This window comes from Pelophylax lessonae (assembly GCF_965119305.1).
Source record: "Pelophylax lessonae genome assembly, chromosome: 4".
NCBI classification, from domain to species: domain Eukaryota; kingdom Metazoa; phylum Chordata; class Amphibia; order Anura; family Ranidae; genus Pelophylax; species Pelophylax lessonae.
This window is the reverse complement of record NC_138771.1, coordinates 602014479-602135142: the sequence shown is the minus strand read 5'-3', so window position 1 is coordinate 602135142 and position 120664 is coordinate 602014479. Positions and strand designations below refer to the sequence as shown.

The following is a 120664-nucleotide window of genomic DNA, read 5'->3' as shown; positions in this document are numbered from 1 at the left end:
TTTAGCTTTGTTATATAATACTGTTGCATTTTATAAGTTTTCAAGTAAAGTTAACCACTTAAGCCCCGGAAGATTTTACCCCCTTCCTGACCAGGGGGTATTTTGCGATTCGGCACTGCGTGACTTTAACGGACAATTGCGCGGTCGTGCGACGCTGTACCTAAACGAATTTGGCGTCCTTTTTTTCCCACAAACAGAGCTTTCTTTTGGCGGTATTTGATCACCTGTGCGATTTTTTGATCACGCGCTATAAACAAAAAAAGAGCGTAAATTTTGCAAAAATAGCAATATTTTTCCCTTTTTTTTATATGAAATTCCCCCAAAAATAAATGTAAAAATCAAAATTTTTTAATATTTTCGGCCAATTTGTTTTATGCTACCTATGTTTGGTAAAAAAAAATCGCAAAAAGCGTATTTTGATTGGTTTGCGCAAAAGTTATTGCGTTTACTAACAAAGGGAAAGATTTTTGTCATTTTTGTTGTTTTTTTTTTTAACGCGTAATGGCGGCGATCTGCGATTTTTTTTGCGGTACTGCGACAATGCGGCGGACAGATCGGACCCTTGACTGACATTTTTGACACTTTTGGGGTTACCAGTGACATTTCTACAGTAATCAGTGCTATATATATGCACTGTTACTGTAAAAATACACTGGTAGTGAAGGGGTTAACTTTATTTGAGAGGGAGGGGCTGTGTGTGTCCCTAGGGGCGTGCTTCTAACTGTGATTGGCTGGGGCTTCAACTGTATGCAGAGTGATCAATGGATCTACATAGTAGATCCATGTGATCATCTCTCATACAGAGAGGAGAATGACAGGCAGCTTGTTTACACAAGCTGCCTGACTTTCTCCCTCTCCCCCGCCGATCGCAGAGTGGCCGGCGGCGATCGGGTCCGCCGGTCACACGCGCGGGGGGGGTCCGTGACCACGCGGGAGCGGGAGCGCGCCTCCGGCGGCGCGCGCTCGCTCCCTAAACCCTCACAGGCGAGCGACGTAGACCTACGTCACTTTGCCTGTGAGGGGCTGACCGCCCACGTAGATAGTCGTGCGGCGGTCGGCAAGTGGTTAATATGTGTTTTATTTTCTTGTACATGTGTTTTCTTCTTCCATTGGCCATCCGTTATTTAACTACACCCACATGCTATGTGTACACTAAAGCCCCGTACACACGCGTCGATAATTGGCCGTGAATTTTCGGCCAACGTCCGATCGGCCGATTTTCGGCTTGTTAGTATGATGCTTCCGACAACCGACTCCGACTTTTCGGCCGAAAAAAATCTGGTGTGCAGGCTATAAAAGTTTTGTTGGCCGTCAACAGAACGGCCAATTTTCCGTCAGTCAGTACAGATTTAGACGGGGAAAAATCTGATGAGCAAGACTGGGCATGCTCAGAGAAGAAAAAACACACGGAAAGTAAACCAGCACATGACATCACTTCTGAAGTAGATTTTTGTTGGCCGAGAAAATGTGTGTGCAGTCTAGGCACATTCCAACCAACAAAACACAACTTGGACAAAAGTCGGACGATCGGTCGGCCGATAATCGTTGCGTGTGTACGAGGCATAAGACTGCATTCACACAGCAACAGAAAGCTGTCACAGCGATTCCCTGCTTTGACAGCCCTCCGTTGTTGGCTACAGTAGGGGGCAGTATGATGTGCGATTCAGGGCCTCACATGGCTCATTTTTTTTTTTTGTGTGTTTTGTACTAACTTTATTTGAAGTGTTCAAAATGTACACCTACTTCACAGCAATGTACAGTAGTGTGGTGCGCTGTGTTGCTGTACATTGCCATGCGAATCAACATGGTGCGCTGCAATACAATGCAGTATATCTGCATTATATCGCAGCATGCTGCAATTCTTTCATGTGTGTCCCTGCGGTGATAAAGGTTTTACCATGTGGTAAAATGTCTGTCACTGCATACCATGTGAATTCACCCTAAATGTTGTTGACTTTCTCTTGCTACCACTGAGTGCACCTTGGTGTGTTGGGGGCACAGCACCCACCCTGCCCATCCTAACTCTACGGCTTCACAAAATTCCTGTTTTACACCAAACGCACAGCTTTAATCTACAGCAGATGAATAAAAAATGGTTACTTAACCACTTGCCGACCAGCCAACGTACTTATACTGCGGCAGGTCTGCTCTATCCCGCGAAACAACGTACTTGTACATCATTTCACGGGACAGCTAGTAGGGGCGCGCGCGCCGTTTGGCCACCGGGGGAGCCAATCAGCGGGACTGGGGGACGCAATGTCTGCCGGGCATCCGCGATCACTCCTCATGGAGACAAAATGGCCGTCTGCCGATATAAACACGGCAGACCACTGTTCTGTCAGTGATGAACACAGGGATCCTGTGTTCCTTCTATTTAGGAACACAGGTCTCTGTGTTCATCCAGAAAGTCCATGCCCCCCACAGTTAGAAAGCACCCTCTAGGGACACATTTAACCCTTTGGTCGCCCCCTGGTGTTAAACCCTTCTTTGCCAGAGTCATAGTACAATAACTGCATATTTTTAGCACTGATTACTATAGTAATATCACTGGTCCCCCCAAAAGTGTCAAAAATGTCAGTTAGGTATCTGAACTGTCTGCCACAATGTCGCAGTCCTGCTAAAAATCACTGATCGCTGCCATTCCTAGTAAATAATATAAATAAATAAAAAACCTATAAATCTTTCCCCTAGTTTGTAGACACGATAACGTTTGTGCAAACCAATCAATATACACTTATTGGGATTTTTTCTTACCAAAAATATGTACCAGAATACGTATTGGCCTAAAATGATGAAAAATTTTGATTTTTAAATGTTTTTTTATTGGAAATGTTTTATAGCAGAAAGTAAAAAATATTGTTTTTTTTTTTTTTCAGAATTGTCGCTCTTTTTTTGTTTATAGAGCAAAAAATAAAAATCGCACAGGTGATCAAATACCACCAAAAGAAAGCTCTATTTGTAAGAAAAAAAATTTATTTTGGGACAGCGTTTCACGACTGCGCAATTGTCAGTTAAAGTAACGCAGTGCCCTATCGCAAAAAAAGGCCTGGTCATTAAAGGGTAAAACCTTCTGGTCCAGAAGTGGTTAAGCTGGCTATACATTATATATTATTCATTTTTCTTAAACCTTTACAAGTACTTTAAAGTGAAATAAACCCTTCTATCCTTTTCAGCCATGAAAACTGCCATCTTAACCTCCTTTGACCTGTAACTGCCATGGTTCTGCACATGTGATCAATTATGACTCCAGCCATTTGATGGTTTGACAGTTGACTGAGAGCACCAGCAAATGTAACAGTTAGCAATCCCAGCATGCTAAGAATGTAACTGTGTTTTGAAACCAATAAATTGATGAGTTTAGTTCTGCTTTAACCACCAGCCTATAGTCAAATGGCGGCCAGGCGGGTGCTTTCCCATCCAGATTAGACATCATATGACGTTCTGTCAGGAAGCGCAGAGCGAGCGGCCACAGGGCCATGCAGCGGCGCAACCTTTCACCGGCTGTGCCCGCGGGACACAGCCGATCACTGATCAGAGAACCGTCTAACTGCCAGTACCATGTGACCGCAGTGACGAATCACAGCATAGCAGTTGTACACAATGGATGGCTTCCTTTTTCATTTTGGTCTGATCTATATTGTTGTATATAAAATGCACTTTTTATCTTTCAAAATGTGTTTCCTAGTTCTGAGCCTTTCATCCACTTTATAAATTACTGCATTTGTAAATTTTAAGAGACAGTAAAAGGAACAGTAGTGGTAAAAAAAAAAGCACTTGTGGGTTTAACTAATCATATTTATTTGTATAATTCTCCTTTAACAGCGTGCCGACTGCCTAACGACGATTTACGTCGGCAGTCAGCCCCTCACAGGCAAAGCGACGTAGTTCTACGTCGCTAGCCTGTGAGGGTCTAGGGAGCGAGCGCGCGCAGATGGAGGCGCGCTCCCGCTCTCGCTCGCTCACAGACCCCCCCCCCCCCCGCGCGAGTGACCGGCGGACCCGATGTCCGCCGGTCACTCGCGATCGTCAGTTACAGAGGGAGAAAGGCAGGCGGCTAATGTAAACAAAGCCGCCTGTCATTCTCCCTTGTGTAACAGCACAGATCATACGGTTCTGCTATGTAGGACCGTTGATCTGTGCTGTTACACACACAGCCACAGCCAATCACAGTAAGAAACACGCCCCTAGGGACACACATAACCCCTCCCACTCAAATAAAGTTAACCCCCTCACTGCCAGTGTCATTTTACAGTAACAGTGCATATGTATAGCACTGATTGCTGTAGTAATGTCACTGGTACCCCCAAAAGTGTCAAAAATGTCAGTCAAGGGTCCAATCTGTCCGCCGCAATGTCGCAGTCCCGCAAAAAAAATCGCAGATCACCGCCATTACTCGTTAAAAAAAAAAAACAATAAAAATGACAAAAATCTTTCCCTTAGTTAGTAAACGCAACAACTTTTGCGCAAACCAATCAAAATACGCTTTTTGCGATTTTTTTTTTTACTAAACATATGAAGCAGAAAACAAATTGGCCTAAAATGTTAAAAAATTTTGATTTTTACATTTTTTGGGGGGAATTTCATATAAAAAAAAATGTGAAAAATATTGTTATTTTTGCAAAATTGTCGCTCTTTTTTTGTTTATAGCGCATGATCAAAAAATCGCACAGGTGATCGAATACCACCAAAAGAAAGCTCTGTTTGTGGGGAAAAAAAGAACGTCAATTTCATTTGGGTACAGCGTCGCACGACCGCGCAATTGTCCGTTAAAATCACACAGTGCCGAATTGCTTAATAGGCCCTGGTCAGGAAGGGGGTAAAATCTTCCGGGGCTTAAGTGGTTAAAGCGGGCGTGGCAGGAGGTGTGTCCTATGCTTACATACTTTTTCTAGTAGATGTCTCTCGTTCCAATCTCAAAATGTTGGGAGGCATGCATGCACGTTATTTATGCGTTTTTGATATGTTCCAGTGTGTTTTTGATGATTTTTGGTACATTTATCATGCAGTCCAGTGCATTTTTTCCCCCTCTTTTTTCTTAATCTTAAATAAGGAAATGTGCGTTCCAGTGTGTTTTTTGATGCATTTTACTGCATTCCAATACAGTCCAGTGCAGGAAAAATGCAGCATGTTCTACTTTTTTTTTTCTGGAACTGACCGCACTGGTGTAAACGATGCCATTAAAAACCATATAACTATCCCATAGTTGCCAACATTTTAAAAAAATTGCCAGGGACACTTTGCAGCACAGCTATCAATTACTTACTTGAAAGTGTACCACACCCACTTCCCTGAAGCTCCTCCCATTCCGCAAATTTAATCTCCGCCTACTTATCATGAGATTATAGGGTCTACTCAATATAGAGAGAATTACAGGAAATTGAAAAGGGAATTTCAAACTTAAGGCCAAAGTAGCAGAGTTGGAATAATTCTCCCATTCAGCTGCAATACTTCTGCCTAAAGTTTAAAATTCTCATCACAATTCCTTGCAATTCTCTCCTTGAGTAGGCCTTTATAATTAAATGATTCTCAGCACAGATGAATCTATTAGCTGCTGGATCACAGACACAGAAAGCTATTTTCTTATTATAGATGTGAATAAAAGCCCTTATGTTGACTAATTGCAGCATTAAATGTATGTTTAACCACTTAGGCCCCGGAGGATTTGGCTGCTCAAAGACCAGGGCCTATTTTGCGATTCGGCACTGCGTGACTTAAACGGACAATTGCGCGGTCGTGCGTCGCTGTACCTAAACGAAATTGACGTCCTTTTTTTCCCACAAACAGAGCTTTCTTTTGGTGGTATTTGATCACCTGTGTGATTTTTATTTTTTGCGCTATAAACAAAAAAATAGCGACAATTTTGAAAAAATAACAATATTTTTCACATTTTTTTATATGAAATTCTCAAAAAAAATAGGTAAAAATCTAAATTTTTTAACATTTTAGGCCAATTTCCTGCTACATATGTTTGGTAAAAAAAAATCGCAATAAGCGTATTTTGATTAGTTTGCACAAAAATGATTGCGTTTAATAACTACGGGAAAGATTTATGTCATTTTTATTGTTTTTTTTTTTAACGAGTAATGGCGGCGATCTGCGATTTTCTTTGCGGGACTGCGACATTGCGGCAGACAGATCGGACCCCTGACTGACATTTTTGACACTTTTGGGAGTACCAGTGACATTACTACAGTAATCAGTGCTATACATATGCACTGTTACTGTAAAAATGACACTGGCAGGGAAGGGGTTGACTTTATTGGTGATCAGTGGGTTAAATGTATCCCTAGGGGCGTGATTCTAACTGTGGGGGGGGTGTGGCTTGTGATGTAACCACAGAGGCATACGATCCTACATAGCAGGATCGTATGATCTCTGCCTTTACATCAGGGAGAATGACAGGCGGCTTTGTTTACATCAGCCGCCTGCCTTTCTCCCTCTCCAGCGGGAGATTGCGAGTGGCTGGCGGACATTGGAGCCGCCGGTCACTCACGCGGGGATGCCCGTGAACGAGCGGGAGCGCACCTCCGGTGACGCGCGCTCGCCCCCTACAGGCTCCTGGGCGAGCGACATTGTACTACATCACTTTGCCCAGGAGGGGCTGACCGCCGCAGTAAATGTACTTGCGGCGGTTGGCATGTGGTTAAAAGAAATCAGACAGTCAGTACCTTTCTCAACAGCAGCTGCTCCCAGACGGCAGGCGCCTGTGACAAGGCTGGGGAAAGGATTCGAGTGGGAGCTCATACAGACCTGCGCAGAGCCAGGTGACCCCCGAGCGATGACGTCACGCGACCCCGCAATTATGTGACACGGAACTGCTTCGGCAAAAAAGGGCATTTGCCGGGACAGTCCCGGCAGAGTAAATTACCCGGGACAGGCTCCTATTTGCCGGGACTGTTCCGGCAAAAACGGGACAGTTGGCAAGTATGCTATCCATACGTTTTTGATGCAGAAAAAACGCACTGGACTTCATGTGGTGTGATTTGATCCTCAAGACAATATTTGAAAACTGCGAGACAGAGCATGACCGCCTAGCCGACATCGTGTGACCTTCAATAGGTTTAGTGTGCTGCTCAGGCTCAATCAGTATGGGGAGTAAGGCGAGTAGCTGGGCATCCATTGGGGGACTGCAGGCGAGGGATGGAGCTCGTCCCAGCTCCTCTGATTACTGAGGGGAAAGGAGGAAGAAATCCCTAATGCCACACATCCACCGAGTCCTGTAGTGATGGTGGTAGGAGTGGCAACCTCAGCCTGGGCTCCTGCCAGGCAACGCCTCCAACGTGATTCGCTCCACCCCCGTAGATTAGTCATGGGGACTAAGCTCTGGGGGGGCAGAGCGAAACGCGTTGGTGACGTGGCCCAGCAGGAGCCCAGGCTGAGGTTGCCACCATCACTACAGGACTCTGTGTATGTGCGGCATTAGGGATTTCTTTCTCCTTTCCCCTCAGTAGCCGACAAAGCGGGCGCTGGAAGTAACCACAGCGCCCCGCACGGGACACACAATCCGACAAATGATAAATGTTGAATAGCAATGGCATCTATAGTTGTGCAAGAAACTGAGATCGGCCTCGTCATTATCCGCTGGGAAAGTAAATATCCAGAAAGCCGAATAACCCTTATATTGGAGAGGCGGGGTCGCTGTAAAAACAAGGTAGCAATTATGTAAATTCATGCAAATTAGTCATAGATTAATTATCAAGTTAACCAGTGCAAACTGATGCTGACATATTTTGTATGGCTTCTAAGAATTCTGCTCATAAAAAGTTTTCAGACAGCAGAAAAGTTCCCATTCCTTGTTGCCCTCCCCAATCCCCCTATGAGGACTCCAGTTGAGTGAGCCGCTATGACAACAGGCGCCACCAGGTGGCGCTCTCTTTACACATTCATTGCTTACAGGTGACATGTGTTTCCGGTGAGGAGCAAGATGGCAGCCGCGGCTTCAGAGATCCCTCACAAACCGAGCGTCAACGAGTGGAGTAAGATGTCTTCCTCCGCGAGAAGCACTGCGGAAGTCTCCCCCGGCGCATGCGCAGTGAAGAAGCCGGTGCAGCATGGCGGATAACAGAGTGACAGAATCGCTTCTGCAGAGGCTGCGGGATGGGGAAAGCGGAGGTCTTGACAGCCTGGAGCTGGCTCTGGCGTTGGGGGTGGATCACCAGCAGGTGGTGGGGGCTGTGAAGAGCCTGCAGTCCCTGGGAGAGGTAAGAGGACCTGTCTGTGAAGGATGATGTAATAGTGTCCTGGGGGGTCACGTGACTGCACAGCTGTCCTGGGGGCTGCAGAATACAGCATGGCCAGGTTACTTAGGGCCCATAGGAAGGGTGCTGGCCTTGTAGCACTGGGGTTTTGGGTGTAAGTCCCATATATCCGCACGCAAAACGCGGTTAGGATGGTTCTAGCGCAGTCTTTATTACAGGAAAATGAAACATTCCCAGTGGAGGGAAAAAAACTCCTCCTGGAGACTGAAAAGCAGACGTGCAGGAAGCAGTATTACCTCCTGAATGCGTGTAAATCTGCTTCCAGCTTTGCTCTGAAAGGTGATTTGTCACAGATCGCTTTTCAGAGGGAAGACCACCAGCTGTGTGAAAAGAGGCCTAATAACTCATTTTTTCTTGACTGAGCCGGTCCCAGGTTGGCTGAGCCATGTTACCTCTTCATCATAGGTGGCTCCGTTCCCTGGCAGGGTCTTATGGAGCCACCCCTTTGTGAATGTTGTTGGTATAAAGACTTCAAAACCTATGTTGGGGCATTGCCTGTGCTGACATGGCATGAGGAGGCAGAGGACTAGCAGGGGGTGAGCGGCGCGAGGAGGCGGAGGACTAGTAGGGGGTGTGCGGCGCGAGGAGGCGGAGGGCTAGTAGGGGGTGTGCGGCGCGAGGAGGCGGAGGGCTAGTAGGGGGTGTGCGGCGAGAGGAGGCGGAGGGCTAGTAGGGGGCTTGCGGCGAGAGGAGGCGGAGGGCTAGTAGGGGGCTTGCGGCGAGAGGAGGTGGAGGGCTAGTAGGGGGCTTGCGGCGAGAGGAGGCGGAGGGCTAGTAGGGGCTGTGCGGCGCGAGGAGGCGGAGGACTAGTAGGGGCTGTGCGGCGCGAGGAGGCGGAGGACTAGTAGGGGGTGTGCGGCGCGAGGAGGCGGAGGACTAGAAGGGGGTGTGCGGCGCGAGGAGGCGGAGGGCTAGTAGGGGGTGTGCGGCGCGAGGAGGCGGAGGGCTAGTAGGGGGTGTGCGGCGCGAGGAGGCGGAGGGCTAGTAGGGGGTGTGCTGCGTGAGGAGGCGGAGGGCTAGTAGGGGGGTGTGCTGCGCGAGGAGGCGGAGGGCTAGTAGGGGGGTGTGCTGCGCGAGGAGGCGGAGGGCTAGTAGGGGGGTGTGCTGCGCGAGGAGGCGGAGGGCTAGTAGGGGGGGGGGTGTGCTGCGCGAGGAGGCGGAGGGCTAGTAGGGGGGGGGTGTGCTGCGCGAGGAGGCGGAGGGCTAGTAGGGGGGGGGTGTGCTGCGCGAGGAGGCGGAGGGCTAGTAGGGGGGGTGTGCTGCGCGAGGAGGCGGAGGGCTAGTAGGGGGGGTGTGCTGCGCGAGGAGGCGGAGGGCTAGTAGGGGGGGTGTGCTGCGCGAGGAGGCGGAGGGCTAGTAGGGGGGGGGGGGGGTGTGCTGCGCGAGGAGGGCTAGTAGGGGGGGGTGTGCTGCGCGAGGAGGGCTAGTAGGGGGGGGGTGTGCTGCGCGAGGAGGGCTAGTAGGGGGGGGGTGTGCTGCGCGAGGAGGGCTAGTAGGGGGGGGGGGGTGTGCTGCGCGAGGAGGGCTAGTAGGGGGGGGGGGGGGGGTGTGTGCTGCGCGAGGAGGGCTAGTAGGGGGGGGGGGGGAGGGGGGGTGTGCTGCGCGAGGAGGGCTAGTAGGGGGGGGGGGGGGGTGTGTGCTGCGCGAGGAGGGCTAGTAGGGGGGGTGTGCTGCGCGAGGAGGGCTAGTAGGGGGGGTGTGCTGCGCGAGGAGGGCTAGTAGGGGGGGTGTGCTGCGCGAGGAGGGCTAGTAGGGGGGGTGTGCTGCGCGAGGAGGGCTAGTAGGGGGGGGTGTGCTGCGCGAGGAGGGCTAGTAGGGGGGGGGTGTGCTGCGCGAGGAGGGCTAGTAGGGGGGGGTGTGCTGCGCGAGGAGGGCTAGTAGGGGGGGGGGGGGGGGTGTGCTGCGCGAGGAGGGCTAGTAGGGGGGGGGGGGTGTGCTGCGCGAGGAGGGCTAGTAGGGGGGGGGGGGGAGGGGGGGGTGTGCTGCGCGAGGAGGGCTAGTAGGGGGGGGGGGTGTGTGCTGCGCGAGGAGGGCTAGTAGGGGGGGGGGGGGGGGGTGTGCTGCGCGAGGAGGGCTAGTAGGGGGGGGGGGGGGGTGTGCTGCGCGAGGAGGCGGAGGGCTATTAGAGGGTGGGCGTCGCGAGGAGTTGGAGGACTACTAACTACCTTGTAAAGGAAAGCTGTCAATAGTTACTATTCTACAGGCGCTTCGGTCACGTGATTTCCCCAGCGGCCAGCTTCAGTGAAAAGGAGAGATCGCCGACCATGGCTGTGGTGACAACACCCATAGGTTTACTGTGGGGCATCTTTTGTTGGCTGTTCCTCCTCCGCACTGATGTAGCGGCTGGGAGCCGATCATGTGACTGGACTGGAGCACCATCAGAATAGGTAAGTATAAACCTCTTTCCTCTACAACAGGGTAGCTTAGTATAGGGATTAAAAGGGGGGTGGGAGCAGGTTTACGCTTAGATCTAACTTTTGACTGGAGTTCCAATTTAATAAAAACAAACTTAACCTGAATCCTAAAAAAGAAAAAAAGAGCGCAATTAAACATTTTATCAAAACGGAACTAAACCCTCCTATCCTTTACAGCCAAGGAAGCTGCTATCTTGACCTCTGTGTGATCCACATGTTCCGTGTATCTACATGTGATCAGTTATAGTTATGATGGTGTGACATTTTGTTGGAGAGAACAAGCAACTGTGACAATTTTCAATAACTGCATGCCTGGAATGTAACTGTTTTGGGAAACAGTTAAATTGATGTTTAGTTCCGCTTTAAGTGACAGTTGTAAAACTCATTCTTACCTTTTCATGCAGGCTTACCTTATCTGGCAGTCCGGTTAACTTTCCCATCCCCCTCCGTACTGCCATGTTTGGTAGAGGAGTATTTTGATTAGGCCGTGTAAATCCTGCGCATTCGATCCAACATTCTAGCTGGGCATCATTTAGTTGAAATGTTGCCATATAGTATTGGCAATGTAAGTGCCACCAATCACATTCCATACTAATGGCAACTTGATTCCTCCATAGAGTTCTGGATTCACTGCCTATCCCGCGCATGCGCAGCTATCATTCTGGCAGGGCATCATTTTACTTCCACGTTGTCACTAAGAGGCTGCATTGTAAACAAACTGATTAGAGCACCGGGCTGCTATGTAGTTTCATTGTGTAATGCTTCTAATTCTGCTTCTTGTTTTTTATATATAGTTGAGGGGACATCTATTAACACTGATTTCAGAACTGACATTTAGTCTGATTATTTATACTTTTTTATTTGTTTCCTCAGATTATCGAGGCAGAGCAGCGATCCAGCAAGAAATGGGAACTGAGCTCAGAGGGGCAGGAGATTGCTCAGGAGGGCAGCCAGGAGGCCCGGGTGTACTACAGCATACCCAAAGAGGGCTTGGCCCAGAGCGATCTCATGGTGTGTACAGAGCGTGCAAGATAAGGAAAGACACTGAAATTATGTCTAAATTAAAAAAAAATTCAGATGTGTTGAAACCACTGTAAGGTGTTTTTTGCTGGCTGTGTTCGTGAAGTTTCTTTTATGGAACTGTTTCTAATCATTTTAATCTATGGCGCTGTAATGAGCAAGCGTGGGTAGGACAGTGAAAAATTGCAGCACTGTATATAAACAAACAGCAGATATGCAGTTATTTGATTAAAGCGGAGTTCCGGGCACAGAAAGCATTTTTCAATAAACATACCCCCGGGACAGTCAGGGCTAGTACATTCCACAATGGATAGCCTCTGATCTGTCCCGGGTCGCACTTACCTGCAAGAAGAAATACTTATAAAATTTCTTCCACAGCGTTTCCATCTCTTGTGGGCAGCTGAAGCCGGCGCGATCCTCTTTCGCGTCTTCTTCCACGTCCTCTTCTCCCAGAATGCGCCCCTCTCGTCCCTTCCGGCGCGTCGCCACATTCCTCCACAGCTTCTGGGCATGCCCAGAAGCTGTTTAGCAGGGAATGCGGCGTCGCCCCGGAAGTGACGAGCGGGGCCGGTGCCGTCGCATTGATTCCTGGGAGCGATGACGTTCAGCTCCCAGGAATCATCGCGAAGGAGGAAGTGACGGAGGAGCCGCGGCACAGAGGGAGGAAGTACATTGAGGTGAGTATTTTCGATCTTAAATTACAAGGTGAGTTTTTAAAAAAAAAAAAAAAACCTAACTATCCAATTCCTTTTCAGGTGAAGGTGAAGAAGCGGACGGGCATAAAAAAAATCGATTTTGTGCCCGGAACTCCGCTTTAAGGGAAGGTATGCATCTGTGGAGGGGGGGGGGGGGTGGGTAGGTCAGGAGATGGGGGGCAAATAGGACAAAATGAACTTGTTTTAAAGTGCTCTTATCCTTCAAAGTCAATCTCCAGAGACTATTTGTTTCAAATACTGTGTGTGTATTCAGGTTAGAACCTCTGCCGGGTATTGATGTCTGTGTCCCCTCTGATGTGATTTCACCTCACTTCCTGTCCTGAAAAAGGGGGTTCCTGATAAAATAAAGGGAAACTTCCCTGACAGGCTATAGATTGCAATTTAAATGAGGTTATAATACTGTCTTCCTCCATCTAGAAAGTAGTGCTTTTAATAGTAATTTACATTTTTTCTTTTTCTTCTTTCCTTTCCTACAAATTTTTAAAAATTCTATACATTCATAAGCCTTAACCACTTAAGGACTTAGGGGTACGTCAGACACGGGAGTGGTGCTGGGGGGGCGGCGCGCTCCCGCCCCCACTCGGCAGAGGGGATGCCGATGCACAGGGCTGGTGCCACAATTGCCACTGGGCACCCGCAATCGCTCCCTGCTGAGAGAGGACGGTCGGCTGTTGTAAACACAGCTGACCGTTCTTCTTTCTGAAATGATCACAGAGCACCTGTGATCCTTTTATATAGGCTCACAGGTCTCTGTGATCATTTCAAAAGCCACACACCCCAGTTAGTAAATACGCCCCTAGGCTCACACTTAACCCTTTGATCACCCACTGTGTTAACCCCTTCCCTGCCAGTGTTTATTACTGTAACAGTGCATATTTTTAGTACTGATTAGTAATGTCACTGGTCCCCCCAAAAGTGTCAAAAATGTCAGGGGTCCGATATGTCTGCCGCAATGTCGCAGTCCCGCTAAAAATTGCTGATCGCCACCATTACTAGTAAAACAAAAATGACAACTTCCCTAGTCACACAGGTGATCGAATACCAGCAAAAGAAAGCTCTATTTGTGAGGAAAAAAGGATATCAATTTTATTTCAGTACAGTGTCGTACAACTGCGCAATTGTCTATTAAAGTAACGCAGTGCCGATTCGCAAAAAATGGCCTGGTCATTAAGGGGGCAAAACCTTCTGGTCCAGAAGTGATTAACCACTTAAGCCCCGGAGGATTTGGCTGCTAAAGGACCAGGGGTTTTTTTGCGATTTTTTTTTTTTTTTTTTTTTTTTACTGCGTGACTTTAACGGACAAATGCGCGGTCGTGCGACGCTGTACCTAAACGAATTTGACGTCCTTTTTTTCCCACAAACAGAGCTTTCTTTTGGTGGTATTTGATCACCTGTGCGATTTTTTTGATCACGCGCTATAAACAAAAAAAGAGCGTAAATTTTGCAAAAATAACAATATTTTTCACATTTTTTTATATGAAATTCCCCAAAAAAAAAAGTAAAAATCAAAATTTTTTAACATTTTTCGGCCAATTTGTTTTATGCTACCTATGTTTGGTAAAAAAAATCGCAAAAAGCGTATTTTGATTGGTTTGCGCAAAAGTTATCGCGTTTACTAACAAAGGGAAAGATTTTTGTCATTTTTGGTGTTTTTTTTTTTAACGCGTAATGGCGGCGATCTGCGTTTTTTTTTTTTTTTTTCGGTACTGCGACATTGCGGCGGACAGATCGGACCCTTGACTGACATTTTTGACACTTTTGGGGTTACCAGTGACATTACTGCAGTAATCAGTGCTATACATATGCACTGTTACTGCAAAAATGACACTGGCAGGGAAGGGGTTAACTTTATTGGACAGGGAGGGGTTAAGTGTGTCCTAGGGGCGTGCTTCTAACTGTGTAGGGACATTCCTATTGGTGTAAAAGCAAAGATCCACCGTTCTACATAGTAGAACGGACAGATCTTCACTTTTACACAGGGAGAACTGACAGGCAGCTTGTTTACACAAGCTGCTCTGTCTTTCTCCCTTCACAGGAGCGATCGCAGTGTGACTGGCGGACATCGAGTCCGCCGGTCACACGCACTGACTTGCCTGTGAACGAGCCGCGGCGGGCGCGCGCCTCGGCGGGCGCGCGCCCGCCCGCGATAGGCTCGCAAGTCAGTGACAGGCGAGTGACGTACCGATACGTCACTCTGCCTGGCCGGGGCTGACCGCCGCAGTATATAGTCGTGCGGCGGTCGGCAACCGGTTAATATACAGTGAATCGAAACCAGAAATATATATATATTGCAGTCCAGGTACCAAAATAGTCTAATTACTAAATACAAGTCTAGTTACTAAATACAACATGCGTGTTGTATTCATGTACCTGGCACAGCTGTTCGGCTCATTGCCTTTAACCCTTTCGCTGCCATGTATGGGCCTAACAGCAGGGGGGCTTTATACACATTCTCAGTGGCTACAGCCACCAGGATTGTGTGTAAATCTGACAAGCAGACTCTCACCTGTCAGGGAATTGCAGCCACCCGATTGCCTCCACTATACACAATCGGTCAAAACTATTGGGTGAATGTAAAAATTTTGAACCACGAGGTAGTGAAATAAGACAGTGCCATAATTATATCTCCTGCCATATCAGTAAAGATGGTGTAAGCATGGATTGTATATTCTTTTATAGAGTTCCAAATATTTGAATCTCTAAATCCCTGCAATCAAAACTTACCTGCCTCTAAAATCTGTGGTCCGATAACCCTGATGGAAAGTCTGGGTTTCCTATTTCTGGCATGAGTAATAATGTTATGGGGCTTATCACCCTGGATTTTAATAAACAGGCAGCTTTATAAGGAGTGCCCAGGATAGGATATTAATAATTTACTTATCACTGCATATGTGTTGTTTTCTTTCAGAAACTGCCAATTGCAAAAATTGGTTTCAGCAAGGCAATGTCCAATCGCTGGATTCGATTGGACAAGTCAGCAGAGGGCGGTCCACGAGTCCACAGAGTGGTGAGTGAACTCTTCAGTCTGGTATTTGCATATTTTTATTGCGTTTTTTTTTTTTTTTTTTTTTTTTTTTTTCCATGTTATTTGCAAAGTTATTTTGTTTTTTCAAAACGGGGGAAAAAAATTTTGTCTGGAGTTCCCATTTCATACTGACATAAAATGAATGCAGCTGTGCTGACCTTAAAAGAAAAAAAACAAGTAATTAAAGCTTAGCTGTAGGCAAATTGTTCAGTACCCAGAAGAAATGCATAAAGTATATGGGAACTATTTTACCTGCCAAAGTATTTATATTTTTGTCCATCCAGGCCTGAGACTTACACTGCTGTGCCAAATGTCAAAACCCTGTTTGGCAGGGAAGGGAACCGGATTTTTCTCTCCTACAGTTAGTGTTACTAAACCCACAGCAGTAAAATCTCTGTATATGCAGTAAAGCACGCTTGTTATACTCACTGTGGGACCTAAGGGGTTAATCCTCTGCATTGTGTAAAAAAAAAAGCTGTTTGATCCTGTATGCACAGATCCTCCTCTCCTCCAAAACATGTCCAGATAAGAGAGAGCCTTTGGAGTCAGGTTGCACATGCGCAGTTTGGTGTGTATTGCTAGAGAGTTTTTTTCTTTTCTTGAGAGAGTGCATGTGATCAGCACAGGGCCAATCAGCACTGTCCAGACAGAGGGTCTGGAGACCTGCAGTGTCGTAGGACAGCTCAGTGCAGTATGACATTTTTCATTCGACAAGCTTCACCAGGAACAGAAGTCGCAAGACTTCTATATATACTGCTGGTGAGAAAAGGTATTTCACAGTTCATATTTACTATAAAATAAAAAAGTTTCTATGTACTGTGGGAGACCAGCTGTAGTGTAATACTCTAGCATGTTTTTATAACTTTCACTGTACTTTTACAGTTCATTCACATTAGCGCGACTTGTCAGCCTGACAAGTCGCGGTCCATTGATTAGCACAGGACCCGTTCTAATTGGAGCGACACAAGTTGCTCTGACTTAGAAAAAGGGTCCCGTACTACCAGACTTGTATAAAGTACTCGAAATTTCTACTTGAGTAAAAGTACAAGTGCTCGATCAAAAAATTACTTGAGTAGAAGTGGAAGTGCTCGCAGAAAAAGTTACTTAAGTAGAAGTACTAAAGTATTCAACATTTTTTTTACTTAAGTATTGCAAGTAGTTTTTTCAAAAAATTTGCTACTTAAGTACTAAAAGTAAAAAGTACCAGTAGTTTTGAAAAAAAAATTCTACTCAAGTACTGAAAGTAGAAGTACAAGTACTGTGTTATGTAGTTATTAAAGAAAGAAGTCAAAAGTTTGAACATCATATTGTTTTTTATTATTTCAAATGATTTATTCAAATGATAAACCTGTGTTTGTTAGTAGTTTCTTGATGCACTTTAAGCGCTGTAGCACCATTTATTTGTTTGTTTCATATTTTCTTTTTATTGGAAAGATTTGGTATAGCAGCTTTTATTATACACAGCATTTATTTTCGTATGCGCTGATTTACAAATGACATTATACACATTTTTTTGAGCTTTATGCAACCTGCCATCTACTGTTCTGGCAGTGGTAATTTTTTTAAAAGTAACGAGTAACTATGCAGCACAAAAAAAAATACTTGAGTAGAAGTATCGAAATCATCGAAAAAATGTAGTGAAGTAAAAGTAGAAGTAGGAGAAAAAAATTCTACTCTAGGAAAGTACAGATACCGCATTTCTGTACTTAAGTACAGTACTTAAGTAGTTCTACTTCGTTACTATACATCTCTGCGTACTACTTTGGGGCGACCTCGGAGCGACTTGCATAGACTTCCATTATGTGAAGTCTCTGCAAGTCGTGCCGAAATCGCGGTGCACGGGACTTCACAGGTCGCCCCCCAAAGTTGTGTCGTGCCAGTCTGAATGGGCTCTCAAAAGTATTTTAAGGTCTTTAAACACACTTTTAAATAGAAACACATTTAAACACATAAAATATACTGAGAGACAGAGCAAGAGCAATGGAAAACACAAAAATATTTAATTAACAAAATAATATGGGTCTTAAAGAAAAAAATGCAAAATACAGTGACCGCGAAAACTGAACCGCGATATAACGGGTGTTTACTGTATGCAGGCTGCTGGGTTTAGTAACACTTTACTTATCCTACAGACAGGAAGTGTTTCTGGCAGGATCAGCATTTATCATGGATAAAAAGCCTGAAAAAAGCTTGTGTAAAAATGCTGTTTCATCCTTCCTCGTCTGATTTTTTTTTTTTTTTTTCCCCTTCTTCCACAGTCCCCAATCTAACTTCTGATAGAACAGAGCCTTGGGGGCACTCTGCACATGCTCAGTTTGGTGTGTGTGTTTATTGTAGAGTTTTTTTTTTTTCTTAAGCGAGTGCGTATGATCAGAACAGGGCCATATTTGAACTGTCCAGACAGAGGGTCAGGGTTCTTGCAGCCTCAAAGGACAGTCCTAGGACCATGGAAACTCGTACAAGCTTTAACCAGATACTACTAGAAGTCACAAGACTGCTGCTGAGCAAAGGTATTTAGTAGTTTATATTTACTAAAATAATTGTATTTCCATGTTCTGTGTCATGTGGAAGAGCAGATATAGAGAATGCAGGCTCCTGGGTTTAGTAACACTTTAAGTTACACTTACAGGTTCTGTCCTAAAATAGATAAGACCTAAAAAAAGAAAAAAAAAAAAAAAAACTTCAAGAAAGTTTTTAGGATGCAAGATGTACGTCCAAGTCCTCTCCACCTGCTGCTATTACCAGCAATTACCGGCTGCCAAAATGATAGCTGGTAGTTGCTTTATATTAAACAGCAGAAGCCGCTGTCAAAGCACAGCTGCTCCTGTGTAAAATGACACTTGCATATAGTCTGCAAGTATCGAGGAGTAAATGCAATGCAACAATGGATTGTTTCCTTGTATGTATTTACTATCTTATTTTTATGTAGATGAATGGTGTGACCTTTGATCTGCCCATGACATCACTTAAATCATACAAGTTAAATAAAAAATATATATATTTAACCATTTTATTTGGTTTCCAGTGAATGGCTGAGCATTTTATTCGTGTTTTCCTGTCTTTCCTCCCGACCCCCCCCCCCCCCCCCCATTATTCATGTTTTCTTGCCTGTCCTCCCGAAACCCCCCACCACACTTTTTACCATGTCATCTTACATCCCACAATTCTTCCTCTACAGGTGGATTCAGTAGAAGACTCTGTTAAGGAGAAGCTACAGCTGATCGAGAAGGGAAAGGCGGACATTGTAAATGAGAAGGACAGGAGTGAGCTGAAGAAGAGGAAACTGCTCAATGAAGTGTAAGTGGGTGCAGGGTGGTGATTGGTTGTTACACAGGATCATATACAGAGCTCAGTAATAACATGTAACTACAAGAGCTGCTTTTCAACCACCCGAATCCTATCCTGTATATACCCTTTTTTTGCCAGCCCATTTTTCAGTTTTCTTTGATAGTTTGACAATTACTCGATCATGCAACATTGTACTCAGATTAATTTTATATCCTTTATTTAGGCAGATTGAGCTTTCTTAGACCCATACAACTTTTTTTTTTTTTTTTTTTGCAACCTGTAAGAGAAACGCATAATGAGCATCGCATACTAGCTCATTATGAAATACTTACCTTAGAAGGAGCCCCCGCCGTGCCGCCTGTTTACCTGTATGACGGGACGACATGTCCAGTCGCCCGTCTTCCGGGATCGCAGCATCCGGCCATCTGATATGCCGGAGCCGCAGTGATGTCACTCCCGTGTGCGGGAGCTGACAGTCACGGCACAGGGCTCTGAAGAAACGGCACCAGCGGCCGTTCCTTCAGAGCGCATGCGCCAGTGACATCACTGGCTGCATGTAAGGTGAATATCTCCTAAACGGTACATGTTAGGAGATATTTACAGTACCTATAGGTAAGCCTTATCATAGGCTTACCTATAGGTAAAAGTGTCAGAGGAGGGTTTACTTCCTCTTTAAGGTGCTACTTGATAAACACGGTTTTGTTTAAAAAAGGCAGGATAGCACAACCTGCAGTGTACCCTCATTTACTGTTTCCTATAGACTTTAGTTTTGTCCCGTGTTTTTGGAGCATTGTCTGAAAGCGCTCAAGAAGTCCTGCATGCTGCTTCATTAGTGCTCTTTCAGAAAATGCTGCACATAATAGAAGTGTATGGGAAATCGGCACGAAAACTACAGGTACACTTTGCTGCAGCCCAAATCTAGTGCAGCAGTGTGAAAGGGGCCTAAAGCTATACAATTTGCTTTAGATTTTTTCCTTTAAATTTACCAAAAACCATATAATATGAGGTCAGACCTAAACCCTTTCAATTTGTATGCAATCAGACAGGCCCGTGCATTACATAGTTGAAGGTAAATTTAAAGGAAATCGAACAGCAAAAGTTGTATAGTGTGTATCCATCCCAGATTTGTGGTTTAAATGTGATTTAGGAATTCAGGAATCAGAGTTTTTCTGTAAAATCATGTGGATGTCCTCTTCTACTGAACCTGTGAAGAGTTAGGTTGGCCATACATTATACAATCTTCTTGTCCAACTTTCCTTTAGATTGACCAAAACCGTATAATATGAGGTCAGACGTAAACCCTTTCAATGTGTGTGCAATCAGGCAGGCCCCTGCACTACATAGTTGAAGGAAAATCAAAAAAAATTTGAATCAGAAAATGATATAATGTATGGACAGCCTTACACAGACAATGGTGAGACTTTCAGACATTTCGGCATTTACTGGGTAATATTTGCTCCCTCAGTGCTTTTTACATGTTGCATTTTCAAATGCTAGGTCAGTGTTTCTCAAACTTTTTTTCAGTCGAGGCAACCTTTAAAATGATGGACAGTCTCGAGGCACCCCATTCTAAAATGTAAAAAGCTATTCTAATAGTTTTACATAATGCAGCAACATCCACTCATTGGACACCCAACATTGGAGGGGATTTTCTTCTTTTAAAGCAAATAAGCTTTTGCACACTGGTACTGACTACTATTCCAATGTTTCTCTTCTCCCTCAATTTCTCTCCATCAGTCAGCTAATGTCACCCAAGGGCTAAGGGAGAGGGGCACAGGAGGGTCAAACAAGGATGTTGTTAGGATGCCAGTTTCTAGAAAGTCGTAATGGTGCATAATGTAAACCCGTGGCTTTGTGTAACTAATAGGCAGGCTTGATCCACTTGCTGCTTGTATACAATTTTTTTTTTTTTTTAAAGATTTTGCCAAGGCACCCTGGTTGAAAAAAGGCTGTGCTAGAGGAACTTGTTTTTTCTTTAGGCTGAGAACGATCTGTACTGTACTCAGAAGTTTACTGTTGTCTGCAAAATTGGCTCCTGCAATCTCGGAGTTTGACACCAGGGGGCAGTGGACTGCTGCAATTGATGGGCACATTTTTTATTACACCCATCCTGCTGTTCTAAATAAAGACAACAGAGGAATGTCATCATTAAACAATGGAAAATATTAAGCCTAATGATATCCTATTCGCTTTATTAAGCTGGCCATACACTGCTTTCATTTCATCAAAATTTAAAGCAGAGTTCCACCCAAAAGTGGAACTTCCACTCTTTCGTTCCCCCCCCCCCCCCCCGCTTCCACTGTTTTCGACAGGTACCCTTCCCCACTTCTGAGATACAGCTCCGCAGCACCGTCCCACGGAAGTTCGGCCCCCTCCTCCACCGCCGAGCCAATAGGAATGGTCTTCGCGCATGCGCAGTAGGGACCTGCCCGTGAAGCCGCAAGGCAATGGTGGCGGCAGCACCCGACAGCCGATGGAAACATTGGCTGCAGTGCTGACATCGCTGGATTCCAGGACAGGTAAGTGTCCTAATAAAAGTCAGCAGCTGCAAGTAATTGCTAGCTAATATTAAAATCTGTTCTATAATGGCTTCCCTGTTCCCCAGGGCTCAGAACAAGATCAGGACTGTAACCTAGACATGGCTATTCCTGTGCACAGTGCTGTCTGTCTAACACTGGGAACCTTCCTAACAGGAGGATAGAGTCTTGTGAGCAGAGTAATCACATCTTCAGTGTGGTGACTCTTTATTATCCACTCATCAAGTGGGCTGTGGGCTGGTGACCAAGATGTAGAAAACAGGTTACCAACCTGGCAGCGCCCTCCTGTGTGTGTGTGTGTCCTGGATTTTAAAAACGGTTTAACCAAAAATGTTTTTCATTAAAGGATTATTTATACTGTTATCAATTTTGTATTTGTTTTCTGATGCCTAAAGCATATCTAAAGCCAAGAAGAGATATGTAATCTATTGCATTTTACCAGTCCTTGGATGTGGTGGCTGCATTTGTTTTTTCAGCTGATATATGGTTTAAACAGGCTTGCTTTACAGTAACTAACCTTGCTAGGTGAAGAGCATTTACTCCTGTAGGAAATGGCCCTGGGCATGTATGTGACTTATTTGGAGACATTCAGAAGTAATTCAGAAGTAATTTGATTTTCTTTCAAATATTTCAGGACGGTTAAAACCTACTGGGTGACGAAGGGAAGTGGGTTCAGCACCAGTATTACCAAACAGGAAACGGACCTTACTCCAGAAATGATTGCCAGGTAAGTAACGTGTTACTGTGGCTGCTTATGGACAGTGTTTTTAGTGCTCAATTCTTTGTGGTCTAATAATAAAACATTCTATGGACGAATGTTACAAGCATTCATCCAGACTCAACAACTTTTCCCTGTAATTTTTTCTAATACTAATATTTCCTATGATTGTCAGTTCCTTCTAGTGGCCCAAAATGTTGTATATTTTTTGATTTGAGGTATTTCAGAAAAAAAAAATACTAATATTTGGCTCTGTATTACAATTTTTCAATTTGGCAGTGCATCTGCCCCTTGTATGGTGCATTGCAGTGCCATTCAGTGATTCCTTAGACCAGGGATTCCCAAACTACAGCCCTCTAGCTGTTACGGAACTACACATCCCATGAGTCATTGTAAAACTCTGACATTTACATACATGGCTAGGCATGATGGGAATTGTAGTTCCTGAACAGCTGGAGGGGCCGTAGTTTGGGAATCCCTGCCTTAGATATTTCATTGTGAATGGTACCCCAACATGCTGCAGTACACTACAAGGCATATACCGTGCATAGGGGTGGGCTGCTTTGTTTGAAAAAAAAAAAAAGTTGTGCACTTTTTTTTTTCATCCATTGTGGTAATGAATGGGTTTCATTAACATAAGAAAGAAAGAACATAGAGAAATTAAAGCGGAGTTCCACCCAAAATCGTCCTGACCCCCTGACATGCCACATTTGGCATGTCATTTTTTTGGGGGGGGGAGCGGGTACCTAGTTTTGACAGGTACCCGCTCCCACTTCCGCTCGGAGCGCCGCGGCGCCCTGAACGGAAGTTCTCCTCTCCCCCTCCCTCCCTGCAATCTTCTGGGACACGTCAGAGGTCCCAGAAGATTGCCGGCCAATCAAGACGCGCAGTGAGTACCCGGCTGTGAAGCCGCAAACTGTCACAGCCGGGTGCCCACAGCAGTGATGCCGGCGCCGAGGATCGAGGCTTCGGGCGGCCGCATCACTGGACCGTTGGACAGGTGAGTGAATGGCTGGAACTCCGCTTTAAGGTTCCAATGAACATGACAGCCACCAGCACAAGGGACACTTTTCATTCATTTTAAATACAGTCCCTTGTGCTGATTTAAAAAAAAAATGTTTAACTAAAATTAAGCCCTCTTTAAGTCCCCATTCACACTAGCGCGACTTGTCAGGCGACCAAGTCGCCTGACAAGTCGCGGTGGGTCGCCTGCCATTGATTAGCACAGGACCCGTTCTAATAGGAGTGACACAAGTCGCTCCGACTTAGAAAAAGGGTCCTGTACTACTTTGGGGCGACCTGGAGGCGACTTGCATTGACTTCAATGATATGAAGTCTGTGCATGTCGCGCCGAGGTCGCGGTGCACGCTGTGCACCGCGACTTCACAGGTCGCCCCGGCAAGTCATGTCGCCCCTGTGTGAATGGGCTCTCAGGGACCTTTATCTGATTATATAAATAAAGATTATGGTGAAGGTCTTTTTTTTTTTTTTTTTTTTTTTTTTTTTTTCTGGACATAATTGTTTTATGTTGCATTGTTACTTCCCTTTTTTTGTTTATATCCTCTCACCATTTTCCCCCTCTTTTGCCCATCTGCTCATTCCCAGTGGCTCCTGGAAGGAGAAGAAATTCAAGGCATACAATTTTAATGCGTTGGGCGTGATGCCAGAATGTGGTCACTTGCACCCTCTATTGAAAGTCCGTACGCAATTCCGACAGATATTTCTAGAAATGGGGTGAGTATTTGATGACTGTGCCTCTTAGGTCTGGTTCACACCTGGTAGGTGTTTTTTTTTTTTTTTTGGTGCTTTTTGTCAAAACGAACTACAGTTCATGGTTTCTATGGGACACATTCACATCTATGCTTTAATTTTTACACATGATTGGAGCTCCTCTTTAACCACTTCCAGACCGCCCGCCACAAGTTTGCGTCCGTACTTTGATGTTAAATACAGGTGTTATGACAGCAGATAGCTTCCATAAACCCAGTATTTTCTTACAGGGTGGGCGCAGTGGGATCACTTTTATGGAGGAAGAGGTGCTTACTGCAGCCGTCTGCAGCGGGGAAAACGATCCAGTCCATCCAAGTGCCAGGCAGGAAGTCGAATGAGGGCAAGATGGCCCCCACTCGACTCTATGGCCATTGAAGACTGGAGTGACATCATACGTCGCTTTCTCCCAACGGCCTTAAAGGGCCCATTTTTTTTTCTTGCTAAAAAAATAAAAGGTAAAATATGAAAAAAAAAAATTTAAAACACACCCCGTCCCTCCGAGCTCACGCACAGAAGCGAACGCATACTCAAGTTGCACCCACCTATGTAAGCAGTGTTCAAACCACATATATGAGGTATCGCCATGATCGTTGGAGCCAGAGCAATAATTCTAGTCCTCCTAGATCCCCCTCGGTAACTCTAAGCTGATAACCTGTAGAAAATTTTAAAGCGTCGCCTATGGAGATTTTTAAGTATCAATGTTTGTCACCATTCCATTCCATGCTGGGTATCTATTTACTCGGCATAACATTATCTTTCCCATTATAGAAAATATTGGGCTAACCTTACTGCTTTCCTGTTTTTTTAACTCAAAAAAAGTGTATATTTTTTCTCTAAACAAAATTGCGTTTGTGAGACCACTGCGCAATTATGGTGTGACATAAAGTATTGCAATGATCTCCATATTTCCATTTTATTCTCTAGGTTCTTTGCTAAAAAAAAAAATGTGTGTATGTGTGTGTATATATCTATAGATATATAGATAGATCTATAGATATATATATATATGTGTATATATATATGTGTATATATATATATATATATATATATATATATATATATATAGTATGTGTGTGTGTGTGTGTGTGTATGTGTATATATATATATATATATATATATATATATATATATGTGTATGTGTGTATGTATATATATATATATATATATATATATATATATATATATATATATATATATATATATATATATATATATATATGTATGTATGTGTATGTATGTGTTTTGGAGGTTCTAAGTAATTTTCTAGCAAAAAATACTTATTTTAACCGGTGTCAGAAATAGGCCTGGTCCTTTAAGTGGTTAAAGAATGCTGAATTTGAATTATTTGCCAGGTGTAGAAGAGCATAGATGGATATATGAGGGGCTGAGGCCTTTTTTATTTTCTTTAATTTTTAAAGACTGTGTGTTTGTTTTTTATAATGTTATACTTACCTGCTCTATGCAGTTGGTTTTGCACAGAGCAGCCTGGATCCTCCTCTTCTCGGGTCCCTCTCCGCTGCTCCTGGCTCCTCCCTCCTGTTGAGTGCCCCCACAGCAAGCAGCCTGCTATGGGGGCACCCAAGTCGAGGCACAGCTCCCTGTGTCCATTCAGACATGGAGCCACGACCCAGCCCCATCCCCTCTCTCTCCTGATTGCCTGAATGATTTTGATTGACAGCAGCGGAAGCCAATCCCATGGGAGTCCCAAGCAGCTTAGACACTCCTGCAACATTTTGGGATAAAGATGGGCTCAGGCAAGTATTAAGGGGGCTGCTGCACACAGAAGGTGTTTTTTATCTTAATGCATTAAGATAAAAAAAACTTATGCCTTTACAATTCCTTTAATAATTACAGCTTTTTTTTTTTTTTTTTTTATCCAGTCCATGTTAGAAAAATTTGTCTATATTCTCATATAACGAATCATCATCTGTGATTGAATAAACGATACCAAAAATACAACATCCAAAAGCTGTCCCTTGTTCCTCCTCATCACTGTTAAGTTGAAGTAGTATATATTGCAGCCATACATTTAATTGTGCATCACACAGTGAGGAACATAGTAGAAAGTAAATGTTAATGGCCATTGGTGTTGAAAGTGATGATAGAATTATACCAGGTGTCCCATATTTTGCGAAATTTAAGGACAGCCTTTATTATCATATATAACCACCTTGTAGGGGATCATTTGGTTTACCGAGTTCAGACGCTAGGGTACACAAGGTGGGGAGGCCTGTAATCGCTTAAAGTGGTATTAACCCCAAAAGCAACCATTTATTTTATTGCCACTTGCCAATTATTGGATGTAATGGCTGCAAATTTTTATTTTTTTCTTAGGCTTTTTTCTATTTTCTTCTTGTGATCTGGCCAATGTGTGTGTGTGTGTGTGTGGGGGGGGGGGGGGGGGGTTCAAAGGAACAAGCTTTTTTTCAATGCAAATTTTTATTTATTTACAAGGATATTAAATGACTGTACATTGCAAGAAAAAGATATGCAGAGCAACTAACTGCACATGCACTATACATAAAGGTATATAGAAAAATAAAGGCAGTTACATTATATTTAGCTAATATAAAGATTTTCTTCTTTTTTTTTCTGATTCTGAAAAAAAAAAAGAAAATTCAAACAAAATCAACAGAGCTTGTTGGACATTTGCACAGAATGGAATACAGTATTTTTTTTTCTACTCTTCGATATAAATCAAAGAATTTCCCAAGCTCAGATCAAAACCATTAAGAACTCTTGGTGGGGGGGGGGGGGGGGGGGTCAAAGTTGCAACAGCCTATCCTACTGCATGGGGGAAGACTAGGGTTATGTAGCCAACTCTGCCAAATTAGATTGAACTTTTTTGACGCATTTTGATGGCAATAAACTAGCTGTTCTCTAAGAAAAAGGGAGTTAACGTAAGCAACCCACTACGTCTTGGTAGGTAGGCACTGTAGATGCCACCCAAAATCGGGCAATAAGCTTTCTAGCTAGGTACAACTAACTGGGTGCGAGGTATAGATGTTTGAGCTAGATCAGAAATAACCTGTGTAACCTACACCCGATATCGTGTAAGTTTCAGGCACCACCAGATCATGTGTATGAAGTCCATTGTACATTTTCGGACATAAAGGAGAGCCCCTCCAGCCCCAGTCAAATAATTTATCAGGCATACGATGAACAATAGTTGCACAAGTTTGTGAAGCTTATACAGATACAGCAGGAAGGGACTCCAGGGCCATATCCCATTGATCACCATCTATATCCCCAATGTCAGTAATCCAGTGGGCTCTACATTTAGGCAGGGCAGAGTACTGAACGGAAGATAACAATAAAGAGTAGACTCGTGATATCAGGCCCATGCTAGTGGTGGCTTGCAGAACCTCCTGCAGTAGCGAGGAGCTAGATGCAGTCAAGGGAACAAGCTTTCATGCAGATGTATACATTACAGGGATGAGACAAACCATTCAACACTAACTGGGGTGCTTGCAATCAATGTTCCCTCTAATTTTTTACTGGGCTGAGCAAATAAAAAAATTTCTGAGCGCAGTGCTCCCCAACCTTTTTATCGCCGCGGACCGGTCAACGTTTGATCATTTTTCTGTGGCCCCCAATCAATGCAGAGTGCCCACAGCATTGCCCCCAATCAATGCAGAGTGCCATAGCATTGCCCCCAATCAATGCAGAGTACTACAGCATTGCCCCCAATCAATGCAGAGTACTACAGCATTGCCCCCAATCAATGTAGAGATGCCAGCGTGCCCCTTTTCAATGTAGAGGTGCCAGTGTGCCCCCTTTCAATGTAGAGATGCCAGTGTGCCACCTTTCAATGTAGAGATGCCAGTGTGCCACCTTTCAATGTAGAGATGCCAGTGTGCCCCCTTTCAATGTAGAGATGCCAGTGTGCCCCCTTTCAATGTAGAGATGCCAGCGTGCCACCTTTCAATGTAGAGATGCCAGTGTGCCCCCTTTCAATGTAGAGATGCCAGCGTGCCACCTTTCAATGTAGAGATGCCAGCGTGCCCCCTTTCAATGTAGAGATGCCAGTGTGCCCCCTTTCAATGTAGAGATGCCAGTGTGCCCCCTTTCAATGTAGAGATGCCAGTGTGCCACCTTTCAATGTAGAGATGCCAGTGTGCCCCCTTTCAATGTAGAGATGCCAGTGTGCCCCCTTTCAATGTAGAGACTCTTCAGTCCCGAGTCTAGTAATGGTTCTGCCATTTTTTCAGTTTTTAATTAATGCAGAGTGCCCACAGCATTGTCCCCAAATCAATGTAGAGATGCCAGTGTTCCCCCCCCCCCCGTGCACTTACCTCATGGTCACGGGCGGCAGCTTCTCTTCAGTTCATTCCCCGGCTTCCTGCCTCTCCTCAGTCCTCCTGACTCCCCGAGTCCCGGCGCCTCTTCCTCGGCCAATGGCATGAAGTTGGCCTTTCGGCCAATCAGGAAGCGGGAGGACCCGCTCCCTGATTGGCCAGGAGGAGGATCCGTGTGACAATAGCGAATTTTCATTCGCTATTGTCACACAATGGGCGTGCTCTCGCGGCGCACGCTCTGCTACACGGCCGCCACGTCTGCGGCTGCGCGGTTTGAATAGGTGCTTGCGCGGGACCTTCATTCACACTGCGCGCCCGCGCATGCGCGCAGGCTAAAGGGAACACTGCTTGCAATGATCTGATTTAATTTATGTAAAACCTTCATCCCAAAAGGAGAAAAAAAAGTTTGCTGTGACTGCTTTTGAAGTGTTAAACTCCATCTATCTTCAGTTTGTTAGTGTATTTAAAGTGGTTCTAAAGGCAGAAGGTTTTTTTTTTTTTTTTTATCCTAATGGATTCTATGCATTATGATTAAAAACCTTCTGTGTGTAGCAGCCCCCCCCCCCCCCAACACTTACCTGAACCCGTATCTCTATTCGATGACGTGGAAGACTGCCTCAGCCGTTCCTCCTGATTGGACAGGACACAGCAGCGGTTCCAATTGGCTCCCACTGCTGTTGATCACCGTCGGGTAGCTAATCAGGAGGGCGGGGGCCGAACTGCGGCTCTGTGTCTGAATGGATTAATAGAGCCGTGGCTTGGCTCGGGTGCCCCCATAGGCTGCAGGCTATGGGGATTCAGGCTGCTCTGGGGAACTAGTGCACAGAGCAGGTAAGTATAACATTTGTTATTTTTAAAGGAAAAAAATAAATTTTACAATCCCTTTTAAATCTCCTAGTGCATCTAACACTCCCCTTCCCCCAGACAATGCTGCTGTCTAGAGGTGCCCCCTGTGCTCTTTTCAGACATACAGGAGGTGTGTTACTGGCCTTATCACAAGCTAAAACCAGAGGAGGGGGGGGGGGGGGGTAGGCCTAAAGAAAAAACAAAATAATGCAGCCAACACATCTAATGATTGGTAAGCTGGAATATATTACATTTTTGGGATGAATACCGCTTTTAAGTGCAATCCTCTTTCTACCTAAGAACAGTGTTCCTTTCAGAAGCATTCTAATATATCTGGGCCAAAGTTCTTTATCAATCGAACCCTGAAGACAAACATCTGGGGTACACAAGATAGGGGGTAGAGATCACATTAGAAAGCAGATCTCCTATTTGTTTCCAATGCCAGCATATAACAGGGCAGGTCCAAATGAAGTGTATAAATTCAGCTCTGGGTTGAGCACATCTAACACACTTTTATAGGTGAAAATACATTCTTTTCACAGCAAATAACTGTGTGCTAACAGTAAGGTAAGTCTGATGAAGAATGTAGAGTTGGATTATTTTAATTAACTTAATTTTAGGGCAGAAATTTCAGGAAAAAAGCTGAAATTTAAAATAAACAGCTTTGAACTCAGAACATTTTTTTAAAATTAAATGTAGTCTTACCAGTGCCCACGAATGCAGCCTCATCAGCGCAGTGTCCTTAAATGCAGCCTCGCCAGTGCCCATAATTGCAGCCTCGCCAGTGCCCATAATTGCAGCCTCGCCAGTGCCGATAATTGCAGCCTCGCCAGTGCCGATAATTGCAGCCTCGCCAGTGCCCATAATTGCAGCCTCGCCAGTGCCCATAATTGCAGCCTCGCCAGTGCCCATAATTGCAGCCTTGCCAGTGCCCATAATTGCAGCCTCGCCAGCGCCCATAATTGCAGCCTGCGCCAGCGCCCATGCATGCAGCCTGCGCCAGCGCCCATGCATGCAGCCTGCGCCAGCGCCCATGCATGCAGCCTGCGCCAGTGCCCATGCATGCAGCCAGTGCCCATGCATGCAGCCTGCGCCAGTGCCCATGCATGCAGCCTGCGCCAGTGCCCATGCATGCAGCCTGCGCCAGTGCCCATGCATGCAGCCTCGCCAGTGCCACTATACAAATCACTTGTCCAGAAGGCAGCGCCGAGAGGTAGAAGGGGGCGGGCGGCGCCGAGGAGAAGGAAGGACGCGCTGTCATCGGAAGTCCCAGCGCCTATGATTGATGTCGGCATAGGAGGCGGGACTTCCGATGACAGCGTGTCCTCCCTTCTCCTCAGCGCCGTCCGCCCCCTTCTACCTCTCGGCGCTGCTAGTGCTTTCTGGACTTTTTTTTTTTTTTCTTACATCGGCGTATAACACGCAGTGCTACTTTTTCCTTCATTTTTAGGAGGAAAAAGTGCGTGTTTAAAAGTGCGTGTTATAAGTCTATAAATACGGTATTTATTTTAAGAAAAATTAAGTTAAAAGGTTAGTTGACCTTTAGTGACGTTTTTGAAAAAGTTTCCTGTGCATTACAGCTTGTGCGCTCTAAAATGCGGTCCTCTAGTTTTAAAAAATACAAAAAAAACAAAATCCTTTTGCTTTTTAAGGTGCTTCCCTATCCATCCTGACAAGATGACAGGACGTCCATATGCTTAGCCTTGCTTGTCCATATAAACCGGGGGTAGGCAACCTTAAAGAGGTGGAGATCTACCTGAACAACATGGGAGAAGTCAAAGATCACCGGGCACAGCGTCACTTGCTTACACTTGATATAAAATTTTATTGCCGTACTACCGTGTTGTAACTGCATTCATTGCACGGCAAGCATGGGTTTAAATCTGGTGGTGAGGAGGCTACCTCACCACCTGTCAAACACACTCGCATCCCTTTTCTGAGGAGTAGCAGTACCCGCTGCATTTGTGAATTATGCCCTTGCATTCAGCAGCAGCCCCCCTAGGGCTCATTCACGCATAAAATTGGGTGGTACGGTTTAATCACAATTTTGCTGCCCCCAGTCCCTTCCCCCTTTAGCTGCTGAGGCAGCAGCCAAAGGTATACATATGCTGCAGAGGGAATTAAACCTGTTGCTTTTGGTGGTTGCTACCGCCTGCCAATTGTGACCCACTAAAGTAAATGGGGCCACTTTGCAAGCACCCCGCAACTGCGCGCTACTGTGGGATCAAAGGCGTTAAACTTTCACACTGATGTACTACAGTTTACCTGCAGTACAGGTGCAGCGCAGTGCATCTGCGACTTTCCGGTTTTGCCATAGACTTCTGTTATATCTTACAGGTGTGGTGCACTTTCTAAAAGCACACAAAAATTCCTGCATTCAGAAGAAGTCTATGGCTAAGCTCAGCAAAGCTGCAGGTGCACTGCACTTGCAGTGTAAGTAAACCACAGCGCATCAGTGTGACAGCAGCCCTATACTATAATACCCAGTGTATTGCTTCACACTGACCTGAAGATCTCTTCTTTCCTGCTGCTGGCACCACTCTGGAGACCGATAGCCAGGATAAGAGATGGAGTGCAGTTGGTATTTCTCTGCATGGAACAGGAGCCAGCACTAAAGAGGAGGCAATGGCTTATGTGGCTCTTGCTCCCAGCTCCATCTTTACAAGTTGTCCCTCTGCATGGCGCACTGATGCCCTGAGATGGCGGGTCAGCAAGCCTAGACCAGGATCTACCAGTCACCTGGCTGCAATCTACAGGTTTCTAGCACCCGACATAAACATATGAAGAATTCATTCATGGCATGGACTTGCAATGTTCTGCATATGATGTAGAAAAGGCTCTGATTCTTTATTTGGATGTAACATCTTGGGTTTACACCAGTTGGGTTTCTAATGGTATGAAAAGCTATTGAGCAGTAAAATATGATCATTTCTACTTGCACCTCTTCAAGTCTTTAACCTTATTCTGATAACTTATTTTTTTTTTTTTTTTTTTTAGCCATTTACCTTGTGATTGACTGGTGTTTTTTTGATTTTTTTTTTTTGTCCAGCTTCACAGAGATGCCAACCAATAACTTCATAGAAAGCTCGTTCTGGAACTTCGATGCCTTGTTCCAGCCTCAGCAACATCCAGCCAGAGATCAGCATGATACCTTCTTCATACAGGGTCTGTATAGTGAGCTGTGAAAAACTCTGCTGATCCCAATAGATATTTATTATAATAGTAATATCCCCTAATAATTCTGTCCTGCTGTTGCAGATCCAGCCATGGCATCAGAATTCCCTATGGATTATCTAGAACGTGTAAAGAAAGTTCATTCTGAAGGAGGATATGGCTCACAAGGGTGAGAGTCCTGTCACTGTCAACCTCTTTTGTACTCCATGTCACATAGCTCCTCTTGGGTGTTGTCACCCTGTGGTGGGAGGAACAAACTCCATGTCACATAGGTCCATCTGGTCTGTATCACCCTGCGGTAGGAGGGACAGACGCTGTGTAGCGTCACCCTCTGGTGGGTAGGACAGTCTCCCATGTCACAAAGGTCCATCTGGTCTGCCACCCTGTGAAAGGAAGGACAGACTACCGTGTAGCATAGCTTCTCCTGGGTGATGTCACTCTGTGGTGGGAGGAACAGACTGTCATATAGCGCCTCCTTTTTGTCACCCTGTGGAGAGAGGGACAGACTCCATGTCACATAGCTCCTCCTGGGTTGTGTCACCTGTGGTGGATGGGGCATACTCTATTTCGCCTAGCACCTCCTGTCTTTGTCATCGTGTGGTTGGAGTGACAGACTCCATATCACATAGGTCTATCTGGTCCGTGTCACCCTGTACTCACAAGTGTCACAATCTTCTTTGCAGTTATAAATATGACTGGAGTATCAATGAAGCCAGGAAGAATATCCTGCGGACACATACGACAGCAGTCAGTGCCCGAATGCTGTACAAACTGGCTCAGCAGGTAAATATGGACTCTGGAGCAATGCAGGGGTGATTGCATGAATTATCTAATGCCAACTGATCATTAATCTCAATATTGTTACTATCAAATGTTCCGGTTTAAAATTGTATAAAGTTGTATAATGTGTGTTCCTATAGTCCTTTTTCTCTTAAGACCCTGCCTGAATTTCACCTTTCTCTTGCTGGTAGATTAAAATTTTGCAAAGGTAAAGCGGTGCCCACAAAGCTTATATTTGCTATTGTTTCTGTCCTGCAGGAGGAGTTCACCCCAGTGAAATATTTCTCCATTGACCGCGTGTTTAGGAACGAGACACTGGATGCCACCCATCTAGCAGAGTTTCATCAGATCGAAGGCGTGGTGGCAGACTATGGCCTGACACTGGGGGATCTGATGGGTGTTCTGAAGGAATTCTTCAATAAACTTGGTAAGCTGAAAGTTGTAATGGGAAAATAATTTGTTGTGTCTGAAAGGAGCTGGTCTTGCTACACTTACAGGAATCATTCTTTTTTGCAGTGCTGGCATGTGGGGTAATCCATTTTTGGCTATCATGCTGATCCTGGCATTCATGTAATGTCTGCTGTACATCTTTGTTTTAGGAATCACTAAATTGCGCTTCAAGCCTGCGTATAATCCTTATACAGAGCCGAGCATGGAGGTCTTCAGCTATCATGAAGGTAATGTCCGAAACTGAACTATTATGATGTCCCAGCGTGTATGCATGGCTTGTGTTTATGTATTCAAGGCAGGTGTGGGATCACCCAATGATTTATGTCCTGTGCATGTGGACCACATAGAAGGTCCAATAGCTACTAAATATTAAAGAATCATTTGAGCCAGATCACCTGACTTTGGATTCCATCTCTGATTTACAAGTGGTTCCCCCAGTTGTGAGCTCTGCACCTGTTCCTAGAAAAACTGGATGTCCTCGGCACAAATGAGAATACAGTGCAAATATTTTTCTTCTTCTAGCAGTGACACTGTGAGCTCTTTGTGTATTTCAGGTGCTCCTAGGTAGTAAATGGTAGTAAGTAATGTAAATATATCCATAGGTTGATGGAAATTTTTACAGATAAATGCAGTAACATAAAAGGCTCATTCATTGTAACATATACAGTATATTACAAGCCATACAGGGAAACCATGTGCAACCCAAAAAAAGCTGCACAGAAAAAAAAAAAAATTCTCTTTAACCATTTCAGCCCCGGAAGGATTTGCCCCCTTCCTGACCAGGCCCTATTTTGCGATTCGGCACTGCGTTACTTTAACGGATAATTGCACGGTCATGCGACGCTGTACCCAAATAAAATTGATGTCCTTTTTTCCCACAAATAGAGCTTTCTTTTGGTGGTATTTGATTACCTGTGTGATTTTTACTTTTTGCTAAACAAATAAGAAAAGACCGAAAAGTTTGAAAAAAAAAAAAAAAAGTTTTTTTGTTTGTTATACAATTTTGTAAATAAGTTTTTTCCTGCACTGATGAGCACTGATGAGACTGCACTGACAGGCACTGATGGGGTGGCACTGATAGGCGGCACAGATATGCAGCATTGGTGGGCACTGATAGGCGGCACTGCTGGGCACTGATAGGCGGCATTGATGGACACTGATAGGTGGCACTGGGCACTGATAGGTGGCACTGACGGGCACTAATGGGCACTGATAAGCGGCACTGGTGGGCACTGATGGGTGGCACTGATGGGCACTGATAGGCGGCACTGGTGGACAATAATGGGCACTGGTGGGCGACACTAAAGGATAGCAATGATGGACACTTGGTGGCAGCACTGATAGGGAGGTGGTGATACACTGGTGGGCATCACTGATGGGGAGGGCAATGGGGGGCTCCCTGAGCCCTGATTGCCATCCCTGGTGGCCATAGTGGGCATCCCTGGGGTCATAGTGGGCATCCCTTGGGTCATAGTGGGCATCCCTGGTGGATCTAGTGGCATCCCCCCCCCCCCCCCCCGCGAGGGTCTGCACTGGTAATCAATGATCTGATTACCAGTGCTGACCCCCCCCCCCTGTCAGGGGAGCCGCCGATCGGCGCTCCTTTGCTCGTGCCTGTCAGGCACGAACTAAGGAAAGCCGATCAACGGCTGTTCCTATTTACTATGTGACCAGCCGTGATTGGACACGGCTGATCACATGGTAAAGAGCCTCCGTCAGAGGCTCTTTACCGAGATCGGAGATGCAGGGTGTCAGGCTGACACCTCGCATCACCGGGCGCGCAGAGCTGTGTTATCCTGCCGCCGTCATATGACGTCCGGTCAGGATAACACAACCACATTCCCGCCGTCAATTTGTAATAGGGCGGGCGGGAAGTGGTTAAAAAAAAAATTAAAAATCAAAAATTTTTTTTATATTTAAGGCCAATTTGTTTTCTGCTACATATTTTTGGTAAAAAAAAAAAAAACGCAATTTTTTGATTGGTTTGCGCAAGCAAAGCAAAAAAAAGATGTCATTTTTGTTTGTTTGTTTTTTTTTTACTAGTAATGGCGGCAATCTGCGATTTTTGCAGGACTGCGACATTGCGGCGGACAGATCGGACCCCTGATTGACATTTTTGACACTTTTGGAGGGACCAGTGACATTACTACAGTAATCAATGCTAAAAATATGCACTGTTACTGTAATAATGACACTGGCAGGGAAGGGGTTAACATTATGGGTGATCAAGGGGTTAAATGTGAGCCTAGGGGAGTGATTCTAACTGTGGGGGGCGTGGCTTCTGAAATGACCATAGAGACATGTGATCCTATATAGAATGATCACATGGGCTCTATGATCATTTCAGGGAGAAGAATGGTCAGCTGTGTTTACAACAGCTGACCGTTCTTCTCTCTCAGCGTGGAACAATCAGAGGGCGGGAGGGTGCCGCCGGCGGCGAGCGCCCGCCCCATAGCCTCGTGAACGAGCCAGACGTACAGCTACGGCGATTTTCCTGTAAGCGGCTGCCTGCCGCAAATAACTGTTAATAGTCAAAGTGGAAACTTAAACTTTAAAGGATATTAAAATGAAAAGTCTCGTGTGGTTTTTTTTTTTTTTTTTTTTTTTTTATTAAATAGCAAACATGGTATACTTATCTGCTCTGTGCAGTTGGTATTGCACAGTACAGCCCAGATCCTCCTCTTTTTGGGTCCCCCCCCCCCTCCCTCCCTCCTACCGAGTGCCCCCACAGCAAGCAGCTTGCTATGGGGGCACCCAAGCCGAGCTGCAGCTCCGTATATCCATTCAGATATGGAGCTGCCGTTTGGCCCCACCCCCTCTCTCCAACTGACTTTGACAGCAGCAGGAGCCAATGGGGCGGCTGCTGTGTCTCAGCATCGGGAGGAAGAGCCGAGGGACTCGTGGACATCGCTGTATAGGGATGGAGCTCAGGTAAGTATTAGGGGGGGCTGAAGGGGGCTGCTACATACAGAAGGCTTTTTATCTTAATGCATAAAATGTATTAAGATAAAAACCCTTCTGCCTTTACAACTCCTTTTTGAGAGCTGTTAAATTGGTTCTGTATGGGGGATTTTCACCACAAAACTGCATTATTTTATCTCGGCAGGCCTGTAGTAATAATTCCTTAATAAATGATTACATTTTAGGTGTTGATTATATAACTGACATTATCCCTTATAATCCCCATATTCCTGCAATAAAACAAATGTGTATTTTGCCTATCCCCTGGGCAAATCCCCCTCTCTGGCTCTCCTCGCTGCTAATTGAGGGATTGTCAACGGTTGCATAATACAATACAAAGCTGCTTAGCATAAATGACAGAAGCCGAGGAACCCTCATAAATAAACAAACACAGCAGCATGGATGTGAAGTCAGTATTAACCTCCATCTGCGTCACAGAAACAGATCGCAACTACAATAGGCAAAGAATAAATTGTTTTGTTTTCAAGGTCTGAAGGGTATTTAAAAGATAATGACGGGTTTGGAAGGGAGGGGAATCTGGAGATGCATTTGAAAATATAGGGCGTGTGTTGTGTGGGGTTTTTTAATGAAGCATATCCAAGACCTTTTTTTTCATACACATATATATATATATATATATATATATATATGTATATATAATATGTAATTTGTTTTTGTTATACAACATAAACTGTAAGATATCAAACGTTATAGGATAAAGAGAGGCAATATGAAAAAGCAGTACATCCGGCTACTATGAAGGAAAGATTGTGGTACAGAGGTTGTTTCATGCATAAACACAAGAGATTGAGGTAGCGGGGACTCCACAATCTGTTAGCATACTAATTTGAAATCTGTGTAGGAGAGGAGTTTCCGGTCCCAACAGTCTCTAGAAAGGAAAATATTAAGGCTAGGTTCACACTGCCCCACACAGTAAAACATAGCATTGTACTGAGCAGGCTAATTCCAGTATCTAAGATTTGATATACTATCAGTATATCCCCCGCGCCAAATGGACCACAAAAATTGATCCTGGGCTATATAGTGAAGAAAACTGTGAATGTGCAGCTGCTATAGTAAAGGGGTGAAAAGGTGAATGTGTATAGCCACTAGTAAAAAGGGCTACCTATAGCGCTTGCTTGATAATAATATAATTGATGCTTTCAATAATAAATTACAGAATAAAGTGCATAAACAATAGGGTGCAAACAATGCATTAATATTACAATCAATTGTATACAAAATACAGTATAAGTGAATAGTTTGGTGTATTTAAATAAAGTGCATGAGACGTGTCCGGTGCTAGTGTCTCATTAGTGCTCAATAAAGTTCATAAATAAAGGTGACTTTTGTGTTAACAGTTCAAAGATTTTCCTTGGTGCAACATGAAGAAATAAAGTGCAGGTGCTCTGTGCCAGGCCTCCCAATTAGCCTTGTGGTAACGATCGTTTTCCACCGTATAGGGTAGTAGAGCCATTTTTACTACCCTATACGGTGGAAAAACAATCGTTACCACAAGGCTGATTGATCTCTGCATCTGGTTCTACAGTAGAGACCATATGTTAGTTACTTTGTCAACCATTGTAGCATTCTCTGTTAATGCCTTAGCTTTGAATCTAGGAGCCAGCTAAAAAAGTTAAAAGAAAAAAAAATAATTTTAGGCGTAAAGGTTACATAAACCCACCCCCCAAACAATATATATTTTCTAAAAGCCGATGCCCTACTAGAGAATAAAATAGTAGTAGTTCAAATTTTTTTTATGTCATGCGCTATTACCACAAAGGTTTAGTGAACACACATTTTCAGTAAAAAAAAAAAACACAATAAAAGTTAATTTAGGGGGTACAAACAAGCAATAAATTAGCAAGTTTTTGGTAAAATATAAAAGATGAGGTTGCACTGAGTAAATGGATACCCAATATGTCAAACCTTAAATGGTCACAAACTTCAGTACCCTATGTTATCCATCAGCGGCGCTTTAAAAGCCCCCTATAGGTCATTAGTTTAGTGTTACGAAGGAGGTTTGGTGCTAGAATTATTGCTCGAATTCCGGCGTGCGCTGTGATATGTAACGTGTATCGCAATCAACGTTTTCACTCGTAGGTGTCCCGCCGCATGCATTTATGTTTGTACATGGATATATGTGGTGGGGGAAGATATTTATGTGCTTGGGTGTAATTTTAAAATTTTTACAATTAAAAAAAAATATTTCTCTTACGTCCTCCGACAGTCGCCGCCCCTCATAAAGTCTTCACTAATGGGTATTGACTTCCGCTCCGCAGGAGTAGCTAGGCATAAGACTTGTTAGATACAAAAGCTTTTAGCATAGACACACCCATGGGGGCTGTCCAACTGGTCAATACCTCCCTGCAGTAAGCCATCCCAACTCAATTTGTCTCTGCCTAGCGTTGGGATGGAGTGGATAGGCTTCCCTGTGCTGGGGCTTCAGTCTCAGCCTTCTAAATCTTTTCTTTTGCAAAAATGTCATTTTTTTCTTTGCTTTACTAGCTGTTTATTTATCAGCTGTAGTCTTTAGTCGGATCTTCGGATGAAGATGGATTTGCGGAGCTGGGAATCGGACTGGCCGCCCTGGCTCTCCGGCTCAGAGGGATCCCCAGCCCGCCATCGAGCGTTCCGCTATGGTTCGCCCTGGCACTAAGAACGACCCATCCCTGTTCGCAGCAGGGATGCAGCCTGTGAGGTGGCTACCTCACTGGACACATCTGCCGTTACATGCTGCATTGTCCTGCGTTTGGCTGACGGCATTCCCTGTCATTTGAGGACAGCAGCTTTCCGTCTCAGAGGCACCCCACGCCATCCGATACAGGTAAGTACTTCTTTGTGGGGCCTCTGTCTGGGGTGGCAGTCCTGTGTTGCTGTGTGTTCCCCCATGTCTGTGCGTTTTGTGGGGCTCCCTGATGGGATCCCTGCGGGGGTCTTTTTTAATGCACTGCTGGCGCTGTGTGGGTTGGGGGCCCCTCTCCAGTGTCACTTCAGTGTCTTGGAGGTGCAGACTGTATGTGCGGCGGCCGCAGCGGGGGAAAAACGCGCGGTCCGCCATTTTAGATGTGGGCAGCGTGTCTGGCTTCACTGTGGGCTTTTACAACAGCTTGCTATGTAGTGGTTTTGGTGCCATCTTGCCGTAGCCTCCCATTGCTTCCTATGTGCAGCCATTTTCCCTTGGCCTTGCAGCATATAGTTCAGCCTCTGGTGACCTCACTTCCCTTTCCTCTGGAGCAGTGACCGGTGTGGTAATACTCTGTGGGGCTCTGCAGACTGTCTCTTCCATATCTCTCTGTCTTATCCTTCCTGGCTCAGTTTTGTTCCCTTTAGGGGGGGGTCTGTGTACACTGTGCATATAGCGGTGGGCTGCGCGATCCACAGCGCTTTTAAAGGGCCAGTACAGTTTTCATTATTTTTTCAACAATGGATTCTCAGGACAGCAAATTCCCCCCAGCCCTGGTGAGGGACCCCAGTTCTGCTGAACCCCCCGTTGTGCCTAATTTGGCCGCTGTAGTGGCGTCTTTGGTGTCAAAAATGGAGGTGCTGATGGCTGAACGTGCTGCTAAAAAGAGGCCTAGACTATCTTTCTCCTCTGATTCAGATGGTGATGTGGCTGCTGTAGCTGGTGTGCCCTTTTCAGGGTCTCGCTCGTCCCTGGACCCGCTGGGGTCTGAGGAGGAGGCGGAGGTGGAGGGGGGTGATGAATCTCCCCCGGGGTCTCCTGAGGAACGTGCTGTTATGAACCTGGTTCTGTCCATGTTACAACGTTCTCCCTTTGAAAACATTAGGGAGATATCGTTGCCTCTACTGTCCAAGAAGGTTGCCTTTTTTGTGGCGATCACCTCGGCTCGCAGGGTGTCGGAGTTGGCAGCTTTGTTTTGCCGCTCTCCTTACCTGGTGGTTCACAAGGTTAAGGTGGTCTTGCGACCTGTCCCTTCTTTTCTTCCGAAAGTGGTGTCTGAGTTTCACCTTATTGAGGACATTGTATTGCCTTCGCTCTGTGCGAAGCCTAAACATCCCAAGGAGGTTGCCTTGCATTCCTTGGATGTTGTCAGGGCGATCAGGGTTTACCTGTCGTCGACTGAATCCTTCCAGAAATCGGATTCCCTCTTTGTCCTTCCTGAGGGACCTTGGAAGGGCATGGCTGCCTCGGCAGCGACCATTGCCAAATGGATCAGACAGACTATTTTCCAGGCCTATGCTTTGAAGGAACGGGTTCCGCCCTTCCCTGTTAAGGCGCACTCTACCAGATCGATGAGTACGTCCTGGGCCTACCGGCATCCGGCTTCGGTGACCCAGCTGTGCAAGGCTGCGACTTGGTCGTCGGTGCACACCTTTTCCAAATTCTATAAGGTTGATGTTCTGGCATCAGCTGATGCCTCCTTTGGCCGCAAAGTTCTCAGTGCGACAGTGCCATAGGGGACCCTTGTTTTCTGTTCGGGGTCACTGGCTGTTGGGGTTGTTTACCCTGTGGGTTATTTGCTTTCCTGGGCTGTTGCTCCTGTTGAGCCTTTTTTTTTCTGTTGCCCAGAAGGTTCTCTTACTGTGCGAGTAAGGTTCCTTTCTCTGATGTGGGTACTGCATGCTTTTTATGTGGTTGCGTCTCCCACCCCTCATGTCTGCACTGCTTTGGGACATCCCATTAGTGAAGACTATGAGGGGCGGCGACTGTCGGAGGACGTAAGAGAAAATGGAATTTTTGTAAAATCTTACCGTAAAATTCCTTTCTCTGAGTCCTCCGACAGTCGCCGCCAACGCCCCTCTTTTGGGGTTTTCTTTCTGGTACACTTACTGCTTTGCTACCAAACTGAGTTGGGATGGCTTACTGCAGGGAGGTATTGACCAGTGGGACAGCCCCCATGGGTGTGTCTATGCTAAAAGCTTTTGTATCTAACAAGTCTTATGCCTAGCTACTCCTGCGGAGCAGAAGTCAATACCCATTAGTGAAGACTTTATGAGGGGCGGCGACTGTCGGAGGACTCGGAGAAAGGAATTTTACGGTAAGATTTTACAAAAATTCCATTATTTTTTTACTTTTTTTTTTTTTTTTTACATCATATATGGGGCAAAAAGTCCCCTACGTGATGATTTTTTTTAGGTGACCAGTTTGTTTTAAGGAGATGTCCAGGGTCTAATACATGTCCCTGCATGTCTCCCCTATTCTTCACTGAATGGAATCCAATGCACACTGCATTACATTCTTTCCCGGCCATGATGGCTGGAGAAACTTTCAACGGGGACCCGGAAGTGACGTCGCACGTCACTTCCAGGTCAACAACAGGAAGGGGAGGAGAGCAGATGTGTGTCCGCTCTCAACCAAGCGGCACCCACTATGCTGGTCCCAGACTTGCAGATGGGCAAGCAGAGCCCAGGATACATTGGCGGGGGGGAGGGGGGTGTTGTGCAGTATTTTGCAGGGACCGCTGCACTCGTGCAAATCGCTGGATCGGTTAAGATCAGGCTCAAGTAAGAAAGAGGGGGGAGCTGCAGCACAGCAGGTTTTTTTACCCTAATAGAATGCATTAAAGTGAAAAACCTTACTGCCTAGTACACATGGGCCGAATGTCGAGAGACATCCGCCGGTTCAATAAACGACCGACATTCTCCCCGTGTGTATGTCAGCAAGTCCGACAGAAGCCAGTCAAATGGCTGAGTGCGCTGATCGTTTTGGAGGGAGGGCAATCGCTGTACTAACGTTGGATCGTTAATACAGCAGCTCCGACCAGAGCTGTCAGTTTGTTGGGTTGAATGAAAAAAACTATTAGTGTGTACTAGGCTTAAGGCTTTAGAACCACTTTCAAGCTGTCAGACTTGTATTGTTGTATTGTATTGTTGTTTTTGTCTCTGTTGGGTTGATTTACTCACATCCTGTCCTGATGACCACAGAGGATGTGCGAAGCCCCCCATCCCCAACAGGGCAAGGTAAAACAAAAACCTGACATTGGTTCTCACACTTGCTCACTCTGTTTAGCAGAAATGTGTTGTTACTGTCAGGGCGATTCTTGGAAAGATTTTACTGAGCTTCTGTCTTGGTGACCACACGGGAAGTGAGGAAAAAATGTTCCCCATTGGTACAGAAATGGCAATAAAAACCAGATAAGAGAATATCATGCTAAGTTTTCCCACGCTGCAACACACACAAAAAAGGTTTTGCCTGGACTAATGCTTCAATGGTAACGTTCTCACTCACTTTTGTAGTATCCCATGCCTATTACACTGTATGAAATCCTATCTGCACTAATGGCCACATCTGCCTAGTCTGGAGGCTGTAAAATCCTGCTTGCATGTATGCTGATGTGGATGACGTTGGAAGAGTTGCCTTGGCCTGCACTGGGTGTATGTGTATATATATAATATATATATATATATATATATATATATATATATATATATATATATATATATATATATATATATATATATATATATATATATATATATATAATTATACACATTTTTCTATCTTGGCCTAATTCCTGTTTCCTAAAGATCCTCTTCTCAGGAAATACCTAAAAAAGGAAGTAAACCCTAAGGCACAATTTGTACCTATAGGTAAGCCTACAATCAGGCTTAACTATAGGTACTGTAAATATGTACCGTTTTAGGAGAGATTTGTAGCCGATGACATCATTGGCGCATAAGCTCTGAAGGAACAGCCACCCATGCCATTCCTTCAAATACCGGTCATGTAAATGACGGCTCCCCCGCGCATGTCCAGGATTGACGTCATCACGGCTCCGGCCTGTCACACAGCCGGAGTCCGCAGACCCGGAAGGAAGGCCGGGCGAAGATGGATGCTGCCTCCCAGCAATTGCATCGCTTGAGGGCTTAGTTTTCAGGTAAGTTTCACATAATGTGCTAGTTTGCGATGCATACTAGCACATTATGTCTTTACCTTGCGGGTCCAAAAAAAAAAACCCAGCCGTTTACAACCCCTTTTAAACCGGCCATACACGGTGCAGATTTTTCTGTTGCAGGAAAGAAATTTTCACAATTTCCCCCCGTCAACACAGTGCTGACAGGGGAAACCCTCCTGCTGAGTCATATTATTCTCCCAGCAGGGAGAAGACAGTGATTATTGCTAGCAGTTATACCAGTCGCTAGCGAAAATCACATGTAAGATGTAGCACGCTTGTTGTACCAAAGTTGATTGAGCGATCAACTTAGTACATTCAGCCTGCCCACACATGGTTCGAATCTTGGCTGTTTCCTGCTTAACAGCCCGAGATTCGAACCGTCTACTGCCGGCCTTATTCACAAGCATGCATGTGCTGCAATCCTTGGCATTATTTTCATTTCAGCACTCAAGATAGGGAACAACAAAGGCCTGGCTGACAGTTTCTAATGTGGATAATCATGCTTTACTAAAACACTGGTGTATGTTGTCATCCATACACTGCCCTGTTGTTCATACCTGTTCATATAATGTAAATTGGATGTCAGGCATCAAAGTAAAGTAACTTAACTGTGTCCTACTGTGATTTTTTTTTTTTTTTTTTTTTTTTTTTTAATTCCCGATTCTTCTTTTCACAGGTTTGAAGAAGTGGGTGGAAGTAGGGAACTCAGGAGTTTTTCGACCAGAGATGCTGCTGCCTATGGGGCTTCCAGAGGGAGTATCGGTCATTGCATGGGGTCTCTCGCTGGAGAGGTGAGATGAAGGGAACATGCCAATGAAGTTCTGTCCACATCCATGCTCGAAGTTCAGCTGTTTTGCCTGATCAACAGATTAGAGGACAGTTCCGTATAAGAAGCTGTAGACCCGCTAGCTGCTGTCAGGTTTTGCTTTCACTTCTAGTTCTTTGCAAGGAAGCACACGCTGCTTTTCATGGTCTGGTACATAGTATTGGTTGTTGCACATCGGGCACCCTCAGTGTGGGGAATATACAGCATAAAAGTACAGTAATGACGTTCCTGTAGCTTAGACGTACGGCAATTCACACCTCCCCTCATAACACAGTACAGCCACCTCAGCGACCATTGGAGAGGCAGCCCTGTTACACCATTTCTCTTTGGTTTATTGATGGACACAGCTCCTGATCTTCTTAACCATTGGGTTATACTGCCCCTTACAGGAGTAGGACACTAGGCAGAAAAGTCTGGCTACGCCTATGGGGAGTCCCAGGGGGGTATACTCTCTCTGCTATAAGGTACTCAGTTTTTGTTCTGCCTAGCCAAGAGTAAGGACCTAGTTTCTTGCGGGATCTCTGGTCCTGGCAATTTTTTCTTTTTAGATTTTTTTTTCTCCAGATTTTTTCCTGTGAGATCTACAATCAACTGCTGGCCTGGGTGACAGGTTGGATAATCTAGATCCAGTGGTCACCCCAGTCTGGCCAGCAAGAGCTGGCAGACCTCAGCTCCGCGCTAGGTCGGCCCTGACACAGCCCCACAGGATGGGGGCTGACCTGCGAGTTAAAACGCCTTGCAAGATCACATAGAACCGAGTCTCAGCCCGAGAGGCAGTGTTCCTCCTGGCCGACAGCCCCCCATTTTGATGGCGAGGGGTTCTGTCTGGAGCGGTGTCTGCCTGGTTCCTGGTATGGTGAGTAGCTGGAGGGTTTTGGGAAGGACGCGGGCTCTCCTTGGGACAGTCGGACCCACGGGTTCCCCTCCTTTCTGTCGGGCACCCCCCTTCATCTGTCCACCGAACCTACCCCTCCCTTCCACTTTTTCGGGGGCTGTGTGGGTTGTCTGGTCCACCTCCTGGGGTCGGGGGGGGCGCTATGCTGGTGATTGGGATGGGGGGGTAAAAATCAGCCGTCGGCGACCGGACGTTTTGCTATGCGGGTGGGGGGGCTGCTGCCTGTGCCTGTCCTTGAAGCCTAGGGATCCCTCCTGGGAGCCTCGTGGTGCCGCACGGGGCGGCCATTTTCTTGTAGTCTATGTGCTCAATGCATGGCAGCCATGTTTGTGTAGTCTGGCGGCCTAGTCTGGCAGCCATTTTGCAGTGGTTTGCCATTGAAGATAGCAGCGGCCATGACAGTGGAGCCCTCTGGGCAGCAATTTTAGCAATGGGAGCCCCTCCTCATCCCCTTGTGCTGAGTCCTGGATCCTTTCATTTCCTGATCGCTGCTCGTGCAGTGCAGATTTCCCTGGTGGCTGCGGTGCCTGGTTTCTGCGGGGTGGTAAGTCTGGTGGGGGTCCTCTCCCTCTCTGTTGAGAATAGATTGGTGCTCTGTGACTGGCAACTGGGTGGTGCTGCCAGAGCGGTGGGGGTTGTCCCTTAACAATGTTTTACACTTTTTTGTGGGGTCCCCTTGGAGACCTATGGAGTCTTTGTAGCACGTCTCCCCATCTGATCCCCTCTCTGAGGCTGCTGGGCCATCCGGGTCCCAGCCATCCATCGATGCACTGACAGCAGTCCTGGAGTCCCTTGTGCCCCGGGTGGAGGTGGCTTTTGGGCAAAGGGTTTGTGACAGGAGTCACTTTGGCTGGGGGGCTCGTGGAACCCAGATTACTTTAGAGAGGTCAGGAATCTTCTTGTCCAGCTTCCCCGACCCCTCTTATGGGGGCACAGGGTGACCAAGAACCCCAGTCGGGTCTGCACTAATCAGACTCGCTGTACAACCTTACCGCATTTCGTGTTATCCTGGGTTCTGTATGTGTTTGTGTTGAGAGTGAATGGCCTCTTTCATTTGGGACAATAATATGTCTGGACAATGTTCCTTTAAGAGATACATGGAGCTAGACAATTTGACTTTTCAGATTGCTAGAATATTGCAGGATTGTCTCATAGACCCTTGCTAGATAGTGAGGTGGGGTTTGTTGTTATCAAGTACCTGTATTCCATTGTTCTATTGTTTCTGTCTGCCCTAAGATCAACCCATTATGGGATGTATATGTGTATGTGGATTGGCTGCTAAGGGAGAGGGGGGATTGTCCCAAAGTGTATATCTCTTTGTGTCTGTGTTTTGAATAAACGGTTTTCATTCTTGTTCACTCCAAAACTTGTACTGTCGAGTTCTTGGGGTAACTATAGCCAGATTCACGGATCTCGTGTTCCAGAGCTTAGGAAGCAGCTTCTTGGTGGAGATACCCAGTCGGGGTGTCCGGAGACCATTACATTGGTGGCAAGCTGTGGGATGTTTCCTGCAGTCTGGGATATCCAAACCTCCACCGGGATCCAAGATCGGGATAGCAGACTTTGGTCGACCCAACGGAGATATGGACCTGGCATCAGAGTTCGAGGGGGTGCTGCAGATCACCCTTTCAGTATACCCCAGGACTGTGTCTGCGGATCAATACCTGGAGCTCAGAAAGCATATTCGGGTAGAGCCCTCCAGCTTGCTCGTATGTACCAGGGCAAGTGCTTTCCAACCCCAGGGCCACAGGCCAGTGACCAACAGGAGTTGCGGATGGCATTCCTGGGAGAGCGGCCCCAGGAGCAATGGGTATCCGAGTTGGACAGGCTGTTCCAGCAGGCATAAAGCCCCCCCTGGCCTTTTTCTGCCTCATCTGTCTCCTCAGATCCCAAATCTGATTCGGCAGACGTGGGTCACCCTGCTGGGTCTGCTACCACACTCCCGAAATCCTCATAGTGAGGATGATTCCTCCGCTTCTGCAACCGCACATGAAAAGGCGCTGGTGGACGCGGCTGCGACGGAGGCGCAGGTTCCATTTGGCACTCACAAGCCATTCAGAGTGGCAAAGGAGTTCCCTTTCCCCTCCTATTTTGACAGAAATGTCAATGAAGAGTGGGGACGACCAAAGCGTCCCCTTGGGGGTCCCGAAGCGAGTTGCTAGGCGATACCCCTATGAGGAGTACCTTTTTTAAGAAGTGGACAGTTCCACTGGTGGTGGACCTTATGTTTTCCAGAAAAAAACAAGGCAGCCATGATTCATGTTGAAGAAGACCAGGCTTTAAGGACCCGGCTAACGGAGGTGGAGGCTGTGGCCCGCAATTTGTACACCCTGGCTGGGTCAGCACCGAGGCCGATTTCCACCATTGCCCTGGTGTCGTAGGCTCTGACTGAGTGGGCTAGGTTTTCCATAAGAGGTCCCTGCAGGGAGATTCTGGCCAAATGAGTCAAGAATCCGCAGTCTCTGGACAATCGGACACGGCTGAGCCGGGAAACAAGATTTCCTGATATTGTGACTTCGTTCTTCGGCATTTCAGCTGGGCAAATCCTCCCTATCCTTGTATTGGACAGTGGTCACCACGGATGTCAGCCTGTCCGGTTGGGGAGGCGTCCTCTGCAAATTTTCTGCTCAGGAGATCTGGACAGTGGAAGAGTCCAGACTACTGATTATTATCTTGGAGCTCCGAGTGATCAGACTGTGCCGGTGTCCTTTTCCTGACAAGGCGCCTTCTACTCGGGTACCCGGTGCCTCCTGGGCTTTCCGTCAGGCGTCAGTGACGCAGGTTTGCAAGACAACGACCTGGTCATCGGTGCACACTTTCACAAAGTTCTGTAAAGTGGATGTGTTGGCATCTGCGCATGCTTCCTTTGGCCGCAAAGTTTTTGCAGGCTGCTGTTTAGAGGACCTGGTCCTCTTTGAGGGTGTATTGTGTTTTTTTTTTTTTTTTTTTTTTTTCAGGTGAGCTCCAGTTGTTGTTTTGGTTGAGCCCCTGTTTACCTGGTTGGCTATAGTTAGCCTTGGGAATTTCTTTTCCGCTGCTTTTAACGAAACTGAGTACCTATAGCAGGGAGAGGGAGTATACCCCCTGGGACTGCCTATAGGCATAGCCCGACCTTTTTCTGCCTACTGTCCTACTCCTGTAGGGGGCAGTATAACCCAATGGTTAAGATCAGGAGCTGTGTCCGTTAGTGAACATCAGAGAAATGGATTTTACGGTAAGTAAAAAATCCCATTATTTCCCACTGACTTTTTCAATAGCTGCAGCCCTGGAGCCTCTGAAAATGAGGTGCCTGCAGCATTTAACAACCGCTTTCTTGTAGGCTAGAGGTAAGACTGGCCATACATGAGTCAGTCTGTTTGAAAAACTGACCCGATTTCCCTTTCCACACCTTTTGGGGTGGATTGTGGAATCCTCCCCGCTATGTTCTTGTATTCTGGCACCGAGGAGACTCCCCCACCATCAGAATACTCTAACCAGCACAGCAGATTGACTTCTGTTCAACCACAGTAGCCAAACATGGATCTAAATTTGGCTTGGTCTCTGCTGAACCATCCAAATTTCGATCCATGTTTGGCCAGCTTAACTACTTGAGCTCCAGAAGATTTTACCCCTTCGTGACCACAAAATGTTTTGCTATTTAGCACTGCGGTATTTTAATTGGTAATTGCCCTGTCACATGCAACAATATATGAAAATGAAATGTATACCATTTCTTTTTTTTTTTTTTTTTTTTTGGTGGTACTTGATCACCAATGGGTTTTTTATTTATTATATAAACGACAAAAGACCTAAAATTTTTGGGGAAAGAAAAAAAAAATTATTTCCTGCTATAAAATCTCTCAAAAAAAAAAAAAAATGAACAAGCATAGTGAGAGAGATTACTATATGGTATCTGACGTTCGGTCTGCTCCTGGGAAGACGTCCCGATGACAAAACGCATTGAGATTGGCTGTTACTGAAGATATCATGCTTGCTTAGCTGTTATGCCGTTCCTTTTTCATCAGCTGACAGTCTGCAGGTTTTTGATTTGTTTGTGCCTGTTTACAACTTATCGGAGGGTATCATCTCCCAGAAGTGTTTCAAGCTTATCCTGCTCAAAGCTAACTATGGGTCTTCGAAATTGTACCTGGTGTGCATGCCGAAGCTGTAAATATCTAAAGGAGGAGTTAGGGAGTTGAAATTTGTTTTTAATTTGATTTAATTTTGTCTATCAAAAGTAAACAAGGATTCCCCCTCCCAAATGTCCGCTAATGTTTTCACCCCTTTGCCCGCCCACAAGGCTGGGTCTGGGATGGAATGAAACTCCGGTAGATGCTGCTTGAACCATAGCAGAGTATTCGGGGACCAGACCGCTACTTTTTGATTAGGTACTGTAATGATAAGTTGCCAAGCCCTGACCACCGTTCTCATGGATGTGGTCAGGGTGCGATAAAATGTTTGCAGTCCCTTTTATAGAGGGTGTTGCACAGGGTCTCGTAAGACCCTGCGAAAGCCTACTCCAGGACCACTGATGCGTTGGTTTTGTTAGAGACTAGCCACCCGTGAGCCTGGACCAGCATAGCTGCCACAAAATACAGAAAAAAGCCAGGGCAGGCCAAGCCCCTTTGTGTCCAGGGTCTACAGAGCAGTTTCCTACTAAACCTAGCTGGGTGTGGGGACCAAAGGAATGTGGTCATGAGAGTCAAAATGTTTGAATAGGGATCTTGGCAGCCACACCGGGGAGTGTCTGACTATATAAAGTAGCACTGGCAGAACCTTCATTTTCATGTGGTTCCATAGACCCTAATGGAAATGCATCAAAAACGCAGTGTTTGCGTTTTTTGCTGGTTTCTCTCACAAGACAAAAGGCACCTCCTAAAAACGCAATAAAGACGCATGTGGAAAACACATAAACCACAACCTGCATAGGTGTGAACCAGGCCTTAAAGTACAAATTAAAGGCACTTTTTTTTTTTTTTTTTTTTATAGAGGACTAGATTAGAACGCCAGTTGTTATTGCTGTCTGTGCTCCCTCTTAAGGAGATTCACCCTCTCTATTTTCCTGTTTACTATTCTCATTGAAACTAATAGAAGAAATCCCAAATTTTGGGTTGTCCCCAGAAAAGTAATAGAGGGGAAATCTTCCAATAAGAACACTAGTTCTGGTGACCTGTGGGTCCTCAAGGGATTCCCTTAGTTTGCAGGGATTTCCTCTCACTTTCTGTTTGGCTATGGGACAGGAAGTGAAGGAAAGTCTCCAAAATGAAAACACTGATAGTGGGAAAAAAAAAATCTGACAGGGTTATAACCCTCCCTTACTCTATCCCAAATGGGGGGGGGGGGGGGGGGAACGTTTTGCCTAAAGTTCTACATTAAAGGAGAAGTTCACCTTTCATAATCTATTACATGTTACACCCATGTTCAGGGTGTAACATGTTATGAACAGACCTCCCCGATATGACAGCCAGCAGGGATCTTCTTGGCTCCACTAGCTGTCACAAAAAAAGTGGCCAAGCACGGCTCCGCCTGGCAGCATCTGCTGATCGCTGGTGCAATGCTTTACAGGCTCCAAAAAAAAAAAAAATACACATTTTTTTACCTGCAAACGTTTATTATTTTCTAAAGTGAACTTCTCCTTTAGGGATCCTTTAGACCAGAGAGCGGTTTTATGTTCATGCAGTCTACTGGTCATTTTTACCAATGCAATAATCCCATCCTACTTAGCAAATAGTTGGCTAGAGCCAATCCAATCTCTACTATGATCAAAGGATCTATTGTGGGAATTAAAGCATGGCGTGGGCATAAGGCTCCTCCCTGCATCTGCCATGGTTAACATGCCTACATATCATCAGAGAAAGGAGCTTTGGTAATATGGTACACGTGACTCGCACCTGTTTCCTGAGCCATTATGACGGCACAAGAAGCTTTATTTCCCCCAGCATGTGCTTAAAGCATGATCCTGAAATCTGAAGCGGTCTCGACTTTCCTGCTTGACTCATTTTGAAGCAACATTCCCAACAAAAATCCAAAAAAATTTAGACCAGCTTTCAAGGCAAGCTTCCAGGCATTGGGACAATAAAGCGGAGAATAGGTTAGGCTAATGTTCATATTGCCAGCATGACAATGCAGCAAGAGTCAGGTGAGGAGTCGCAAACTGATTGGATTACCTTCAGTGTCACTGTTGATATAATGAACAGCCTGGCTGCTGATTAGCCTGTCCTATGTTTAATCCCGACAACCTAATCCCTGTAGACGGGTGACTGTGCCCTCATTAGAGACATGCTCCACTTCTGCACATGTAAACAAACACATGCGACCTGTTCTGTTTTATGACTCCTATAGATGCGTGTGTGATGGATCTCAGAAGGGTCATCAGCAGTGCAGTTAGATTATGTGCTTTAAAGTGTGACTTCCACTTTGTACAACGTTTTGATTGTAAATAGAAATGTCAGTACTGCAGTTGCATGCTGATATTAAAAGAATTATCTTTGAGTGTCGGTTCGCACTTGTGCAGTGCGGGCATCACATGCTATTTTGAACAGGAATCGCACCACATTCCTGTTCAAATCAGATGTGATTCTTCAGCAGTGATATTTGAGCCATCATTCTGTATGGCTCAAGCCGCTTCGCATCCATACCAAAATCGTGCAGGACCCTTTTTTTTTGGCCCCAGAATCGGATCGCATGTGTGTGTGTGTGTGTGTGTGTGTGTGTGTGTGTGTGTGTGTATATATATGTATATATATATATATATATATATATATATATATATATATATATATATATATATATATATAATTTTTTTTTTTTTTTATACCAATCTGTAGGGGATGAAATAATTATCTTCCCTACTATGTGTGTATATGTACACTCTGACTGTGTGATTTCTATCTTTGTTTCAGGCCAACGATGATCAAGTATGGCATTAACAACATTCGAGAGCTGGTGGGGCACAAAGTCAATCTACAGATGGTGTACGACAGTCCGATATGCCGCCTGGATTCGTAATAACTTAGCAGGATTAGTTACGTTTTGTACCAACATCAGAAGGAAGAGTATTATTAGAATGTATTGGGCTCTGTACAGTTAAAAAAAAAAAAAAAAAAAGTACCACATATACCTGTTCCTCTGACTTCCCTGTGTCTTCCTTGGGTTGCTGGGCTTTACTCTAGATTTGTGTCGATGGACAAATGCAGCTTGCTTCCAGGTTTATTTGACCTGTAGTTTTCCTGCTTCATCAGTCCAAATTTGAGCCATGGGTGGCCCTTTTAGCATCACCTGGCTCAACAAAATTTGATGGAGCCGGTTGCGAAATTGTTGGCCAAACAGTTACTGTATCCCAGCAGATGCAGTCACTGTTCGGGTAAACAGGCAGCTACAAGTGCTGTGGCTGAGTACAATAGCGGCAGTGTAGATTCCTCCATCCATGCTGTTAGCATTGTTGGTGGGAATCAATCGGTTTTTCTCATTCAGCCCATAAGACAGCAGGCACCCTTGTGAACACCTGTTCACCACACATGCTGCTTCCATCAGTTGGCATGATTTGGGAAGAACAGAGTTTCAACAATGAATTGAAGGACATGTAGAAGGTATAAGTCCATCAATCGCCAGTCTTGGTGTACGCCTATTCAGAAATCATAGAGTGACCATGTCTGAAAACGCCACCATATTACCCATATTTTATAAATATCGAGATTATATACCACTCCTTTTTCTAAGAACCAGATCGTAAAAATGTTTTTTATATAACAAAAGACACCTATTTATTTACATACTCTCCTGGACTTTTAACAATTCACACCTGAAAGAGGGCAAACTCTAAAGTCTTGTGTCTGCTTTACATTAACAATGGGAATACAGAAAACATCAACAGTTTTACTACTATTCTTGCAGATTAGATACAACCAGCTGCAATAAAGAGATCATTTATCAGTAAATGGGTGTTGTGTTTTGTATTTCATTTCTCATGCCAGACTCCCTTTTGGTCCCTTTTTGAGTCCATTGATCACATAACTTGTAACATACTGGTAAGTTCTTGGATGGGGAGAAACTGAAACACCAATGGAAGCAAACTGCAAGTTAAGTGTACTGATCGAGGGCCCATTTAAACGTTCATATTGCGGTAATGTGCAGCAATGCGTGTTATGTGTTTGCAGTGGCAATTTATTTTTTTTTAAATGGTATCCCAATGCACAAAGGCAATTGCGTTGCATAATAGTGCATTAAGTTACAGAAAAAAAAAACTTCTGATTTCGAGCACATGGAGGTGCACTGGCAGCCCATTCATTTCAATGGGCTACCTCAACACACGTAATAACCAACATAATAACATATTAACACACAGCACAAATTTAAATGGGCCCTTAGTAATCCTTGAGGCATAATCATTGCGGTGTATCAGTTGTTACATTTCCTGCATTTTTTTTTTTTTTTTTTAATATACTGGCACAAAGGTTGGTTAGTAGACAAAAATCACACACTCCATCCACAATAGGCTAAGAAGTTCCTTTTATTTATAGAACAAATCTATACATGGTATATGTCAGCTACAGCAAGAAACAACTTTCAACTAATTTGGCATTTATTGCACCTAAATTGTCATTTAAAAAAATATATAAATTAATTCGGCTAGTGTGTGTATGTGTGCCTAATGCCTCGTACACACGCATCGATTATTGGCCAGGAATTTTCGGCCAACGTCCGATTTGGCCGATTGTCAGCTTGTTAGTATGATGCTTCCGACTTTTCGGCCGAAAAAAATCTGGTGTGCATGCTATAAAATTTTTGTTGGCCGTTACCAGAACGGGCGATTTTCCGTCAGTCAGTACAGATTTCGGCAGACAAAAATCTGATGAGCAAGACTGGGCATGCTTAGAGAAGAAGAAACACACGGAAAGTAAACCAGCACATGACATCACTTCTGAAGTTGGTTTTTGTTGGCCGAGAAAATTCGTGTGCAGTCTAGGCACATTCCAACCAACAAAACACCACTCTGGACAAAAGTCGGACGATCGGTCGGCCGATAATCGTTGCGTGTGTACGAGGCATTAGTTACATGGGAGATTTGTAATATCTTTGTCAAGCTCCCTATATCCCTAGCAACTAATTTGTTAGTTTGGAGACTGATCGCTGAACAGATGACTTTCCCATTATGTAATTGTATTCAAGATACAGATGCGACTCACTTCATTTTCTTTGCGCATCATACCCATTAAAAGTCTTTCTCAATCTTTCCACTGCCAATGAATCCTTGTAATGATTTTTTAGGTCTAGGGAAACCCCTGCTAAAACCAATTCATCAAGGGTCAGTGGGAAAAATGCACCTTGTATTGGTGGTTAGTGTGAAGAATGCCCCCTTTGAAGACACTGAAAAAGAACAGTGGTGCCATATTGCAAAACTGTGAAGGCACCGTGAAACGGGAGGTCAATCAGCCATAGATCAAGTAACCCCTAGTTAAGGATGGCTTGACTGTACTATATTGCAAATCAAATTTATGCAGCGCTAGCATCAGTACTATGACTGTACTATATAACTTATTTACACATTAATTAAAAAAAAAAAAAATTATGTTAATTTATGTTCTGATTTAAGCCCCTATTTTTTTGTGTTACAGGCTACAACTCTCAAAGTTTGTTTAAATCTTTAACAATTTAACTTATTTTATTTTCTCTTTTTTAGTCTCTTAAATATCCAATTTAAAGTGTTTTGTTATAACTGTTTGAGAAGTGCAAAACATACCTGTTGCTCCTGCCAGAAATCAAATCTGCTTTGTTATAAGGAATTGTGTTCCCAGTTCTCTCCATAGACTACAGAACACCTCCTATCTATGTTATGGAGGAAGGGGGTTTTCTGTAGTCCTGCTCTTGGAGGACAGCCTCGATCCTCCATAGATACTGTAGGTTGAGTGACTGTTGTCACCCTAGGACAAGAAGAGTGTTACTTGCAGGATCACCAGGTAAATTATGAACGTGGCAATCATATATAAGAACTGATAAGCTGAAATATGGAAACTCCTGTTCTTGAGTTATTATACACTTCAAAATGTTCTCTTACTGCCTTAAAACTGCCCCCCTTCTCTCCCCCCCCTTTTTTTTTTACCTTTCTTCCTGTATTGCGCTGGCTGGCATCAGGTGAATCTATATTGTGCTCCCAAATCCACCCCCTAACTACCATCAACTCGTATCGACTAATATGCAGTTGCAACTTTTAGCAATTATTTGCTAGTGTTTTTATTGGCTTGATGAATCACCAAAAAAAAAAAAAAGCCCCATCAGTATAGCTTAGATTGAACTATGGGGGTGGGGTGGCTCCAATTTAAATAAAGTGCAATTTTTACATGAAGTAAAAAAAATAGATTTTTTTTTTTTTTTTTTTTAAAGGGTATTGTCATAAATATATATGTAAACGTTTCAGTTTGATTTTCATGTACTTTTTATATGTTGTGTGGAAAAAAAAAAAATATATATATATATATATGGCATGTTTGGATCCCTTCCCCCATCTTTGACCCTGTGCTTGCTGCTGATTCAATAATGAAAAGCTTTCATATCTCTAAAACATTTGTGAAAGTAGTCAGTTGCCTGTTGTATTTGCTCATCCACAGCAATTGAGTAACAAAATGGCACCTCGGTGGCTAAGAGCAAAATGGCTTCTGGTTAAGACCTCTTGATGTAAAAATAACATTTTACAATATTCTAGCTGAATTAGCCTTAGAGAGGGACTAAAATGTTGTGCTTCATCATCTTCCTGACACTCATACATGCAGCCACCAAGATAGAAACTGTGGGTAGATCTACAATACATGGCCTGCATCAGCTGATGGAGTCGTGGTCAACTTCTGGGGAGTGCCTCCTTTGCCTTGCACTCTAGACTGTCCTAGATAAAGTTGCTGTTGATTGCTTATATCAATGTGCCTGCACTCCCAAGCACCAGAATTGGAGACTTCGCCTGAGTCAAGGGCTTTTGGGTATTGTGTTCATACTCCCATCAGTCATTAGTAAGAATATACTACACACAGCAGTAAGTACCAGGTCCCGGGCCTTCAGATGCTTTGGAATGAGGCTTTCCGCAGGCCAAGGTTTCCTCCGTATGATGCTGGCAGGTAAAGGTTCTCGCTGCTTTTTGAGATGGATATGCAGACCTCAGGCTGACTGGGCAAGCAGTACACATCCATTCTTTCAGTTGGTAGTGGCAGTAGAGGACGTGTGGATCTTGGATCATGAACTAAGTGACTTTTACTTTCCATGTGAGGTCCTAAGATGCAATCTTTAAACAGATAAAAAAAAAATGTCATTAATTTTCATTTTGACGACCCTTGAACCATCACATGGTCATTCCACTTTGCACAAGTAAGGCCTAATACACACTGAGTTTGCAGCACCCAAGTGATACAGGTGCAGTTTCCATCAGCCTGTCAAAACACACTGAAATACACGGCGGCTAAATGCTGTACCAAGTTGTACTTGCATTTAGGGCTGTGATTACTTAGTGACTTATCCCCAAAACTGCAGGAATTCTGCATCCTGAATGCATACAGTCCTAAAAAGGGGAACCTCTAGGAGTTCCCAGGCCCCCGAAAATGCAGATATTTGACACACGTTTGCTAAGCATCCAGTGTGCATGTAGCCTAAATCACATGGCAACATGAAGCACTATACAAAGCTTTTCATCTAGTTTTGAATAGTGTAGATCAGGGATCTTCAAACTATGGCACTCCAGTTGTTCAGGAACTACAATTCCCATCATGCCTAGTCATGTCTGTGAATGTCAGAGTTTTACAATACCTCATGAGACATGTAGTTCCGCAACAGCTGGAGGGCTGTAGTTTGAGGATCCCTGGTGTAGATAAATGTTAGAACATCTCTTAGGTTTTTATTGTCTGTGTCCCCACTGGGGAGATTTCTATTCACTTCCTGTCCAGAAAACACATCAAGACGTGAGAATAAATATCTCAGAAAATTAAGGAAAATCCCACCTTTAAGAATCTTTGCTGAAACTGATGTCCCTTTTTGGAAATTTACCCTCTTCCCTGGTGACACTAAGCCAGTAATAAATACCTGACAGTGGTGCTATTTCTAGTTTGCGTGTTGAGAACATGCTATCTTCATTCAGGCATCATTTAGGGACAGAATCTACAGTGCCTTGCGAAAGTATTCGGCCCCCTTGAACTTTGCGACCTTTTCCCTAATTTCAGGCTTCAAACATAAAGATATAAAACTGTAATTTTTTGTGAAGAATCAACAACAAGTGTGACACAATCATGAAGTGGAACGAAATTTATTGGATATTTCAAACTTTGTTAACAAATAAAAAACTGAAAAAGTGGGCGTGCAAAATTATTCAGCCCCTTTACTTTCAGTGCAGCAAATTCTCTCCAGAAGTTCAGTGAGGATCTCTGAATGATCCAATGTTGACCTAAATGACTAATGATGATAAATAGAATCCACCTGTGTGTAATCAAGTCTCCGTATAAATGCACCTGCACTGTGATAGTCTCAGAGGTCCGTTTAAAGGGCAGAGAGCATCATGAAGAACAAGGAACACACCAGGCAGGTCCGAGATACTGTTGTGGAGAAGTTTAAAGCCGGATTTGGATACAAAAAGATTTCCCAAGCTTTAAACATCCCAAGGAGCACTGTGCAAGCGATAATATTGAAATGGAAGGAGTATCAGACCACTGCAAATCTACGAAGACCTGGCCGTCCCTCTAAACTTTCAGCTCATACAAGGAGAAGACTGATCAGAGATGCAGCCAAGAGGCCCATGATTACTCTGGATGAACTGCAGAGATCTACAGCTGAGGTGGGAGACTCTGTCCATAGGACAACAATCAGTCGTATACTGCACAAATTGGCTTTTATGGAAGAGTGGCAAGAAGAAAGCCATTTCTTAAAGATATCCATAAAAAGTGTTGTTTAACCGCTTGCCGACTGCGCACAGTATATTTACTGCGGCAGTCGGCCCCGGCCAGGCAGAGTGACGTAGGTCTACGTCGCTCGCCTGTCACTCCTTCCAGAGCCAATAGCGGGCGGGCGCACGCCCGCTGAGGCGCGCGCCCGCCTCGGCTCGTTCACGGAGGAGTGCGGGAGTGTGACTGGCGGACCTGATGTCCGCCGGTCACACTACGATCGCCGGTACAGCGGGAGAAAGACAGAGCGGCTTATGTAAACAAGCCGCCTGTCAGTTCTCCCTGTGTAAAAGTGAAGATCAAACAGTTCTACTATGTAGAACTGTTGATCTTTGTTTTTACACTAGTAGACCTGTCCCTGCACAGTTAGAAACACGCCCCTAGGACACACTTAACCCCTCCCTGTCCAATACTGTTAACCCCTTCCCTGCCAGTGTCATTTTTGCAGTAACAGTGCATATATATAGCACTGATTACTGCAGTAATGTCACTGGTAACCCCAAAAGTGTCAAAAATGTCAGTCAAGGGTCCGATCTGTCCGCCGCAATGTCGCAGTACCGCAAAAAAAATCGCAGATCGCCGCCATTACTCGTTAAAAAAAAAAACACCAAAAATGACAAAAATCTTTCCCTTTGTTAGTAAACGCGATAACTTTTGCGCAAACCAATCAAAATACGCTTTTTGCGATTTTTTTTTTTTTTACCAAACATAGGTAGCGTAAAACAAATTGACCGAAAATTTTAAAAAATTTTGATTTTTACATTTTTTTTGGGGGGAATTTCATATAAAAAAAAGTGAAAAATATTGTTGTTTTTGTAAAAATTACGCTCTTTTTTTGTTTATAGCGCGTGATCAAAAAATCGCACAGGTGATCAAATACCACCAAAAGAAAGCTCTGTTTGTGGGAAAAAAAGGACGTGAAATTCGTTTAGGTACAGCGTCGCACGACCGCGCGATTGTCCGTTAAAGTCACGCAGTAAAAAATCGCAAAAAAAACCCTGGTCTTTTAGCAGGAAAATCCTCCGGTGGTAAAGTGGTTAAAGTTGGCCACAAGCCACCTGGGAGACACACCAAACATGTGGAAGAAGGTGCTCTGGTCAGATGAAACCAAAATCAAACTTTTTGGCAACAATGCAAAACGTTATGTTTGGCGTAAAAGCAACACAGCTCATCACCCTGAACACACCATCCCCACTGTCAAACATGGTGGTGGCAGCATCATGGTTTGGGCCTGCTTTTCTTCAGCAGGGACAGGGAAGATGGTTAAAATTGATGGGAAGATGGATGGAGCCAAATACAGGACCATTCTGGAAGAAAACCTGATGGAATCTGCAAAAGACCTGAGACTGGGATGGAGATTTATCTTCCAACAAGACAATGATCCAAAACATAAAGCAAAATTTACAATGGAATAGTTCACAAATAAACATATCCAGGTGTTAGAATGGCCAAGTCAAAGTCCAGACCTGAATCCAATCGAGAATCTGTGGAAAGAACTGAAAACTTTGAAATATCCAATAAATTTAGTTCCACTTCATGATTGTGTCCCACTTGTTGATTCTTCACAAAAAATTACAGTTTTATGTTTGATGCCTGAAATGTGGCAAAAGGTCGAAAAGTTCAAGGGGGCCGAATACTTTCGCAAGGCACTGGACTGAGATGCCAGATCAGAGATGACACTATCACTTAAATTCTGATATCCATTAAGCTTGTATTCATAAATGTCTGATAAAGATCCGCCCCTACTTCAGCCTTGTGACTTGCTAAAAAATTTACAATGTTGCAGTCTGATCACCGCAGGTAAAAAGACTGAGGAAATGCTTCCTCCTGCCTGCAGCAGGCTGATGATGTCAGCTCAGCCTAGGCATATCGCAGGAGCCCAAAAATGAAAAATTAACACTGTTACTGTATATTGTGATATGTGAGGAATCTATCTAAGACTTGTTAAGTTTATGTATAATTTTGCACTTGAGCAGCTCAGAAATGTTTCTTTGTACCTTTCGTAGAGCAAAAAGTCAGCACTATGGAGAATTCACTTTGTATAATTCCGACAATGCATAATAATTTATAATCTTCTAATTATATTGCCAAGTGTAGTGCGGCTGACTAGAAAGTGAGTGCATCATGAGCTCCCTATATCCATGAGCCCTTGAAAGCATATGGACATGATAATAAAGACATTTCTTTTACAGGAAGGCTAGTGGTAGTTAGCCACATTCAACTGGACTTGGTCTGTAATGCTGAAGATGTTTCGTAGATTCCCCAAGCCATTTTCTTCAGTTCCAATTAGTGTCAGGAAGATACCCCAGCATTTATATCCACACAGCACAGACTCCTTGAAGTGGATGTAAACCCTCACATATACCTAGTGAAGTGAACAGCCTCAGATGATACACCCTTGATACATGTGCCCAGGTCAATGTTCATGAATGGGGTTTACATCCACTTTAACTCCTAGCTCCATCTTTTCTTTCACTTTAAATCCTTTGTTTTGGCCAGCTTGGCCCAAGCAACCTATTTCCTTTACAACCTCTTATGGCTAGTCAGCACTGTTTAATAGAAAAATGTTATAAATATCGTAATTTCCCTTTCCTGGTGCAAATCCATGGCAGCATACATGTGGTAGCATGCTGCTATGTTGGTGCCAGGAAAACAGAAAATTGTTTTACTAACCATATTTTTTTTTATTCCTGGCGCCAATCCATGGCAGTATACTACCACATGTATGCATTGATAAAAATAGAAGGCTTCCTATGAATGGCTGAGAAGATCTCGGTCCAACTCGCTTTTGTTCCAGCAGTAGATGGGGAAGTCCTTGTACCACTTCCAAAATACAGCGCTGTGTACAGTATGTAACTGCAAACAGCCACTACATCAATTAGTAAAGAAAAGTTAATTTGGGCCAGCTTGGCCCAAACAAACTACTTATAGTGAAAGGAAAGATGGAGTTAGGCTTTAATCCAGTTACCATGGAGAGTGTAGAAGTTGAGATGGGAGATGTGGAAACCACCCTGTTTAAGTTACATAATTTCATCCTTGGAGGATGACAACAATTCACATCTTTGGACATGTAATTTGAAAAATTAACAATTTTGGAGATTTTGGCACCAAGGGTAGGATTATGTAACTAGAACAAGGTAACCCCATAGTTCCACAACTTTCCTCCCATCCTGTTCTTGGACAATTAACTTCTGCACATTCCATGGTGCCTGGATCAAGGTGTCTACGCTACCTGTGTGGATATAAATGCTAGGGTATGTAGTGGCGATATAAATGTAGTGGCTTAGAGGAGTTCTAAAATGTCTTCAACGTTACAGTATATCTAGCTGCCTGTGAATATTACCACCACCTCTACCATGACCTGGATAAATGAGAACCTTCACAGAAAAATGGATTCACATTTTTGTAAGGCTAACTATGATATACATGCTGTATACTATATATTAGTATATTTCAGGTACGTAATGGGTTTAACCTTTACCTGCAATGTCATGGGCTAAATCCTTAATGAGGTGACCCACGATGGCATAAGCAGCCCCCACCACAACCACTCCAGCCATGAGCAGGTAGATGACGGCTCGTGGGAGAGGGATGAGCTCATATTCCATGGGCTTGTAGTCTGCGTAGGAAGGGTTTTCATTGGAGACCGAGAACTCATACGCAGATTGTGCCTGGTGATGGCTGCCGGTGAGATTGATTGTTCGCAAATTGGACATTACTTCCATCTCCTAATGCAAAGAAAGTGAAAATTAGATTTTTTTTAGACCTTCTTGTCAGAATCCAATATTTCTTATTTCAAGTGAATTTATTAAAATTGATGCTATTTTACCTATTGCAACATATGAATCTCTGTTCGGGTTACTTCTGCCATAACGCACAACATAGTGCCAGAAATGAACCACTATTTATGCTTACTGTTTCCATTGGGCTATTGGCAGAAGATCAAGTCCAAATGTTCCATCTCCTGTTCAGTTGAGAAGAAATGGTGCTTTTGTCAAAAGACAGATCTGTGGTGGACCTTGGAATATTTTTCTTTTTGAATTAAATTATACAGAATACACGCTATAATTTTTTGTAACTCAGTACTCTACATAGCTGAAGCTGTTATTCAATAAGAAAAGCGGGGCACAGTGACATCCCCACGCGATGGTTTGTTTGCAAACAAATATCCGGTGATCAACATAATTGGCTGCCGTGGGGATCACATGATTGAGAACCCTGTAAATCGATCGTATGAAAACTACTGCTGCTGCCAGCAAAAATTCAGACAAACTTTTAAGTTTACTGTTGTAGTGTAAATTAATAAACAGTCCTCAGACGCCTAGGGATTAAAGGAAATCTGTGCGAAGAAACACGTAGGCTGCTGATCCGATGACTTTAAAACTCTGACACAGAAGAAGCATGCAGATTATGAGCTCTCACTTCACTGGCTGTATGCTTGTTCCACTTCACTAGACAGTAAACCCAACATCAAAATGAAAGCCCTGGAGACTGAATTTCTCAAATAGACAATAGTAGTTTCATATTTTCTATCCTAACAGGTCCACTTTCAATTTGATGTCTTTTTTTACATCTACATCTAGCAGCTGATGCCAAGCCTTCAATAGTCTTGTGGTAAAACTAACATTAAAGTGATTGTAAACAATCACCTTGTAAAACAACCCATTCCGTTTAAAATAGAAATTAAATGCAACACATTTTTTATATGGCTATAAAAAGGACATTATAAATCCCTTTTTCTCTTTTGTTCTTTGATGGACACAGCTCCAGAATCTTCTTGACCATTGGGTTTTGCTACCCCCCTACAGGAGTAGGACACTAGGCAGGAAAAAAGCTTTACCAAGCCTATAGGGCAGTCCTAGGGGGTATACTCCCACTTCCTACCATAGGCATTCAGTTTTTTTCTGCCTAGTTAGAAGTAAGGACCTGGTTTCTTTGCTGGGATCTCTGGTCCTTGCATTTTTTCCTTTTTAAACTGATTTTTTTTCCTATTTTATTATTTTCTGTTCCTGTGAGATCTACAATCAACTGCTGGACTGGGCGACGGACTGGACATTCTAGATCCTTACGGCCTCCCCAGTCCGGGAGAGCGTGTGCAGACCTCAGCCATGCACTAGTTCGGGCGTGACATAGCCCCACTGAAGGGGAGCTGGCCTACGAGCTAAACATCTGGCAAGGGCGAACACAACCTGGTCAAAGCCTGAGTGGCAGCCTGTCTCCTGGCCGCAGCACCCCCACTCTGATAGAGAGGTGGTCTGCCTGGAGCGGTGCCCACCCAATGGTATGGTGAGTAGTGTCCCCCCTTCCATGGTGGCTGGCCTGTCGGGGTGGACGTGGGCTCCTCCCTGGGACGGTCAGACCTTGGGTTTCCCCCATATGTCAGGGTCCCCAATGGACCACCCCATCTACCCACACCTAGCTCCCCCCTCTTTCCTGCCCCCCCCCCCCCCCGAGGGCGGTCATACCTGGTCCAGATCACCTGTGGGGTGTTGAGCGGGAGCGATGGGGGCCAGGGGGGGCAGTTTAATGGGGTGCTGGCGGGGGTTCTTGCCAGGGCCCCCCTTTACTTGCAAATGTCCCCTATGGGTCCCGGGAGCCGCAAGGGCCCCGCGTGCAGCTGCTGTTTTGCCGTGGACAGCTGACTGTACATACGTTTGCCATGTTTGTGTAGTCCGCCGGCCATTTTCTTAGTGTTTCCCATTAACTAAAGCGGCAGCCATGTTTTTGGAATCTTGGGGGCAATGATTGTGGCGGTGGACCTCTAGTAACTGACTCCTGGACTTCCTCTTCCTTTCTGATCACCGCATGGAGTACATCATACTGCACTCTGCTCTGTGCTGATTGGGGTAGTGAGTGATTGTGGGGATACTCCTCTCTCTGCTATAGTAGCGATTCAGCTGTGCTGAGACTTGTAGTGCTGCTGCGGGGGGTCACTTGGCAGCGTTTGTTACTATTTTTGCCCTGAGGTTCTCTAACTAACATGGAGTCCCTGGAGCAGATTTCACCCCCTGATCCCACCTTAGAGGCAGCGGACCCTTCTGGGTCCCAGTTCACCCTGCCTGCCATGGCGGAGGCTCTGGAGTCCTTAGTGTCCAAGGTTGATGTGGTCCTGCAAAAGAGGACCAGCAAAAAGCGTCCATCGCCTTCAACTGCCTCCTCTGTCTCCTCAGATTCTGAGTCTGATCTGGCCACCACGGATGCGAGTCACTCTTCTGGGCCTGTGTCCACGCACCCTGATTGCTCTGATAGTGAGGATGATTCCTCTTCCGCTACAGCCGCGCATGAAAAGTGCTGGTGGATGCACTGATTGTATCAGTGCGAAAAACTTTAAAAATGGAGGATGCAGCTGCGTCAGTCACCTTTGGTACCCGCAAATCCTCTAAAGCGGAAAAGTTTTTTCCTTTTCCTGCTTATTTTGACAAAATTGTCACAAATCAGTGGGGATGGCTGAAATGCTGGTCCGTGGACCAAGCTTCCAAAAAGGCCTCGGCGGATCTCCCCTTTGTGGGGGATCGCTTGTTTGGGTCTTCCCTGGATGAAATCATTAAGGGAGTCACAGAAGGGAAGAACTCGGTCCGGCTACAAGATCAAATTTCAGTCTTATCCTCCAGAGCGTTTTTTTCCTTCCAACCTGCGTTTATCCCCAGAGCGCCTGAATGGTCTCTTCAGTGTGGTACAAGACTTGCTACTGCAAGGGGTGATTTTACCGGTTCAAGTTCGGAACATTTTCGGGGGATTTATTTAAACCTGTTCACTGTTCCCAGAAAGGAAGGCAAAGTTCGTCCAATCCTGGACATCAAATCCCTGAACCGCTTTGTGCGGGTACAGAAGTTTCAGATGGAATCTATCCGTTCTGTGGTGGCATCTCTTCATCAAGGCGATCTTCTGGTCTCTATTGATATCATCATAGACGCTTACCTCCATATCCCGATATACGTCGGGCATCAGCGCTTTCTCCTCTTTGCCGTGGGCGAGGAACATTATCAATTCGTGGCGTTACCCTTTGGTCTCGCTTCAGCTCCTCGAGTGATCACAAAAGTGTTGGCTCTGGTGCCAGGATTGTTGCGACATTGGAGGATTGCTGTGCTGGGGTACCTGGACGATCTTCTTCTGTGAGTAGAGTCTCCGACTGCTCTACAGGACAACCTGGACATCACTGTGCGGACTCTGCAGGAGTTCAGTTGGACTTTAAACTTCCAGAAGTCTGCTCTGGTTCCGTCCACCAAGTTGGACTATCTGGGTCTGACTCTGGACTCAGCCTAAGCCAGGGTGTTTCTTCCACTGAATAAGCTCTAGAAGCTGCAGGATGCTATTCGACTTCTGTTGTCCAGCAGACGGTCGTCTCTCTGGACTTGCATGCGGGTGCTGGGCCTGATGGTGTCTACCTTCGAGACTGCTCCGTTTGCACAGTTCCACGCGAGACCTCTGCAGAGAGATTCTTGCCAAGTGGGACAAGAATCCACAGTCTCTAGACAATCTAATCCTGCTGAGTCAGGGTACAAGAGGGTCCTTGATCTGGTGGCTTCACTCTCCGGCTCTTCGACAGGGAAAATCTTTCCTTCCCCTGTACTGGACGGTGGTGACCACAGATGCCACTCACTGTACTCTAACTTCGGGTGATCAGGCTTTGTCTGCTCCATTGAACGGTTTGTCTTCAGGGGTGTCTAGTACAGATTCAATCGGACAATGCCACGGCCGTGGTATATGTCAATCACCAAGGGGGCACAAAAAGTGTCCTTGCGGCTCGAGAAGTAGCTGGCATTCTAAGGTGGGCAGAACATTTCATTCCAGCTCTCTCTGCCGTGCATATTCCGGGGGAAGGAAAATTGGCAGGCAATTACCTCAGTCGACAGGCCTTGGATCAAGGGGAGTGGTCTCTTAATCCGGAGGTGTTTCACTAGTTGTGTCGCCGGTGGGGAACTCCCAAGATGGACCTGTTGGACTACTGTCTCAACAGGAAGGTGCAGAGATTTCTGGCAAGGTCTTGAGATCCTCTAGCCGACGCTACGGATGCACTGGTGGCTCTTTGGGGCCAGTACTGTCTTGTATACGCTTTTCCCCCTCTCAAACTTCTGGAGAGACTTCTACGGAGGATTGAGGCAGAAGGAATTCAGGTCATCTTTGTGGCCCCAGACTGGCCTCGCTGGTCTTGGTACAGAGATCTAGTACGGCTTGTCGCTGATGTTTCTTGGTGACTCCCTCTCAGAGGGAGTCACCAAGAAACATCAGCGACAAGCCGTACTAGATCAAAACCTGTTGGCCCAAGGGCCGATCTTCCATCCTGCTTTACAGTCACTGGCTTTAACGGCTTGGCTGTTGAAAGCCAGGCGCTGAAGGATAAGGGGTTGTCGGACTCGGGGATTCCCATGCATTGTCCCAGAAGGTAGCCTTCTTCGTGTCAATTACTTCTGCACGCAGGGTATCAAAGCTGGCAGCCTTGTCTTGTCGTTCACCTTATCTGGTGGTTAACAGAGAGTGCTTTGCCCTTGTCAGTCGTTCCTTCGAAAGGTTGTCTCTGGTTTCCATCTGAATGAAGACATTGTGTTACCTTCCCTCTGTCCTAATCCTAAGGAGATTGCCTTGCATTCTTTGGATGTGGTTCGGGCGATCAGGATGTACCTCACGACAACCTTTTGTCGGTTTGTATGGATGGACCTTGCAAAGGGTTGGCCGCGTCTGCCGCGACCATTTCCAGATGAATCAAACAGATGGCAGTGCAGGTCTATTTGATCAAGGGTCAGGTTCCTCCTTTCCCTGTTAAGGCGCATTCTTAGTGCTTCCTGGGCCTTCCACCATCAGGCATCAGTGATGCAGGTTTGCAAGGCGGCCACCTGGTAGTCTGTGCACACTTTCACAAAATTCTACAAAGTAGATGTGTTGGCATCTGCGGATGCTGCTTTTGGCCGCAAGGTTTTGCAGGCCTCTTTGAGGGTGTATTGTTTTTTTCAGGTGAGCTCCAGTTGTTGCGGGTTGAGCCCCATGTTAACCTGGTTGGCTAGGTTTAGTCTTTGGGAATTTTTTTCTGCTCTGTTTTTCTCACCCCTCATTTTGCCACTGCTTTGGAACGTCCAAATGGTCAAGAAGGTTCTGGAGCTGTGCCCGTCAATGAACGAAAGAGAAAATTGGATTTTTGTCTTACCGTAAAATCCTTTGCTCTGATATTCATCGACGGACACAGCACCTACCCCTTTTATTGAGTTGGGTTATTTTTCTTCTGACACTGCTTGCAACAAAACTGAATGCCTATAGCAGGAAGTGGGAGTATACCCCCTCGGACTACCCCATAGGGGTGGTAAAGCTTTTTCCTGCCTAGTGTCCTACTCCTGTAGGGGGCAGCATAACCCAATGGTCAAGAAGATTCTGGAGCTATGTCCGTCGATGAAAAACAAATATAGGAAAAAAAGAGAAAAATTGTATAAGTGATCACATTCCCTTTGTTCTCAGCTGCATAAGACCTGGGGTGGGGGGGGGGGGGAGAATCAGCAGCAGGCTGAGCTTCCCAATGAATGGCTGTGCAGCAGGGACGTGTCAGTCTTTATTTATTATTATTGGAGGAGAGTACAATGAGTTCCGAGCATAGCTAGAGAACTTACCACGATGTGCTCTCCTGCTTAGCGTGGTCAGTTTTTAATAGGAAAGCAGAGCGACTGGCAGGAACACCATGGATTTTACACAAAGGAAACAATACAAAAAGAACAGGATACTGTTTCATACAAGTACATGGTACAGCAGCCACATAGCAGAAACATGAAGTGTTGGGGTAACAAATGCTTTAAGCAGAAACATGCAAACCTGAAAAGCACATACTGATGTTTTGTCAAGCAATGCCCCAGTGATTCACCACCCTATACAGTGCTACTTTGGATCAGTTGTCTCCAGCCTACACAAGGGTGCTAGATGAGGCCCTGTACTTGCCTTTTCCCAGCCCTAGAGACAATTTTACTCCCACTGACACCAATGATGGGGCACTATTCCTCCCACTGACACCAATGATGGGGCACTATTCCTCCCACTGACACCAATGATGGGGCACTATTCCTCCCACTGATACCAATGATGGGACACTATTCATTGCCACTAACATTGATGATGGGGTGCCATTCTTCTCACTGACACCAATGATGGAGCACTGTTCATTCCCAGTGAATCCAACAATGGGACACCATTTCCCCCACTAAAACCAAGGATGGGGCATTGTATACACCCATTGGCAACAGTCAGGCTCCCTAAAACAACATAAAACTGGCCCTTTGTTTAAAAGGTTTGGAGACCCCTGCTTTGGATGAATAGTAAGCTTGGCCCCCTGGCCACATTCCCCATTGAGCTCTCTCCTTCCTTCCATCTATTAATCAACAGAGCAACCAAATCCAACACAAGCCTGATTTCAACTTTCACCTCACTATCGGTAATTTAATATTTTGGATGTGTTTGGACAGTTTGGGTGTGTAGTTGGCCACAGGGTCAGAAAGGAATGATTTGCGTGACTCCGCTCACTGTGCTAAAATGAGGAATATACTCTAATTTTTGGGACTTGTGATGGAAGGAAGATTAGCAAATACCTTCTGCTTTAATACATCTCTCCTGTGTTTCCCACAGACTCACTTTTTTTTATAACCATATTTTCTTGTTTTATAATGAAAAGAGCATACAGTATGCAAAAGTAGAAAGTTATGATCGACTGCTGAATATTACAGCCAAAGAACTAGAAAACAATTCAGCAAAGATACCAGGAGATATAACTAACAGGCAAGACCAATGGGCCAACCTGCCACCCCAAATGGGCTCAGACTCCCGTCAGGTCTTGGTCACACATACCAGCAATGTGTAAACCATAACATAACATAGTAGGTCAGTACAGTTAGGAAATACTTTGCCCTGGAAAAAGGGGGAAAACTGATACAAAAGGTTCACAGACTCCCTTTTTAATTGGTATATTCTATATGCTGTTCTATACATGAGACCTAAACACAGAAGAAGGACACAAGGGAAGTTTGAGTTCAAAAGATAGAAACTTGGGAACTCTATATACTTTTTATCAGTAGTGATCAACTTACCTAATATAGGGGGTCTGAAGTGCGGACCCTGACATCATCAAAGGGGCCTAACATAATATTTAGTGAATGTAAGGCTACAAAAAGATGTCGGGAGGTTGTCAGAGGCTGCAGATATAGTACAAGAGATGGACAGAGACTGCAAACATGTTAAAAGATTTTGTCAGTCTGAAGACATGCTACAAGAGGTGGTCAAAGACTGCAGACATAGTACAGTAGATGGTCAGAGACTGCAGACATGGTACAGGAGATGGTCAGAGACTGCAGACATGGTACAGGAGATGGTCAGAGACTGAAGACATGGTACAGGAGATGGTCAGAGACTGTAGACATGGTACAGGAGATGGTCAGAGACTGCAGACATAGTACACGAGATGGTCAGAGACTGCAGACATGGTACAGGTGATGGTCAGATACCATAGGCACGGTACAAAAATGGTCAGAGACGGCAAACATGGTAAATGAGATGGTCAGAAACTGCAGACATGGTACACGAGATGGTCAGAGACTACAGACATGGTACACGAGATGGTCAGAGACTGCAGATGTGGTACACGAGATGGTCAGAGACTGCAGACATGGTACAGGTGATGGTCAGAGACCGTAGACATGGTACACAAAATGGTCAGAGACTGCAAACATGGTACACGAGATGGTCAGAAACTGCAGACATGGTACACGAGATGGTCAGAGACTGCAGACTTGGTACACGAGATGGTCAGAGACTGCAGACATGGTACAGGTGATGGTCAGAGACCGGAGACATGGTACAAAAAATGGTCAGAGACTGCAAACATGGTACACGAGATGGTCAGAAACTGCAGACATGGTACACGAGATGGTCAGAGACTGCAGACATGGTACACGAGATGGTCAGAGACTGCAGACATGGTACACGAGATGGTCAGAGACTGCCGACATGGTACAAGAGATGGTCAGAGACTGCAGACATGGTACACGAGATGGTCAGAGACTGCAGACATGGTACAGGTGATGGTCAGAGACCGTAGACATGGTACACAAAATGGTCAGAGACTGCAGACATGGTACACGAGATGGTCAGAGACTGCAGGCATAGTACAAAAGATAGTAGAAGACTGCAGACATTCTTCAAGAGGTGGTCAGAGACTGCAGACATGGTACAAGAAGTGGTCAGAGACTGCAGACAGGATACAAGAGATGGTCAAAAACTGAAGACATTCTTCAGACTGGAGACATGTTACATGAGACTGCTAGAGGTAACTGCTGTTACAGCCCTTTTAGAAATCAATGCTTCCACATTTGTGCTCCCCACATCCTCCTTAAAAAAAACTGCTTGGGCCACATGTGATATTTCTCTCAGCATAATCCATTATAAATGATCAAAGAAAAAACAATGATAAAGAGAATAGGCAGTAGAGATAAAAGTAATACAGTGTAACAAAAGGCAGTCTAAAGAATATATTTCTTCCTTGGCCTAAGTAAGCACCTAGGTAAGGAAAATGCAAACTTCTGTCTGCAGGGGCCCAAAGGGCCACCCAACAAGCACCAAAGGGTAATTATGCCTCTTTGGGCAGCAAGAGTCCCCTGTATACCGAGCAAGCAAGGAAACAAGTAAAATAATACTTACTGCTTTTCTGCTAATCAATAAGAAAATATTCTTTGAGAAGGTAAATCCAGGCTTGTTGGATGTTTGAAGGGTCTCCTTCCAGCTCTAGCTAGCCTGCTTATAATAACAACAAGAGCTTTCTCATTAATGTGTCCTCCTGGCAGAGGAGCAGGTCAGAACTCGCTATCTGTGATATAACAGAAGATTAAAGGGGCCCTTCCAGAGAGTTACCAGCTGTTACTGCAGCTTAAAGCTCCATGCCGCATCCCACAGCATTTCATTTTTCTCCTGATGATTGTCCCTTAGTCTTTTATAATACATTTTGGTTCTAAAACGTGGACGTATGTCATCGGCTAAACGCAACATGTGCATGCTATTAAAGGGGTTTCCTGCATTCGCAGATTTATACCATCACTTTTGAATCTCCTGCTGATTAAAAGCTAAATGTGCTGTTAGAATGCATTATCCCTCTTAAAGCGGAACTTATCCAAGCTCTCCCAATCAACAGTGATTATTTTTAATCCTCATTTTTTATATTTTTTCAGTTACTTCCTGGTTTCCTGTCTAGGCAAATTATGTCACGTGTCCCAGGACTCTTCCAGGAGGCAAGAGGGGTTTTCTCATTTAAGCACACCAACCTTCCTATATGGCTGAGCTAAGGGCAGATGGATCCCAGGACATAAGTGCTAAATAAATTATCTGCACTTATTTAGGATGGCCCCATCCAGAAATCCTAAGGGTGGTTTTCAAAATTATTTCTCAACAAATAAAAGTATGAAGACATGGATGGATAAGGGAGTTTGCTTTGAATAGTAAAAATAGATTGAATAGAGTTTTTGGTTTGTTGTGCTCATATTCAATGAAGATCCGCTTTAACCACTTGCCGACCAGTCACTGGGACTGTACTGCGGCAAAGTGGCTCGATTCCGTCCAGCGACGTAGACCTATGTCACTGGACTCCTCCACTTGTGGGCGGCGCCGGAGGCTCGCTCCCGCTGTTTTCAGTCACAGCGGGAGTCGGGCCAAGCGGGCGGATCTCCTAAGTGACAGACAGGGTCAGATTGCAGGGTTCAGCATAGCTGAACCTGCGAACTGTCCCTGTGTCACTCAGTCACCTCCCCCCACACACATCAGTAAGCACCAGGCATACATTAACCCCTCCCTCTCCAATAAAATTAACCCCTTCCCTGCCAGTGTCATTTTTACAGTAACAGTGCATATTTATAGCACTGATTACTGTAGAAATGTCACTGGTACCCCCAAAAGTGTCAAAAATGTCAGACAAGGGTCCGATCTGTCCGCCGCAATGTCGCAGTCCCGCAAAAAAATCGCAGATCGCCGCCATTACTCGTTAAAAAAAAAACCACCAAAAATGACAGAAATCTTTCCCTTAGTTAGTAAACGCAATAACTTTTGCGCAAACCAATCAAAATACACTTATTGTGATTTTTTTTACCAAACATATGAAGCAGAAAACAAATTGGCAAAAAATTTAAAAAAAGTTTGATTTTTACATTTTTTTGGGGGGAATTTCATATAAAAAAAATGAGAAAAATATTGTTATTTTTTTCAAAATGTACGCTCTTTTTTTGTTTATAGCGCAAAAAGTAAAAATCGCACAGGTGATCAAATACCACCAAAAGAAAGCTCTGTTTGTGGGAAAAAAAGGACGTAAATTTCGTTTGGGTACGGCGTTGCATGACCGCGCAATTTTCAGTTAAATTCGCACAGTGCAGAATCGCAAAAAGTGGCCCAGATGTAAGACAGCAAAATCCTCCGGTGGTAAAGTGGTTAAAGTACACCTCTACAGAGAGAAATACGCAGGTAGCCATCACTGAGCTTCTTCTGAAAATTTTGGGTATCTTGTTAACTATAGTGAATTCTATCCCCTCTCCTAGTCTATAATGGGTTTGGGTCCCTTTAATGGAGGGGGCTCCTTCTCAGGTGTTGCTGGGAGGGTGCTTTATGCTCATCATGCTCTATTCCCCTGGGATGTAAAAGGCCCCTAGGGAGGAGTGATCAATAATTGTAGGTATTGGAAGAATGGAGAGGTACAACTGCACCACCATGTGAGTGGAAATATTTTGGGCACTCACCTTAGGCCCATAATACATGTTACCAGGGCTTTTTTTCAGCGGGAACGCGGGGTAACGCAGTTCCGGCACTTCCAGTCTGAATGTATGCAATGGCAAAGGGGTGCCAGGGCCAGTGGGGTGAGCTGAAGGGCCTATTTATGCTAGCTGCAGGGGGATCTATTGTTGCAGGGGTGAATCTATTGTTGCTGGCGGGCATTTTGTTGTGGGTGGGACTTTTTTTGCAGTGGAGGATTTATTGTTGCTTGGGGGAACTATTGTTGCTGGGGGCTATTGTTGTTTGGGGGGGATCTATTGTTGCAGGGGAGGATTTATGGGGGGGGATTGTTGCAGGGGAGGATTTATTGTTGCTGTGGGGCTAGTGTTGTTGGGAGTCTATTGTTGCTGATTGCAGGGGATCTATTTTACTGATTTTTATATTGTTGCAGGGGAATATTTATTGCTGCTGGGGGATCTATTGTTGGGGGGGGGGGGTCTATTTTTGCTGATTCCTGGGGATCTATTTTACTGCTTTTCTAGTTATCATTAACGAATTCCATACAAATTACCTAGAACCACAACATGATACTTGGTTCTGTATTCTCTAAAAGAGGGTTACTGGAAGGTGGGCAGAGGGTGGAACCAAAGGACAGCGCTCGGAGGTGGGTAGGGAGTGGAGACAAGGGGTGACTCAGAAGAGGGGAGTACCTGCACCTATTCTCGGAGAAAAAAAGCCCTGCATGTTACTATTTGATCATATAACCTCTGTACTGCCAAAGATCAATTAAAACTATGTAATATGAGGTCCTACCTAAACTATCCAATCAGTCGGTTTCCAATCAAACTACGTACTTGTTTGTAGACCTAAAAGAGATTGGAAATATAATGTATTCCTTTTGTAAAGAAACAGACCCAGCCAGTTGTTTTGGAAATATTTTACAAGTTTTATTTTTCTAAGTAAAAAGCAACTAAATCCACGATCCTCTGGTTTGGACATTATTTGAAATGCTCCTGATAGAGAAGCCTGCCTAGGGAAGAGTGGGGTTGGCACCTATGTGGACTTCGTGTAGTGGTGTAGATTAGTTGGGCTCTGTTTAGCTGGTGGATTTCTATTTTTCTGAGAGGCAAGGATGAGGGATGCGATCCTCAGGAACACTATGTTGGTCTCAGGGGTGTTGGAATTCTGGAACCCTATTCCGGAACATAAGGAATGCCAGTGGGACTAATCAGGAGGCACTCGGTGGTCCTAGGACCTAGGCTTCTTCCTGTGAACAGAAGTAGGAGTGTCCCGTGTTGTGAATGAAAATCTCAGAATGACCTGAACTGAAGGGTACTGGTGTGTGGTGAGTAGGCAAATAGAGTTTAACATTGCCCCCGTTGGGAAGGCTAGGATTATTTGTGTTTCCTGGTTATTTTCTTGGTGGCCTTTCCTGGGTCTGACCCACTGGTTCTGTGTATTATAAAAGGGGCAATGGTCTCTAACCAGAGAACGCAGAGTACAGAGAGAGTTGGAGTGAGCATGGAGAGAGCTAAAGGGTGCTAGGAGACCCCCATGCACATGAGAAATTGCTGATACCGTCGCTGGACTCCATTCCTGTTGAACATGCTAAGCCTGGGGTGACAAATGATGCACTTCTGCCTTCAGGACCCTGCTAAAGTCTGAAGGAGCTGCAGGTACTTGCAGTCCACCTTAAAGATGCCAAATAGGGACACTACCAATATGGACTCTACAAAGCATGAACTCCTTTCTGTGCAGGTATGCTGGGGCAGCCACAAGCCTTAGTACAGACTAGGGATGTTAGGAAAAGACTGCGCTTTATGTTGAACTGTTGTGTCAACTTATTCTCCAAGAAAGTTTTGGAAACTTTGCCTTTGTCTGTTCTGAATTTACTAAAGGGGTGTAATATGCAAGTAACGAGCAGATATAGTTACAGCTCAGGTCACTAAACACATTGGGGTATGAAGACAGCGATACAAGAGTCATTATAGTGTGAAGACACAAGTGGTTACCAAGGGTAATGAAGGTTTCTCTAGCAGCTTGTCGTAAATGTTTACATGTGACAGGTGGGATAGCCTCTTGCAGCGAGGGAAATGTTGTCAGCACTCCTTCCGCAGAGATCTATCCCCCATTGCAACGGGAGCGGATCAGCACCGCAGAGGTCCTTAGCCTGTAGATAGGAACAAAAGACAGAGTAAAGTGAAGTGCACACATAGAGTCAGCACTAGGTGCGTGGCGGAGCTCCATACCGTTACTGGGAGTGAGGTAGCAGTGATGCTAGACCAGGGTTTCTCAACCAGAGTTCCGTGGAACCCTAGGGTTCCTCCTGAGGTTGCTGGGGGTTCCTTGAGCAATGGTCAATTTCTGCCTCTCAGATAAGTTTCCAATGACACCATTGTTCCTTAGCGATCTGTAAGGGGGTAATTCTTCCCAATGATGACAAGAGTAAGGAGCATTCTTCCCACTGACTGTCACATGAGTTGTAGATTTTTAATTTTTAGCAGGGGTTCCCCAAGACCAGAAATTTATTTCAAGGGTTCCTCTGTGTTGAAAAGGTTGAGAAGGGCTGTGCTAGACAGCTGGAGCACGGGCAGCCCACTGTACAAATTCTGCAATGCTCAATCTGTCTGACCTCCCACGAATGGGCGGGAATAACATCATCCCTGCCCGGCCAATGAAAGCGGCCTGCAATTGTGACCCAGGAAGTCGGCCACCCGAAGATGTCAGCGGCTGGGCGGGGAGCTCAGGGATGCCCCATTGCTGGAGCTGAGGTGAGTATTGTTCTGCTTTAAGGCTTCATATGTTTTGAATCTCTTTTACTTTTCATAACCTCTATAAAATAAATAACCTCCTCAATCCTCAATAAAAAATTGGGTAATACGTCGTTTGTGTGCACTCAAATTAACTTTATTGTATCTTTAATGGGAAATTTGCACTTGATAAACAGTTGCACTGATAGGGTGCTAAAGAAAAAATTGAAACTACCACCATTTTATTCTCAGTTGTCTCCGCTGTCAGAAAAACAAATCTATTGTTTGGGGGTTTGACATATTCTTCAGGCCTAAAATAAATTATTATTCTGCCCAATTCAATTAATTAATGTCCTAGTTCCAGAGATGCAGAACTTCAGTTATGGAGCTGAAGGAAGTACACAATGGACTACAAGTGCAGTGACATTACTTGCGTGTTTTGTGTGGCCGCCTGCCCCAGGGGAAGATGGGACTTGTAGGCTTCCCATTCACAGATCTCAGAATACGTGAATAACTGACACAGCAGTGCAAGTGGAGCTATGCATAGCTGTGCTAAATTCAAACAACAGGACACTTCCAGAAGGAAGCACCCCACGTTTCAGGGGGCCGTTTGAGGGTGGGGGGGACCATGTTTCATGTTACACTCTAAATATGGGTGTAATATGATCAGAAAGGTGGACTATGCTTTTATACCACGTCAATACCACCGTACATACTGTACACTATATTACCAAAAGTATTGGGACGCCTGCCTTTACACGCACATGAACTTTAATAGCATCCCAGTCTTAGTCCGTAGGGTTCAATGTTGAGTTGACCCACACTTTGCAGCTATAACACCTTAAACTCTTCTGGTAAGGCTGTCCACAAGGTTTAGGAGTGTGTCTATGGGGATGTTTGACCATTCTTCCAGAAGCGCATTTGTGAGGTCAGGCACTGATGTTGGACGAGAAGGCCTGGCTTGCGGTCTCCGCTCTAATTCATCCCAAAGGTATTCTATCGGGTTGAAGTTAGGACTTTATGCAGGCCAATCAAGTTCCTCCATCCCAAACTCGCTCCTCCATGTCTTTATGGACCTTGCTTTGTGCACTGGTCCAAATAATTTGGTGGAGGGGAGGATTATGGTGTGGGGTTATTTTTCAAGGGTTGGGCTTTGCCCCTTAGTTCCAGTGAAGGGAGCTCTTAAGGCGTCAGCATACCAAGACATTTTGGACAATTTCATGTTGCCAACTTTGTGGGAACAGTTTGGGGACGGCCCCTTCCTGTTCCAACATGACTGCACACCACTGCACACAGCAAGGTCCATAAAGACATTCACTGGAACTAAGAGGCCAAGCCCAACCCCGGAAAAACAATATTTTGGACAATTTCATGCTCCCAACATGACTTCATGACTGCGCATAAGTACACAAAGCAAGGTCCATAAAGACATGGATGAGTGAGTTTGGGGTGAAGAAACTTGATTGGCCTGCACAGAGTCCTGACCTCAACCTGATAGAACACCTTTGGGAGGAATTAGAGCAGAGACTGCGAGCCAGGCCTACTTGTCCAACATCAGTGCCTGGCATCACAAATGCACTTCTGGAAGAATGGTGAAACATTCCCATAGACACACTCCTAAACCTTGTGGACAGCCTTCCTGAGTCCTGACCTCAACCCGATAGAGCACCTTTGGGATGAATTTGATGTTGCCGCCATTACTAGTATAAAAAAAAAAAAAAAAAAAAAATTCCAGTATATATCCCATAGTTTGTAGAAGCTATAACTTTTGCGCAAATCAATCAACATACGCTTATTGGGATTTTTTTTTTACCAAAAATATGTAGTATAATACATGTTGGCTTAAATTTGTGAGGACATTTGATTTTATTGGATGTGTTTTATAGCAGAAAGCAAAAAATATATATTTTTTCAAAATTGTCGGTCTTTTTATATTTATAGCGCAAAAAATAAAAAACGCACAGGTGATCAAATACCACCAAAAGAAAGCTCCATTTGTTGGGAAAAATGTACAAGGTTGCATGACTGTGTAATTGTGAATCAAACGCTTAAAGCGGAGTTCCAGACGTTTTTGTGTTTATTAAAAGGTGTAGCTGCTGACTTTTAATAAACACACGCTGACCTGTCCCACGGTCCAGGGATGTGGCCTGCGGGAGCTCTCCCTCTTCTCCCTGCGGCACCGGCTTCACTAGTGTGGGCAGTGGGCACCTGGCTGTGACAGCTTGTGGCTTTACACTGTGCATGCACGAGTCGTGCTGTGCGTCCTGAGTGGACCAGCACTCTTCTGGGACCTGTGACGTGTCCCAGAAGATTGCAAGGAGGGAGGGGGAGAGAAGATCTTCTGCCCGAGCGGCAGTGGGAGCGGGTACCTGTCTAGGTACCCACTCCCTCCCCAAAAAAAATGACATGGCAAAAAAATAAAAAGTCCAAAAAATATCCCCTATTTTGTAGAGGCGATAACTTTTGCGCATCAATATACGCCTATTAGGATTTTGTTTACCAAAAATATGTAGCAGAATACATATTGGCCTAAATTGATGAAGAAATTAGATTTTTTTTTACATTTTTTATAGCAGAAAGTAAAAAATATTGTTTTTTTTCTTTTGTTGTTTATAGTGCAAAAAATAAAAACCACAGAGGTGATTAACCACTTCTGGACCGTAAGATTTTCCCCTTTAATGACCAGGCCATATTTTGCGATTTGGCACAGCGTTATTTTAACGGACAATTGGGCAGTCGTGCGACGCTGTACCCAAATAAAATTGATGTCCTTTTTTTCCCATAAATAGAGCTTTCTTTTGGTGGTATTTGATCACCTCTGTTTTTTTTTTTTGCGCTATAAATGAAAAAAGACCGACAATTCTGAAAAAAAAAAAACAATATTTTTCACTTTCTGCTATATAACATTCCCAAAAAAAAAAAAAAAATTCAAAAATCAACATTTTATAACATTTTAGGCCAATTTGTTTTCTGCTACATATTTTTGGTAAAGAAAATCGCAATAAGCGTATTTTGATTGGTTTGCGCAAAAGTTATCGCGTCTACTAACTACGGGAAAGATTTATCTCATTTTTATTGTTTTATTTTTTTACTAGTAATGGTGGCGATCTGCGATTTTTAGCGGGACTGCGACATTGTGGCGGACAGATCGGACCCCTAACTGACATTTTTTACACTTTCGGGGGTACCAGTGACATTACTACAGTAATCAGTGCTAAAAATATGCACTGTTACTGTAATAATGACACTGGCAGGGAATGGGGTTAACACTGTGGGTGTTTAAGGGGTTAAAAGTGTACCTAGGGGAGTGATTCTAACTGTATGGGGGTTGGGCTTGTGAAATGATCACAGAGAACTCTGATCCTATATAGAAGGATCACAAGAGCTCTGTGATCATTCCAGAGAAGAACAGTCAGCTATGTTAACAACAGCTGACCTTTCTTGTCTCTCAGCGGGGAGCGATCGCAGATGCCAGGCGGCAATCGGAGCCGCCTGCCCCGTGCATCGGAGTCCCCACTGCCGGGTGGGGGCGGGATCGTGCCGCTGGCGGCTCGCGCTCCCCCCTAGCTGCAGGCGCGCGACCGACGTAGACCTACGTCGTTTCACGCAGGAGGGCCGCCCTGCCGCAGTAAATTGGCTGTGGGCGGTCCGGAATCGGTTAACTACCATCAAAAGAAAGCTCTATTTGTAGGAAAAAAGAACAAAAATTGTTTTCGGGTACGGTGTCGCACGACTGCACAATTGTCAGTTAAAGCAATGCAGTGCCGTATGGCAAAAAATGGCCTGGTCAGGAAGGGGGTAAAACCTTCCAGAACTGAAGTAGTTAAAGCAATGCAGTGCCGTATCACAAAAAAATGGCCTGGTCATGAAAGGGGGGTAAACCTTCCGAAGGTAAAGTGGTTAAACTGTGTTTGTGTGCACTAAAATTCATATTTTTTACAATAAAAAATGTGTTTCAAAAACCACCGCAAGTATTGTGTGACATAAAACTATACAACACCCATCATTTTATTCTCCAGGGTCTCTGATTTAAAAAAATACATAACATTTGGGGTCCTAAGTCATATTCTAGCAAAAAAAAACAAACATTTTTTTTTACATGTATGAGAGAAATGTCAGAAATGGCCTAGGGGGGATCAAATGGTTAAACTGATCTAGAATAATAGCTGATTGCACCTGTATCCTAGCAACAGTTGCCATTGACAAAACCCCCAAACCTGCTGCTACATGGTACAACCTGCTGCCTGCCCTACTGTGCACTAAGGGGCTCCAAGCAACCGTTCATGGCTCAGTCTATGTATGGCTGACCTACAAAAAAAAAAAGCAATAGTCCATGTTTTATTCAATCATTTATTCCTTCAAAGTTCTATTTAACCACTTCCATCACGACCCCTGTGCTTTTATTTGTCAGGACCAGCAGCTTGACTGTCATGGTCTCTGTAGTACCACAGAATCTACCATTTTGTCTTCAAAGGCTATTTATCCGCCATTTTAGAAGCTTTCCAGGTACTGCCACACAATGAGAAGCCTCCCGACCGCCATGGCTCCGCCCTTCTTGTGACTTCCTGGTCTTAGTAGCGGGTTTGCTCTGTGTGAGGAGAAGTGGCGGGAACAAGCTTTTACCTCAGCTGGAGCTTGTGGTGAAGGTAGAAAGTTCCAGAACATGTCACGTAATGGAGATTGCGGGGGCCTGTATTATACATGACATACTATTACTCTAGATAAATGGAAATATTCATGGTGTATTAGTACATATTATATGTTTTGTGATGATAATGACACATTTTTGGCACTAATAATGTTTATTTCTGTGTCAGGAGATATAACCAGCTGGCTTTATATTTATATCACATGTCTACTTCCTCGCTCTCTGATTGGCCAGACATTAACAATTATTATGGATGGATGTCCCTATAGTGTGAGAATATAACTCCGCCATTCATGAACACACGGAGGGCCCTAAAAATGGCTGACACCTGCTTTTCCTCTCAAGAACAGTTTGCATTCAGGTCGCTCTTCAGAGAGCTTTTGACAGGCGGCGAGGAGGTGTTGTATCGCCTTCTCGCCGCCTGTTTTACCATCTAAATGCTGGACTACCGTGTGTCAACCCCGCCCGACGTGCAGCGTGGCCCCATTCACTGGAATGTGTCGCGCTCGGCAGGCCAAATCTAGGTACCCGCTCCCGCCCCAAAAAAAATGACATGTCAAATATGGCATCTCAGGGGGTCAGGGGGCCTTAAAGCGGAAGTTCCACTTTTGGGTGAAACTCCGCTTTAAGGACCGCCCCATGTACATATACAATGGCAGGGCAGTCCTTAAGCGCCAAAGCACGTACCTGTACATGATTCCTATTTTTGGCTTTGGGGTGCGCACACGCTGGCCGCTGGGACCTGCTGATTGTTCAGAGGAGAGGCAAAACGGCGGTCTGCCTATGTAAACAAGGCATACCGCCGTTCTGTGAGGGGGGAAAATGGAGATCTTATGTTTCTGCTAAGCAGGAACATGGATCTCTGTCTTCCTCCAGTCAGTGCAACCCTCACCATTAGAAAGCACTCCCTAGGAGCACACTTAACCCTTGATCGCCCCTGATGTTAACCTTTTCCCTGCTAGTGTCATTTATACAGTGACAGTGCCTTTTTTTAAGCACTGATTACTGTATTGGTGTCACTGGTCCCCAAAAAGTGTCAGTGTCAGATTTGTCAACCGCAATGTCACAGTCCCCCTAAAAATTACTAGTTAAAAACAATAAAAAATAAATAAAATAAGTCCATAAAAATATCCCATAGTTTGTAGAAGCGATAACCTTTGCGAAAACCAATAAATATACGCTTATTAGGAATTATTTTTACCAAAAACATGTAGCAGAAAACATATTGGCCTAAATTGATAAAGAAATTCTATTTTTTTAACATTTTTTTATTGGATGTATTTTATAGCAGAAAGTAAAAAAAAATATTTTTTTTTTTCCAAAATTGTCACTCTTTTGTTGTTTATAGCACAAAAAATAAAATAACCACAGAGGTGATTAAATACCACCAAAAGAAAGCTCTATTTGTAGGGAAAAAAGACAAAAAATCCTTTCGGGTACAGCGTCGCACAACCGCACAATTGTCAGTTAAAGCAAAGCAGTGCCGTATGGCAAAAAATGGCCTGGTCAGGAAGGGGGTAAAACCTTCCGGAGCTGAAGTGGTTAAAATAATGCGGTGCCGTATCACAAAAAATGGCCTTGTCATGAAAGGGGGGTAAAACTTCGGGAGGTGAAGTGGTTTGTGTGCACTAAAATTCATTAAAGTTTATTTTTTCCAATAAAAATGTGTTTCAAAAACCACTGTGCAAGTATTGTGTGACATAAAACTATACAACACCCATCATTTTATTCTCCAGGGTACTTCCTAGCTCTCTGATTGGCCAGACTTTGACGACCATTATGGATGTCCCTAAAGTGTGAGACCATAACTCCGCCATTCGTGAACACACAGAGGGCCCTAAAAAGGGCTGACACCTGCTTTTCCTCTGAAGAGCAGTTTGCATTCAGGTCGCTCTTCAGAGAGCTTTTGATAGGCGGTGAAGAGGTGTTGTATCGCCTTCCCGCCGCCTGTTTTACCCCCTAAATGCTGGGCTACCGCGTGTCAACCCCGCCCGACGTGCAGCACAGCCCCATTCACTGGAATGTGTCGCGCTTGGCAGGCCCACCAAGTGTAACGGGGGGGGGGTGTAATTTCTGCCGTGGCCGCAAAGCAAATCATCGTGGCCGTGACGTGCGAACAACCCCGGCTGCTGCTTCGGTAGCTTCAGGGGGAGCAACTGATGGGTGGCAAAAGCACAGCTCAACCGCAATTGTAAATGAGGCCTAAAAGTATGGGGTACAGCAGCAGCTTCATGGTTTGTTCACACGTGCGGCTAGATTTCAAGTAACGTTCTGAAGCAGAACATGTTCAGGGCTGTACACGTGCCACGGCTGCGACAAGCATGAAACAGCACGTCGCATTCAGCCGGCCATTCCTCTACCTGGAAGCTACTGAGTCTTTTAGGAAGTCAGACCAATGGTCTAGAACAGGGGTGTCAAACTCAATTTCATCGTGGGCCACATCAGCATTATGGTTGCCCTCAAAGGGTCGGTTATATTTTTAGGATTTGATGTCCAAAGCATTCCACGCCCCCTTACACCCTTACATGAGGTGTCAAGAGCCCCCCGCACCATCAGAAGTCAAGAGTCACCCACCCTTCCTTATATCACAATGCACCCCCTTACCTTGTGGTGCTGCCTAAAAGATGATGCGGGTGGATCTGGGAAGAAGTGCAGGGTCTGGAGGAGAACCAGAGGAAGGCTGGAGTCAGCTTCCAAAGTCTGCTGAATGCTGAGATCAGGGGAGGGAGAGGCAAGGTGGTGTTGCGGCTGCACAGAGAGGTGCAGGATCTGTAGGAGGAGTTCTGCCCTTCTCTCTGCTGCGGACTGCTTAGAAGGGGGGGGGCAAAGACGACCCTTTCTGCAGCTGCACAGAGAATAGCAGGATCTGGCAAAGGAGTTCTGTCCTCTTTGCTGCCGACTACAGAGACAAGGTGGGGGTAGAGACAAGGGGGGATACCGCAGCTGCAGGAGAGGTGCGGGGGCCACATGAAAAGGCCTGGGGGGCCGCATTCGGCCCACGGGCCTTGTGTTTGACACCTGTGGTCTAGAAGATCAGGAGCTGTGTTCGTCAATGAACGAAAGAGAAAATGAGATTTTTGACTTACCGTAAAATCCATTTCTCTAATGTTCATTGACGGACACAGCACCCACACTCTGTGGAGTTGTAATTCTTCTGACACTGCTTGTAACAAAACTGAGTACATATAGTAGAGAGAATGAATATACCTCCTGAGACTGCCCATAGGCGTGGTCAAGTTATTTTTCTGCCTAATGTCCTACTCCTGTAGGGGGCAGTATAACCCAATGGTTAAGAAGATCAGGAGCTGTGTCCGTCAATGAACATCAGAGAAATGGATTTTATGGTAAGTCAAAAATCCCATTCTTCCACACTGCTCCTGTGTGAACCCAGGCTGAATTCACTATGATAAGCCTGGGTTTACCCAGGAGCGGTGGGGAAAGAGCATGCAATTCGGACAGGAATTGTATTGCATTCCCTGTTCAAATCGCATGCGATTCTTTGCAGTGCAATTTGCGCCCATTCATTTTGTTTGGACGCAAATCGCACCGCAAAGTATCGGTACTCGGTATCGGCAAGTACTTCACTAAGTATGGGTCCCTAATTTTAACGTAAGAAAGGCAGTGTCTGTCCTCATCTCTCCGGTGCCATGCACGGCGTATTTAACCACTTCAATACAGGGCAATTCCACCCCCTTCCTGCCCAGGCGAATTTTCAGCTTTCAGCGCTGTCACACTTTGAATGACAATTGCGCAGTCACGCAACGCTGTACCCAAATTAAACTTTTATAATTTTTTTAAACAAATAGAGCGTTCTTTTGGTGGTATTTAAAAAGCGTGGGAAAGTCTAGTTTTTTTTTTTTTTTTTTTAAATAAAAATAACAAACATTTTATACTAACCTCCTCTGTGTAATGGTTTTGCACAGAGCAGCCCCGACCCTCCTTTTCTTAGGTCCCTCTTCTGCTCTCCTGGCCCCTCCCTCCCTTTGAGTGCCCCCACAGCAAACAGCTTGCTATGGGGGCACCCGAGCTGAGTCACAGCTCCCTGTATCCATTCAGACACGGAACTGTGGTTCGGCCCCACCCCCTCTCTCCCCTCATTGGCAACTGACTTTGATTGACAGCTTCGGGAGCCAGTGGCGCCGCTGCTGTGTCTTAGCCAATGAGGAGGGGAGTCCCAGACAGCTGAGACAATCGTGGACATCGCTGGATCGAGATGGGGCTCAGTTAAGCATTAGGGGGGGCGGAGGGGGGCTGCTTCACACAGAAGGTTTTTTATCTTAATGCATAGAATGCATTAAGATAAAAAACCTTCCTGCCTTTACAACCCCTTTAACCACTTTACCTCCAGAGGATTTTGCTGTCTTACGTCCAGGCCACTTTTTGCGATTCGGCGCTGTGCGGTTTTAACGGACAATTGCGCGGTCGTGCGACGCCGTACCCAAACTAAATTTACGTCCTTTTTTCCCCACAAACAGAGCTTTCTATTGGTGGTATTTGATCACCTGTGCGATTTTTACTTTTTGTGCTATAAACAAAAAAAAGAGCGTAAATTTTGAAAAAATAACAATATTTTTCACATTTTTTTATATGAAATTTCCCCCCAAAAAAATGTAAAAATCAAAATTTTTTTACATTTTTTGGCCAATTTGTTTTATGCTACCTATGTTTGGTAAAAAAAAATCACAATAAGCGTATTTTGATTGGTTTGCGCAAAAGTTATTGCGTTTACTAACTAAGGGAAAGATTTCTGTCATTTTTGGTGGTTTTTTTTTTTAACGAGTAATGGCGGCGATCTGCGATTTTCTTTGCGGGACTGCGACATTGCGGCGGACAGATCGGACCCTTGACTGACATTTTTGACACTTTTGGGGGTACCAGTGACATTACTACAGTAATCAGTGCTATATATATGCACTGTTACTGTAAAAATGACACTGGCAGGGAAGGGGTTAATTTTATTGGAGAGGGAGGGGTTAATGTATGCCTGGTGCTTACTAACGTGTGTGGGGGGAGGTGACTGAGTGACACAGGGACAGATTGCATGTTCAGCTATGCTGAACCCTGCAATCTGTCACTGTCTTTCACTTAGGAGATCCGCCCGCTTTGTTTACACAAGCGGGCGGATCTCCAAACTCGATTCCCCGACAATCGCTGAAGAGCAGCGGCGATCGCCGCCGCTCCTCCCCTGGCCCGACTCCCGCTGTGAATGAATACAGCGGAAGCGAGCCTCCAGCGGCGCGCGAGCGCCGCCCACAAGGGGAAGATTCCAGCGACGTAGGTTTACGTCGCTGGACGATAACTAACCACTTTGCCACAGTAGAGCGCGAGTGAGCAGTCGGCAAGTGGTTAATCACTACTGAGTTTTTTATTTTTTGCTAAAAAAACAAAAAAAGAAAAATTTTGTAAATAATTAACTTTTCTCCTTCACTGATGTGCACCGATGAAGCGCCACTAATGGGCACTGATAGGCTGAACTGATGGGCACTGATGAGGAGGCATTAATATGCTGCACCGATGGGCACTGATAGGTGGCACTGATATGCGGCACTAATGAGCACTGATAGGCAGCACTGATGAGCCCCGTTATCAGCTATTTACTGAGATCGGGGTTGTGCTGTCACCTAGGGAAACGGTGCACCCGCGAACACCGCGCTGGAGTGGTGACACTGGGCCGACGTCATATGACGTTTTCCCAGAACGAGAGGAGATTTCGCCTGCCATCATCTTACTATACGGCTGGCGGGGGGTAGTTAAAGGGTTAGTTCACCTTTACCAAAAAAACTACCTATGCAGATAAGGGGTGTCTGTAGATGAAAACAAACTTTGCAGCTCTGACTAAAGATGAATAATGCCTTTGCTATACAGTAGGTGTAGGCCATTTACATACCAAAGCCGGACTAAAAAACTCCCAGAGGTGACATCATCCCATCCCGCCTTGTTGCTGTGACGTTGCTAAGACACTCCCAGCCATTACCAAAACTCCCGGAGGTGACATCAATCCATCCAGCGTTGGTGCTGGGACATTTCTGGGGTACTCCCAGCCATTACCAAAACTCCCAGAGATGACATCATCCCCTCCAGCCTTGTAGCTAGGATGTTGCTAAGGCACTCCCAGCCATTAACTATTATCCTTTAATGTGTGACATTCAGAGGGGTGTACCGGAGGGATATTACGTTGTACATGCTGCACATTGCAGGATAGCCTTTTAAAAGTTACATAAAATAGGATGTAAAGCTCAATCAAATATTAGAAATGAATAGCTCCAGGGATGACCCCGTCAGAGGTAGGCACTTTTTTTTTTTTAAATCAAGAAAAAAACTTTATTGAGAAAAATTCACACCATTACATTCAGAACATCAAAATAGGTAGGCACTTTAATTATCACACAACCTTAAAGGTAACCCGGATAACTATGCAGTGGAAGGTTCCTTCAACCATCTCGACCAAACCCGTTCATACTTAGCAGGGCAATGCCTGTTGGCGTTAGTTATCCTTTTATATTGGTAGATTATTGGTGATCAATGGCTTCCAATAGGGGGTAGATGAGGGGGGGGTCTGTTTTTTTCCCAGTGTAGCATTATGGCCTTCCTGGCATAAACTAGAAGAAGACTAACTAAAGTTCTCTCTTCTACTTTTGGAATGAGATGTTCCACTAGCCCAAGTAGGCAAAATTCAATGGTCACAGGGAGAGGAGTTGGCACCACAGAATCGATGACACCTAGCACCTCCTCCCAGGCAATAATGGGACATGTCCAGAAAATGCGGGAAAAAAATCTTCCGGGGTTTGCCTACATCTCCAGCACTCCTGGGAGTGGGACTGGTGAATTTTATGAAGTCTAGAAGGAGTGTAGTAAGCTCTTTGTACTATCTTGATTTGTATGAGCCTGTCTCCGAGAGAAACTAGGGCAGGGAATGGAAAATCCCAGGACCAGACCCAATTTAATCCTCTACAAAGCTCCAAACTGTCCCACATTTGGAGGGACTGTCCCATTTATGGAACCAAATTCCATTGCCGCTGTTTCCTCCTCATTTGCCTCTCTTTTTGGTGTGATGTATAGACCTTTATATATAAAAATAAACTTTTTTTTTTTTCTTTAATTTTCAAATTCTTTATTTATTTAAAAGAACAAAAGAACAGCGTATCCATCAGAGCAGGGGGCACTCAAAGGGAGGGAGGGGCCAAGAGAGCAGAAGAGGGACCTAAGAAAAGGAGGGTCTGGGCTGCTCTGTGCAAAACCATTACACAGAGGAGGTAAGTATAAAATGTTTGTTATTTTTATTTAAAAAAAAAACCTAGACTTTCCCATGCTTTTTAAATACCACCAAAAGAACGCTCTATAAAGCGAGATACAGAAATGCAAGATATACTGACATCACTAAAACCCACGTTAATTTAGAGCCAGGGTGGTGGAATGCATGCCTGCATTTGCAAGAATGGCAGGAGGACCTCAATCCTCAGAGTAGCTCTCCAGGAGTGACTTCCCCTCATCTGAGAATACAAACATGTCCCAATATGACTTTGTTTTGGTATATTGTTCTCTTCTGTCTAGAGCAGTAAGCACTAGGTCTTCCATGACATTGATACTCCTGACCTTATTAAGCCACATAGCAATGGAAGGAGGATTAGGGTCCTTCCAACACAGGGTAATACAGGCTTTGGCGGCATTAACCAAGTTACGGAGCACCGATTTCTTCTGAACAGGACCGTAGATAGTTTTTTGTCCTGGGGGGGGGGGGGGTTCAGCATCAGGTACCAAGTGGTAAAAGGGGGGGGGGGGCCGGCGTATGAATAAAGCCTTCCTTTTAGTTACACAAAGCCACAGGTTTTCACTGTGCAACCTTACAACCTTCTACCTTCCTAACGACCAATGGCATCATTAGTTGATCAGGAGGATGTCAGTCGCCTGCATAGCATCCTTGTTTGGCCCTCCCCTGCCCCTCTCCATCAGCATTAGGGTCACATTAGCTGAGTGATGGAGAAAAACTGAGGGAGAAGAGAAACACTGGAATACTAGTCAGTACCAGTTTTCAAAAGTGTATTTGCTTTGGAAGAATAAAATACCTCTAATGTTGGGTGTCCTACGTGTGGATGTTGCTGCATTGTGTAAAACAATTAGAATAGTTTTTAGATTTTAGAATGGGGTGCCTCAAGACTGTCCATAATTTTTAAAGGGTGCCTTGACTGAAAAAAGGTTGAAAAACACTGATTTAGTATCAGACACACTACAGGAGATGGTCAAAGACTGCAGACATGGTACAGGACATGGTCAGAGACTGCAGACATACTACAGGACATGGTCAGAGACTGCAGACATACTACAGGAGATGGTCAGAAACTGCAGACACACTACAGGACATGGTCAGAGAATGAACACATACTACAGGACATGGTCAGAGACTGCAGACATACTACAGGACATGGTCAGAGAATGAAGACATACTACAGGACATGGTCAGAGACTGCAGGCCTACTACAGGAGATGGTCAGAGACTGCAGACTTACTGGAAGAGAGGGTCAGAGACTGCAGATGTACTGCAGGAGATGGTCAGAGACTGCAGACATACTACAGGAGATGGTGAGGGACTGCAGTCATACTACAAGAGATAGTCAGAGACTGCAGACATACTACAGGAGCCAGTCAGAGAATGAAGGCATACTACAGGAGATGGTCAGAGACTGCAGACATAGTACAGGAGATGGTCAGAGACTGCAGACATACTATAGGAGATGGTCAGAGACTGCAGACATACTGGAAGAGAGGGTCAGAGACTGCAAACGTACTGCAGGAGGTGGTCAGAGACTGCAGACATACTACAGGAGATGGTCAGAGACTGCAGATATAGTACAGGAGATGGTCAGAGACTGAAGGCATACTATATGAGAAGGTCAGAGACTGCAGACATAGTACAGGAGATGGTCAGAGACTGCAGACATAGTACAGGAGATGGTCAGAGACTGCAGGCCTACTACAGGAGGTGGTCAGAGACTGCAGACATACTGGAAGAGAGGGTCAGAGACTGCAGACGTACTGCAGGAGGTGGTCAGAGACTGCAGACATACTACAGGAGATGGTCAGAGACTGCAGATATAGTACAGGAGATGGTCAGAGACTGAAGGCATACTATATGAGAAGGTCAGAGACTGCAGACATAGTACAGGAGATGGTCAGAGACTGCAGACATAGTACAGGAGATGGTCAGAGACTGCAGATGTACTACAGGAGATGGTCAGAGACTGCACTGCTCTATGTACTGTCTGATCTCCTATCCCTGTACATTGTCTACTGAACTCACAATGATCCTTCCTGATCACCATAGCCATGTTGTGCCTAGTAAACCCTCAGCTCTCTAGCTCTGCAGTCAGCACCACAACATGGCTGACAGAGCCAAGCTGGACTGTCAGTACCAAACTAGCAATGGAAAATGGTAACCCACTATCCCAGTGTTTAGTGAAAAACTTTGCCAGTTGCCACAGTCTCACTTACTCCTATGGCAGCACAGCAGCGGTAAGTGGTATGTGATGTCAGTCTCTCAGGCAGCAACCTGAAAGGGAAAGAGGGAGGCTCAGCTTTTCAGCAGCAGCGCTGCTACCTTGCGTGTTCTCCGCTTCATGCTCCTCCGAAGACAAATCCAAGGCAGGAATTACAAAGTGTAGAGGCAGTCGGTCACGGTGGGCGGGACTACAGGTGCCGCCCGTCTTACTGTGCCTATGATCTGTCAGCCAGGAACCCAGCACAGCCTGGCCATAACAGAGTGATGTGAGTGCCTGTGCCAGTGTGCCTTACATCTGTCCCGACCTGCTGCATCCACTCCGCTTGCCATACCGCGTGCTGTGCTGCCTGTTGTAGCGGCGCTGGCGCCATGAGAGGCAGCAGGGCAGAGATGCTTTTCAGTTTTGGCAGGATGCTCTGGGGGGGGTTTGAACACCCCAACCCCCCCCCCCCTTATCTATGGCCCTGTATCTGAAGTGGGATTTGTCAGCAGTGGAGCAGGAAGGCAGGATCCCCCGATAATGGGAAATCAGCGAATTTTTGAGAGATCTTCTGCACCTCCGACCATTACTGTTTAATTTTCGGACATGACCAGAAAATGTGGAGTAAATTTCCCTGTTCCTCGCGGCATCGCCAGCAATGGTCCAAGGCTTCCAGGAAGAACCTATAAAGAGCTGCTGGGGAGAGGTACCAACGCATTAGTAATTGTATTCCTGAATTCCTGAATACGCGTACATATGGATGATTTCAGGGAAAGGTGGATGATGTTCTGACACTGGACAGATGTGAAGGTTCTTTTAAGAACTCTTTCCCATTTGCTGAGACCCGGAACCAAAAAATCATCCAGAGGGGCGATTAGCAAGGCGTACATCTTAGAGAGGGTATGGGAAGAACGTCTTTGTCTTCGCAATACCATCCGAACATTGTCCGCTGACGTTGAAATTTCGCCACTTTTTTTTTAACCTTTTCCCTGCTGGAGTACTGCATATTTGCAGCCGCTGGGCCAGAAGGCCTGAACACCCAGCCGCCACACTTATGCATGCATGCATGGGGGTGTCTGAGGTTCTGTCACCCTCTCCCCCCAAGTTCACGGTCACTGTTTGTGATCAGGAGGGAGCAGAACGGGCTCCCAATCACTGTGACATCCAAAACAGCAATGACGTGATTGGGAAGCGGGTAGGTAGCAGCAATGGGGTTTACTATCAGAAGTGCTTTACTGCACTAAACCATTTGATTCCACTTTTACCTTTAACCACTTTCAGACCGGAGGATTTGGCTGCTCAATGACCAGGCCCTATTTTGCGATTTGGCAATAACGGACAATTGCACGTGCGACGCTGTACCCAAAGGAAATTGATGTCCTTTTTTTTCCCACAAACAGAGCTTTCTTTTGGTGGTATTTATTCACCTCTGCGCTTTTAATTTTTTGCGATATTAATAAAAAAAGCAACAATTTTGAAAAAATAACAATATTTTCTACTTTGACAGTTAAAAAATATCCAATATATTAAATTTTTGTCAGATATTTAGGCCAAAATGTATTTAGCTACATGTCTTTGACAAAAAAATTCTCAATGAGCGTATTTTTAACCGCTTTTAGAGCTTTCTTTTGGTGGTATTTGATCACCTGTGCGATTTTTATTTTTTGCGCTATAAACAAAAAAAGAGCGACAATTTTGAAAAAAAAAACAATATTTTTCAAATTTTTTAATATGAAATTCTCAAAAAAAAATGTAAAAATCAAAGTTTTTTAACATTTTAGGCCAATTTGTTTTCTGCTACATAACATATTTTTTGTAAAAAAAAATTGCAATAAGCGTATTTTGATTGGTTTGCGCAAAAGTTATTGCGTTTACTAACTACGGGAAAGATTTATGTCATTTTTATTGTTATTTTTTACTAGTAATGGCGGCGATCTGCGTTTTTTTGCCGGACTGTGACATTGCGGTGGACAGATCGGACCCCTAACTGACATTTTTGACACTTTTGGGGGTACCAGTGACATTACTACAGTAATCAGTGCTAAAAATATGCACTGTTACTGTCAAAATGACACTGGCGGCAGGGAAGGGGCTAACTTTATTGGTGATCAATGGGTTAAGTGTGACCCTAGGGGCGTGATTCTAACTGTCAGGGGGCGTGGCTTATTAGATCTTCACAGAGACATGCCATCCTATATAGCAGGATCGCATAGCCTCTGTGATGATCTAAGAGAGAATGACAGACGTTTGTGTTTACCTCAGCTGTCTGTCTTTCTCCCTCAGCTGCGGGAGATCGCGAGTGGCCGGCGGCCATCGGAGCCGCCGGGCACACGCGCTAGCTCCCCAGCTCATGAGCGCTTTTTTACAAAACGACCAATGTTAACCACTTGCCGACCAAGTTGTACGGCGGCAGGTCGGCTCACCCAGGCAAAGCGTCATACATGTACGGCGCTAGCTCCCCAGCTCATCACCCCCTAGTTCCTCCCAGGCTAGCGCCGTACATGTTGACGCTTTGCCTGGGTGAGCCGACCTGCCGCCGTACAACTTGGTCGGCAAGTGGTTAACATTGGTCGTTTTGTAAAAAAAAATGAATAAAGAGAATGTAAAGGAATAAAAAAGGAATAAAAAAAAAGCATTCATCCAGTCGTTGTGTAATATTTTCTTTTATTGCTTCAGTGAGAGAGGTGTGGCAGGGGTTGTGTCCTATGCATACATACTAGTTGCATATATGGCCTGTTCACTTTATTATCTGTTAATTATTGTATTTGTTTTTTTATTTTTTTTATTTTTTATCAGCATTCATATAAATGGCAGACACAGAGCTGGAGCACAGAAGAGATTCTGCGGAAGCAGGGGCCCCTGTTATTGCCACATCCAGCCCATCTCCTGCCAACACATCTTCTCGGTGAGCTATGGTACATACGTGACCCCTCAGATCATTGCTGTTTACCGGAAGGCACTGTGCAATGATGTTATGTCTCGCTATTATCTTATTACTGAACTGTAATGATGAATTATGAATGGGCTATCCTGTACTGTCTTTTGTCTCCCCTACAACATGACTACTGATAAGCTTATGCCCCGTACACACGTGCAGATTATCTGAAGACTTTTGTCTGCAGACTTACCAAAACCATATAATATGAGGTCAAACCTAAACACTTTCAATTTGTATGCAATCCGGCAGGCCCTTGCACTACATAGAAAAGGTAAATCTGAAGACAAAAGTCTTCAGATAATCTGCACGTGTGTACGGGGCATTAGGCATATTCTGACCAGGTATTACCAACACAAGACCTTGCCCCCCAGAAAAGACACACAGACTTGTTTAAGTTGGAATAAGGGCAAGGCCACAGCTTTATTGAACTTATCAACTGTAACAATATTAAATTACCTCACAACGATGCCAGTCACGGTCTATACCGTGAGCATCATAACAAACATATATAGTCTAATAGGCCTGTCTCCACCATCAGTGCGAGACAGGCATTAAACTGATCCCAGACTTAAACTTGAGGGCATGGCCCATAAAGAAATATCCATCGCTGGCAAGGTAAAACCACCAATAAAGCTGTGACAACTTCTCAACGGGCGGGTGGGTGGGCAACTCTTGTGACGTCAGAATCTCCTCAGAGTGGTGGGACGTGCCCTTGCGTAGCCCCTTTTCTAGAGTTCAGGCTCCACCCCATCACCTCGTGTCTTAGTGGCCAATCCCATCAAATCCACCTAAACTCCCCGTTTATCACGACGCCCACATAGCTCCCAAGCTTCCAGTAGTCAAGGCTCCCTTTCCCTAGATGATGGGGTCAAGGGGCCTTCATTATTCCTTACCCAGAGCTTACAGCTTAACTCTGGGCACAAAAACTTTTACTGAACTACATTTCTCAGGAGTTTGAACAGCTATCAATTCACTTTGTCCTGTGCATTGAGCAGAGCTGTGGGAGGGGACCAACAGGCCCCACCGACTACAGGCCGCCTGCAGAAAACTACAGGAGGGGCGGAGACAAGACCAGTCACTCTGTCAAAGGAACAAGAGGAGCAGTGAACGGTCTTTATTACAGAAAGCTCCTGCCCAGAGGGAAAGCTTCACATTGGATTACTGCACAGATCTGGAAGAAATACACAAACACACCAAGATTCAAGAAAGAATACACCTGATGAATGGATTAAGAAAATATTTATCTAGACTGGAGTTCATCTTTAAAGGATATCTAAAGCTGAGAACAAAAATGTAATATTGTATATTGCAGCTTACTGTGCTACAGCTGTGGTGACTGTGTTCATTTTCTTTTTTTTTCAGGCTATGTACATTTTCTGTAAGTACAGAATAATTTATGTTGATCTTGCCAGCAATGCAGTGTACTAGTATCTTGCAGTGCATTGAATCGATATCTCAAACAATGTTATCGGCTTTCCCAGCTGTCTTTTGTGAGCTACACAACAATCCTTCTCTTCTCCTTGGTAGGTGTCAGGTAAAATCATTTTATGCTCCTTCTGCTTATCAGGGGAGACTGATCTATTAGGTTCCCTGTTGCATGTTTCCAAATGTGATTCACTGGGTCTGAGGGAGTGTCCCCACTGCATCCAATAGGGGAGCCTGTTGGACGATGGAGGAAACCCAGCCAGTGACACACAGGCTTTTGTGAGAGTCCCAGTTTGAGGACACTCCTGCAGTGCATCCTTGGATTGCTCATAATAGCCAAATGGACATGTGACAGGGCGTCTTTGGCGGGAAGCAGAGTCCCAGGAGGAGGCTGACGGCTTGTCTCTCCCCCTGCTGTATGAGGAAAGTGGTCATAGGCAGTCGGCCTAGTGAACCAGGTGTGGAGCTGAGCTGCAGAGGATCCAGTAAAGTTCACAGTGAAGCTGCTGGCAGAGTCTTCCGGGAAAAATAGTGTCCATGAGTACCAGGGGATTTGCTAAAGAGTCTGCCCGGGAAGGTGACCACTCCAGTGAAGTCAGAGGATCAAGAGGACAGCTTACACAGAGTGTCAGAGTAAAGGGGGTGCCATATAGAACCCTGAAGAGTAGGGACAAAGGGGGTGCCAAGTAGGACCCTGAAGAGTGATTCACAATACAGTGCAGTTCATTTAAACTCTTCTTCACTAAAGTGGCAAGGTGAAGCAGCGGCCTTGCCGCATCCAGTGTTAATCAGAAGTCCCAGCAAATTGTGCATAGTTATTCAGTTGGAGTATCCCACTCATCCCTTCTCCTATCCCAGTTCTCAAATAAATCAACAAAAACCAAAACCCCTGGACTGTTTTTTGACTGAGCCAAGCACTTACAATATGCTAAATTCCTCAAGTTGTTGCAATAGGTAACCCAGGGGAACCCGTAACCAGCAGCTCCTAAGGGAGTAGCGCTACATATGTAATGCAGAAGAGAAGCAGGAGTTGTGTTACTGGCAGGATCAACAGGTGAAAAAGAAGGAAAAGGCCAAAAAAAAAAAACTATGGCAGCCATCACATAACTAAGGAATGGTAAGATACAATATATTACATTTGTGTTCTTGGGTTTAACTACACTATTTAGTTCCCCAATGTCACTGCATCATTGGTAAGATGAAGGCCACTGCCACCAATACTATTGTAACAGCACTGTGTGTAGAAATGGATCTCTCTGTAGCTGCACATCAAAACAATCCCGCTGGTAGTAGGTGAAAGGCAACCTCAGCCTGGACTCCAACCAGGCCAAAGCTTTAGGCTCGCCCATCGAAGTTTAATCATGGGAATACTTGAACAAAAATGAGCTCCATGGTCATGTTGCCAGAAAGAAACCTTTACTGTGAATGCCAGAAAAAGCCCAAAGGTGAGTATGTCAAGGTGTTGTTGGGCATCTTGTAACTGGGCTGTTTTGTGGCATTGGCACAGTAAAGGCTTCTTTCTGACAACTAAATCATGCAGATCAGTTTTGTTCAAGTATTGTCGTATTGTGCTCCTTAAAAAAAAAAAACCCACACTGGCTTTTTACAGAGCAGCCTGTATTCCTCCTCAAGAAAAAGGAGAAGGTGCCTCTAATGGCGCTTTTCCACTGCATGGAACCGAACGGTTCGGCTCGCTTTTGCGCTTTTCCACTGCATGGTAGCGCATGGTACGGTGTTGAAACGGTTCGGTACGTTACGGTACGGCGATGCTTTTCCACTACATGGAACCGAATGGTACGACTCGCTTAAACAGTGCCACCTCAGGTTGTGGTTCCAAGAGGGCCGTACCGGTACCATATCCCACAATCCTTTGCATGCAGCCTTGACTGTTTGTCACTACTAGCCACTGATTGGTCAGAGAATCGTTGTTATTCCACCCACTTACTACTTTAGTGGAAAAGCAAACTGTACCAAACCGTACCGTACCGTACCATGCAGTGGAAAACCAAACCGAGCCAAGCAGGGCCGAGTGGAGCCGAGCCGGTACTTGCAGTGGAAAAGTGCCATAAGTGCAGCCTGTAATAGCTTTATTTGCACACGGAGATGAAAAAACTTACAAGATGGGCGAATGTAACATCATCACTCGGGGTCCATTCCTGACCCTGTGGCTCTATCTTCCTAGGCCGTCCAGCAGCAAGGAGAGATGGTGGAGTAGAGGAGCCCAGCCAGGAGCAATTCCTCAGTCCGAGGCTGCGATGGAACGCACGCCTCGTCCGTGGACCGGACAGGGAGTAGTGATGTCAGGGAGCGGTAACGCGTTTCGAGCATGCGCAGTAGTGATCCTTCGTCAAAGTGGTCTGAAGAAGGAAGATAGAGCCACAGGGTCAGGAATGGACCCCGTGTGATGATGTTTCATTCACCCATCTTGTAAGTTTTTTAATCTCTATGTGCAAATAAAGGTATTAGAAGCTGCTCTTAGAGGCGTCTTCTCCTTTTTCTTGCTTTATCAGTTGGAGTCGCTTCTACCAATTCAGAAGAGCTGCCCCAGTGTCAGCGTGGTACCCCCTGCATGATCACAGAAGCCTATTCACCCCTTCCCTCCCCTTTCTCCATCACCATTGAGGATTGATTTTTCCCAACAGAAGCACTCTATGTTCCATGGACTGTATTTCTCCTCAGGTTACCTGTGAGTTTTTCTTTGTATCACAAACAATTCTTCTGGCAGTGGCTGCAATCTTTCTTGGTCTACCTCACTTTGACTTGCTATCAAGAGAGCCCCAAAAGAAAACTCCCATTGTGAAGTGTGTTTTAATAAAAACACAGAGATTTATTGTATTGTACTTACAACATGTGTGAAAAAAACACAGCATTCCAAACAGACAAACCAAGATGGCTGCGGCTGGTGGTGTACTTTGGGTCGCCAAGCGTTTCTTCATTAACTGACATCATCGGAGGCATGGCCATCTGATGCAAGCACGCCCTTAAATGTATACTATGCAGAAGTTGGCAGACCAGATATACAAATCTGGAAGAGACCCGAGCTCTCGGATGCGCTCCAAAGACTGGCAAATTTAAAGCTTTGGATATCTTTTTAAATCATTTTATAATTTATAATGTTCCATTACTTTGTTAGGCAGGTTTTTTGACAGTTCTTTTCTGCTTCCCATGGCTCAGTATCTAGCCTGCTCTGTCCATCCACGTGGGAGCTAACAAACCCATTGACAATTTATATACAGACAATATCTACAATTTAAAAAGCCACAGATGTGGGAAATTAACCTTTAATTGCCCTTTTAACATGTGTGTGTCACCTTTTGTGTCTGTACCAAGCAGACTTGTATAAAGTACTCGAAAGTTCTACTTGAGTAAAAGTACAAGTGCTCGATCAAAAAGTGACTTAAGTAGAAGTGGAAGTGCTCGCAGAAAAAGTTACTTAAGTAGATGTACTAAAGTATTCAACATTTTTTTTACTTAAGTATTGCAAGTAGTTTTTTAAAAAAAATTGCTACTTAAGTACTGAAAGTAGAACTACAAGTACTGTGTTATGTAGTTATTAAAGAAAGAAGTCAAACGTTTGAACATCATATTGTTTTTTATTATTTCAAATGATTAACCTGTGTTTGTTAGTAGTTTCTTGATGCACTTTAAGCGCTGTAGCACCATTTATTTGTTTGTTTCATATTTTCTTTTTATTGGAAAGATTTGGTATAGCAGCTTTTATTATACACAGCCTTTATTTTCGTATGCGCTGATTTACAAATGACATTATACACATTTTTTTGAGCTTTATGCAACCTGCCATCTACTGTTCTGGCAGTGGTAATTTTTTTAAAAGTAACGAGTAACTATGCAGCACAAAAAAAAAAATACTTGAGTAGAAGTATCGAAATCATCGAAAAAATGTAGTGAAGTAAAAGTAGAAGTAGGAGAAAAAAATTCTACTCTAGGAAAGTACAGATACCGCATTTCGGTACTTAAGTACAGTACTTAAGTAGTTCTACTTCGTTACTATACATCTCTGGTACCAAGGCCAAACATTCCAGGGGTTGGAAACTTTTGATCAGGGCCATTTTGGTAATTTCTGTTATTATAATGATTTAGAAAGAAGCCAAACAACTAAGTGATAATAAATGGCTTTATATGATTCCTATCCTTAAAGTGTTACTAAACCCAGGACCCTGCATTCATTATATCTGGTCTCCCACAGTACACAGAACATGGAAATGAAATTATTTTAGTAAATATAAACTGCTAAATACCTTTTCTCATCAGCAGTATATAGCAGTCTTGTGACTTCTATTAGTGTCTGGTTACAGCTTGTAGGAGGAGTTTTCATTCTCCTCTGACTGTCCTATAAGGCTGCAGGACCCCTGACCCTCTGTCTGGACAGTGCTGATTGGCCCTGTGCTTATCACATGCTCCCAAAAAACAGTCCTTTTTCACAATGTGGAGGATTAACCCCTTAGGTCCCACAGTGAGTATAACAAGCATGCTTTACTACATATACAGACTGATTTTACTGTTGTGGGTTTAGTAACACTTTAAATAAAAGACAGTTTTTTGGCATGATCGCTCAAATTTTTAATATTAATGCCTAAATATAACAATTTCTACCAGGGTATGCAAACTTTTCAGCACAACTGTATGTGCTCCAACTTAGAAGACTCTCAAAATTATAGAGTTAGGACTGCAGTATACTGCGGTGTCGTGACATGGCTGCTGCAGCTTACGCATGTATTTGCAAATGTGTGAAAATTAAACCCCTTGTTTTAACATAAACTGTTAGATAGGACAATTTGGTTTGTTGCAGGCTGGCTGGTAAGTGAGCTGAGAATTTTTCTTTGTTTTTCTACATGTGTCGCCATTCTATGTGCTTCTTGCTGCAAAGGCTAGTTATAGGTTGGGGTGAATGCGATTTGTTTGTAAGGTAAGGAGTTCATCCCTTCTCCATCGAGAAACTGTAGGGTGAAGGGGTAATGGTTTCCCCCTTTCCTATTTTTTCCTGACTCTCTTCAGCCCCCCTCCCTGCAGTTTGGGTTCTAAGCAGCCCTATGATCCTGCAACTAAGGATCAGGTAGTGTCTCCCACAATCCTTCAGCTTCTCCAGGCTTCAGGGATAGTCTCTTCTTTCTTTCATTTCCTAGGCAGTGCTTGAGTTGCTGTACCTTCGGCCCCAGTACTGCCGCCTCGGAAAAAGTAGCTCCCTCCACAACTTGACTGAGTTTCCTACTTCATTTGCCATTGGATGCCATCTGGGTGTTGTGATGACTTTGTTCTAGGAAGTAGTGGAAGCTCTTCCTATGACCAGAACAGTTACCCTGCACTAGATGGTGCCTAAAGTCTTGGTTTCTCTCAGATGGCCCTTCTGAAGTTCATTGCCTTGGAGACTGACTCTTCTCAATTGGTTGTGGTTGCAGCGAGCAGAGAGGCTTGTCCACCTAGGTGCACCTTGGATCCTTTGCAGCTTAGTGGAGATTTTTACTGGACGGCCTTGTGCTTCTTTGCATTCTCTGCGAGTGAAAGGCTCATGTTTGCATTATCATTTACTCTCTGCTAGGGACATTGTAGGTTTGGAGGATCTCATTGGTCCTCTTCATTAGGAGATTTGTCCTCCCTCCTTGGCTGATCAGCAGTCTCCTGTGAAAGGTCCTTTGGATTGCTTCCCCTATCATGCCCTTATTCAGGTAAACGCTCATGGCATTTTTATTAAGATTCCTGTCCTTCGCTCCATGGATGTTGATGGTTCAATGGACCTTGGAGTATTAGGAACTTCCATGGCTGGTCAGGATTAGGCAGACTTTGTAGCATTCTTCTTCAGGCCCAAGTGTCACCAAGGGGATATTTTAACCACTTAACGTCTAGCCATGTAGACCTACGTCGGCTGACTTTAAGGGGTTATACCGGGATGATGCCTCTAGCTAGAGGCATCATCCCGGTACTGTGGTTTGAAGCCGACGGTCGGCTTTCCGTCGGTAATGACCGATGCGGCTCGGGAGCCGCTCGATCGTTACCCGGGGGGGCAGTAGGGGATGCCCCCCCCCTCCCGCCGCCTTCCGTGGCTTCGCTCGGGGCTCCCGTCCCACCGGGAGCCCCGAGCACCCAGCCGGCACATCTGCCGGCTGGATGGAGTCCCGATGAATGCCGGAAACGGCATGTACCTTCGGCCCCAGTACTGCCGCCTCGGAAAAAGTAGCTCCCTCCACAACTTGACTGAGTTTCCTACTTCATTTGCCATTGGATGCCATCTGGGTGTTGTGATGACTTTGTTCTAGGAAGTAGTGGAAGCTCTTCCTATGACCAGAACAGTTACCCTGCACTAGATGGTGCCTAAAGTCTTGGTTTCTCTCAGATGGCCCTTCTGAAGTTCATTGCCTTGGAGACTGACTCTTCTCAATTGGTTGTGGTTGCAGCGAGCAGAGAGGCTTGTCCACCTAGGTGCACCTTGGATCCTTTGCAGCTTAGTGGAGATTTTTACTGGACGGCCTTGTGCTTCTTTGCATTCTCTGCGAGTGAAAGGCTCATGTTTGCATTATCATTTACTCTCTGCTAGGGACATTGTAGGTTTGGAGGATCTCATTGGTCCTCTTCATTAGGAGATTTGTCCTCCCTCCTTGGCTGATCAGCAGTCTCCTGTGAAAGGTCCTTTGGATTGCTTCCCCTATCATGCCCTTATTCAGGTAAACGCTCATGGCATTTTTATTAAGATTCCTGTCCTTCGCTCCATGGATGTTGATGGTTCAATGGACCTTGGAGTATTAGGAACTTCCATGGCTGGTCAGGATTAGGCAGACTTTGTAGCATTCTTCTTCAGGCCCAAGTGTCACCAAGGGGATATTTTAACCACTTAACGTCTAGCCATGTAGACCTACGTCGGCTGACTTTAAGGGGTTATACCGGGATGATGCCTCTAGCTAGAGGCATCATCCCGGTACCGTGGTTTGAAGCCGACGGTCGGCTTTCCGTCGGTAATGACCGATGCGGCTCGGGAGCCGCTCGATCGTTACCCGGGGGGGCAGTAGGGGATGCCCCCCCCCTCCCGCCGCCTTCCGTGGCTTCGCTCGGGGCTCCCGTCCCACCGGGAGCCCCGAGCACCCAGCCGGCACATCTGCCGGCTGGATGGAGTCCCGATGAATGCCGGAAACGGCATCGATCGGGTCTCCGATGACGTAACCCGGAGGTCACTTCTGGGTTACTGTGCTGCAAAAGGCCGTTTTCGGCGTTTTGCATACAGGGAAGTGTAGTGAAGGGGTCTAGGGTCTTTTAGACCCCCGATCCCTCCATAAAGTGTACCTGTCACTGCATATTGGTGTCACAAGGGATGTTTACATTGCTTTTGACAGCAATAAAAGTGATCAGATATATATATATTTTTTTAAAAAACTAATAAAGTTAAAAAAAAGAAAAAATAAATAGGAAAAAAAAAAAAAAATTTAGCCGCCCCCGTCACCGTTAGCTCGCGCACAAAAAAAACGTATACGCAAGTCGAGCCGCGAATGAAATCGCTGTTCAAACCACACATGTGAGGTATCGCCAGGATCGCCAGAGCGTGGGCAATAATTTAAAAAAAAGAGCTACACTCTAACTCTAAACTGGTAACCGTTAAATAAATTTTAAGCGTCGCAGATTGAGATCTCTATTGACCGTAGTTTGCTGCCATCCCACGGGGGGGGGGGGGGGGGGCGCAATTTTAAACCGTAACATGTTGGGTATCTATTTACTCGGCGTGACATCATCTTTCACAATATACAAAAAAAATGGGCTAACTTTACTGTTTAGTATTTTTTAACCACTTAAGCCCCGGAGGATTTGGCTGCTAAAGGACCAGGGTTTTTTTTTGCAATTTTTTACTGCGTGACTTTAATGGACAATTGCGCGGTCGTGCGACGCTGTACCTAAACGAATTTGACGTCCTTTTCTTCCCACAAACAGAGCTTTCTTTTGGTGGTATTTGATCACCTGTGCGATTTTTTGATCACGCGCTATAAACAAAAAAAGAGCGTAAATTTTGCAAAAATAACAATATTTTTCACATTTTTTTATATGAAATTCCCCAAAAAAAAATGTAAAAATCAAAATTCTTTAACATTTTTCGGCCAATTTGTTTTATGCTACCTATGTTTGGTAAAAAAAATCGCAAAAAGCGTATTTTGATTGGTTTGCGCAAAAGTTATCGCGTTTACTAACAAAGGGAAAGATTTTTGTAATTTTTGGTGTTTTTTTTTAACGCGTAATGGCGGCGATCTGCGACATTGCGGCGGACAGATCGGACCCTTGACTGACATTTTTGACACTTTTGGGGGTACCAGTGACATTACTGCAGTAATCAGTGCTATACATATGCACTGTTACTGCAAAAATGACACTGGCAGGGAAGGGGTTAACTTTATTGGACAGGGAGGGGTTAAGTGTGTCCTAGGGGCGTGATTCTAACTGTGCAGGGACATTCCTATTGGTGTAAAAGCAAAGATCAACCGTTCTACATAGTAGAACGGACAGATCTTCACTTTTACACAGGGAGAACTGACAGGCAGCTTGTTTACACAAGCTGCTCTGTCTTTCTCCCTTCACAGGAGCGATCGCAGTGTGACTGGCGGACATCGAGTCCGCCGGTCACACGCACTGACTTGTCTGTGAACGAGCCGCGGCGGGCGCGCGCCTTGGCGGGCGCGCGCCCGCCCGCAATAGGCTCGCAAGTCAGTGACAGGCGAGTGACGTACCGATACGTCACTCTGCCTGGCCGGGGCTGACCGCCGCAGTATATAGTCGTGCGGCGGTCGGCAACCGGTTAAATGCAGTGAAATGTGATTTTTCAAATTTTTTCCAAAAAAATGGCGTTTTAAAGACCGCTGCGCAAATACCGCGTGACAAAAAATTTTGCAATGGCCGATATTTTATTCTCCAGAGTCTTTGCTAAAAAAATATATATAATGTTTGGGGGTTTTAAGTAGTTTTCTAGCAAAAAATACTGATTTAAACTTGTAAACAAAAAGTGTCAAAAATAGGCTTAGTGGTAAAGTGGTTAATTCTCTTCATCAGTGCCTTTTGATGGTCCCATCCTATCAGTCCACCCTTATGGCAGTATCTTCCTTGCATCTTTGTCATCTGTCACATTACCTTTATGGGATTAAACTCTTGGGTTCTCTAGTAGGATAAGTGGTCCCTTCACGCCCTTGTACATTCTCTGGTGTACCTTGCCTTGCAAGATTGGCTGTCTGACTAGGCAACCTCCTTTAGTCATGGAGTTTTTTCCCCTTGGGTTTGGGAATGGTAGGCCTCCTGTCTACCCATGAAGACCAGCTGGCCTTTTTTTTGCCTAGTTCTTCATACTAGGTTCCTCTTGGGATCTGCTTTCCTTGAGGGAATGTTTTTGTTTGGTTACCCTTACCCACCTTATGTTGTTGGCCCTTCCTCCTTGTTTAGGAAGTTGTTGTTGTTTCACCTGCATTTGGTGAGTTCTGGTTAATGTGCTTTTTGCTGACTTTTTTTTTCCAGGTGAAGTCATTCCCACCTGGTGGTGACTTTCCCATCTTGGTGTGGAACATCGGACCGATCCTCTGTGTTTTTTCATGTTAGCAAGTTTCCCTATCTATAAGGTGGTCTAACCTCATCCATTCACCAAATAAACATACCTGCCTCATTTTTTTAGTGCACTGCAATCCAATTTATATTCTTTATAACATGCATTGCAGTTTGCCGAGAGCGACCCTAAAGTGTCAATCAAAGAAAACTGAAATCAGGATGTTTTCCATTGCAGGTCTCTCAGCTCCCATGTGCCTGGGTCATCTGGAGATGGTTCAAATGCTACAGCCAGCAACACTGAAGGGAAGTCTGAAAACTACTTTAAAAAATTGGAGGCCAATGTGGAGGCTCTACAGATTCGAGCACAATCTCTGATTGATAAAATAAATGAAAAGCGCAACAAGGACCAAACATTGATGGAAGACTTTAAGAAAAATTTCACCTTGAAGGTAATGGCCTTTAATGCTGAAACTTAGGATGTGACTCAAGTTTAAGGGGGTAGTGCATTGGGTTCTATAAAGTTCACAAGCAGTTATAACAAAAATAGCGAGCATTCGCCGTTGAAAGCAGATATTCTTTGACCCCTGGCTGCATACTAGCACCAAACCGACCTTCTTCATCTTCACTGCAAATGATATAACTGTTCCAGACCTAATGCCTAATGGGAATCAGAGAATTGCAGCTTTCATCAGAGATTTCTCCTGCGCAGAATTTTTCTTAATGACAGATTCAGTTTATGTAATGGAATAATTGCTGAGGGTTCACAACATTTGTGAAATAGCCCTACTGTTGAAATGCAGGCAGGACAAGCTGCTTGTATGAACCTTTATTTATATTCCGTCATCCTTTCCTGTGTGTCAGGCTTTCTTTCCCAACCCAACACCTAACCTCCTTTTTTAATTCTTTAGTTATCATTTTCAAATTGTACAAAGGAAGAACAATTCACAGTTGCTCTCCACAACATAAAGGAAAACATATCACTTGGTCTATAGGACATATGCATATACAGTGCATCTGGAAAGTATTCACAGCACTTCACTTTTTCCACATTTTGTTACGTTACAGCCTTATTCCAAAATGAATTAAATTCTTTATTTTCTTCAAAATTCTACAAACAATACAGCATAATGACAATGTGAAAGAAATTTGTTTGACGTCTTTGCAAATTTATTAAAAATAAAAAACAAAAATAAATCCCATGTACATAAGTATCACAGCCTTTGCTCAATACTTTGTTGAAGCACCTTTGGCATCAATTACTGCCTCAAGTCTTTTTGAGTATGATGCTACAAGCTTGGCACACTTATTTTTGGGCAGATTCTCCCATTTTTTTTTGCAGGTCCTCTCAAGCTCCATCAGGCTGGATGGGGAGCGTTGGTGCACAGCCATTTTCAGATCTCTCCAGAGATGTTCAGTTGGGTTCAATTCTTGGCTCTGGCTGGGCCATTTAAGGACATTCAGAAAGTTGTTCCATAGCCACTCCTTTGTTATCTTGGCTGTGTGCTAAGGGTCATTGTCCTGTTGTAAGATGAATCTTCGCCCTAGTCTCAGGTCCAGAGCACTCTGGAGCAGGTTTTCATCAAGGATGTCGCTGCATTCATCTTTCCCTCGATCCTGACTAGTCTCCCATATCCTCCTGATGAAAAACATCCCCACAGCATGATGCTGCCACCACCTTGCTTCACTGTAGGGATAGTATTGGCAAAGTGATTGAAGGTACATCTGACCTGGAAAAGTGTGGCAGCTGGTTCCTTACTAGGACACAAGCTCTGTCGACCCTTTTAGCTGTACAGCTTAGGGGTCATTTTTGTCCGGTAAGTGAATACCCAAAGGGGGGGGATCGGCACCTTTTCACTGCACTGGAATGATTGCATGATTGTGCACCTTTTTCTTGGCACTCCAGCACTTTCGTGGGACCCATTTGGAATTGCTCATAGACATCATTTTTATTGAAAGTTCTATTGGACTGACTGTATTTGGACTGGCATTTTCATTCTATTTATTGATTTTATACCACCATTTATTGTATGTTCTCTACACTTAAGCCTTTTTTGCACATTATTTGCACTTACCATTGCACGGTGCACTTAAGAGCTCTACATTGTAGATAACATTTATTCTTATTTATTTTCAATTGTTCACGTTCAATACCGATTTGCGCTGTGTCCCTATATATTTTTTGCACTCGAGAATTTTGGTTATCACCATAATTTATGAACAGCTGCATTTTGGTTTAACACAATTTCACACATTTTGAGGGTGGTATATACATTGATGGCACTATGCACTTTAGTTATTCATCATTTATTTTTCTGAATGTCTATATTTAATACACCCTTTTTTGCGCTGTATTTTTGCACTGCACTAAAGTGATAAGTGGTGCCTGGTTTCCTCCAGACATGTCGCTTGCCATTCAGGGCAAAGAGTTCAATCTTTCTTTCATCAGACCAGAGAATGTAGTTTCTCATGGTCTGAGAGTCCTTCAAGTGCCTTTTGGCAAACTCCAGGCTGACTGTCATGTGCCTTTTACCGAGGAGTGGCTTCTGTCCGGCCACTATACCATACAGGCCTGTTTGGTGGAGTGCTGCAGAGATGGTTGCTCTTTTGGAAGGTTCTCCTCTCTCCATAGAGAAACACTGGAGCTCTGTCAGAGTGACCATTGGGTTCTTGGCCACCTCCTTGACTAAGGTCCTTCTCCCCCGATCGCTCAGTTTGGCCGGGCGGCCCACTCTAGGAAGAGTCCTGGTGGTTTCAAACTTCTTCCATTTACAGCTGATGGAGGCTACTGTGCTCATTGGGACATTTAGTGCTGCAGAAGTTTTTCTGTACCTTCCCCAGACCTGTGCCTCGATACATCCCTGTCTCTGAGGTCTACAGACAATTCCTTGGACTTCATAGCTTGGTTTATACTCTGAGATGCGCTGTTAACTGTTGGACCTTATATAGACAGGTGTGTGCCTTTCCAAATCATATCCAATCAACTGAACTTACCACAGGTGGACTCCAATCAAGTTGTAGAAACAACTCAAGGATGATCAGTGGAAACAGGATGCACCTGAGCTCAGTTTTGAGTGTCATGACAAGACTGTGAAAACTTATATTCAAAAGTGGTGCCACGCTCCCAAGTGCTAATGTGCTAGTATCCCTAAAAAAAAAAAAAAAACGTCCCGCCCCCAGGGGAATTTCTCTCTTTTTCTAAAAAAAAAAAAACGGTTTTTCAGAAGCATATCATATTAAACCATATATACCATTAACAAAACAAGACGGAGTGCATCAAACTGTAAAAAGCATTTAGTCCTTACAGTGCTGGTATAACACAATCAGACAGTATTACCACAGTATGCTCACAATGCACGCCTCACGTGACGACAGATTGGCCCCTCCCATATGAGTTATGCCACAGGGTCACGTGGTTTCCTCAGGGGGAAACAGGATGCACCTGAGCTCAATTTGGAATGTCATGGCAAAGGCTATGAATACTTATGAACTGTACATGTGATTTTTTTTTGCTTTTTATTTTTAATAAATTTGCAAAGATTTTAAACAAACTTCATTTACGTTTTCATTATGGGGCATTGTCTGTAGAATTTTGAAGAAAATAAAGAATTTAATCAATTTTGGATAAAGGCTGTAACATAACAAAATGTGGAAAAAGTGAAGCGCTGTGAATACTTTCCGTATGCACTGTAGGGCAGTAAATAACCACAAGTCAAGGAAGTTTGTCAACACTTGAAAACTTTAAAGTGGAGTTCCACCCATTTTAATAAGTTGAGATGTACGTAATCCCCTTGCGAAAGTATTCGGCACCCTTGAACTTTGCGACCTTTTGCCACATTTCGGGCTTCAAACATAAAGATATAAAACTGTAATTTTTGGTGAAGAATCAACAACAAGTGGGACACAATCATGAAGTGGAACGAAATTTATTGGATATTTCCAACTTTGTTAACAAATAAAAAACTGAAAAATTGGGCGTGCAAAATTATTCAGCCCCTTTACTTTCAGTGCAGCAAACTCTCTCTAGAAGTTCAGTGAGGATCTCTGAATGATCCAATGTTGACCTAAATGACTAATGATGTCAGATTCCACCTGTGTGTAATCAAGTCTCCGTATAAATGCACCTGCACTGTGATAGTCTCAGAGGTCAGTTTAAAGCGCAGAGAGCATCATGAAGAACAAGGAACACACCAGGCAGGTCCGAGGCAGGTCCGAGATACTGTTGTGGAGAAGTTTAAAGCCGGATTTGGATACAAAAAGATTTCCCAAACTTTAAACATCCCAAGGAGCACTGTGCATGCGATAATATTGAAATGGAAGGAGTATCAGACCACTGCAAATCTACGAAGACCTGGCCATCCCTCTAAACTTTCAGCTCATACAAGGAGAAGACTGATCAGAGATGCAGCCAAGAGGCCCATGATCACTCTGGATGAACTGCAGAGATCTACAGCTGAGGTGGGAGACTCTGTCCATAGGACAACAATCAGTTGTATACTGCACAAATCTGGCCTTTATGGAAGAGTGGCAAGAAGAAAGCCATTTTTTAAAGATATCCATAAAAAGTGTTGTTTAAAGTTTGCCACAAGCCACCTGGGAGACACACCAAACATGTGGAAGAAGGTGCTCTGGTTAGATGAAACCAAAATCAAACTTTTTGGCAACGATGCAAAACGTTATGTTTGGCGTAAAAGCAACACAGCTCATCACCCTGAACACACCATCCCCACTGTCAAACATGGTGGTGGCAGCATCATGGTTTGGGCCTGCTTTTCTTCAGCAGGGACAGGGAAGATGGTTAAAATTGATGGGAAGATGGATGGAGCCAAATACAGGACCATTCTGGAAGAAAACCTGATGGAGTCTGCAAAAGACCTGAGACTGGGACGGAGATTTGTCTTCCAACAAGACAATGATCCAAAACATAAAGCAAAATCTACAATGGAATGGTTCACAAATAAACATATCCAGGTGTTAGAATGGCCAAGTCAAAGTCCAGACCTGAATCCAATCGAGAATCTGTGGAAAGAAATGAAAACTGCTGTTCACAAACGCTCTCCATCCAACCTCACTGAGCTCGAGCTGTTTTGCAAGGAGGAATGGGCAAAAATTTCAGTCTCTCGATGTGCAAAACTGATAGAGACATACCCCAAGCGACTTACAGCTGTAATCGCAGCAAAAGGTGGCGCTACAAAGTGTTAACTTAAGGGGGCTGAATAATTTTGCACACCCAATTTTTCAGTTTTTTATTTGTTAAAAAAGTTTGAAATATCCAATAAATTTCATTCCACTTCATGATTGTGTCCCACTTGTTTTTGATTCTTCACAAAAAATTAAAGTTTTAAATCTTTATGTTTGAAGCCTGAAATGTGGCAAAAGGTCATAAAGTTCAAGGGGGCCGAATACTTTCGCAAGGCACTGTAAATATGCTTTTGCCAATGTAAACTATTTTTTTTTTTGTAAGGAAATACCGTTTTTCTTCTTTATTCATCTGCACTTCCGGGTCCTGCTGCCTTTCGGCGATTAGGTCACTCGGCGATTCGCAAGGGCTCCTGGGATAGCAGCGTCATGTATCCCAGCAGCCCTTGCAATTCGCCTAGTGACGAAATCTCGTGTTATTTCCAGACCAGCACCAGCTGTTCTCAGGGATGTATTGCATTCAGTCCGTGTTCCGACCCGCCTCCGCTCGCCTCCTCTCAGTGAGCTCTACGGGATGTAATGCTTTCAGTCCGCGCTCACTGAGAGGAGGCGGGGCGGGGGGCGGACTGAATGCAATAAATCCCTGAGAACAGCTGGTGCCAGTCTGGAAATAATGCAAGATTTCGTCATTAGGCGATTCGCAAGGGGTGCTGGGATATACGACGCCCCTATCCCAGGAACCCTTGCGAATCGCCAAGTGACGTAATCACCTATAGGCAGCAGGACCCGGAAGTGCGGATGAATAAAGAAGAAAAACGGTATTTCCTTACAAAAAAAAATAGTTTGCATTGGTAAAAGCATATTTAAAGGGGATTACGTACATTTCAACTTGTTAAAATGGGTGAAACTCCACCTTAAGGATTTGTAAAAGCCTGACCTAAATTTATTCCCAAACCTCCATTCTCTGCTGTAGAGCATGTCCCAGCATTCTCTTTTCATTTTACCTTTTAAGAAACAGCTTTCTTTATGTCATCACCAGGCTTCTTGCGGGAGAAGGGAAAGTTAGTCCTCATTCACATGTGTGGGCTTAAGCATATACCTCTGTGAGGGGTCTGTTTTGCCTGCATGGGGTGCACAAGCGTTCTTTGCATATTCATTCGCTATTGTCACACATCTGGGTGGGCTCAGGGCGCAGTGCTCTGCCACTGGCTCTAATCACATGCTTCAAAAAAAAACAAAAACTTTGGAATCCATGTGTCCGGCGCCCTGCATGTAGATTATGGGGCCGGACACATGGATAGGGGGAGTGGCACCCCTGCGCCCCCAATGGACGGGTCGCCCCTGTAGAAGATATTGAGGAAGTACAGTGCCTTGCGAAAGTATTCAGCACCCTTAAACTTTGCGACCTTTTGCCACATTTCGGGCTTCAAACATAAAGATATAAAACTGTAATTTTTGGTGAAGAATCAACAACAAGTGGGACACAATCATGAAGTGGAACGAAATTTATTGGATATTTCCAACTTTGTTAACAAATAAAAAACTGAAAAATTGGGCGTGCAAAATTATTCAGCCCCTTTACTTTCAGTGCAGCAAACTCTCTCTAGAAGTTCAGTGAGGATCTCTGAATGATCCAATGTTGACCTTAATGACTAATGATGATAAATAGAATCCACCTGTGTGTAATCAAGTCTCCGTATAAATGCACCTGCACTGTGATAGTCTCAGAGGTCCGTTTAAAGCGCAGAGAGCATCATGAAGAACAAGAAACACACCAGGCAGGTCCGAGATACTGTTGTGGAGAAGTTTAAAGCCGGCAAGAAGAAAGCCATTTCTTAAAGATATCCATAAAAAGTGTTGTTTAAAGTTTGCCACAAGCCACCTGGGAGACAAACGTTATGTTTGGCGTAAAAGCAACACAGCTCATCACCTTGAACACATCATCCCCACTGTCAAACATGGTGGTGGCAGCATCATGGTTTGGGCCTGCTTTTCTTCAGCAGGGACAGGGAAGATGGTTAAAATTGATGGGAAGATGGATGGAGCCAAATACAGGACCATTCTGGAAGAAAACCTGATGGAGTGCTGCGAAAGACCTGAGACTGGGACGGAGATTTGTCTTCCAACAAGACAATGAAAAATAAAGCAAAATCTACAATAGAATGGTTCACAAATAAACATATCCAGGTGTTAGAATGGCCAAGTCAAAGTCCAGACCTGAATCCAATCGAGAATCTGTGGAAAGAACTGAAAACTGCTGTTCACAAACGCTCTCCATCCATGCTCACTGAGATCGAGCTGTTTTGCAAGGAGGAATGGGCAAAAATTTCAGTCTCTCGATGTGCAAAACTGATAGAGACATACCCCAAGCGACTTACAGCTGTAATCGCAGCAAAAGGTGGCGCTACAAAGTATTAACTTAAGGAGGCTGAATAATTTTGCACGCATACTTTCGCAAGGCACTGTAGTTTTAAATGACCTGGAAGAGGGGCAGGCTGGAGATTCCTCTTCAGAGGTGCCAGGCTCTGAGGAGCCATTTTCCGCCTCTCTCTCTCTCAGAGGTTGCTGATTCAGTCTCTTACTGAAATGGCCAGGCTGGTTTTAAATTGCCTCCATTAGAAGTGTCAGAAGCCTCCTTCTCTTTATTGAGCTCCTTGCGCCGTCAGCAGAGTTCCCAGTCTTTCCCTTTACACCCTCTACTTGAACAGCTGGTGTATGGAGCTTTGGATCACCCTGATAGGGTGTTTATGCCTCCAAAAAGGTTTTCCTTGCTATATCCTATGGAGGAAACGTTCAAAAGAAAGTGGTGTATGCCTTTTGGTAGACGCTGCTATTTCTTCTGTGAATAAAAGTTTAACCTGTCCGGTTGACAATGCCCAGGTATTTAAGGATACAGCGGATAAAAAGTTGGAGTCCTTACTAAAAGCCTCATTTGCCATTGCTGGGTCGGCGGTTCAGCCGGCAGTAGCAGCAATAGGAATTTGCCAGTCCTTAAAAGATCGTTTTAGGAGGTTGGCTAGGAACCTGCCTACTCAAGGGGGAATTAGCGGAGCTTCCTCACACTTTGTGTTTTGCAATAGATGCGCTCAAGAAATCTATTCAACAGGTGTCTCGCTTTGCACTTCTCTCAGTACACATGCGCAGAGTCTTGTGGCTGTAGAATTGGTCGGCGGAATTGCCGTGTAAGAAGTTACTAAAAGAATTCCTATTCCATGGGGAAAGTCTATTTGGTGAGGATCTGGATAAATATATCCAAAAGATTTCAGATGGAAAGAATGTGCTGTTGCCTGTTAAAAGAAGGAATAAGCATGCATCTTTAAGGTCCCTAGTGTTCCTGTGCCTCCTAATACGTCGTCTTCCAAACAGTTTCGACTGCCTCAGCCATCAGGGTTTAGGAGACCTCAGGGTCAGGGTCAGAAAAAAACACCCTTTGCTCTCCATCCAGAGACCTGCCAAGACAGGCTCCAAGTATGCTTAATGAAGGGGCGCCCCCACTCACACGGGTGAGGGGGAAGACTTCTACAATTCTCAGAGGCTTGGGAAAAGGTAGTACAGGATAGGTGGGTTTTGTCCATGGTGGCTCATGGCTACAAGACAGAGTTCCCTCCCTCTCAGTTTCTAGGCTCAAATGTTACCATAAGTCCAGTGAAAATCAAATCCCTTTTCCAGGCCCTAGAACGCTTGTGGGTACAGGGCGTGATTGTGGAGGTTCCGACCAGCGAAAGGTTCACGAGTTTTTACTCAAATCTATTTACGATGCCAAAACCAAATGGTGAGGTGAGACCCATTTTGTATCTCAAAGCTCTGAACCAGTTCTTGATCATTCGGTCATTCCGCATGGAGTCAATTCGTTCAGTGGTAGCTTCTCTGACAGAAGGAGAGTTTATGGCATCCGTAGATATCAAGAGTGCATACCTGCATGTGCCAATTTTCGGGCTCCATCAAAAGTTTTTGCGTTTCGCAGTGGGGCAGTGTAATTTTCAGTTTGTGGCCTTGCCATTCGGCCAAGCCACGGCTCCCCGGGTGTTTACAAAGGTATTAGCCCCGGTGTTGCCATTCTTAAGCTCTCAAAGGATCTCAATAGTGGGATATCTAGACGATCTATTACTCAAGAATCAATCAGGCCCAAGGCTAACACGGAATGTGACCCTGACAGTCCAGTTCTTGGAAGACCTGGGTTGGATTCTAAACATAGAAAAATCAGCATTGTTGCCAGTTCAGGTTCTTGAATATCTGGGCCTGATTCTGGACACAGCTCAGGCAAGAGTTTTTTGCCTCCAGCAAAAGTCCTGGCCATAAGAGGTCTGGAGCGGTTCATAAGAGGGAGGAAATATCCCTCTATACGGCTGTGCATGAGATTGCTGGGCAAGATGGTCTCTTCGTTCGAGGCAATCACGTATGCGCAGTTTCATTCCAGGCTGTTCCAGAACAGCATTCTGTCCACTCGAAACAAGAAGCTTCAAGCGTTGGATTATCCAATGGTTCTGTCCACAAAGGTGAGGCAGGATCTCATGTGGTGGTTGATATCAAACAATTTAGGGAAAGGAAAGTCTTTTCTGCCAATAATCTGAAAGGTAGTGACCACCGACGGCAGCCTATTGGGCTGGGGGGCTATTCTGGAGGAAGCAACTGTCCAAGGAAAGTGGTCTCGGATAAAAAAGCTCTTACCCATCAACATCTTGGAGATCCAGGCAGCTCAGTTGGCATTTGTATTGTGGACGGCCAGGCTGCAGAATTGTCTTGTCAGGATTCAGGTCAGACAATCCCACTGTAGTGGCTTATATCAACCACCAATGGGGAACCAGGAGCCAGGCAGCACGTAAAGAGGTGAACTACATTCTAGCATGGGTAGAGAAACACGTACCATTTCTGTCGGCAGTATTTATCCCAGGGTGGACAACTGGCAGACGGACTTTCTAAGTCGCCAGCAGTTGTTTCCAGGGGAATGGTCCCTACATCCCGAGGTATTTCAAATGATTTGCCAATGTTGGGGTACCCCAAACGTAGATCTATTGGCATCCAGGTTTAACAACAAGCTGGACAATTAAAGAAAAGGGGGAAGAAAGATTGGACTTTATTGGCACCAGTATTAAAAATATATAACAAGCTGGACAAGTTTATATCCAGAACCAGGGATCCAATCGCTATCGGAACAGATGTGTTAGTGATCCCTTGGCATCAGTTCTCCCTGATCTATGCCTTTCTTCCGGTTCAACTTCTGCCACGGCTGCTGTGCAGGATACAGGTGGAGGGGAGACCAGTGATCCTGGCAGCTCCAGCGTGGCCCAGGAGACCTTGGTACGCAGAGATTGTAAGATTGGCAGTAGGGGAGCCATGGTCACTTCCATGTCGTCCAGACCTACTTTCCTAAGGTCCCATATGCCATCCTGCTTTACGGTACTTGACAATCTGGCTATTGAGACCAGAATCTTGAAGGATCGAGGGATTTCAGGACTGGCTCTAGCTACATTGATAAACGCTAGGAAGCCTGTCTCTAGAAAAATCTACTATAGAGTCTGGAAATCTTTCATCACTTGGTGTGAGTCCAAAAGATGGCATCCTCGCAAGTATGTTATTGGAAGAATTCTTGCCTTTCTGGCAATAGGAACTATCAAGGGGCAGATCTCAGCCTTATCTATTTTCTTTCAAAGACCCATTGGTGTGAGCATTTCTGTAAGGTGTGATTTGCATGGTTCCACCATTCAAGCCGCCCTTATGCCCCTGGGACCTAAATCTTGTGCTCTCTGTGTTACAGAAGCAACCGTTTGAGCCTATCAGGCATGTTCCTTTGGTTCTCTTGGTAAGGAAATTGGCTTTTTTGGTCACCGTAACATCGGCTAGAAGGGTGTCAGAATTAGCAGCCCTTTCTTGCAAGGAGCCATTTTTGATCCTGCACCAGGACAGAGTAGTCTTGCGTCCCCTTCCAGCCTTTTTTGCCCAAAGTGGTTTCCAGTTTTTATCTAAACCAGGATATCACTCTGCCTTTCACTTTCCCGAATCCTCGGACCACAGAATAAAAATTGTTACATTCTCTCGACGTAGTACGGGCAGTCAAGGTCTATTTGAAAATGTCAGCACTAATTCGGAGCACTGATGCATTTTTGTCTTGCCAGAAGGGCCTAAAAGAGGCCAGGCAGTGACAAGTTTGACTATTTCTAAATGGATTCGCCAGGTCATTGTTCAGGCGTATGGTTTAAAGGGCAAGGTCCCACCCTTTAGGTTAAAGGCACACTCTACCAGGAGGGTAAGTGCTTCATGGGCAGTTCATCCTCAAGTGTCTATGGCACAGATTTGCAAGGCTGCTACTTGGTCTTCAGTATATACATTCACTAGGTTCTACCAGATGAATGTTAGCTCAGAGAGGGGGCTCAATTTGAATGTAGCTTGCTACAAGCAGCAGTATAGATTCTTTTTTTGTCTGCGGGCGGTCTTGAGATTACTGTATTCCCTCCTCTCCAGGGCATTGCTTTAGGACATCCAGATAGTCATTATTATTGCCTGCTCTGTGTCCCTTGATGTACGATAAAGAAAATTAGATTTTTCCTACAACTTACCTGTAAAATCCTATTCTTGGAGTACATCACCGGACACAGATGTCATTCCCCTCTTTTCTGGAATCTTCATTGCTTGCTACAAAAACTGAGGTACTTTCTGTGTGGGAGGGGTTATATAGGGGGAACTTCCTGTCTATTGGTTTGCCAGTGTCCATTCACCTTTAGGTGGCGTGTAACCCAGATAGTCATTATTATGGCCTGCTCTTTGTCCCGTGATGTACTCCAAGAAAAGGATTTTACAAGTAAGTTGTAGGAAAAATCCAATTTTAATTTTTTTTGGGTGAAATACCAGGGGTCTCAACCGGCCCTGGATGTCTTACTTTTAAGTCTCTATCTCTTCAGCCTCAGCTGCACTAAATAAATCAACAGGGAGTGCTCTGCACAGAGGCTCCTGTTCATTTACAAACCTAAGCATAGTAAACACAGTTATGATTTAACATAGGAAGCGATCAGTACCGATCACTCACTGTGTTCATTCAGCAAAAGGAAGGGTCTAAACAATATATGACATATTCACCATCCCTGTTTCCCCCACCCTTTGCTCTCCATCCTGACATCGATCTCCCGCAGCAGTCTGCGGGAGGGAGAGGAGGGAAGCTGGCTTTCAGCTTCTACAGGAGGGAACTACAGAGGATTGATTCTAATAAATGTACTCCCCCACTGCAGTGATCCATCTTGTACAGGGTCCCATTCCTCCTGCTTGTCAAGCTGCCTGGGCCCCCCTGTTGAACTGATGGGGCCTAGGCCCCATACAGGAGGGACAGCTGTACTCTCCTTTCAGCCTGTGTAATGTGCATTGGCACAGCTACTTTTAGTCCTCATTTGGAGACAGACAAGGTGAGAATGCAGGAGAATAACTGGGAGACAGGGGCAAAGTAGTGCCACACTATAAAAATAAGTGCCTGAACATAGACCTTCATGTTGGGATCGCCAAGTATTATTTTAAAGTGGTTATAAAGCCTTAACATGTTTTACCTTGATGCATTCCTTGCATTAGGGTAAAAATGTTTAGGTATCAATATCCCCCCTCAACCCCCCCCTCCAGCGTTTACTTACCTTAGCCTTCATTCGAATCAACGCTGAGCCCTTCTTCAGCTCTTCTCTATCCTCACTTCCCGGTCTTTCAGGCTTTGCTGAGGCAGCAGGATCTGTTGGTTCCCCATGCTGTCAATCAAAGCCAGCAATGATGGAGCAGGGGGAGGGCCAAGTCCCGCTGTCTGTGTTAATAGACGCAGACAGCGAGCCTGCATGAGTGCTCCCATAGAGCACTGCTTTCTATAGGGGCACTCGGTGGAAGGGAAGAGCCAGGAGCGCCGACACAGAGCGGGGAATTATAAACCTGTTTGTTAATTTAAAAAAAAAAAAGAAGCATTAGCATTTTTCACTTCTTTATTGTAAGCTGCAAATTTAAAAAAAATTAAAAGTATAGTTTGAAATGACTTTAAACGCATATAGGGTTTTTATTTTGGTGACTGGGTTCACAAGCACTTTAACTACCAAGGAACACGTGCAGAGATGTTAGAGAAATCTCCGCGGTGTCTCTGAACTGCTCACATTTTTCTTTATTATTTATTCTATCCTCATCTGTTGGGCTGGAGATGAAAGTCATCTAGTGATCCAAACAAAAAAGGCACACATCTGTCAATGTCTGCCATGCTTCGGTAGAGAGCTGCCCACGTATGGCACGCATACATAGGACAGTTATTGGCTGATTGGATCTAAAACACGCTAATCTGGCATGATAACTGGCCAGTGTGTGGAAGAACAGACAAATGTGCCACACAAAAGAACCTGGAGATAATAACGACGATACGCTTTCTGCTTCCAGCACGTACGCTCTTTTTTATAATGTCATGAAAACAATCTTCGCTTTTCATTGCGTTCAGTGATAATGCATCATAAAACCATTTCTTCACAAGCCTATGTGTCTTTTTTGAGCACTTAAATTAATTTAAAGATTATTTTTTTTCCTCTCTGGCATGTTAACGTAATCCGCTTTCAGCACATTATTCTAACTGCTTTTAATCCCCCATGAGTGACCAGGTAGCCGGAGCAATTAGTTAAGAAGCTGTACAGAACATCCTCTGCTTTTGATTTACAGCCTGTAGAAAATAGATGTTTTACCGCCAGCTGTTAGGAAGAGAAACAAACAGCTATTAGCAGTCCAGCAACACCATTTGCATCTGAATATCGCATTTCCTGGCACCTAAGCTGGCTGCACTGTCATTTGGCAAAGCCGGTTTTGTGAAAAGCCACCGCATGCTACTGGCATAAGGGAAATTTATGTGGTCAGGCAATTTCAAAAGCCGATTTTACTATTGGTAATAAAGAATAAAAAAAAGGAAAAGGACCTTTACCCGTGCCGCATCCTGATAAAAAATATATGTGCAAAACGTTTGCAAGACACAGTCCTGCTTGGGGTGGATTTTAATGGCGCTAACATGAGACAGATCTGTAATATTTAAAAAAATATCATCGGTTATTGTACATCATTAAAACATAGTAGGCACCCAAGACGACTACACTTAGAAGAAAATACAAATTATTGTGATAACAATATCCTCATAAGGTTTTTTTGTGTTAACACTTATATATGTTCAATCCATCAAATGAGGTATGTATATCCTTGTTGCTGCTCGACGCGTTTCGCAATATGCTTCCTCAGGACCAACAGCAGGTGTGTCACATTCTGGTAATCTTAAATATATATTATCATCAGTTTCACATCAGTAACAGAATAACAATATATAATTATAATATATATATATAATATTTCTATAGAATTTATTAAAGTCATCACGTTCATGCATTGTAGTAAGAGGCATACTTATGTCACATATGTCTGGGGGCGGACACAGGGCATTAGCAGCTCATTGGCATCTGTTTGTTATGTTGTTAAATTTTCACTCACGTTCCCTTTAACAATATATAAGTAATTGACAATTTTTATTTCCAACCGATATTAGCACATATGTTTTATTTTTATAGAGGTGTTTTACCTGGTTTTGTAGGGGATGAGGATCCAATGTGTGTTGATGGAATGTGATTACAATGGGCATAGGATTAGTTTCATTTTAGTTGGTAAGAGTATATACCTATAGAGAAGGGAGTTATTTTATTCAGAATTAGATTCATATAGTCCAAATGTCCCTATTGTTTTGTAGATCTAAATAAACTTTATACACACCTTAATGCTTTGCTCGCCCGGAAATATTGCCTTGCATATCAACCTAGACATGTAGAAAGCGGCCCAACACAGACTTATTTGAAGTCCTATAGTCCAGAGCAGCACCTGTATATTCCTAGGGGGTAGATATAATTGTAGGCCATAAGCTTCAGAATCTCTCTTATAGTATTAAAGTCCTACTAAGTGAATAGAAAAGAACCTCCTTACCCCTAGATGTCCACCCACCCAGCCAGCATGTGCCTCCTCTGCCTTCACGGGCAGAATGCACACTGCACTATGCTTAAATCTGATATATACATATATATATCGTTAAAGGGAACGTGAGTGAAAATTTTACTACATAACAAACAGATGCCAATGAGATGCTAATCCCCTGTGTCCGCCCCCAGACATGTGTGACATAAGTATGCCTCTTACTACAATGCATGTACATGATGACTTCTATAGAAATATTTCTGAAGAAAATTATATATTGTTATTCTGTTACTGATGTGAAACTGATGCTAATATCTATTTAAGATTACCTGCGGTTGGTCCTGAGGAAGCATGTTGCGAAATGCGTCGAACCAGCAACAAGGATATACATACCTCAGTCGATGGATTGAACGTATATTGGTGTTAACTCAAAAAAACTCATAAGGATATTGTTATCACATTAACCGGTTGCCGACCGCCTCACGACTATATACTGCGGCGGTCAGCCCCGGCCAGGCAGAGTGACGTATGGGTACGTCACTCGCCTGTCACTGACTTGAGAGCCAATTGCGGGCGGGCGCGCGCCCGCCGAGGCGCGCGCCCGCCCGCCGAGGCGCGCGCCCGCCGCGGCTCGTTCACTGACAAGTCAGTGCGTGTGACCGGCGGACCCGATGTCCGCCGGTCACACTACGATCGCTCCGGTGAAGGGAGAAAGGCGGAGCGGCTTATGTAAACAAGCCACCCGTCATTCTTCCTGGTGTAAAAATGAAGATCAGACGGTTCTACTATGTAGGACCGTTGATCTTTGTTTTTACACCAATAGCCATGTCCCTATACAGTTAGAATCACGCCCCTAGGACACACTTAACCCCTCCCTCTCCAATACAGTTAACCCCTTCCCTGCCAGTGTCATTTTTGCAGTAACAGTGCATATGTATAGCACTGATTACTGCAGTAATGTCACTGGTACCCCCAAAAGTGTCAAAAATGTCAGTCAAGGGTCTGATCTGTCCGCCGCAATGTCGCAGTACCGGAAAAAAAAAAATCGCAGATCGCCGCCATTATGCGTTAAAAAAAAAAACACCAAAAATGACAAAAATCTTTCCCTTTGTTAGTAAACGCGATAACTTTTGCGCAAACCAATCAAAATACCCTTTTTGCAATTTTTTTTACCAAACATGTAGCATAAAACAAATTGGCCGAAAATGTTAAAAAATTTTGATTTTTACATTTTTTTTGGGGAATTTCATATAAAAAAATGTGAAAAATATTGTTATTTTTGCAAAATTTACGTTCTTTTTTTGTTTATAGCGCATGATCAAAAAATCGCATAGGTGATCAAATACCACCAAAAGAAAGCTCTGTTTGTGGGAAAAAAAGGACGTCAAATTCGTTTAGGTACAGCGTCGCACGACCGCGCAATTGTCCGTTAAAGTCACGCAGTAAAAAAATCGCAAAAAACCCCCTGGTCTTTTAGCAGCCAAATCCTCCGGGGCTTAAGTGGTTAATTTGTGTTTTCTTTTAAGCGTAGTCGTCTTGGCCGCCTACTATGTTTTAATGATGTACAATAAAAGATGATTTTTTTTTAAAAATATCACAAATCTGTCTCATTTCAGTACCATTAAAATCAACCACACGCAGGACTGTGTCTTGCAAAGGTTTTGCACATATATTACTATTGGTATTATTAATTTAGGAAGTTTTGAAGCGTACGCCAGAGCAGATTACACCTACTTTATATTTATTTATTTTTTAAGTCGTTTTCTTATCCTGTGAGCCGTCTCCTTTTCCATGGCAGGTAAAGGAGCAGTGTCAGCGTCTGGAAGACAGAATGTACCAGCTGTATGAGCAGAATACCATGCATCTACAGGCCAAGGTGCAGGAGCTCACCGATGTCATAGAGAGGATCAATCATCTACAGGAAGAGCTCAGTCATGTCTGCCATACCTTGTCTACTGTCTACAAAGACCTGGGCTTACAACCAGAAATGTGAAAAGGCAGCAATCCTAAAACCTGCACGATTTCTACAGCTTTTGTTGTTGGTTTTAAATAGAACCAGGCAGGAAGGGATATGGAGGCTTTCATTGGGAACCTTCAGGTCACATTGAATAGGCATGCAGCAATTAATGTCAGAACTGATCTACATTCCAGCAATGGCAGCCTGCATTCTTCCTTCCTGACTGGTTTCTTTTCTTTTTTCTCTTTCTTTTTAAAGTGTTTACATTGTAGGTTTTGTGTGGCAAGAAAGTTGCTGATCATTTTCATTCAATGTTGACAGGGGCTGTGTCGGATCAGCGTCCCACCACAGTATTACTCACGCTCTTCCAGGTTGAAGTATTGCACTGCCAAGAATCACCTGTGTATGGGAAATCACCTGTATTCAAGTAAGCACAGCAGCTACTTGACA

General features: G+C 44.6%; 3 protein-coding genes across 3 annotated transcripts; 2 read left to right on the top strand and 1 right to left on the bottom strand.

The window, feature by feature from the left end:
* The first annotated feature begins 8029 nt into the window (after nucleotides 1-8029).
* Nucleotides 8030-51984, top strand: FARSA (phenylalanyl-tRNA synthetase subunit alpha). The gene is made up of 13 exons (XM_082252985.1): nucleotides 8030-8201; nucleotides 11546-11683; nucleotides 15317-15415; nucleotides 18612-18730; nucleotides 21893-21985; nucleotides 23582-23710; nucleotides 31940-32055; nucleotides 32149-32233; nucleotides 32748-32847; nucleotides 33103-33271; nucleotides 33444-33521; nucleotides 43792-43906; nucleotides 51718-51984. Exons 1-13 carry the CDS (start codon nucleotides 8052-8054, stop codon nucleotides 51821-51823), a joined length of 1497 nt encoding a protein of 498 aa, XP_082109111.1. The 5' UTR covers nucleotides 8030-8051; the 3' UTR covers nucleotides 51824-51984.
* Nucleotides 51985-55636: 3652 nt separating this feature from the next.
* On the bottom strand, nucleotides 55637-70510 carry SMIM44 (small integral membrane protein 44). Its single transcript, XM_082257279.1, has 3 exons — nucleotides 70384-70510; nucleotides 61205-61451; nucleotides 55637-56081 (listed from the first exon to the last, which is right to left on the bottom strand). Exons 2-3 carry the CDS (start codon nucleotides 61446-61448, stop codon nucleotides 55858-55860), a joined length of 468 nt encoding a protein of 155 aa, XP_082113405.1. The 5' UTR covers nucleotides 61449-61451; nucleotides 70384-70510; the 3' UTR covers nucleotides 55637-55857.
* A 21600-nt stretch (nucleotides 70511-92110) lies between these two features.
* Nucleotides 92111-120340, top strand: SYCE2 (synaptonemal complex central element protein 2; the record flags this gene model as incomplete). The annotated part of the gene is made up of 3 exons (XM_082257278.1): nucleotides 92111-92208; nucleotides 103421-103634; nucleotides 120056-120340. 3 exons carry the CDS (start codon nucleotides 92111-92113, stop codon nucleotides 120248-120250), a joined length of 507 nt encoding a protein of 168 aa, XP_082113404.1. The 3' UTR covers nucleotides 120251-120340.
* Between the last annotated feature and the right edge of the window lie 324 nt (nucleotides 120341-120664).

Coding starts and splice junctions, on each gene's coding strand:
- FARSA (XM_082252985.1), top strand. CDS start 8,052: ATGGCGGATAACAGAGTGACAGAATCGCTTCTGCAGAGGCTGCGGGAT. Junction 32,234..32,747: donor GGAGGATATGGCTCACAAGG/GTGAGAGTCCTG, acceptor TCTTCTTTGCAG/TTATAAATATGACTGGAGTA. Junction 33,272..33,443: donor GGAATTCTTCAATAAACTTG/GTAAGCTGAAAG, acceptor TCTTTGTTTTAG/GAATCACTAAATTGCGCTTC.
- SMIM44 (XM_082257279.1), bottom strand. CDS start 61,448: ATGGAAGTAATGTCCAATTTGCGAACAATCAATCTCACCGGCAGCCAT. Junction 56,082..61,204: donor TTTAGCCCATGACATTGCAG/GTAAAGGTTAAA, acceptor ATCTGTTTAAAG/ATTGCATCTTAGGACCTCAC.